The 144,179-nt window shown below is 37.8% G+C and overlaps 2 protein-coding genes and 1 long non-coding RNA gene across 3 annotated transcripts in view; 2 read left to right on the forward strand and 1 right to left on the reverse strand.

Moving 5' to 3' along the window:
* The first annotated feature begins 3,032 nt into the window (after window positions 1-3,032).
* Window positions 3,033-19,190, forward strand: nek8 (NIMA-related kinase 8). Its single transcript, XM_067451825.1, has 15 exons — window positions 3,033-3,127; window positions 4,791-4,996; window positions 5,297-5,529; window positions 5,620-5,751; window positions 5,858-6,066; window positions 6,711-6,784; window positions 6,978-7,165; window positions 7,248-7,395; window positions 8,516-8,592; window positions 9,820-9,937; window positions 10,115-10,265; window positions 13,412-13,575; window positions 13,667-13,819; window positions 18,050-18,208; window positions 18,378-19,190. Exons 1-15 carry the CDS (start codon window positions 3,081-3,083, stop codon window positions 18,404-18,406), a joined length of 2,088 nt encoding a protein of 695 aa, XP_067307926.1. The 5' UTR covers window positions 3,033-3,080; the 3' UTR covers window positions 18,407-19,190.
* Window positions 19,191-20,422: 1,232 nt separating this feature from the next.
* Window positions 20,423-75,369, forward strand: traf4a (tnf receptor-associated factor 4a). Its single transcript, XM_067451075.1, has 7 exons — window positions 20,423-20,909; window positions 54,673-54,724; window positions 61,701-61,805; window positions 63,637-63,798; window positions 67,087-67,248; window positions 71,636-71,791; window positions 73,041-75,369. The coding sequence occupies exons 1-7, from the start codon at window positions 20,767-20,769 to the stop codon at window positions 73,671-73,673; spliced, it is 1,413 nt and encodes a 470-aa protein (XP_067307176.1). The 5' UTR covers window positions 20,423-20,766; the 3' UTR covers window positions 73,674-75,369.
* Window positions 75,370-140,493: 65,124 nt separating this feature from the next.
* The window catches only part of LOC137085272 (uncharacterized), a 24,058-nt gene continuing 20,372 nt past the window's right edge, over window positions 140,494-144,179 (reverse strand). Inside the window, exon 4 of the long non-coding RNA XR_010906946.1 lies at window positions 140,494-141,064. This is a non-coding gene — a long non-coding RNA (uncharacterized lncRNA). The remainder of the gene's footprint in view (window positions 141,065-144,179) is intronic.

Genomic DNA, 144,179 nt, shown 5'->3' on the forward strand with positions numbered 1-144,179 from the left:
CTCATTTATTCAGATTAATAATTAATATGACCAAGATTTGACATGGTATTCAGAATGATGGGTTAATTCAGTGTATTAAACTTAGCATTCAATTATATGGTCACTTTTTAAGCAAACTTACATGCTTTGAATTTTGTAATATCCTCACTAAAGCATGAGAACTGAGATTTTGCTGGAAAATACTGCAGCAATTCTCAGGGAAACTAACCAGTAATTTGCATGGCAGGACAGCACAAACCTCCAAAGTTGCTTCACAGCGGTCAGTCAGTGTATTCCCTCCTCCATGCAATCATTCAGGTCTGTTTTCAGGTCAGTTATGCATAACCTAAGACTTTTGCATGACATGGATACTTTAAGGACATTTGAGTCATATAATACCGCAAAATTATGAACTTTCTAAACAAAAGAACCTTAGGCTGAAATCTATTTTATTGCTGTCCTCACTGTTTTGAAACTATGTTTTTACTTTTCCAGAACCAGCTCGGTTGCATATTTGGTCCATCCCATAAAGCACACTGTAATCCAAGTTTGAAATGTTTCATGTTGCAGAATGTGACAGTCAGTGGTCAGGAATGTTCAGTGTTCTCACCGGAACTCTTTGTAATTAAACATAACAATATGAGGCGAAAGGCCACTGCCGAAACTCATTCTCACAGGCATTGTTCAATTCTTTTTAACATATTCATATCTATTATAATTCTTCACAGTATTCAAATGCTTCTGGACCATTTCAAAATATCCTTTGAAATAAAAGAGTTTAATCTTGGGTGAATATGTTTTTATATCAGAACTTTGCCAGCATGAACAGACAATGAAGATGATTTATCCTGTTTTGAAATTTGTAAAATAAATCAAATTTATATATAAAAAAATTATATATATATATATATATATATATATATATATATATATATATATATATATATATATATATATATATATATATATATATATATATATATATATACTTTTATGTGCTATTCCCTTTCAATGTATGGAAAAAAAGTAACTAAGCCATTAATTCTTTATAAATATCTCTCTTTTCATCGGCTTACAACGAACCAGAATTTAAATGTTTGGTTGAATTCTCCTCCATAGAAAAAATGTCAAATAAAAATTTCAAAATTAAGAAAAAAAAGTTTCTGCAAAAGACCAATATCATTTATGATTCTGTGAGGAAACATTTATTTTGCAAACAACAGGGGCGGAGTATTTTTACTTTCCAAATTAAATTTTTTCCTATTATATGTGTGTTCTTTGGAAAACTTTTACTGCACATTTCAAAACATAATATTGTACTTTTTACTGCACTGCGTTTCATATTGAATAACATTTAATACTCAATTACATAAAAAATATAGTTCTGCATACTTATACTCAAGGAAAAGTAATTAAAATTTTACTTGAGTAGCCTACAAGTAAGAAAGTATATGTTTAATGTAATTAATTAATTTTATTTATGAAATGTAGTGCAGTAAAAAGTATGACATTATATATTATTCTTTGGAATTTAATAAAGTAAACGTTTTCCAAAGAAAAATGTACTTGAGTAGAAAGTAAAAATCCTCCACTGTCTGCCTCTGTGTGTGCTCCTGAGATTTAAAACCACTCATCTTAACCACTTCCTACGGCCAAAAAGGTCATGAGGTTACCATAAAGATAAGCCTAAAACATATTGTGAACACGCAATCTCAGCTCCAGGCCATCAAATCATCAGTGAGCGATCTTCTTATTGAGAATAAAGTGACACCATAAGGCAGTCTAAACTTCAGTCCTGCGGTGACTGGTTTTACCTGTATTGTTGGTGGTGTTGAAAAGAACCCCAGCTGCTCCTGATGAGCTGGATGGAGCCTTGCATGGCTGACACTACCGTCGGTGCATGAATGAGTGAATAAATGGGTGAATCTGAGGCAATATGTAAAGTGCATTGGTGGCCATAGGTCTGTATATAAATGCAGTCCATTTACCATTTGTGGTGCGATGTGACAATAGTCGCATGGTGATTGCTACCCAGCTAACAGGGATGGAAAAGTTCTCAAAACTTCTCTAACGTTCAGGCAAGATTCTCTTAAAGTTATTTTCTTTCAGTAATGTTAAAATAACATTTGTTAAAAGTTATCTAGTCTTTAAAGGACAAGCGGCACCTTATACCATCACAGAGAGGCGCTAAATCATTCTCATATCTCATGTCACTATATTCCTTTGCCTCACTATTTCTTAATCCCGATCCCGATTCTAAATATTACTATCCTGGACTGTGTTTCCCAAAAGCACAGCTAAACCCAAGCGGATCATGAAGACCATTGCCACCAATGTTCTCCACGATCAACTTAGCTCGCAATGCTTTTGGAAAACATAGCCCTGAGTGGTGGCTGAAATATAGTTTCTTCTTCTGTTCTTTTTTTATTCTTTCTATTTCTATTCTGTTAAACACAAAAGAAGATATTTTGAAGAATGTTCGGAACCAGACAGTTAACGGCATTCTTCTAAATATCTTTATTTGTGTTGAACAGAAGAAGAAAAAAAACAGGTTTGGAACATTGAGGGGGAGTAGGCCTAAATGATGACAGAATTGTCAGTTTTTTTGAGGGAACTAGCCTAGACTATCCCTTTAAGATGTTGTTGTATTCCTCAATTGTAATTTGTTTAGGATAAAAGTGTTTGCTAATTAATTTAATATTATCACTCATTCATAGAATGTTTTTCTGCAACATTTAATGTTTAAAGGTTATATGGCTACTTTTTCAGATAATTAAAATGTTCCCACAAAACCCTTCTAGCAAAACCTTTCTTAGACTATTTTTTGTTGACTGGGAAATAACTGAGCACAGACTTTACAAATAAGACATTTTCTGTCAGCGTCCACTCTGAAAATCAAACTTAAGTTAAATTTAATATGGGGGTTTCATTTGTTCCATTAGCCGAATGATTTGGTAGCCTACCTTCCTCGGTTAGCGTAACTCTTGACAAAATGATGGTTTTGGAGTCAGTTCCCCCTGTTCATTTGCTTTGCAGTGATCTACGTAGGGGGACAGGAAGTGTTGCCTATAGTGACGGGGCGCGTTTAGAATCCAGAAAACATGGAGAAGTACGAGAAGATTAAAGTGGTCGGCAGAGGAGCATTCGGGTAAATAAAACAAATAACGCGATATTAGTTCGCGAAATGGTTTTAGTTACGTGTACTCGTCTGTCTGTACTAGTTGCTCTGCAAAAAATATATATATTTTACGCTGTGAACTCGGTAGAAGTTTTGCTTGAGAAACTCTGGTAAAGAGCTTTACATCTGCAGCGCTCTCTCCTCAGAATCAGAGCGCGAGCTAGCGGAATATACAGCGCATCACTCTCTCGCGTTTCCGCATTCCATCAGTACAGTTACCGAGCCATTATCACCCTATTCAACGAGAAACAGTGGCATTAAGAGTCTAAAAAAGATGTCGACACTTTCCCTTTCAAAAGGAAAATAGTGCTGTTGAGCAAGGAGTAGCTCGCCCTACTCGTTTCAAATTTCGCTGGAATGTTTACAGCTCTCCTATTGGAATCACTATTGGATTTTGGAAACATAACGGGAATGTCCAGTAGCAAATATGTACAATTACTGAGAAATTACACTTTCTCACTTATTGGCTTGTCGTGTGGAAATTATAGCCCACTCAAAATTCAGTTTAGCGTAAACGGGAAGAAGAAGAAAAACATATTGGAGAAGTAACAATTTTAACATTATTATCTGCATTTAAGTAAAGTCAGTAAAGTAAAAAGTAAAGTTTGTATTAGCTTTTGAAACAGACTGATCAAACCTGACCCAAAAAAGTGCATAGTAGGCTACTGAATGCATGCTTGTAGTGTAGGCTACTTCAAAATCAAATCTTTAAAAAACTGTATTTGCAGGTATTATGCTTAATATAAATGAAATACAAGGCACATTTTCATGTTCTAATTCATGAGAGTACACATTAATAATGACTATGTTTCTTAACAAGTGCAAGTACACCTTTAAAAAGTGCACTTTTTTGCAATAATGTCATATTTTACAGCCTACTGTGAATGTTTTAATAAACACTTGTCATGCTTTAAAGATGTTCATTTATTTTGATTTGTTTACCAAAATACCAAAGCACATGTAAAATTTGATTGCTTTTTGAACTCTCTCAATAATATATTACTTTTAAAGTTAACTAAATTCGTTGACACTTTATTTTAAGGTGACATAGTTATTGAAGTCACATGCACTTACTATAGTAATAACAGTAAATGATGCAACTAAACCAAACCTTAACCCTTATCATAACCTTATAGTATAGTAAGTAGATGCAGTTAACTAATATGATTCAGTACTTGTGTGTGTAATTACACTGTAGCAAGATCAACTTAAAAGAAAGTACAACCCTTAGTTCTAAATATATTTATATACACAAGTTTATATATAAATTACAAGTTTATATAGAAATGACATTAAAGTAGGCTATATTGTAGTTTACCAAAAATGCTTGTCAGCGCATTCTTCATTCTCTAGTATTTTATATATTTTGTTTTTTCTTTGTTTATGGTTTTTTTACTGTATTTAATAGTACTGTTTAGAACGTGTGTTAAGTATTGTGAATGCATTTTGTTTGCACTCATTTGATTTGTTTGTATATTGTAGTTTAAATGCTTGTCCGTGCATTATTCAGTACACTTTAACCATATTTCAACCTGTATCCTGAAACCTAAACTTGCTCAACTTTTAATTCAGCTGTTAAACTTGAAATTGTTCTGTGAATGTAGCAAATCCACACACTTTTTATCTAACGCAGGATAGTGCACCTTTGCCGCAGACGCACTGATGGCGCGCTGGTGATCTTGAAGGAAATCCCCGTTGAGCAGATGACCCGTGATGAACGCCTCGCGGCCCAGAATGAATGCCAAGTCCTCAAGTTACTCAACCACCCCAATATAATTGAGTATTATGAAAACTTCCTCGAGGACAAGGCACTAATGATCGCAATGGAATACGCTCCAGGCATACATTTACTTCACTCACTTTTTGATAGTCACTTAATGTGGGGGACAAATAGTCCCTATAGTCAGGGACAAAATTCATAATATTTATTACTGTAATGCAAAAATAATTATTGTAAATGTATCTGTATTCCTTACAAAAAAGTGTAATCATGGCAGTAATGTTACAATGTAAAAAATATGATAGACAATCATTTTCTTTATGCAAAATATAATAAAATAGGTATTATAATAAGCCTTTTGAATTATGGTTCAATATCCTCAGGATCTGTAATCATTTGTCTCTTTATGATTATCCTAGGTGGAACCCTGGCTGACTACATACAGAAACGCTGCAACTCCTTGTTAGATGAGGATACAATATTACATTTCTTTGTTCAGATCTTACTGGCCCTTTATCATGTGCACAATAAGCTCATCCTTCACCGGGACCTCAAAACCCAGAACATACTCCTAGACAAGCACCAGATGATAGTCAAAATTGGAGACTTTGGAATCTCGAAAATTCTTGTCAGCAAGAGCAAAGCTTATACTGTAAGTACCGATATTGTCTGTCCCTCGGCACTGATTTGAGTTTGACAGCATGCGATTTAGTTACAGTCCAGATTGTCCTTCTCGTGACAGGTTGTGGGGACACCGTGTTATATCTCTCCAGAACTTTGTGAAGGAAAGCCATATAACCAGAAAAGTGACATTTGGGCCCTGGGCTGTGTGCTTTACGAGCTTGCTAGTCTCAAGAGAGCTTTTGAGGCAGCCGTGAGATATATTTTCTTATTTTCTGGTTGTCTTGATTTTGAAGAATCCGAACATCACAAATTACAATAATATTGAATGGCAAGCTAAGCAACTTCTCTGTTTCCAGAACCTGCCGGCCTTGGTGCTGAAGATCATGAGCGGCACATTTGCCCCCATTTCAGACCGTTACAGCCCAGAGTTGAGACAGCTGATTCTCAACATGCTGAATCTGGACCCATCCAAAAGGCCCCAGCTCAATGAGATAATGGCTCATCCCATCTGCATTAGGCCACTGCTCAATCTTTACACTGACATAGGCAACGTCAAAATGCGCAGGTAGATTTATTTTATTTCACTTTTTTTATTTCGTTTTTTATTTGTCTATTTTTTCTATTATACTGCATTTAATATTACTGTTTTGAACTTGTGTTAAGTATTGTAAATGCATTTTATTTGTCCACTCATTTTATTATTTTGTTTTATTTTATTTATTTATTTTATTTGTCCACAAATTGTATTTTTTATTTATATTTTTTAATTTTTAAAATATATTATTTATATTTTATTTTTTATTTTATTTTATCATTAAGTTTTCTTTTATAACTTTTTAAAAATGTATTTTCACTTTATTTTATTTTATTTTGTATTAGTTTTATTGTACTGTATTTAATAGTACTGTTTTGAACTTGTGTTAAGTATTATAAATGCATTTTGTTTGTCCACTAATTTAATTTAATTTAATTATTTGTATTATTTGTTGATTTTTGTACCGAATTTAATAGTACTTGTGTTAAGTATTGTAAATGCATTTTGTTTGCCGTCTTTTTATTTATTTTTATTTTTTATTTATTTTTATACCGCATTTAATTGTACATGTTAAGTAACTGCACTTTTGTTTGGCTACTGAATGGATAAGTTGTACTGTATACATCTATAGGTTTGCTGCACTTTCTTTTTTAATTAAATGATTCTCTTTTTAGAATAGAAAAGCCACTTTGTACTTTACACACTCATGGAAGACCCGGTGGACGCGTGACCGGTACCAGAACCAGAGGTGGGACGTTATTTTATTTAAAATTCTCTTATTTACTAATGTTATGTTTTAAAGCATCATTGAAGATTATTAATCCAACCTGGGGCTTGCTGATTAAACGTCAGGAGTTCATAGTAACCGTTGATTTAGCGCTGTTGGTTTGGCTGTCTCCATGAGGATTTTCTGGTGCCATTTGTTCCATTTCATCCACTAGGAGGACTGTCCAGTCTAACGTCAACAAAGATGATGCACCCATTGCCTTTATCTTCAGTGTACACCTGGGGCAGTGGCATTTCCTCTCCTCTGCGTCTTCCCATGTTAAACACAGAGGTTATACAAGTGTCCTTGGGCCGCACACAGAAGATGGGCGTCACCAAATCTGGGAGGCTCATCACATGGGAGGTGAGATGATCATTTCTTAATTGATTATCAATCATATTTTATTTCCGTTTTCAATTTTTATCTCGGCTTGACTCTGTGCCAGGCCCCGTCGGTTGGATCCGGTGAGCCCACTCTGCCGGGTGCTGTTGAGCAGATGCAGCCCCAGTTTATCTCCCGCTTCCTGGAGGGACAGTCTGGTGTCACGATCAAATCTGTCTCATGCGGTGATCTCTTCACCACCTGCCTAACAGGTATGCTTCTTCTTACGATCCAGAATTTTCCAGGCAGGTCTCAGCCAATTGGTAGAGCTGCACGATTCTGGGTAAATTTAGAATCACTTTTTTAAAAACAAAATCATGATTATCCCACGATTCTGAACAGACAAGAAACAACTAAACAAAATAACATGTAATTTACTAAAATTAAACTGCTTCATTTAAATGAATTGGTTGTAAAAAAAAAAAAAAAAAAAGGTTTGAATTAATGATTCTATGAATCATTCATAAACACTTCACTTGTTGTTTCCTTACTGGATGAATCAGCGTACTTTATCCAATCTCTGGCTGTGGCAGTGCTAACAGAGATTATTTGAGGGATGAACTTATTGTGTTTTAAATGGTATCCACTGTAAAAAACTGTATAAAGCTCCAAGATCACTTCCATAGCTCAAGTTGCCTGTAGTTTTTTTCTACTAATATTTCTTGGAAAGATATTTACATTAGCGGGACAATCCAAAAACACATTAAATAATAGTACAACCCACAAAGATGGCGCTGCTGTAAATAAGGTCTATAGACCTAGCCGAATCGCTGTCATTTAGGAATGAGGTCACGTGGGTGTTTGAATCGAGATTGCGATCTTTTAATGATTAATCATGCAGATCTGGGTTGTGACATCATCGATTTCAGAATTATCCGCCCCTAACGACACACACCACCAAAACAAAGTTTAGTCGCTTTACATGTCCATACTTGACCTGAAGCTGCAAAGTGGACATGATTTTAAAGGATTTAAACGTTTGCGATACAATGAAGAAAGGGGGATTTTATTTACCCCTTTTTACTATCCTTCCTACAGAGCTCATTAAGCAGCATTTGTTCACACTGCAAAAGCTAATCTCTTGTCTTCTGGCATTGTAGCACAGCTGTGTTTTGTCTGCTCTAGAGTAAAGGATATGCTGTAGCCTAACCATTCGTCTCTGCAGGGGAATCATTAGTCCCCAGCAGATCTAGAGGATTAAAGGGTCTGACTTCCAGCTCAGTTGCTCTTCTTGTGCAGGGGTTTGCACTGAAAGAGAAACAATTGTTGTTTAATTCTTTGTTTATCTGCAACAGCAACTCTAATCTGCTCAATGTGCTTTGGGTTTTGCAGACAGAGGTATAATCATGACTTTTGGAAGCGGAAGCAATGGTTGTCTTGGACATGGGAGTTTCAACGATGTGACACAGGTAGATTTAGATGATCTGTTTTTAGTTTTTTAGAGTCTTTTTTGTTGCAATGGTATATTTAGAGATGCTTTCTCAGGCAAGCTAAGGATTTAAACAAACGAAGCGAGACAATCAAGTTTTGACCTCTAAAACTATATATACAAAGAAAATGTTAATTGAAATAAAGCCAAAAGAAAAATATGAATATTAGATGAAAAACTAAAATGAAAATGCTGCATTAGCAACTAATGAAAATAAATTCAAGCACTAAAAGTGAAAATTTTGGCTAATAGAAATATTTAAAGAAAAACAACAACCAAAAGCACATAATGGACAAATCAATAAAACCTCAAATTAAACTGAAAACTGAAAAAAAATCAAAACCTATAATAGTATATAATAGTTAAAAAAGCTAATAACTATTTACAGCTATTATTCGCAAATTAGTTTTTTGTAAAGAAAGCTCATCTTTTGATGAAATTGTCATTTATATGTGTAAAAATGTACAATAAGAAATTAAGAAACAAAGTACATATTGCTATTAAAATCAAAATAAATAATAATAAATGTTTAAAAAAAAACTAAAATAGAAATTTACTATAATAAATGTAAATATAAAATACATTTATGTGAAAAGTGAAAAGAATGTCGGAGAACTACTGGCCCAAAACTGCCATCAGAAAGAAATCCTGCCTCGGTTTGTGATAGAGACTTGGGCCAGTAAGCAACCACCTAGCAATACCCTAGCAACCAACCAGAACACCCTAGCAACCGCATAGTAATGTGCTAAAAAACACCTTATCAACTGCATAGCAACATCTTGGAAACCACCCACATATACCATATAGCAACATGATGGTGCTGCATGCAGAACCTGATTTCACCAAGGGGAACATGCAGCATGTTCCTGGATCAACATCATTGTGGATCTTGGAACAAAATTCCAATCAATCAATCAATCAATCAATCAATCAATCAATCAATCAATCAGATTTGAGGGACAAGTTGACAGTTTATGTCAAGTTTAGGCTTAAAACATCTGTGTTATTCACCTATAATTTCCCTCTGATTCTTGGGATTAGTTATGGGTAGAATTAGGTTTAGGGGTATGGATATAGGACTACATTTCCAGACAGGAATGGTGTTCCAGGATCAACAAAATATTTTGTGCAGTTTTCTTCACAAAATGTGCAAAATCTAGTGTTAATCATACTCATAGTTCTTCATAGTTCTTGTCTTTGTATTCAGCCCAAGATAGTAGAGGCTCTTCTGGGTTATGAGTTGGTCCAAGTGTCTTGTGGAGCATCCCACGTTCTGGCAGTGACCAATGAGCGAGAGGTTTTCTCCTGGGGGCGAGGAGACAACGGTAAATGAGCAACATCACTTGTCACTTGAATACTGTGTTTCTTTTGGCTTCTCTTTGTACTCTTGCAGACAGCAGCAGCGCCTCCAGGCAGTCCTGGCATTTTGCGCGCCATCATTCTCTTCTCCCTCTCGTTCTCTCTCTCTGTCACACTCGCTCTAAATGATCTCTCTCTGACAGGCCGGCTTGGTTTGGCCACTCAAGACTGCCACAACTCTCCGCAGCAGGTGAGTTTGCCAGCTGATTTTGAAGCGCAGCGTGTGCTGTGCGGGTTGGACTGCTCCATGATCATCAGCACACAGCACCAGATCCTGGCTTGTGGGAACAACAGGTACTCTTCTTCTTGTTCATTATTTGTCTTCAATTTGGCTTCTTCTCCTCACAGTTTATTATGTCCAAAAAACAGTATGAACAAATATCCTATTACTTTAGTAAAACACATTTTGTTACATTGGTAAAACTGGTTATGGATACAATGTGTGTTCAAGTGATTTTGGTTGGATGGTGGCGTGTAAATAGTGTGCTTGGTTAGGCCAAACAAGATTTAAAAAAGACGTGCATATATTTCAGCTTCTTCAGTGGAGTAGTCAGTAAAGTGTAAAGATCTAAGTTTTGATGTGATCGACTCGGGTTCGAATCTTCCTTTTGCAGAGCTCACCCTTTTCCCATCACATATCACATCAAAAAGGCATTTATTTTCATAAAAAATTAAGAAAATGTTCTAAAAGTGGAGATAAAGTGCCTAACAAAATGTTTAATATTAATAAAAGCATTTATTGGGTCGGGTTAGGGGTAGATGTAGGGAGGGCTTTTACTGTCCCATTAAGGCAGCGTCCATTTAATGATTTTATTAAATATAATATTTTACACTGTTATTATTGCATCCAATATGACATTAATTTACAAGAATACTGAGGTGCAAATAGTATGTATCTGTCAAAATAAAGTATAAATAGCTTACGCATATTGCAAAGAACTGCTACTTTTATATGGTGTAAATCGAATATATTACTATTTTCGTATGCTATTTCATTTAGTAAATAGCATCCACAGCTATTTATTGTAAATATCATCTATCGCAAATAGCCTTATTTTATTTTATTTATTTCATTTGTATAATACTGTACCCTTCAAAAGTTTGGGGTCAGTAATTTTTTGATAGAAGTCTCTTATTTTCACCAATGCTGCATTTATCTAATCATAAATAGAGCAAAACTTTAATAAAAACTTTAACAAATATTATTGCAATGTAAAATGATTGTTTCCTATTTGAATATATTTTAAAATGTAATATATTCCTGGGATGCAAAGCAGTGTCACATTATCCTTCAGAAATAATTGTATTATGCTGATTTAGAAACAATTCTTATTATTACCAATGTTGATTTTTTTTTATCATTATACTTTAATGAATAGAACGCTCAAAAGAACAGCATTTATTTGAAATAGAAAACTTTTTAAAAAAATGTAACATTATAAACGTCTTCACTATAATTTTTTATTAATGTATTGTGTCTTTGCTGAAAACTATTAATAAAAAAATAATAATAATAATAATCTTACGGACCCCAAACTTTTGAATGATAATGTGTATGTGCACTTCCCAGCCAAAAAATGGGCAGATGCTTATGAGTCTGTGATTGGTGTCAGTGATTACAATGCTAAATGTTTGGCACAATTAATAACCCTAATTGATGAAGTGTGTAAAGTTTAATTTCTTAAAGGGGAGGTTCGGTTTTTTTTTATTAGGCTTGGTTGTGTTTATGGGGCGCAGCATAGCATGTCTTAATACTTCTTTTTTTTTTAACGCAGTATTTTTCTTATATTTGACCTTTATTCCACACCGCTGTCTCCACTGTCCTTTGAACGGCTCGTTTGCTTCCTGCTTCTATGAAGCCCATCCCTCTGAAAAACGCAATGGTCTTAGATTGGTTAGATGGCCAAATGTAGTTTCCTGTATTTTTATCGGCTGAAGTGCCAAGCACAGGTTGTCCGTAAACGCCACGCCCCTTACCATTACAGGCAGAAGTCACATCTACGGTGACTAGCAAGGGTTTATGATGTCACCAACCCAGGAAGAAGCTTGTTGTAGTCCAAACCGGCCGTTTTTGTAGGCAATAAACTGACGTAACTTTTAAAGACAATATCTCCATTTGTATTGAACGTTCAGCGCTGTAACTTTGCAGATACTGTTTATGATCAAGCAGCAACGTTACACACTAACTAAAGTTAAAAAAGTGAAATCGCATTCAACCACCCCTTTAAACAACCATGGAGGAAGATAATAATAATGGCGATATTCCAGGAGGACAATGTCATGATTCATCAGGCTCAAATTGGTAAAGAATGGTTGGGCGGGAGAATGAAGAATCATTTTCACACATGATTTGGTACCTCTGAGTCCAGAACTTAAATTCATTGAAAGTCTTTGGGATGTGCAGGAGGAGACTTTACAATAAAATACATTGTCTATACAAGATGTGGACCAAAAAATGGACAACCTCTTGATGGAAATAGCAACACAACATTTATATGATTCAATCACAGACTCAATCATTTGCCTATTTAAATCCAAAAAACTTTGGTACTGACAATTCTTTAATTATCATCATCTTAGAAAAAGAGGATTCACAGAAAACCCAGATTTTCCATTAGCAATGATGACATCACATTCGCTCATCTCATAAAGACGGTCATTCCAACGTGACTTGAAAGCAGCAGAATTAACCGAAGCTTCAGATAGTGTTAACATTTTGATATGCTGCTGGTTAATAAGCATATTTTTAAACACCTGGTATGAGTCTAATTGCAAAATGTAATCTCCATGAATATCTTGCTTAGCTGTTTTGCTTATGTTAGGCAGTTTTTCACAGATTGCCAAACCAGTTTAGGGAGTTAACACTCCTCATTCCTGCTTTAACATTTGAAAAGACTGTGAATTATGAAGACATTTCATCACAGGAAATGACCAACAGAATGACCATATTTTAAATAACAGTCACACCCTATCAGCCACACCATCAAACTTAAGTGCTTGAGTGCTAAGGATCGTTGTTTATGACCTTTACAGATTTACCAGATTTTCAGAATAAACCCCCTGCTCTTTGAAAAATTTGTACACTATAGCATACTTAAAAAAGGTAATTCATATACTTTAATAGAAAATGCTTACGTGTCAGATTAATGTAATGTTTTCTGTCACTTGCATGCTAATTAAAATGAAATAAAACTGTATTTAAATTATAATGTATTGAATGCAATTAGCTGAAATTTAGAGTGCTTTTTAAAAAAAAATGGTCATTTCATAATTATTTACTTATATTGTTTTTAAAATATAATGTACTGACAAATGTACTAAAAGGCAAAACTAAAATATGCTTTAATGTAATTTCTATTGAAACTTGTAGTGCACTTCTTTTCACAGAGGGCTGCTAAAGTGATATTTAGATGAATTAATAACAACCATCTTAAATGCAGATTTAACAAACTGGGTTTGGATAAGGTCTCAGGCGTAGAGGAGCCCTCATCTCAGTGTCAGGTGGAGGAGGTCCACGCATTCCAGCCCGTCCAGTCTGCTCCTCTAAATGTTGAGAAGATCGTTTATATAGACATCGGCACAGCACATTCTGTTGCAGTCACAGGTCAGAGCACTTTATTCACATTACAACTCAATGTACTGCCCTGATTAAGACTGACTGACTCACAGACTATGAATATGTGCCCTAAATGCAGAGAAAGGTCAGTGTTTCACCTTCGGCAGTAACCAGCATGGGCAGCTTGGCTGCAGTTTCCGCAGAACCAGTCGAGTGCCCTATCAAGTCTCAGGACTGCAGGGGATCACCATGGCCGCATGTGGTGACGCGTTCACTTTAGCTATTGGAGCAGGTAAACAAGCTATATATATATATATATATTTATATACACACACACACACACACACACACACACACACACACACACACACACACACACACATCTAATCATTTAGCAGACGCTTTTATCCAAAGTGACTTACAAAAAGGGGAGAGCAATAGAAGCAACGAAACAAATAAGGGCAACAACCTGCAAGTGCTGTAAGAAGTCTCAGTTAATAGAGCACAGTACACACATTTTTTCCAACCAAACAAACAAACAGAACATTTAATTGAATAGTTCAGTGCTAGTCTTTATTGGTCAGGTGCAGTTGGAAAACAGATGAAAATGGCTACAGACTCGGCAGCATGAATTGAGATCGCCAGGTCATTCCACCAGGTGGGAATGGTCCAGGAAAAGGTCCGTGAGAGAGATTTCGTGCCTCTTTGGGATGGAACCATGATGCGTCGTTCACTTGCAGAACGCAAGCTTCTGGAGTTAAGTTCTTGTGTAAGTTGTAGAGGAAATTCATTTTCACTAGGCTTTAGTAGGCCTCACTAGGCCTTAGCTGCAGTATAAGCTGGCCTTGGCTGAGCAGCAAGAAACCAAGGTCTGTCGCTTGTAAAAAAAAACATCCAAGCGTGAGAAACAAGAGATATTGTATTAGTTATAACATCAAAGCGTGAGAGACAGGAGATATTACATTAATTGTATGGGAAAAAAATTGTTGAGAAGCGCTGGGAAATTGTCATGCTACTGGGAAGGTGGGGATGGTCCACAGATAAATATGATACATTGTTTGTATATAATTGTGGAAAAAACTATGAGGTGACTGTAAAAAGAATGATGCCTAATGGATGAGAAGGAAAAACTAGTGGCAGTCGGCCACCATTACAAACAAGACTAGATAAGTTTATGAATAGAGCAACTGTGGCAAAGAGTGTGGGGGGTAATGCACCTGCAATGAGGTCATGAGCTAGAACTGTATAAAAGTGTGAGCTAAGGAAGAGATGGTCAGATGTTCAGCTGGCATCTCACTTTGTTGTTCATACAATAAAGTTCATTTCTTCTGAGACCTGGAACTTCAACTCTGAGAGATTTTCTTTAAAGCACCGGAGACAATCAAGAACTTAGAATTTGCCATGACAAAGTCTGAACAAGCGAGTTTAGGTATATTGGTGCAGAGCCAGTGGTTGCTTTGTAGATGAGCACCAGTGCCTTGAATTTAATGCGAGCGCCCATTGGCAGCCAGTGCAGTCTGATGAAGAGAGGCGTAACTTGCGCTCTCTTCGGCTCATTAAAGACCACCCTCGCCGCTGCATTCTGGATCAGCTGCAAGGGTTTGATAGTGCATGCTGGAAGCCCAGCCAGAAGAGCATTACAATAGTCCAGTCTGGAGAGAACAAGAGCTTGAACCAGGAGTTGTGCAGCCTGTTCTGATAGGAAGGGTCTAATCTTTCTAATGTTGTATAAAGCAAATCTGCAGGACCGGGCTGTTGCAGTAATGCGGTCAGTGAAGTTTAACTGGTCATCAATCACAACTCCAAGGTTCCTGGCTGTCCTGGAAGGAGTTATGGTTGATGAACCGAGCTGAATGGAGAAATTTTGATGAAGTGCTGGGTTGGATGAGACAACAAAATCCCGCACCTCTTTTGGGCTTTTTTCTTTTAAATTTTCTGCTGCAAATGATTGGAACATTTTACAAAAGTCTCTCAAATTAGAATCCATTGTTTCAATTACTACTTTTAAAGGTTTATTATCAAATTTACTGACAGACCACTGTACATGTTGATGCTCTTTGCGAATATAGTCGTATGTATTTTTGCACATACTAAATGAAATGGCTGTTATTGCATCTATTTGCACATTTTTTAATTTTTGCACAATGTCTAGAACTTTTTATTTGAAATTTGAACGTCTTCTATATTTATGATTGTGTATTTGAATGTTGGCATGTTATGTATAATTTCATGTCGCCTTGAAATCTGCGCCTTATCTTGGCCAGGTCGCGGTTGCAAATGAGAACCTGTTCTCAACCGATTAACCTGGTTAAATAAAGGTAAAATAAAATTAAGATAAATAATAAAATAATAATAATAAAAAACAAGTAATTCTGTCTTTGCAAGATTAAGTTGAAGGTGATGCTCCTTTATCCAGCCAGAAATGTCTGTCAGGCAGGCAGCGATACGAACACTGACTGTAGGATCATCTGGTTGAAATGAGAAGTAGAGTTGAGTGTCATCAGCATAGTAATGATAGGAGAAGCCGTGTTTCTGATTGACAGAACCTAATGATGACATGTAGATGGAGAAGAGAAGTGGTCCAAGCACTGAGCCCTGGGGAACCCCAGTAGCTAGATGATGTGACTTAGACACTACACCTCTCCATGACACCCTGTAGGACCTACCAGAGAGGTAAGACCTGAACCACTGGAGAGCAGTTCCTGAGATCCCCATCTTCTTAAGTGTTGACAGGAGGATCTGGTGGTTAACTGTGTCAAAAGCAGCAGACAGATCCAGCAGAATGAGCACTGAGGATTTGGAAGCTGCTTTTGCCAGTCTCAGTGCCTCAGTTACCGAGAGCAAGGCAGTCTCAGTCGAGTGGCCGCTTTTGAAGCCGGATTGGTTGTTGTCCAGGAGGTTGTTCTGTTCAAGAAACATAGAGAGTTGATTGAACACAACTCGCTCAAGGGTCTTTGCAATGAAAGGCAGAAGGGATACCGGTCGGTAGTTTTCTAAAAGTGCTGGATTCAGAGAGGGTTTCTTAAGCAGTGGGGTTACCCGAGCCTGCTTAAATGCTGTGGGAAAGGTCCCTGTGTGAAGAGAAGTGTTGACAATGTGAGTGAGTGCAGGAGTGATTGGAGAAGAAATGGCCTGAAGGAGGGGAGAGGGTATAGGATCAAGTGGACAGGTAGTGGGGTGATTGGAAAGGATGAGTTTATATATATATATATATATACACACACACACACAAACACACACAAACACACACACAATATGTCTTCTCGCAATTTTTATTACTGTGTAAAGGATCTAGACATGATGATCCTGATTTTCACCCAATTCATAAGTGTTTATTGTAATTATTTTAATACAGTAATTTGAACATATTACAGTGAGGGGAAAATGACAATAAAATGTATAAAATATATATAATCTTTAAAAGCTATTTGAAACCATTCTGGTTTGTTAGATCCAAACCAGCATGGATATTGATAACCTCTTTATATTGCTTTAGTTTTTATTTATAACAGTATAAATGAAGCAAAAGCCTAAAAAATGAAACCCATACATCTAGGCTATTAAATATGTTCTATTTCAGGATATCTGTCATGATTATGTGGGGAAATGAGATTGGGAATGATTATATTCTTTTTTAGTTTACTTTAGAGGACATTTTAATATCATACTTTAAAAAAAAAAACAATTACATTGCAAATTAAACTAATTTTTGGTTACACTTTATTTCAATGGTCCACTTTAGATATTCTGCTAACTATAAATAAAATGTAATGTCCTAAAGCTGACAAACATAATAGAATAGAATAGAATAGAATAGAATAGAATAGAATAGAATAGAATAGAATAGAATAGTTAAATGAATAAATAAAGTTAATGATGATAAATTGTCATATTTTTATATTTTATAAATCTTAATATATACATATATACAATATATACAGTATTTTTAATGCCTTAATATGAATTTAAAACTCCTGACTCTTTTTAAATATATATTTTCTAATAAAAATATTATTTAAAGATTCATAAGACACCAAACGACAAGACAGTTTTTGATACTCAATGATATCGAGGCAATTCGATCAGTGCCTAAAAACTATTGAACCCGATACCCAGCCCTAAATAATATATAATATAATATTGATTTATTGTTGTTGTGTTTTGAATGATCCTGCAACATTTTAAATTTGAGCTGGACAACAGAACTACATCAGCTCAAAATAATGGCAATGCATACCAGACAACACTGCCATCAAGCCATTCATTTCATCAGTCACAGAATGGGCTGTAATGGGGGCAGGTAGGTTAATTAATGTGACATGTGGCTAAAGGTCAGCATGTAACCCCGACTGTGTCCCAGAGGCTTAGAAGACTCTGAAGACCTTTATTGTTTCATGTTGTCTTTGTTCATTCATGATCCTCACAGGATCTGACATGCAGAGCAATAGGCTGACAAAGATGTTATTCAGACAAATGGTGTTCAGAATTGCAAGTAAATGTTCCGCTGCTTTTTTATCGGCAGAGGGGGAAGTGTACACCTGGGGTAAAGGGGCACGTGGTCGACTAGGAAGGAAAGAAGAGGATTCTGGGATACCAAAGACAGTGCAGCTCGATGAGAGCCACCCTTTCTCTGTCACGTCAGTGGCTTGTTGCCATGGAAACACACTGTTGGCTGTGAAACGTAATGTGAAGCTTTAATTACTTTTACAAATGTTAGCAGAATCTAGACATTTACTGCTACGTTTTTGTTTGAATTATCTATTGTTTGATTTAGCATTACAGAGGTTGTTTTCATTGTTCTCTCATTAGAGTGACTATATTCTTACTCATCATTTCTTTCCTTTCCTCAGCATTTTTTGAAGAGCCTGTTTCACGGTGATAGCGCCCAAATCACTCCACACACTCCGCAGAAGAGGCGTGTGTTCAGGTCCTTTGCATAAGGATTGAGGGATTGGATGGTTCATTGAGAATTAAAAGCCATGCAGTTGTGTTTATCACGTGATATAATTTCCAGATATGTAAAGGTTTTTTTTGACCAAATGTAAATGACTATTAAATTATTACAAGAGGTTTGCATTAAATATTTTGCATACATAAATTAGACTGAATTAGGTTAAAATAATAATCAATGTGTAGCATTGTAAATAACGCCTAATGCCTCATTGAGGCCAGACTGTTAAGTGTATAATAATACATGTATGACCGTTCTAATGTGGGAGTTCTTATTTGTGGCCAAAAATAAATTATTTAATAAATAAAAGCTTTGATAATAAATACACATTTGTAAAGAATAACATATTCTTTATTGCTAATAATAATAATGTTTAGTGTTAATGTAAATATAGCCATTGACAGTTATATTAACTATTAAGTATTATACATTTATTAAGATAGAACAATTCCATAAAATATGAAGGCATATTAATGTATATTGCATATTCAAAAGCATACTCATGTTTTATTCTCAGTTGAATCCCATGGAGTGCTCGTGCATCCATCATGCTATGATGTAATTCTTCTGCAATATGTGATGCACAGAGCGTGTCGTTAATGTGGCGCGCGCTGTTCCATGCAAAACATATTTACCCTTGGCGAGAGATTAATATGTTTAAATGAAACCGATCCATTGAATAGTCGAACTTTAATAAACTCCAATTCCACGATTTCTGCTGTTGTTGTTCTGTTGACGTAATGTCTGCACGAATGTCGTGTGCTTCTCACCGATAGAGGGAGTCGTTTGCCTTACAAATAACTTTCTGCAACCTTTTGTTACCAGAGATTGCCTTTGTATGCTCACTTTTGAGACTGTTATTTAATAAATATTCTGGTTTATATTCAAATTTATATTCTGAAACTGCGTTTATAATTATATTTAGCCTATATTTCATTTTTGGCATATGTTATAATGGGCAGGAATGCAACTTCTATAGTTATAAAGTATTTAAGGTGGGATTATTTATTTATTTTTTACAGAATTTCAAAAGCGTTTTATACACTCTTAATACAACAAAAAGGTTGTTTATTGGCATCAGTCGTTCTCTGAAATATTTCTCCAAAAATGATCTATGATTCTTTGAGGAACCAAAAAATGGGGGTATAGAGATTGGTAATGATTCCTATATATTTTGTTTGTTTATGTGAGATGAGATTTTAATAGCAAAATTAAAATCAATTACATTGAAAATTAGACCATGTTTTGGTTACACTTTATTTTCGTTGGTCCACTTTAGACATTCTGCTAACTAAAATTTCAATATTATAATATATTATAATATAATTAATTTAATTATATTATAATATATTATAATATTGATTAATATAATTCATGATTATTCATATAAAGTTAATGATTATAAATTGTCATATTTGTACAGGCCTATTTTAACATCATAATATATACATTTTAATGTCGTAATTGATTTTTATTATATCATTATGCATTTAAATGTTCATGTAAAACTGGCTATTTTAAAATATATATTATTTAATTTAAAAAATCTTTAAAGATTCTCGAGAGTCATGGCCGTATGGGCGTAATCGGCGTAAACTCGTGTTTTTCCCTAGAATAAATGTTACGATTAAAGGTTATTAGCCTATTTTGACTTAATAATGCATCAGAAACATATCATAAAACATCTTTGTTTATAAAGTTTCTAAGATAGTTGACCACTCTGTAGTGAGAACGGCCTCAAGAGAAATCCCGGACTTTACTGACATAAATTCTATGAAAATAATCCCTTACTTGGCTACATTATAACGCTCACAGACGGCATTACTGTAAATAACTGTAAATAAGCCTGCCCTTCTTATTTCTGCTGGGCTGAGAGGGATTTAAATATGGCTCCTCCCTCATGAATAGTGGGTGGGGCCTTATATACCTAAACAGATGGGATCCGAGCTTTGTCTCCGGGCTGTCAGTGTTATTCTCGACAGGCGCTGTGAATGTTTCTCGTCGCGCGCATCATCTCGCCTCATCAAAGAGCACGAGCGCTGCATTGACAGCCTCGTCATACAGACAGATCGTCGGGTTTAAGCTGTCATCCTGATGTTGGATCGAGCCGCGTTGCTCGAAAGAGGAAGCTGAGAAGGAACAATACCGACGGTTTGGGAGCGCGAGCTTGTGTATCGTAGGCAAGTGAATATCAGTTTTCATACGCGCTCTGTCAGCGCCTTTTCCGAGCGTTATTGCAGAGGACAACAAACGACGGTTTCTATAGACGTTTAGTATAAAAACCAGCAATGCCGGGGTTCGACTACAAGTTCCTGGAGAAGCCCAAGAGACGCTTTCAGTGTCCTCTGTGTAGCAAAGCAATGAGGGAACCCGTCCAAGTTTCCACATGTGGACACAGATTCTGCGATACCTGTCTGCAGGAATTTCTCAGGTAAGGAAACACGTATATATTTTGCGTAAGTTAAGTAAGCTATATTGGATAGGCTACACACAACCAACCTTTTAATCAGCGGAGTGTATTCCAGTGAGTTTGGTCAATGATCGTGTCAACACATGGCAGTCAGTCATATTTGCTCTACAGTTGACTTGTTTATTTCTGCAGGTAGGCCAGAGTGAGTTGTTTTGGCAGCCAATAGGATACAGGGGATGCTCTGTATGCAAATATCTTGCGAATTAAGTTAGTTGTTGTAGTGTCACGAGACAATAATACTGACAGATGGGTGTGTATGGGAGGGACATTCAACATTTATAAAAAGAGATATGAATCCTAAAATCAAAATTCTGCTCTGCAACATTATGGCAGGAGTACCAGTGCCATCATTAGTAGAGCAGTTCCTGCAACGTTCAGGAAAAAAATCTACTTGTGGAGAAAATATTTTGAATATTTTCCCTTGAGCCTATCCAGTTGTGTTCTTCTTTGGGAGAAAAACAATTACAGACCTGTGTGTGTGTGTGTGTGTGTGTGTGTGTGTGTGTGTGTGTGTGTGTGTGTGTGTGTGTGTGTGTGTATTCAGGCAGTAGAGACCCTCAGCTCTGGCCCTGTCTGTCATTTTGACCCGAGGCACTACAAGGCTCTTTGAGGGGGGGCAATCTCACATGTGGGATTAGGAAGCGAATCCTTTATTGGAATCAGTGTGCTGGAAGACCCGCGGATTGTTCGCTCGGCACTAATTTTTGTAGTTTGCTAGGAAGGACTTGTAAGAAGGACATGCATAAAATGTACATGCTCAAATTTAATAATTGAAATATGCAAGCCAAAAAAATAACCCTGCAGCTGTTTCAGTGTTAACATAGTAAATGAAACACCAGTTTTATAGCTTTCGGTTTCAACTACCAGGAAATTCAAAACTAGAATATTTACAGTTAACAGTCCGTTATAAAGCAGGAGTGCCCTTTTAAATGATGCGTCACTATTAAGTGTATAATGTTATATGAGGGTCATCAAGTCATTTAATTGCTTGGGGAATGACATGATGACACTGTACACAACACACTGAATGATTGACAGCTGAGATGCTCATTGTTCTCTCCTGTGGCATTGTAGTTTTACAGCATTAATCATACATACATTTAAAAAAAGTTTTTCACCGTAAGGAAAGAAGTCTGGGAGAATTAAACTGCAGTAGGCTATTGGGACTAAATACATTATCATTGAAAACTTTAGAGTTGTTAAGGTGGGTTTTTTTAATCAAAAATACTGGAAAAACTATATTATTACATTTTAAAATGTAATTTATTTCTGTGACGGCAAAGCTGAATTTTTAGATTCATTACTCCAGTTTTCAGTGTTACATGATCATTCAGAAATCATTCCAATATGATGATTTGGTGCTCAAGAAACATTTATGATTATAATTATCAATTTTTAAAACTGTTGCGCTGCCTAATATTTTGTGTTAACCATGGCAGATTTATCATTTATTTGAAACTGGAACGTTTTGTAGAGTTGCAAATGTCTTTACTATATCTTTTAATCAATTTAAAGTGTCATTGTTTAATAAAAATATGAATTTCTGTAGAAAATCCCAATTTTTGAGCAAGGTCAGTTTTCTGGCAGCCTTACACTTGCCGGATTTGGCCTTTGGGAAGCCAAGGCAGTTGAATAGGATGTTACAGTACACATTGTCATACATTAGTGCAAATAGATCACATTATGTCATCATAAATGCTGCACTCTAAAAGAATATCGCTGTATTTATATTTAGATAGTAGACAGATTATTGTATCATGCCAACACTGATATCCGGACACAGCAGGGAAACTTGAGAACACGAATTGATTTTGTGAACATGCATGATCAATTCAACACTGAACAATTGCAACAAAGGCACAATACCAGTCACAAAGAAGATGAAAGATCTAATCTAGTTTTTCCACATATCCAAACAGGTTTTGTTTCTTTCCTGTCTGCGTGTTGTGGAGTATAAACAGAACTTGTGCTGATGCTGCGGTGAGAGATAAGCGGTTTCAGGTCAAGTTTGCATCTCGGTCAGATTCCAGTGAATGTGAGGTCCACTCATAGAGACGCTGAAATGTCATGTACATTTCTGGATAGGGGGAGGAAGAAGAAAGCACATGATGCATATTGCCTAAAGCTCTGTGTTTTTATGTTTGTTCTATTCTCAGTAAACCTCTTTGCTCTCACGCCTACATAGGGGAAAGATTCTTCCTGAACGTGAAGCTTTGCTCAGTTTTATGTTCTTGCTTGAGATAACGCAAATAAAAGACGTTTCATGTAAGACTAACAGAAATCAGAAAATGCTTATGAGTCATTGGGTCATTGGTGTGTCACCGGGAAATTTATAAGTAACTTTTTTCTTGATCAACGTTTGTCACTAGCTTAACCAACTAGTGACTTTTAACACTAGTTAAAGATACGGTTAAAGCTAAATGATTAAGCATTTTTAAAGGGACTAGATGCACAAAATGCAATTTCTAGAATATTCACTATAGAACTTTCGGTAACACAACTCTCGCTATTAACTAGTTGCTCATTAGCATGCATATTACTTGGATATTGGCTGTTTATTAGTTATAAAGCACATATTAAGACCATATTCTGCATGACCATATTCTACATCCCTTAATCCTACCCTATACCTAAACTTAACCACTACAACAACTACCATACTAACTATTAATAAGCAGTAAATTAGGAGTTTATTGAGGCAAAAGTCATACTGAATACGTGTTCCCCATAATAAAGTGTTACTAAACTTTCTCTCTTTGACTTTGTAGAATCATTCAGACCAGTTTTGTGAACTTGGTCAACTGATTCATTGAAAAGATCCAAGAATGGTATACTATACTCATGAATTCATCATAGATCTTTTGAGAATTCTTTGCATGTACGTTTTAATTGATTTGATAGTGAAAAATTCAATAATTTGAACCTCCACAACAGAAGTCAGTGGTTCACAGAAAGAGGGCCAGGGCCCACTAGGGGGTCTCGAATTTCCAAGGAGATCTAAAATAAAGCCTGGTGCACACTGTACGATGTATAATAGTACCTTACGATTTTGGCTTGTCAGACTGTACGAACATGATCCCCACTGTAAGCCATGTCACATTGTTAATGACACATCATACAGAGTTTTATATCATCAATCCATGATGCGTTCGGTGACTGTGAGTTGTATTACATGCACGATTTAGGGTGTGTTCACACTTGTAGTTCGGTTCGTTTGGCCTGGATCAACAAAAAAACAACAACACACAAATAGTCTTGGTCCGCTTAGCGTTCACACTGGTATTTTAACAACAAACCTAAAGGTACAGAACCTAAAGGCATGGAGGACTGTTCACAACCTGATTGGTCTGCTTTTTTTACGTATATTTTGTGACAGAACTTACCGAACCCAATACAATGCTGTGTGCTGGGATAATTGCACTCCATGTATGTGTGTAGTCTGCATATGATGGTATTTTGACCAGTTGAGAACTCGTGAAGAGCTTGTAAAATGTGTACGGGGAGTCAAAATAGCGAACTGTTGCCTGTACTGAAGTGTGATGGGCAACATTGCGACTATGACGGAAAAACACAGGTGTGCTTGAGCATTCTGTCCATTTTTGGTCTGTGTTGCTTTCGTTTTTCAGTCGAATCAGTCGAGATTGTTTGGAAGCTAACCAAGATCCATCTTTTCAGCTGTCTCGGCCAGCTTGTTTGGTGCACACCGGGGTTCACCAAGTGTGAACACACCCTAAATGCTGGCTAGCGAACAAAAACAAACTCTAATGTTAATTTTGATCATGCCTTGTCTTGAAAAGAAAAATGAAAGAAAACCGAAGACGATATGTGTGGACTGTGGAGCAAGTGGAGGTTCATGGTTGCCTCACTAATTGTGTCATCAGGTTCTGAACTCATTGTTTTTTGATTTGATGGGTATTGTGGGAGAAGCCACACTTCAGGACCGTGCCTCAAAACTTCTGACACTGCCAGAATTCGGCCTGAGGTCCAATTTGATCGCAACGGTCATTGATTGGCTGTCTGCGAACATGTCAAACTAGCACTCAGACTTCATATTTATGGCCTAGGATCAGAGGAGTCTTTTAGGATTCCTAACATTTGGATCAGGCAGCCAAATTGTGGCAAAAATCGCACCGCTTGAACCCGGCTTAAGGCAAAACAAGACCAGTATGTCTCTTGGAAAACCAGGATGTAGCTTAATTTTAAATGTGTGATTACTAGACCTGGAAAGCATGCAACTTATTAAAATGTTATAAGAATGAAAACAATTCTAGTTATGCCAAGCTTTTAAAAAAAATATTGGATAGAAATATTGGGAGTAAATCATGATCAGCTTAAAAAAAAGTCACTGGGCCAATGGTCAAAAACGTTGAGAATCCCTGATCTTTGATACTAACTTGTTGAATTAGTTTTAAATTAATGTTTAAATCAATGTTCATGAGTATTGTGTTGATCAGAATCACAAACTCAGTAGTGTGTCTGGATAAGTATGTGCTTTGTTGACATTGCGTGATAGCCATGTGTTGTCTTCTTCATTGTTGTGTACAGTACACATTCAAAGTCATTTCATCCGTTAATTTCAGTCAACCTCTGATCAGTTCAGACCTGCCGTCACTTTGAGAAACTTTGCCATATGTGAAAGGATTTACATGGGTTGCACAACAAAACCCAACTATGTTTCACCACCTGCTGTGTTTTAAACATTATTGGAAAAGGGCCTCCAGCTACTTCAGGGTAAGTCTCACGCTACATATACACCTATTGACTTGCCCTGTAAAACTTGATTCAGACAGAATCTGAAAGCATCTTAAACTCCTTTTTTTTGGACATGGCTCATTCAATGCAACATGCTTTGACTGTTGGTTATTTGCGTTGTAAATGGAGTGTGTTTCCGTTGAAGAAGGAATGTGTAAGGAAGGTCTAATCAGCGGCGGGAGGGTCAGGAGGGGCCGACCCACAGGGTTTATCACTCCGGCAATCAGTTCGAGTCACGTGACTGACCGTGCCGATAATGCAGAGTAGATGAACCTTGAACTGAGGGCATTTGGTTCACCGGCATAACACAAAAGAAGTTCTCATAATATGGGCTAACATCTCTGAACGCACATACAAGGGCACCCTTAATGTCAGAAAGCAATGGTTTAGACTAGTTAGACGAGTCAAGTCAAATAAACTCCTGAATGTTTTCATTTGGAGCTTTGTGAGATAACGGTTATTGGTTTGTAGGCTTTTGTTCAAGCTTTAGCTTTGTTTGTTTTGTGTCTGAACTTTTCGTGTGTGTATTCTGCTCAAAGTACACATTAGGTGTGTCCCAATTCGCACACTTATGCACTATTTTGCTGTATTGTACTATAAATAGTATGAGAAGTGGTTTTACACAGAAAATTCCAGTGCGTAAGTGCGTATATCATTTGGGACACAACTTCGGTACCAAGTCGGTACTGAAATTAAAAACATGCTTTGTGCGCTTTTAATTGGCCATTGTGTTCATGCGCTGTGTCTGTGATTGGCTACAATGATCAAAGCACACAGAAGTGTTTGAAAGTGCTTTGAAAGCGGGAGCATTGGATAGCACTAGTAGGCGTCTATCAGCAGACCGGTAATGAACAACATATATTTCTAAGCAGCATTTCTTTCAGCTTTGTCTGCCATCTTGGATATATATTCTTTTCCTTTTTTCACAGGATTGGCTACACTGCAGTGGATAAACATGATGGGGATTTAAAATTTGGCCATAAAATACATTTTGGAACAGCCTATGAAACCTAAATAAGTTGTCTAGGTAGGCAGCTCACTAGGTTATAGAACATTAAGGGCCGGATTTACTAACAGCTTGCGCCATCGCAAACCCTCTTTTGGGGTTAAAAAACGACTGTCAAGACTGTCAGAAAGCGAAAGACGCACACTGATAAATTAGGCGTGGAAAGGCGTGGGCAGGGTTATTTTTGCGGCTGACCTTATTGCATGTATTTGTAGGATTTTCTCTTTCAGGCGCAAAATTCATTGGAGTATTTAAATGAATCACACTAATTTTGCGCTTGTAAATTTACTGTTTTTTTGCGCCATTATTTATCGCCCCCAAAAAAAGCACAACTTAAACCAGAAGTTATGTTTGTCATTATGGAAATGATCCTGATGCGTGCTTTAATTTGTACATTTATATTTGCACGTCATCAGTGGATCACGTGCATAATTGCTTACTTTCATTGGTGCTTTTATGGAATTGCGCTCTCACGTTAATTTGCCGGGTTGATTAAATCTGGCTTATTCCTAAAAACATTGTGAAAATTAGGGCTGCGAAATATATCGAAATATCGCAAATGTATATATCGCAATGTGCATATCGCAACGGCACGCAATATCTGAATGCTTTTAATAGGCTACTTCAGCATTGTGGAAAAAGTGTATGTTTTAGCTCGACACATATAGCAGAGAATAGACTGGGCACACGACTGTTACTTATGTGTCTTGCTTGAGGTTAAAAAGAGTTATTAAACGCAATGACTTGCGAAAAACAACTCCTCGCAGTCTTGCTCTGTCGGCTGTCTGACACGCACCGAAACGTGAGCTCAAGCCGCCTCTCTGATCCCTTCAGTTTCAGTTTCGTGTCTGCATTACATTTGCATTACATCTTTTCTTTGTTTACATTGATGTTAAAATAATATTGTCAGATTTGTGACGTCAGTTTTTGCTAAAACACTGTTGGTCACTTTCAGAAGTTCCCAGAAAGAATGTGAAACATAAATTGTATCATTCTCAGTTTTTAAATGTTTTTTTTTATATTTAATTTAAATAGATTGCAATATCGTATCGCATATCGAATATCGCATCATTTAACAAGATATTGCATTTTTCTTCAATATCGCACAGCTCGATTCTTCTGGGTGTTGACAGTACGTTCTGATATATGGAGACATCATCTGGCATCTTTTTGTTCCAATATAAAGAGCGATATCTAAAATCCAATCTTTAATATAATATGTCAACAAAATAATTCAATAAGAATATTGAATCTGGCTTTATCCAATGTTTAGATTTCTGTTCTGGAAATGTATGCAAATTAGTGCGTAATTAATTCGAATTTTATCAGCCTTATATGTAAATTTAAACATTACATATTAAGAAAAACTTGTAATATTAAAAAAATATTTTCTTAATGTGCTACTGTGATTAATCAACTGGGGAAGTATGATGATGGCTATAAGTGATAGCCATATTCACCTGTAGTGTCTTGAATGCGTGACAAGGCTGCCATTCAGAAGCTACTGCTATCCAAAGAAAGTACAAAAGGTGAATATCCTGCTGTAAGGAGCATAAAACCTTAGCTTCTCTGTTAAGCTTTAGTTTTCACAGCCTAATTTTCTCAAACAATGTCTTTTTTCATAGAGAGTCTGAAAAGAGTTCTCTGTGTCTTCTATTGAACTCAAGTCAGTCCTCCTGCGTTTCTCTTGAGAGCTGATGGTCTGCAACATGTGCACACTAAAGCCTCGCAACGGAAGGGTGGCTTTAATCGGGGTAGAACGGGGTAACTGGTGACGGGCAAACCGGGAAAAGAAAGATTGACTTCTTTCCAGCCAGGGCCATCTGTGTGAACAACATCTTTTTTACATTAAAGCTCAAATGAATTGCCCTCTGTCCATTGAGATACAGAAAGGAGCCTCTTTGGCCTGTCCCAGATAGTGAGAGGTTCTTTGAGGAATGGGAGATTTAGAGGAAGCATTAGTGCCCAGTACTGAGAGGAAGCCAGACTGGGTATGACAGCTGGGAGTCTGCATCCTCCCCTCAGGATTCATGCCATTGAGGCAGATGAATAGTGACTGGGCATCCTCTCTCACTTCCTGCCCGGCCTCATCAAAGACCCTCACATCCTCCTCTCACAGGTGCCACTGGTCATATAAGTCATCTGTTAGCCGGATCCATGACATATAAGATAAGATACAGGGTGGCAAAAAATACTTTTCACCTTGAATCTTGAAAAAATTCCTAAATGTTATTATTTTTTGGGAGACATGCCACATGGCATGACAAATAATCTAATATTTTAACAGACTTATTGACCTTAACTGCAGGGTGTTCTCTCTATGTTTTCTCCTGTTTGTTTGTTTTTCCACATGCTTGTCGCACCACATGACTTGGCGGATAGTTTTTCAATATTAATATTATTAATATAGTATTATTCCAAACTACTTCGTAAGGTTTTCTTATTAACAATTTCATTCTTTTAATAATACTTTTTTATCTTCATTATGATATCAGGGAAGTTGTATAATCACACTCTTTTGACTTTATGCCATCACCATTTCTTTTTAATAAATATCAGATTATTCAAACTCAAAAGTTTTTTGGGAGTTATGCCACATGCCATTTTACAGCCAGAGCTTACTATGTCTTTTCATAAAAAGGTCAAATTATGACATTTTAAGACCATTATTGACGATGTGTATTCAAATCATTGTGTGTATGATTTGTATTTTTATTATCTATTACATAATTTCCTTTTTTCTGTTTCTGCAACATTTCTGTATGTTAGTCGCCCAATGTAATTTTGATTTGGACAACATATTTTCAAATGTTAAGCAATTAAAAAAAAAAAATTAAGAAATAATAAGATTATGTTAAACTACTTAATAAGGTTTTCTTCAATAATTGTATTATTTTAATAAAGCTTTTTTTCTTCATTATACTATCAGGAAGGTTTTACCACCTTGATATTTGACTTTATGCCTCCTCTAAAAATAACATCATATAATTTTCCTATTACTTTCATACAGAAAATGAATAGTCATTTTAATTGATTTTATTTTTGAATAAATTAATAAATAGGACAGAAAATAGCATCATGCCATTACCTCAACCCTGAATGAGATCTATATCACAAAGTTGTATGTTTGCTAATACACAGTGTAGAGAAAGTTAGCAACCATGTAATATTGATTCGTCTTCCTGAAATAAACTGTCAGCGAGTTGCTGCTTCAGAAATCCCACGAGTGCTCAGCTTTTAGACCACGGTCCAAAAAATGAAACTGCCTGGGGTGCTACACTGTCCATATCCATAAATATGTTTCTGCAACTTCTGCTGAGAGGAAAAAAAACAACTGGGAATGTTCATTAGCCCTGTCAAGTACATTCAGATCAATTCATGTAGATGCAGGAAACAAGAATTACATAAACGCGTCTTTGAAATGACTCCGCATGTCATGTCAACTGACCTGTGAAGTTCACCAGAAAACCTTGGTGAGGAAAACCTTCTTATTCTCTTTAAAAATATATTGTTTTTCACAGTGATGCTACAGAAGAACCTTTTTTTGGTTCCTCTAAAGAACCATTATTTAAATGTAAAGAAAATAACCTTTTTCCACTTTTTTGGAATGGAAAGATTCCATGGATGCTAAAGTTTCTTAATAGAACCACTGATGCCAATAAAGAACCTTTATTTTTAAGAGTGCACATTGTTTTCTCAGCTGCAAGTCTTTGTTTTGGTGTAAATGAACTGAGATTAGGTCTTGGCCGAGCGATGTCATAGACTTTAGGGAGGTGGTTATGAGTGTTGTGGACCTCAGCTCCAGCTGTTTACGGAACATTCTGGAGTAAAATTTCTCCATCCCTTCCACGCAGCTGCAAGCTGGCGTAGGGTGAGCCTGTTATTGAGAAGCTCTACGATGCATTTCATTTAAATGTTTTGCATCAGCGCTTCGTTGGTTTCAAGTGCCGTAAGGGTTCTGTGTTAATTATCATCGTAGAGGGTGTTATTAGGAGCTAAAGGAGGTTCAATGAGGGCGACACAAAAAGTGGGCGAGCTCTTAACATTCCTGACTGGATTTTCTGCCCCATTCAGATGTCCATCGTCTGCAAGAGCATAGACAACATTCCTTTGTGAAAACCCGTGGTGCTTGACGACCTGGGACGCTCGGTGATATTGGCGAGGGGTAATAAGTGCATAGAAGGGTTCGTGGGGATCCAGGACTTGCCCGGGCATGCTTCAATTTAAAAAGAAATCAAATAATCATACCTTTACTCCCCTTGAGTGCAGATACACAGGGAACTATTTCAGTTATGCAGTACAGCAGTTTGTCACTCACCCCTGACATGCTGAAGCTAGGTCGCTTTAACCTAGACCTGCCAGAAGCACAATTCTTCAAAAGCTCTATTCAAACAATAGCTAATTTGTGATATTTGCTAAGACCAACATCACTATTGCTATTGCTTATACTTGGGGAATGAACCGATCCCTAACACTAAGTATTAAAAGACATGGATGCGACTGATACCTCAAACTGTGTGGCTTGTTGAGAAAAGGTGTGCTGTTGTGTTTCGTGATGTCCAGGTAGTGTCTGGTGGGTGATGAAACACAATGAAGGAGGGGTCTGAGATATCTAGACTATTGCAGAAACTTGACAGTGGGCTCGTTTGACTTTGCAACTACCCATAAATTCCTAGAAGCCACATAGAAATGGTCTAAAATGCAAAACATTTTGATCCAGGCTGAACTGGTTGGCTGGTCTTAACTGGTCTTCTAGCCTGGTCTGGTTGGATTTAGATGGATTTGTGGCATGTTTCAGTTGGAAAACAGCTAGACCAGACTGAAGACCACTTTGACCAAGTTGACTGACCAACATAGAGAGGGAATGTTTTTCTGGTAACACTTTATTTTTTTAGGGTGTTGTATATGTCTAATTATGCATAATTACTAACCCTAAACCAAACTCCAACTGTAACTCTATAGTAAGTACATACGCTCTTAAAAATGCTGGGTTGTTCCACCCCAATTTTGAGTCAAATATGGACAAACCCAGATGTTTTTTTAATTAGAATTTTTTAACTCAACACCAGTTGGGTCTGTCTTATCTGGCTATTACAAGACCAAGCTCTATTTAAGATTGAACATTGGTCTGGGGAGTCCGCTCTGTATTTTCTACTGCACAAGAGGCGTGAACGAGCATTATTCCTTTTTTTTAACATTATTTCCAACCTTTTTTTTTCAAGTCAAGTTGACAAGTCAGTGTCAAAGTCAAAAGTCAGTGTGGTTTTGCACCAGTTGTGTTATTGTATTAGATGAATATATGAAAACTGAAAAAATAAAATAAAAGCAATTTTAAAAAATATTCATAAATGCTATAAGAGTACAGTAGTTATATAAATAATACTAAAATAACACTTTTCAGAGTCCCTTGGCTTACATTATATGGACGGAAACAGAATTTCAATTTTTTGGGTAAACTATTAAAGGAACACTCCACTTTTTTTGAAAATAGGTTTATTTTTCAAATCCCTTAGAGTTACACAGTTGAGTTTTACCGTTTTTGAATCCATTCAGCCAATCTCTGTATTTGGCGGTAGCACTTTTAACATAGCTTAGCATACATCATTGAATCGGATTAGACCATTAGCATCGCGATCAAAAAAATTACTAAAGGCTTTCAATATTTTTCCTATTTAAAACTTGACTCTTCTGTAGTTATATCGTGTACTAATACCAACAGAAAATGACAAGTTGCGCTGTAATATCATCGCGCCGCTGCACCCATGGGACTGCAGCAAAGTTCCCTGATTATAACGCAGGAACGAGAGAATAGTCCCTAACCACATCGGTCTAAAAAAATCACAACTTTTCATTTTCCGTGTGGTCTTAGTACACGATGTAACTACAGAAGAGTCAAGTTTTAAATAGGAAAAATATTATCTTTGAAAAAATAAAGCCTTAGGTCATTTTTGAGCACAATGCTAATGGTCTAATCAGATCCAATGGTGTATGCTAAGCTATGCTAAAAATGGAACCTGCCAGATACAGAGATCGGCTGAATGAATTCAAAAACGATAAAACTCGACTGTTTAACTCTAAGGGACTTGGAAAATGAGCCTATTTTCAAAAAAAGTGGAGTGTTCCTTTAATTTAGAGCAGCTTAAACCATATAAGAGCAGCTAAGTTAGTTTTTGCAGGGCTCTCAACAATGAAAAGATCTAGTTTTAAGCGTATTGTACATTCTACATCTTGTTTCACATGTGCAAATCTATTTTAAGATCAATTGGTTATTTGAGTTCTTTCATATGTATTTTTACATGTGAATAAATTCAGTGAAATGCTCTGGGGATTGTCCCTGCGGTTGAAGGTCATCTAGATGCATGAGTTTCTCTCGGCTGAATTATTCTGTGCATATGTTAACCTCTAAATCTCGCCATATCCTCTTCCGCACACGCGGCTTGTGTGTTTTTCTTATTGTCGTAACTCCATCATGCCTTCTCCCACACGTTACATGGTTTAATCAAAAACGAATGTGTTTGCCTGGGCTCTGACAGCTGAGAGACCACTGGTGTGAGAACGCTATCTGTTGTGTGGCTGACAGGCAGGCATGTGAAGAATCTGCTGGTGAGGGGAGCAGCTGGGGTGGCCAGATCTTGAGGAAGGAGGTGTCTCTCGCTCCCAGGGCACCTGTCTCAGTGAAAGGCTCTCTTATAGAGCGCAACAGGTGTTGGCAGAGCTCTTGGGTTAAAGCGTACACTCATTCGCTGTTATTGACTGTCAATTCCGGAGGCCGGCCGGATTGAAGGTCACAGCCATTGGTTCCTCTTCGTGAAAGAGGCACTGTGATCGCTTCCTTCCTGCCCTACCCTGTGCAGATCCGCTCTATATAAGAGCTCAAAGACGGCCTTTCAGTTCCAGCATGGCACGTTACCCTCATCTCGCTCCCCTGGCTTACTCTCAAACGTGTCAGCGCAACACAAACTCGCGCTCCCACATCCTAACCCGGCTCAAAAGTGACACTGATCCTATGAAAGAGGATGGAGAAAGCCACTTCCTCATCTTCTAGGCCAGGCGCGTTGGTCGTTCTTTCTGCTGGAGATGAGAGAGATGTTAAAGAGCTTCCTGTTTGGACTCATTTTTGGAGAATTGCATGTCCTTTCATCTCTTTTTTTTGTTTTTTGAAGGGACCAACAATGGTAATCTGATGGTGCACACATCTTTATTTTCATTAACTACTGAGCTTGAGCTAAATCAAGCCTCCCACACAACGCATGCATTCATATTCTATTTTTCAGCACCTGGCACTGTACAATAAAGAGCTCTGTCAGTCTGGCGTGTCACGCTCAAGTCTTGCCTAAATTAAGTCTTGCCTTAATTTCGAGTTTATTCAAGCCGTCTTTTGTGAGGCTCAATACCACTGGACTCACTGACAAGCTTTTGTGTTGATGCTTAATACATTCACTCACTGGATGACAATGCATTTCATTGAATTGTCTTGTATGTATGTATGTATGTATGTATGTATGTATGTATGTATGTATCTATGTATGTATGTATGTATGTATGTATACGTGTATATGTATATAATGTAATGTAGTGTATGCATGCATGTACATTATGTACATGTTATGTTTGTATGTATGTATGCACGTACATGTATGTGTATGAATGTAATGTAGTGTATGTATGCATGTATGTATGTACATGTATGTATCTATGTATGTATGTCTATAATGTAATGTAGTGTATGCATGCATGTACATTATGAATGCATGCGTATGTATGTATGTACATGTATGTATGTACATGTATGTATGTATGTATGTATGTATGTATGTATGCATATGCGTATGTATGTATGTATGTATGTATGTATGTATGTATGTATGTATGTATGTATGTATGTATAATCTATGCATGTATGCATGTATGCATGTGTGCATGTGTGCATGTATGTATGTACATGTATGTATGTATGTACATGTATGTATGTACATGTATGTATGTACATGTATGTATGTATGTATGTATGTATGTATGTATGTACATGTATGTATGCATATGCGTATGTATGTATGCATGTATGTATGTATGCATGTATGTATGTATGTATGTATGTACATGTATGTATGCATATGCGTATGTATGTATGTATGTACATGTATGTATGCATATGCATATGTATGTATGTATGTATGTATGTATGTATGTATGTATGTACGTACGTACGTGCGTACGTACGTGTGTGTGTGTATGTATGTATGTAATACAAAAGTGTTGTGTCATTGACCCTTATATATGTGCAAAAAGAAGAGCAGAGCCCATGTGGGAGAGAAAACGAGAGGATTGTGTTTCCGCTCCATGTGAGGGTACACTGCCTGCGCTGTGGGATGATGGCAAGCACAGGAGTTCTAGCATGTTCTTATCAGCTACATGAGTGCACATCTAGCTTCCTAACAGACTCACCGCTCCCTTACACACACACACACACACACACACACACACACAAACACACACACACACCTCTCTCTCTCTCCAGCATTAAGAGCCTCACCTTCACCCCGTTACCATGGCCACTGAAGTTCCGGGCCTAGCCAATCGGTGGCACCGCTGACGAGTGAGGCGCACACACGCCGCATCCCTGATGAGGTGCTGCCGAGCCACCCTCTCTGCTTTCTCTGACGGTCTCCCTTTAATCAATGAACTCAAAGAGAAATTACATTATAATTACATAATCCTCCTACACTGGGAGTCACTGGGTTTAACATTGGTTTAAAAACTTTTTGAAGTCAGGAACTCAGAGACAGGCAGAGAACACTCGGGAGGTGTTGTTTCGGGACGCTGGAGGTGACTCATCCTGTATTAGGTGCGTAGTTTGTTTCCACCAGCATGTGGTGACTCAGACAGCCGATAACGAGGGTAAATTCTGTTGCTTTCACATAGCGTTTCACTCACTTTCCAGTTACTTTTACCCCGTTGACTAAACTTTAATGCAGCACGACGCAGTCCGTATCTGCAGCCGCAAGTGTATATTCTCACCCACTCTGTCAGAACGGTTCCTGGTCACATGAGGAAATGATGGTATAATTAGACGGTGGAACTGTGCTATTGGGGTGTGGTTGAGTTTTTCCCTGGAGCGTCTGTGGAGTTGAGCTAAATCAAGCCTCCCACACAACATGTACGTTCATTTTTTTTTCAGCACCTGGTACTGTACACAGTCTCATGCAGAGACGCACAATAAAGAGCTCTGTCAGTCTGATGTGTCATGCTCAAGTCTTGCCTAATAGATAATAGTTAAGTTTATTCACGCCTTTTGTGAGGCTCGATACCACTGGACACGACTCTCAAAAGAAGCTTTTGTGTTGATGCTACATTCACTCACTAGATGACAAGGAAGCTATTTGTTTTTTATTCACTCTCTAAACGCGGGAAAATGCAGCATTATGAAGAGGTGATGACAAGTGGAATATGTGTGATGAAAATAGATCTGAAAATAGATGGGGTATACACAAATCACATGACATGATTTTAATTTTTTACATTTAAGTTAACAATTTAAGCCGTTATTATTGAAATCTTTTTTCCCCCCCTCTTACAGAGTAACAGGAGATTATTGGAAAGATATATTGAGAATGGGAAATGAATAAATAGGCCTAAATAAAGGGGCTATTGAAGAAATAGATAAATGATAATTTATTAATATAATAAATTGTATTAGATAATTTATTAATATAATAAATTATATTAAAATAATTTAATGGATTGTATAATGAAGCTGACAAATAAATCTAAATAAATAAATGGATTATACAGATAAATGGATAAATAAAATAGATACAATGCAGGATACAAATAAAATATTTTATCAAAAAATAAATAATTAAAGGAACTACTGAAGAAATAAAAAGATAAATAGACTATTTAAATTAATGGATAAATAACAAATGTAATGGACTGTATAAATAAATGGAAAACTATTAATATACAGGCTATGAAAAAATAAACAGATAAATATATTAAAAAAAGTAAATAAATACATGTACTATTAAATACATTTTAATGGAGTATTACATTAATTAATGGGGTTACTGGAATAAATGATATATACAGGCTCTGTGTGTGTGTGTGTGTGTGTGTGTGTGTGTGTGTGTGTGTGTGTGTGTGTGTGTGTGTGTGTGTGTGTGTGTGTGTGCATATTTTTGCGACATATTAGGACACATATGTGTATAATGACATGGGCATGAGACGGGTATTACAAGGAGAGGGTGAAATATGAGGACATTGGCCATGTCCCCACTTTTCAAAATGATTATAAATCATACAGGATAAGTTTTTTTGAGAAAGTAAAAATGCAGAATGTTTCCTGTGATGGGTAGGTTTAGGGGCAGGGGCAGTGTGGGGGATAGAAAATGCGATTTGTATAGTATAAAAACCATTACACCTATGGAATGTCCCCATATGTCACAAAAACAAATGTGTCTGTATAAATAAAAACTTACGTTATTAGGTCAACTATACAGTTTAGTGGTCATTATGCAACAATATTTGACCACAGAATGATGTGACTGTCAAGTATTTTAGAGAGTCACGAGTCACTGTTGTGCTCTGAGCAGAGACAAGTCCCCCTTTGCACAGGCAAATTACAGACGTTTCTGCCTGATAAGTATTCGTTGGCCGGGATTATCTGTCCCGTTCCACCTGCTGTCATGGTAGAACAGCGCATGACATTCAGGAAGGTAATCCACCCATCCTCAGTCACCAGCGCTAAGGATTAGCATGCAGCTAATTTTCCTCTAGCGAAGCCCGAGGTCGTGGATTTAGTTTTGTGTCCCCCTCAAGTCCTGTTCGTTTTTCACTTTTCAGTACAGAAGCCAGTCTGAAGTGTGAGGCGATGGTAAGATCATGAAAACTGTGTTAAATTTCATTACTTTATGGTGAGCACAGTATTTAGAAGTGCTTCTTCATTGTGTAGACCAAAAGTAATCGATCAGGAACAAACATGCAGATCTTTGATATATGCACTCTCATATTCACTGGTGTCTCTCTCTATAAGATCATATCTCCAATTGCATTAGCTCCTTTATCTTTTGGACCCGACAACAAAGTTGAGAACATTTAGAGCTGCCCATAAGCTTCATATCTTACATCCAGAGCTCTCAAACTTGGCTCTCAAACTTACATTTCTTCCAAAATAAACCCTTTGAATTTATCAAGCTGTTGCGAGATTATCCAACAGACATTATCAGCTTGTTCTTAGATCTTCTCATTTTAATGAATTATGCATTCATCCCAGAATGAGCTGCGAGAGCATCTAGCCCCATAGCCATCTGAAAACCCAGACCTTTTCCAGCATCACGCATACCCACCGGCTGAGAAGGGCAAGAAGGGCTCGCAGCTGGAAGATAAGCTAAGAAAAGGCTAATCCTGCAGTCCTTTATGCTTATACTTTCCCTGCGAATTTCCACATCATTCACAATCCTTCCGAACTGTTAGGGAGCTTTTTAATTCAGACCAGCTTTGTCTTTGTCATCTGCATTATGTGAGTTTTTAAACTTTAATTAACTCCTCAAAAGCTACAGATGTGACGTGTGAATTTGCCCTAAATGTCATTTTCATGAATTCAATGCTTTGTAATTAAGCATTTATCACATTCCGGGCTTCATAAGATTTCGATTGACAGATTTTTAAGCCACTTTACCTCAGAGACCTTAGTGATAATGGATGCCATATCTTCGGCACTAACATGCCGCATCTGTACGTAAAATAGTTTTTACTGTCAAAATTCCTCACAGTCACACAGTCTTATTGTTTTAAACTAGAGGTGAAGCTACAAAACGTGAAAGAATCATTCAGACCGACTCATTTGAATCAGTGAAAAGATCCAACGCAAGACTCGAAAGTCAAAACTCAAGAGAATGTTTATTTCACAAATAAGAAATTGCTACTTTTTTTCATCAGGCTAGATCAGGGGTTAACTAAAAGCTAAAACCATTAAACCATTTTCCCCCCATTGAAATAAAGTTGAAAAAATGAAAATATAGATATTAGAAATATAAACTAAATGAAAATTAGAAATGTTTTTTGCATCTAAAATAAGTTTAAATTGAAGCACAAAAATTACTAACTGGAAATAAATAACTTAAAAAGTAATATTTACAAATAACAAAAGTTTATTAAAAAAACAAAGAAATTAATTAACTTAAAAAAATATTTATAGCCTGGATGCCAGCCAAACTCAGCCCCGCCCACAACATTTGAGCTCGGGCGGTTCGGTCTGGACTCGATCCATAGAGGGGTAATTATGCCCGAACAGAAATTGGTCAGGGCGGGTTTTAGACGATGATGGACAGATAATAAACAGTAACGCAATCATCCACGTCATCAAAGGCGATTGAATTTGTTCAAATCCTAAATGGACAGCTTGTTCGTATATGCATTCACCTTCACTATTTCTCTCTGAAATGATGATCATGCTGGTAAATAACTGTGTATCCATAAATTCTTCTTTTTACAACACCGGCAAAGATCGTTTATTCCAGTGTGCTAGCAGACAGAGTTGCCAAGTTATTACAACAAAACCCTCCAACCACTAGTCCTAAACAAGCCAAATAGATTCTGGTTCTCTGGAAGAAGAAGAAAAAAAGGCGTTTTGGGGGTAAAATGTGTGTTATTTTGAAAAGGTTACCTGCTAAAATTTCGCATTCATGGGTCTATATATCATATAATTGAGGCCGCTTCGAGATGGAAAACAACCATCTTGCGGAGATGGAAAACAACCCGCGAGAAAAAAACAGGCTTGGAAACACAGTGTAGTTGAGTTCTGTTGACATTTGACAACTAACGTTATGCGTCGCTCAGTTGCTCCAATCGAGGTCTTTCCTGGTTCGGTTGAAACAAGCCCCATAATCACAACCCAATGGAGCAGTTTCAGACTCATATTCTGACTAGAATTGAGTATGACCACGTCAGGCTATAATATTTACAACAACAAAAAAACACAAAATGAAAATGTAAATATAAGAATAAACTCGAATGAATAAAAAAAAAAAATTGTGTTTATATAATACTAAAATAACATGGGTGAATGACTTATACTTACTAAGCAACTTATTTTTGTCTGTTCTTCAAACATAGGAACGAATTTAAAGGAACAGTTCACCCACAAATGTTTGACTTTCTTTCTACTGTGGGAAATAAAAGGATTGCTTTGGACCCCAATGAATTTCGTTGTATAAACAATTACTGTATATACAAAAATATGTCTTCTTTTGTGTTCTATAGAAGAAAGTAAGTCATACAGATTTGACGTCATTTCTAAAGCCACTTTCACACTGCGATTCTGGCAAAAACACGGATAATGCGACCTGGCATTTGTTCCCGGGCCGCTAGATTTGGTCCATTCTCACTGCCAGCGAAATACCGTAATATGTGTGCTTTCACACACAACCCGTAACGGTCACGGATCGAGTTGACACGTAACATCCTGATGTGACGTATAATGGCGAGCGATCTCAGCTTCAGCGCGGATAGTAAGGAGCTCCGTGGTCTCGACTTGTGTCCAGTTTGTACACATTTCTGCTTGTTTAATTTTAGTTTCTTTTGTATACGAACACTCTGCGTTTAAAACACTGACTAGCTCTTCTGGCACTGCAGGGTTGTATTATTGAAAAAACAAGCTCTAGGAGTCGCACGATAACTACGTACACGCTGCAATGTTCCGGGAATATTGCGGGTCCGACGTGCAGTGTGAAAGGGGCTTAAGTGAACTATCCCTTTAAATATAATGCATGAGTCATAAAGAGCTACTTTGATTAATATTTTTTTCATTCTTCATTTACATTCAATATTTTGACCAGTACATTGTTCAAAAATCACCTTTTGAGTGCCACGTGAAGTAAGTCAAATTTGTGGGTGAACTATTCCTTTAAGACTCACTCCCATCATTTATCCTCCGGAGAACTGCTGTTTTCTAGTGTCTTAAATCTAAGGATTAACATAAAACTGAGTCATCCATCAGATGTGCTGGTTATCCGTCCTCTCAGTATCTGGAATTAGTGTGACACTTCTTTAATATCTTCAGTTATTTTTAGAGACGGATTCCTCTGACCCCATCAAAGGCTTCCTCGTGCCCCGTCTTACCCGATCGTGATGGTTTGCGCCACGATGCCCTTTGACAGCGTTAAAAAGGGGGATCAGTGAGGCACATCAAAGTGCTTTGGTGCGTATGGACAGTGTCTGTTTTAATAAAGCTGTCAGCACAGAAGTCATGTGCTTGCGTTCTTCAGGAATCTATAGCGTTGCTGCCTCCCCTCAAAGCATTTGCCTTCTCATGGGTGAAGTTCTACAAACATCTGCCCTTTACAGAGGAAGCTAAAATTAGACCTGCCGTCTGTAATTAAACAGCAAAAGCAGCCTGTCGGAGAAACTTTGTTTGCCATTCATGCCATTTTTCACAATTGTGCGCCAGCGTGTGCATATGCATGCGTGGTTATGTAGGAGGGAGAAAGAGAGATGCAAACAAAGGAAGTGACAGTAAAACGAGTGGGAGAAAGCTGAAGAAAAGGAGATGACATTTCGAGTGAACATCAAAAGCGGAGGCTGTGGCCATTTCACATCTGCACTTGACTGCAGCTTTTAGCACCTCTACACGGGCCGACGTCTCCTTCTCACGTGTGTGCGAACTAGTCTAATGGAGAAACGCTCCTTAACCGCTTTGAACGTTCACATATGAGCTCAGGCTCTCCCCACTGCTCTTTCAAGTCACCATCAAAGCTCACCAGGAACCGTACGCGATTGACACCTTTCATAGGCTCTCCACGTCCAGGTCTAATGCCAGGCCCCATTTACTTAGCATCTGTCTGTCTCTCTCGGGGATCTGATCAGGTGGACAGCATTAGCTCGGATGTGTTTTGTGAGACAATTTAGGAAATGTTTAGAACCATCTCATTTATAGTGTGCACTGTTACACCAGTTTGTCCTTAAAGGATTGTCTTCTTGGGTAATAACTAGTGCCTAATAACTGTGCCAAAAAAAAACTAGACACAGGTTTATAAGAAAACAACAGTTTATTAACAGTTTAATATAAATTATTCATAACAACTTCTATTTGATATTTTTAGCATTATAGTGTGAGTGAACATTGAAGAATTATGTTATTTTATACTATCAAAATATTAGATTTTTTCATTAAAAATCATATTTTACATTTTCAGAATTACAATGTGAATGAATCTAAGAAAAAAGTATTATATTATTACAATATTACATTAGATTGTTTTTCATTATTAAAGAAATATTTAAAATTTTGAGGATTAGAATTCGTCAAAATGTAACTTATATTATTAAAATATTGCATTAGATTATTTTTCATTCTAAAAAATAATATTTAAAATGTTCAGAATTAGAGTTTGTCAAATTTTAACTTGTAAAATAATAATTGTTAACTTATTAAAGTATTATATTAGATTTTTTTCTTTACAAATTATATTTTATATTTACATTGTATTATATTATTAAAGTATTAGATTATATTATTTATATAAAAAAATACAAATACATTATCAGAATTACGATTTGAGTGAAAATTTAACAAATTATATTGTATTATATTATTAAAATATTAGAATGGATTATATATTTTTTGTCTTTACAAATTATATTTAACATTTTCAGAATTACAATTGAATATATTATACTTATTATATTAGTGAATATTTAATATTATTTTCATAAAGTTTTAGTGTTTTTAGTATTCTTTTGCTTTAATTGCAGGACCACTAAATACATATGCACCACAGGTTTGACATGATGAATGCTACATATTTTCGTATTTGAACCTACCGAATCCTGCAGAGCTGGACATGTTGGTTCTGCTGGACTGAGCTGGGATGAGATGATGGCGAGGGGGTAAACGCATGGCTTCTCCATCAGGACTAATAGCAGCCGCTCGGCCCGGTGCAGATCATTTAATGAGATGGAATTGATTTTCCTGTGCCTCCCTCATGCATCTCTACTCTAACCAATTACACAAAGAGACTCCCTGAGTGAGCGTTTGCTCTTGAAACCTCTTGCAGCTACGTTCAGATGTTGAAATCAAGGTTAGGATGCTCCATAGAGTGGCCTTGATATAGTTTGCTACACTTGGGTGCTCCCTAAAAAGGAATTCATGCTTTCAAAATTCATTTTATTCAATCACATTTAGTCCTCATTTACCTGAGCTCCTGCTACCTGAATACTGTTGTTGTCATCCAGTAATTGTGAGTATGGATTTAAGTATGGATTGTCATTGAGGTCACACTGTATCGCGACTGACCGCGGTTACCATTACTGTCAGCAAAACAGAAAATCTCTCTTAGGCCATTATAGTGTATGAGGATTAGAGGTGCTTCAAATGTTCAGTCGCTCATCTAGTTGCACAGACATGCTAAAAGCATGCTGATAAACATAGTGATGTACACAGGTCGAGTCTAGTAAAAAATAGTTGTGACTTTCGCAGAATATGGTTTGGAGTACTTTAATGAGATCGCTGCTCGTTCACAGCGACTCTTCTACCTTTACTCTCCTCCAGGCATCCTCATCATTGCTGATGGATGAAGTATATTAAGCTCTGAAGTCTGAACATCAAAAAACATCCCCATTAAAGATTCTGACTTCCACTCTCCTCGTTCTGTCACGTGTTTTTAAAAGTACACTTATCATCGGCATGAATAAGAACATTTAGCACATTTCTTTTTGTAGATAATCTTTGTACATACGATATATTCAGAAGTTGTCTACATCAATATTACTAATATCAGGAACACGGGGATAGAAAGCAGTGAAACATTCCATAGTGTCTTTATAAAAATAAAAATATAATAATGATGATAATTGTTATTGCAGAAATATATTAAGAATACAGGAAAAGAAACAATGAAACAATTCCATTGTGTCTTAATAAATAATAGTTACATTTTGAGGAGTAGAACATTAGCATATACACCAATCAGGCATAACATTATGACATTATACTCGTAGACAGTAGAAGTGAATAACACTGATTATCTTTTCATCACGGGATATATTAGGCAGGAAGTGAAAATTTTGTCCTCAAAGATGATGTGTTAGAATCAGGAAGAACGGGCATGCGTAAGGATTTGAGTGAGTTTGACGAGGGCCAAATTGTGATGGCTAGACGACTGAGTCAGAGCATCTCCAAAACTGCAGCTCTTGTGGGGTGTTCCCGGTCTGCAGTGGTCCGTATCTATCAAAAGTGGTTCAAGAAAGAAACAGTGGTGAACCGGCGTCATGGGCGACCAAGGCTCATTGATGCACATATGGACTAAGGGTACGTTTACATGACAACGATGTACTAAAAATGGAAACGTTTTTCCTTCACGTTTTTCACGTCAACGTTGTCAAAACGATCCCCGTTCACACAGATCCGTGATGCCACTTTGTAAAGAAAAACGACCTGCCTATAGACAAAAACGCACGTGCAGGGTGTCACCGTTTTCACAAATTCGCGCTTTCAGGCCTCCAGAATGCGGTTGATGTTTAAATGAGCAGGCAAAATGCATAATGCACATACATGTGTTGTGTAAATGGCCCTTCGAAGCCTCTAAAAAGTCTTATTTTGATTTCATGGGGTCTTTAGAAATAAATATATCTGTTTTAAATAACTATGTTTTTTTATTATGATAATGTAAAATGACATTTTTAGAGAGACTGATATTTTGCTAACCTTTGAATACGGGGGGGACTGTGTGAATCACAGATGGCTTGTCTCAACAATGTCAGCGGCGAGAGTGATGAGAAAAGTGTGAAGAAAAACTGAAGGGTTTTGCGTAAGCATGAACCCGTGTGACCCATGATGCTACTTGTGTCACATAGCAGCACAGAATTTTGACAGGTCGTTGCCCACCATTGCGATTTTGCGAGTTGTGCCAGACACCACCACACACTTCCTCTGAGTGCGTCATCATACATTTACAGTTGATTCGGCTTCTCCTTTGAATTATAAGTGCATATTAAAGCATATCTGCAATGTTTTGTATCAAGGTCAAGATCATTTGACATGGTTATGGTAAATTACATGAATAATGGCTAGGATATTCAATGAAAACAGCAGGCAGCAGTGAGTGAGTAACAGTTAAGTACTGGAGTTAAGTGCGCAGCTCCTGCAGTGTTGTGAAGCCAACAGACATGGTAGATTTATGATGGTCAAGCCCTCGCAATCTAAAAGCAGTCATGGTGTTGTGCTGACCTGCGGAGGTTTGCGATCTTACATGTCCATCCTAAATACCATGATGGAAACTTTACTGCCTTCGGAGTTTAAAAAAGTGCTTTTCTGTGCTTTTCTGTGTTAATGGAGAAAGTAAAGCATGAACAGGAGATAATTGGAAAGAGAGAGGGGAATGATGGTGGAATGATCTGGTAAATTCTACTATTACAAGAAATAAATAAATTCACAAATTGTGAGATATAAAGTCACAGTAACATAAAAAAAAGTTGCAGTTGTAAGATCTGAAGTGACATAAACTGACTAAAAGTTTATGTGAGAAATTGTGAAAAAGATGAGTAATAAATGTGCAATTATGGAAAAAGTCATAAATTTGTGAAAGCCCATCTTATAAAATTATAAGATGTAGTCACATTGCGAGATATAAAGATGCAATTAAAAGAAATAAAGTTATAATTACGAGAGATGCAAATGTGAGAAATGAAGTGAAAATGAGAAATAGAGTTGGGATTATGAGAAATAAAGTCATAAATGTGAGAATGTTGCAGTTGTGAGAGGTAAAAAAAAGTCGGAATTACAAAAAAAAATTCAATTATATTCACAAGAAATATAGTTGGATTGTGAGACCTAAACGGACAATTACGAGAAATAAAGTGAGAAGTATGAGAAATAAACTTGAGAAATTGTTGCAAATCTGACAGGTAAAGTGAAAACGAAATAAATGTTCAATTACAAGGAATTGTTGCAAATCTAAGAAAGTCGCAGTTGTGAGATATAAAGCCACATTGTGAGATATACAGAGGCAATAAGAAAGAAAGTCCCAAATAAGACGTATAAAGTGAGAAATAGTCTATCCTTTTTTCTTTGACTGAGATAAAAAGAGTTCTGAAATGAACAACAAAAAAATCTTTTGTAAGATTTAAGATATCACAATTCTGGTTTCCTCTATCCAAACGAACACAGAGTGCACTTCTCAAGGGCAGAGATTCATTTAGCTGTCTTCGACCATATTCAAGTGCACTTACTATTCATGTCTGTTGAATCGATGACTAGACCTCCATACAATTCTCTTACAGAACGAGAGAGACGGCAATCAGATTCGCTCTCCTCCTTTCTAAGGTTCCCTTTGTTGAGCTTTCTGTGCAGCGATTGGTCATTTCCCGGTGGCCTGCCTGTCAAAGGCTATGTAGAAGGTGCGAGTGCTGTGTTGTGACGCCTGTCCTCATCTATATCACTTTGCCAATGCATGGTTTACTAATCTGACCTGCAGGTCATGGCAGTGATTTTAAGGAGCTTGGGAGGCCATCAAGAATCATTGATGAGAAGTCAACAGCTCCGTTAATATTGCATATCTGACCCTAATGTGCCCTAAAGGATGTAGATGATGACGTTCAAGGAGAGATCAGAGGGCTGTAGCTCTGTGTTAAGTGAAGGGGGACAGACATGAATATGTAATTAGCCTACAGGCACTCTCGTCTGTCCTGCTGTTACAGCACATGGGCCTTCGTCTCGATTGGTCATCTTTCTAGCAGAGCATCTGTCAGGCCGGCCTGCGTGCTGGAGGAAACTTATTTGCCCCATTGCTTACAACTTAAAAGCATATTGTGTCTATTATATTATATTATATTATATTATATTATATTATATTATATTATATTATATTATATTATATTATATTATATTATATTATATTATATTATATTATATTATCAATGGTTAAAAAAAAGGTTGTGCTGCTTAGATGAATTGATGAATCCTTGCTTAAGCCTAGTTCAGACTGCACGATTTTCAAACTCGTCGGGTCACTGCTCTTTTCACACTGCATGACTATCTGGGGTATCATTCAGTCTCTGCAGTGTTCACACTGCACGATGGTTTGACGACAGAGGAGTTCACACTGCATGACTGAACAAGAGGAAGAATCGCCGACAACTCTCTCGCTCTCCGGTGTGCAAACTACGTTTCCCAAACACACGTGCGATGTGACAAGTAAACAACGCGAGACCACACGTGCGTCAGACCGGAGTTCTCGCGCGAGACTTTGAATTGTTATTAAAAATGATAAACTGCACAAAGTTTGCTTCAAATTGTATGTGCGCTGATTTGTGGAGAAAAAGAAAAAATATTATGGCGGAAGAAATTGTTGGAGAGACAGAGGGAGCCAGGATTTTGTTCTGCAAAGACAGTTTGAGGTAAATAAATAATTATTTAATGTGCTGCTGCTGTGGCTGGATGTGCAAATGTTTGGCCTTTGTTTCTGTTTGATAGAATTGTAAATATATCTATTAAAATACTGAAATTCTGCTCTATAACTCCTCCCTGAACCTCCCGCTGCCCTGTATCTCACTCTCTCATTGGCTGTCGGTGTAATTTTCAGTCAGAACGCAGTTCACACAGCAGGAGTTTGAATCGCCGACAGGTCCAGATATTTAGCATGCCAAATATCTCACCGGCGTCGGCGACTCGTCGGCGATTCTCTCTGATCACGTCTTTAATCATTCAAACTGCGTGATTGTCACTCGCGTGCACGAGCACCGATTTGCCTGTGATCTCGGGCATTTGTCGGTGATTTCACAAAACCTGTCGGCGACTCAAAATCGGGGCAAAAATCGGGCAGTGTGAACTAGGCTTTAATACACTCAACTAAAGGATTATTAGGAACACCTGTTCAGTTTCTCAATTTCTCATTAATGCAATTATCTAATCAACCAATCACATGGCAGTTGCTTCAATGCATTTAGGGGTGTGGTCCTGTTTAAGATAATCTCCTGAACTCCAAACTGAATGTCAGAATGGGAAAGAAAAAGGTGATTTAAGCAATTTTGACCATGGCATGGTTGTTGGTGCCAGACGGGCCAGTCTGAGTATTTCACAATCTGCTCAGTTACTGGGATTTACACGCATAACCATTCCTAGGGTTTACAAAGAATGGTGTGAAAAGGGAAAAACATCCAGTATGCGGCAGTCCTGTGGGCGAAAATGCCTTGTTTATGCATTGTTTAAATGCCACGGCCTACCTGAGCATTGTTTCTGACCATGTCCATCCCTTTATGACCACCATGTACCCATCCTCTGATGGTTACTTCCAGCAGGATAATGCACCATGTTACAAAGCTTGAATCATTTCAAATTGGTTTCTTGAACATGACAATGAGTTGACTGTACTAAAATGGCCCCACAGTCACCAGATCTCAACCCAATAGAGCATCTTTGCGATGTGGTGGAACGGGAGCTTTGTGCCCTGGATGTGTATCCCACAAATCTCCATCAACTGCAAGATGCTGTCCTATCAAAATGGGCCATCATTTCTAAAGAATGCTTTCAGCACCTTGTAAAATCAATGCCACATGGAATTAAGGCAGTTCTAAAGGCGATAGGGGGTCAAACACAGTATTAGTATGGTGTTCCTAATAATCCTTTAGGTGAGTGTGTATATATATATATTTTTATTTTATTTTTTTATTTATTAGATGACAGGAAGTGAAATAGGAGAGAGAGAGGGGGACGGGAATAGGAACGGGAAAAGAGTCGTGACTTGAACCCGGGACGCCGAAGTGCGACTGCGCTATATATCTCCGACAAAATATAAATTTTTAATAGAAGAAAGATTACTGACCCTAACAGGTATTAAATACACACACACACGTTGTATCTTGATGTTGAAAGTTTGTATATGTGCAAGTGTGAATAATTCTCTGTTTGGGCTGGAGTGAAATTAGGGTGACTAAATGATGGAATTTTCATGTTTAAGTGAACTATCCCTTCAACTCAAATCTGTCAACTCGGCACTCTTTGTAAAGTTACGAGAAAGAGTTTCCTTCATGCGAGGCTTTCAAAGCAAAGAGAAGGGGACAAACATCAAGGGTATTGAAGTGTTTCTTTTATACTTGCCTTAGCATTGAAGATGAAAGGCATTTGCTGATGTTGTCCTCCTTACGCTAACACTAATACAGCGCTGATGCAGAATGATGAGTCTTAACAAATGAGTCAGTGCCTCTGAGTCAATCCGAATTAGAGGCGTTCAGCGGATGAATGTATACCTGCTGGGTTTCTCTTCCTCTCAAGTCATTCATTTACATGGTAAGAATAAGAGCATCCAGTTTACCTTCCCCACCTCTCTCTCTGTCTCATATTTGTTCACCAGTCAAGGGGCAGTGCAGTACTCAGATGTAAATCAGAGTGCATCTGAAAAGCTGAACAGTCCCAATGGAACCGCATTGATGCTCTAGTAATATAGTCCATCATGCATTTTCATCAGTAGGTCTGTCTCTGGTGGGTAATTGATTGACTTTTTTGTTAAAGCCTGTTGTATTAATTGCAGACCTACTGACACACTGACCTTAATGGATGTGGCTGCTATCACCTCAGGCGTTAAACCCTTTCCATCTGGCCCCAATCAGCCTGGGACAGTCCATGTCATGTGACATATTCTTATTATTTTAGGTGAACCATCAGTGGAGTTGTTGTAGCCGTCTAGCTTGCTATTGCTAACCTCTGTGAAATAATATAATTATAAGAGTTAATTAAAACTATTATTAAATATATACACTGATCAGGCATAACAGGTGACGTGAATAACACTGATCATCTCTTCATCACAGCATCTGTTAGTGGGTGGGATATATTAGGCAGCAAGTGAACATTTTGTCCTCAAAGTTGATGTGTTAAAAGCAGGAAAAATGGGCAAGCTTAAGAATTTGAGTGCGTTTGACAAGGCCCAAATTGTGATGGCTAGACGACTGTGTCAGAGCATCTCCAAAATGGCAGCTCTTGCTCCAGGTCTGCAGTGGTCATTATCTATTAAAAGTGGTTTGAAAAAGGAACAAACAGTGTTGAACCGGCGAAGGGTCATGATGGATGGCCATGGCTCATTGATTCACGTGGGGAGCGAAGGCTGCCCGTGTGGTCTGATTAAACAGACAAGTTCAAAAGCTCAAAGTTAATGCTGGTTCTGATAGAAAGGTGTCAGAATACACAGTGCGTCAAAGTTTGTTGCTTATGGGGCTGCATAGCCGCAGACCAGTCAGGGTGCCCATGCTGACCCCTGTTCACCGCCAAAAGTGCCAACAGTTCGCATGAGCATTAGAACTGGACCACAGAGCAAAAGGAGGACAAACACAACATTAGGTCATAATATTATGCCTGATCAGTGTAAATAATAAAACGGCACATTCATAAGCCCTGTTTAATGGCCTCTGTATACTGTCTGTAGGCAGTAACAGCCAGTCGAGGGGCCGTATTAACACATCTCTCGGGCCCGCTTCCACAGATGGTCCTTTTGGATTCGTTTTATGTAAATAACAGTGCTGTACAGTAAGACACAATGACACACACACACCTCCCCCTGCGCCCCTCACTGCTATCTGCAGTCACTTCCATTATTTACCATGTGAATATTTCATGGTGACATCAGTGTTCTGGACGGCCCATGCTGCCAAAGGGGCCCTGCTAATGAGGCACAACGCCCCTCTCAGCTGGTCGCCTCACAGCCGGGCTAAATCTCATGTCTTCCTTTTTCTTCTTCATGTCCCACCACAGCGTCTCTCGGCTCCTTTTGGCGTTGCTGTAAGCAGTTCACTACTAGGGTACATAATTAACCTTCATCCTAGTAAAAAAAAAAAGGGGCGACAAGCCCAGATTAGGGCACTCTTCCAGTCAGACAGAAAGGCAATGTTTAATGGTGCTTGCCAAGGCATGACTCACTATCACTGGTGCGCATACTTAAAGTGAGTGATTTGAACAGACCCTTAATCTGATTTCTAAATCATCTTGCACCATATGTATTGCATAATAGTGCTATTTTTTTGTCCTGTTTTAATTAATTCAAATATACCTCAAAATGCAGTTCATGCATACAATATCTTAAAGTCCCACTGAAGTGCCTTGCAACACACAGCGTTATTAAATCTGTCGACGTAATTTCCACTGAAACAGGAAGACAGGGCGGGACATATCGAGCAGCTCCTCCTCATTTTTTAAAATAGCCAATCATGTTTAGTTTATTAGGCCGTTGAGCTCGGTCGAGCTGTATTCTAAAGCTTATTACAGCCACAGTTTAATAGATTCCTCCTTTATATTTTATATGATTCTGTTACTAAAGCAAAACTTTAATCATAATCACGCTGAGGATGTGTAGTTTGAAAAGTGTGTAATTTATGTTGGTGTTATCTCTTCTACTTATTAGTGCTGTTTCTAATGCTAAGTCTGTCTAACCGGCTCTCCTCCTGTTTCACTTTAAAATATAGCATTCTGTGCAGAATTCAAGCGGGTCTGATATGTTTTGTGGTCTGCGCCGACTCGCGCATATGATCCGCCCTGTGCTATCGTGTCTCTGGACCGGAGCAGACCGTGTGCAACACTGCGGAGGTTCGCATGGCACTAAAGCGAAACCTGACTTAATTTGCCCCAATGGAAACCATATACACTGTCTGTATCATTCCCTATCTCCTATATAGTGCACTATTTGCCATTCACCATGTAGAAAATTGTTATTGCGTGAACAAGTGACCGATTTCAGTCGCTGCTTTAGCGTCTATTTATAGTGTAGGGGGTGGGACGCTTTAGATTCTAGAGGGCATAGAGACAGAGCGACACGTGTCGTAATATGAAAGCTATGCCCACCGGGGGGGAAACAAACCAACCGTCTCCATTGACTTTCTATTGCGGGAAGCGGCCTCCTTGTCATTTCTGACTTATTACAAAAATCAATTAACAATGTCTAAAAGCTTATATGTGACAAGGTGTACAGAAAACAAGCTAAAAAAAACAGTAACAAAACCCCAGAAGTTTTTATAAGCTGTTGACCCCAAAAACGAACGTTTAAGGACACAAAAGTGGATGCAGGCACTTGAGACAGAGCGCGACATGCTATATTACACTGAGAACTACGCCCACTGGAGGGGAAGGTAATCAGCGACAGGAAATATAATTTATAAAACTGACGTTTGGATATTTGACAAAATGCTTACTGCACACGTAGGCATAGCTGAGACATACTGAGTATCAGGATCCCATATTTCCCCATTCATCCTGCTGAAGCTTCATGTCTTATTGCCTGTATCCACTTTTGTCTACCTAAAACGCTCGTTTTTTGGGGTCGACAGCTTATAAAAACTCAGTTATGATTTTATTTTGTTTGCTGTACACATTGTCACATATCAGCTTTCAGACATTGTTCTGTCTTTTGTTATAAGTAAGAAAAGACTTCGCTTCACGCAATACAAAGTTTGTGGAGAGCGTTAGATTGCCCCCCCCCCATTGTGGGCGTGGCCTAAATACGCTCTGTCTCTATTTGATTGGACAGAAAATCAGATAAAGTGCAAAGTGATGTCATAAATCATTGATCCATTAAGTTTTGAATGGCTGTAAGTTTTGAGTGCTTATATATTCTCAATGCAAATGATTAATTCTGGTATTTTTTTTAGGCATAAAATTAAATAAAAATCAGGATGATTCACCTATCCTGATTTCACAATAATAAAAAAAATAAAGTAAAAAAGAATACAACTTTTTAAAATGAAGTTTAACAATTTTGTATTATTATGTCTCACAGAGACATAAATGACATCGCAGAGGGACCCCTACAGACTGTCATGACTGTGTCAAGGTCAATAAGTCTCTTCAGATATCGATCATTTGACCTGTTTATTCAGGATGCGAAATGTCCCCAAAACATGCATTCATATGGAAGGACATATTTTTAAAACTTGTTGAAAAGGATGTTTAAGATGTGCATAGGGCTGGGCGATAAAACGATAACGATAATTATCACGATATAATTTTCCTCGATAAAACGATAACAACAGGTCGATAAATTCTCGATATAATGCTTACGCGCTATGCGTAATGCTGCGCATGCGTATTGCAGACCGGGCGTCTGCGTGCTGCACGCGGTAATGTTTACAGTCTGTGGCTGACAGGCTTGGAGGATCGGAGATAAGTGGAGCGATAAAAATGAGCAATAGTGAAGAAAATGCAGCGCTCACGGCCAGCTCGGGGGACACAGATATCGTTGACAAGTTAGTTCGCTCAACTTCAGTGGTTTGGAGATATTTTAGCGATCCCATCCGAAATAAAACAGAGCGACGTGCGTGGACTGCTTATCATAGGTTCACGTTCACCACACGGAATTTAATTATTAAATTATCGTGTTTCTTCAAAGTCCTTCCATATAACATGCAGCCCAACACAGCGGTGAATCTACATTAACTACATTCACACACCGGCTTATTACCTTGTTAGCTGTAGTGGGTGACTTATTTACAACAGGCTAACGTTACCAAACTATAATCACTAAAACATCGGACTTGTACATTGCTATCATAATTGTTTGTCTTTGGTGATGTATTAATGACTCCGCATCGCCTGTATCAAAAGAGAAATAATGTCATCTGGTGTTTAAAATGAATAAAATAGACTAGACAGCCCTTACTGGAGATCCACAAATACTGAACTTTTCTCTCTCCCGACCAGCCCACTGTCGGTGAGGTGTGTTTGTGTGTGTGTGTCGGTGAGATGCACGGTGGACCAATCCACTGTGAGGCAAGAGAAGGGGCCTCAAAATGTTTCTTAAAACGCTTTTTTTTTTGGACCGTTTGCGTTTTTAGTGTTTTACTTACACAATTAAATATATATGATGCAATATCGAGCGTTTTTGTTCTATTTAAGCTGCGAAAATCGTTCACAGCAGAACCGCAACGCGTCTCACAGCAACGTGGGTAAATGAACGATTCACTGTTTGAATGAATCGTTTGAATGAACGACTCAATGACTCGCTCATTAAGACGGCCACCTGCTGCCACCTACTGGTGGTTTAATTTGATCTTTAAACATACTTTCCAACATGTCTTATTTGTCTATTGAAAAATACAAATCTCAAAACATTATTTAATGCTGTTGTAATTTTTCAGTGTAAATTATTTAATTTGATTGGTAACAGCCCTTATAGTGTTTTATTTTAATTAAATGTATTGATCAAAATTACAAATATAAAATGAAACATGAAGCTTAGCCTATATTTAATAAGATTAAGGGAAAATGCCCTTTATAAAAGGTGAAAATATCACAAATTTCAAATGATGCAGATTTAAATATGTCAAAGCTGAGTGAACACTGGTGAGAATATTGCTTCAGAATAAATTATATTTACAACACACAAACACACTTTTCCAGACAAGCTAATTTTTTACTTGGACAAGCTTGAACGATATACTTGTTCGAAGGACAAGCACATGAACATGCTTAATGTCAAGCCCTGTATAATGATATATTATTGATATATAGTGTTGAGTAAAAAAATGCTGGCCACAGTTAAGATTTTAATAAATAAATCTACCTCAGTTTAAATAAATTGTTCGCTTGTTTGGGAAGTGTTTGTCATGTTTTGACAATAAAGGATAGTTTAAAACCACAGCTAACTGTTTGTTTTCTACATATTTCACTCAGGAGCAAAAATATGCCTTTAAACTTTAAAGAAATAAACATTTTACATTTATCGTGATATTTATCGATATCGACTGATATGCTAAATTATATCGTGATAATTTTTTTGGGCCATATCGCCCAGCCCTAGATGTGCACACTTATATGTATTCAAAGAAAATATGTTATACTTTTATGTATTACTGTTTTCTTCAGAAAATCTAGTTTCCCCTCACAATTTAATTTCATCTGCTTTTACACTGTATCAACCCTGAACTGAATCAAATATTAGTGTCTGATTAGTTCAGTGAAGTTAAAATTGTATCGTTCTTTTCTTCTGTTTGCAGTGAGGGGGTCTTCAAGTGCCCTGAGGACCAGCTTCCACTGGATTACGCCAAGGTAGTAATGCACTCAGCGCTAATCTCTCATGCATTCTGCTCTAGAACAGATTACAGTTCAATCTCTCACAGTCATTTACATCCCTGCACTATACAGTGGAGTTAAAGGGGTCTCGTTCTGTACAACTTTTCACAAGGGGCTCTGCAAGAGTGTACGAAATGCTTATGCGGCAACAGTAGCAGGCAATGTTTGTGAGTCAGTGACTGCCCCTGGCGCTCACCCCTCGTCCACGCTTCTCAAACCACCCGAGTAATCACACTAATGAACTACCACAGGCCACTCATTTCCCTGGGAATGTGGAAAGGAAAGAAAAGAATGAAGAAATGCAGATGACACAGATTGGCTTGGAATATGACAGAATAGATTGTATGCTGCTTTAATGCGCAGTTTGGTTTTTCTGCACACCCCTTGCAGAATTTGTGGAAATAAGAGGGCTCATACAAAATGCATGTTATTTTTTATTTAGTACTGTCCTGAATAAGATGTTTACATATACTCCACAAGAAAAATAGATGGATTTATAAAAATGATTACTTAATACTTAATATTAGAACACAAACTAAGATTTTTAACTCCAACTATTGCTCGTATAATGCATGTCAATGGGGTCTAATTCTTATTAGACCCCATTGACATGCATTATACGAGCAACGGTTGGAGTTAAAAATCTTCATTTGTGTTCTACTGAAGAACCAAACACAAAGGATGCCCCGGGGGTGAGCAGATAAACATAACATTTTCATTTTTGGGTGAACTATCCCTTTAAACTACCTAATGTTCTTCAGAAAAATCCTCCAGTTTCCAAAAATGTTCAGCTTTCCAGCATCTTTTACATATTTGAACCCTTTCCAGCTGTGACTATAATTTTGAGATAAATCTTTTCACACTGAGGACAATTGAGGGACTTAAACACAACTATTAAAAAAAGTTTCACCGATGCACCAGAAGGAAACAATGCATTGAGATCCCGAGGGGGTGAAAACTTTTGAACAGGATGAAGGTGACCACGTTTTTCTTTAAATATATATATATATTTTTTTTTTTTCATTTAGTATTGCCCTTCGGAAGCAACAGAAGATGATTAAGGGAGACAAATTAAGTACAATTGACCTTGATCTTCAAATTCAAAAAGTGTTCACTCCCTGGCTCTTAATAGGGGTGGGCGATATCTCGATATTTAAAATATATCGAGATATTTTTTCAACTCGATATGGATTTGGACATATCGTATATATCGATATATTTTATATTTAATTCTGATTCCGCCACTTTGCTTGTTTGCCTTCCCTGTGCTGTGCTCGCTCCCGCTCGCGCGCCTCCCGCCTCATTGCTTTTGTTCCCCCTCCCCTCGCGTGTCGTCTCAGTGCACACGGCGGCGTCCGCAACCAGGTGAGGATTAGTTATCATGTTGAGAAGCGCGCGCGTTGTTCAGGACTCAGTTAAGAGACTATGTTTTCCTTCTAACACAACTGCTTGCTAAAATTCATAAAGAAATATTAATGTTCATCATAGTTCAAAGCGCAAGTTTCACCCACAGTCAGGTGATTGACACTGGTGCGAGACGCGGTCGCAATCATGCCAGTTTATGATTTGTGTCTAACTGATCGCATGGTTTTCGGTTAAAATGTCAAAATGATCGCATATCATTTGAAAACATTTAAAAAGTATTGCAATATCATTGCTATGATTATTTTGTCAGCTTTATCACGGGATTATGATGAACAGGTCTATTCACGTTTTAACCAAGAGGGAAAAACGCGACATCCCGGGTGTCCTGAGACACGTGATGCTCTTCTGTAAGTTGTACTGTATCATATTATCATATAGCCTACCTTCTGACATTCATATTTCGTTCTGTAACTGGAAAAGAAGTGAAATTCAGCTCATGTGTAGCCTACATGATCCTCATGATGAGTTTGAATTTTGTCAAACTCATGACAAACATCACTGTTTGAATTTTGATACAAATTTAACAGGAAATGGTGTTATAACAAAATCAGTTTATTTACATCTCAGTCATGCCCCCATCTTTCTGCAAAATGCTTACTGTTTTACTGTTAAGTGTAAAGAAGGGAGTCTTTGATTCATCTTTTGAAAGCATGAAATAAATGAAAAGAAGGCAATATTATTTATTTTCTTTTACAGTTAAATTATTATTATTTATGTAATCAGGGAGTTTTTTTTTAAATGTCGCAAAAGCACTTTGTTCCTACATGAACTGACTACCTCTTTGCACTTCAATAAAAAAAGAAAAGAATTTGTGGTATTTGGCATATTTGTTTTTGCCGTAGTTTTTAGGGGGTTATTTTTCCTGTAAAGATATCGAGATATATATCGTATATCGAGATATAGCAAAATATATCGAGATATATTTTTTGCTCCTTATCGCCCAGCCCTAGCTCTTAATGCTTCTTAACGTTTCCTTCTTCAGAATCAGTGAATAACATGATTATTTGGACATAAATGCACATCGTAATGTCCATAAAAGTCCAAAAATGTTTTCTTTCTAGAACTAGAATGGAGGAAAAAAAAATCTAAAAATAAAAAGTAGCATGATCATGGTCATGATCAACCCAAAGGATTAGAGGAAGGGTAAAAAACAGATGCTGTGCATTGTTAATTTTTTTAATAAAATTGTTTATAAAAGAGCATTTAAAAAGTGATTAAGGGTTAATCTCTTCATGGAGGTGTTACATATTAATACAGTAGCCCCCCTGTAAGCATTTCCTTTCACAAAATATTTCAGTTAGGTAATTTTCTTCTGCAGTTTAGTTAATTTACAACACACCACATTCATTTCACCAAATCTTTAATTAAAGTATTGGCTAATTTTTCATTTTACTCTTTAGTTAATTAATCCAGTCGAGCTGAGAAGAGTCTGCACTCTTTAAAAAGAGTCGTTTTTCTCATGTGGTGCCCCAGAGAGTGAGATTACGAGTTCTCAGAGTCCCGCAGATGGTCAACATACTGTACGTTAAATTTAACAACAGTGATTTTAAAGCTACTCTAAAACAGGGATTTTCTTTTGATGGGTTGAGAGCTCAAAATTGACTGCCAGTGATGAAATGCCCAATCGTACACAAAATGCTTTTTCAAATCTTTTGTTGCTGATGTAAAAAAAATCATATATATATATATTATTATTATTATTATTATAAAGTCACCTTCCATTTACCCAACTTTCAGCACTATTACTGTGGGGTTTTTTTGGAGCAAACTCTTCTAACATCTGAGTCATCTTCTCATGCAGTGCGTTTGACACGCTTTTGGAAGGGCACATGCACGAAGTTAAACCTGTCCTGTGTTGGAAAGAGCTTTAGTGCACTAATCCGTTGAAACTGTGATTTGCATGAAGTCAGGGGATAACTCTACTCATCCTGGAAAGCCTGGAGTGCTGCAGGAGGGGTGTCTGATGCTCATGAGGCCTGAACACACACACAATTATTGCACAAGCAGTAATTTTTAAAGACCTGACAGCCGCCCAGTCGCCCACAGATTACACATCCACCTCCGCAGGGCTTTTGTTCAGTGGCTGTCTTTGTGTGTTTGAGGTGGGGTTCACCCCACGTCTCATGTCTCATTTGGTATACCTACTCTGTCAAACCTACGTATACACTACCATTGAAAAGTTTGGGGTCAGTCCATTTAGACTTTTGTTCAGCAAAGATGCATTAAATTGTTAGAAACATTTCAACGTTTCAAATAAATGCGGTTCTTTTGAACTTGCTGTTCATCAAATAGAAATCCCAGTAACAACAAAAATATTAGGTAACATATTTTCAACATTGATAATAATAAGAAGTTTCTTCCAGCAAATCAGATTTCTTAAGAATCATGTGACTGAAGACTGGAGTAATGATGCTGAAAATTCAGCTTTGCATCACAGAAATACATTACGTTTTAGGAAATATTTTTATGTAATAACATTTCACAGTATTACATTTTTTTTACTGTTATTTTGTTCCAATAAATGCAGCATTGGTAAGAATAAATGACTTATTTCAAAAACATCTTAAATCTTACCAACTCCAAACTTGTGAATGGTAGTGTTATTCCCATTTCTGGGAAAAGCAGCGCAAAAAAAATATTTATTTATTTATAAATATTTTATTTTCCTTACAGAATTGAAATGAAATATCCTAGAATTTGCATAAAAATGTATTTGAGGGATTTGATCATGGTTAACTGTGAAGCAACACAGTTCCGCAACAACCAATGGGAGTACAGACATTGATCCGCCACCTGATATACCTTGATAAAGCGATTGAGGATTGAGGACTTGCTAATAATTATTTTCAAACTGATGATTTGCCTTATATGTGTTATGGATATTTATTTATTCCTTTTTAATCTATGAATCTTCCAAAAATTCTCAGTCGTCGACACGTTGTGTGTATGACGGGATGGCACAGTTGGAAGATTTTATCTTAGTTTGCCAGAAAATCTGTCAATGGAAATTAATTTGTGTGTGTGTGGTTGAGAGGGTGAGGGGGGGCGGCTCCGTATGGGATGACATGGGTGGCAAACGGTCACGTCTTCAGTGCTGCCTCACGTGCTGCTGTAACACAGCAGATCTGTGTGTGTATGTAAATCCTGCCGGCAGCGGATTTGGGCTGATTGGATGGAGTGCCGTCTCATCCTTCATCGACTTTATGGCTGAAGGGAAGATGCAATAGCCGCTGGATGCGACGTACACACAGCCGCACGTGTACACGCTCGTTTCACGGGGCTCTAGTTGAGGCCATCCATCTCCGTGAAATTTAATTTGATCGTGCAGCAGTGCATTTGTGTTTTTGACAAAACATTTTTCTCTCTCAAAATCCGTTCAAACGCATTTTTTTTCATGGTGTTGCATCATTGTTATTTATGTAGATAAACGATATAAAAGCATCAATGCAAAACAGACTATGTATGACTACGAAAGAACAATCTAGATGGTCATTATTCTTTAGGCTCATCAAAGATTATTGTATGAAATTTCACTTAAAAGATGTTTGTACACATTACACAGTTATTCATTGTGTTTACTGATGGAGAAGAGCATTATAACCAGACGTATAACTTGAATTTATCAGTGTTCAGAGCCAATTTAGGTATGTGGAATGCAGTCCAGCACCTCATTCATCACAAATTTTGTGGGTATATGAATTTCTTTACCTAATTTGAATAATTACTAAATAAAGTGCTAAAACAACAGGAACAATAAACAAATCATTATTTGTGAATTTCCCCCACGCTGGCTCAAATTGTGTTGGAATTACAAAAATTTGTTGTGAATTTAATAAATCCTTTCCCAAGTGAACAATATTATGACTTATAGAAATGAAAATCTAAATTCTAAGCTAACTTTATTGATTACTTTATTTTATTATTGCAATTTGTTGTATTTTATTATTTACCATTATTATACATATTTTTTAATTTCTTTAATCTGATCAAATCTGCATAAAATATGTGGATTTGGAACCTTAGTATTGTCAAGTTGTCAGTGTGGCTTTCCGAACGCATGACAGAGATCTGAAGCAACAGTCTTTATTTTAACTTTCCACACATTAACAAAGACAACACGGTACAATTAACAGAAAGAACAGAGGGTTTATGCTGCCTTCACATGCTATCGAAAGTTTCCTACTTGTTGTGTTCAGGTGCTTTGTTGTCGGAAAGAATGGAGGACGCCAGGTTCATACTTTTGTGCGTCTTTGGAAAATGTTAGTTTAACACTATAACCATTTCAGTCATTTCCCGGTCCCGGAAAATCATAGAATCACTGGCAAACATAGCAGCACAACATGAAAGCATATTGTTTATAATCACATTCACAATAAAGGCATAAAGTAGACAATAAAGGCTGCTTAAAGGCTAAAATGGCAACAGTTTTCAGCCATACATGATCTTATTGTATAGCTACTTTTACCACACTATAGATAGTCAGCTAGCTCACTATTCTGGAATGATGGTCAACTAGATGCGATTTTCGATGTGTTTAAAATACACAATATGCTTCAAGTGATTCTTAATTTATGTAAATATGTACTACTTTAAAGACACTGGAATTGTTGTTAAAAAAAAAAACGAATTGCCAATTCAGAAATGCTTAATGCTTTGTTTAATGCTTAAGTTATAAAGTTGACAGCAGATTGGGAACATACACACACGCACACATGCATAAAGCATATATTTTGTTTTTATTTGTATTAGTGTAGAGTAATAAGTCCTATTGTCGCTGCCTAGCTTTGTAGTTGTAACATCTATGTAGAGCTAATGAGGAAATGACTGGCTCTTTCATTGCTCTCTTCACCAAATGCATTCCAATGGCTTATGACACACAAGTGCCCTGCTCCCTCCAAGGGCTCTGCCCTTCGGACTGAGGCCCTGTCCCTACTGGCACACTTAATATGTACTTTTGGTCTTGTGGACTTACAATGGCTGCCGTGTGCACGTGTCTGTAAGGTTAATGAAACAGTAGGATTTTTTTGGATTCAGAAGGGTGCTCGCGAACTCTGCCTTTGCAGTTGATATGCGCCCTCAATGTGCACTGCTCACTTCTCCACTTCGACAGTCAATGCGGTGTTATGTCACGAATGTTCGGACTTGTAGAAAGATTAAAAGGGTTTAGGGTGCCATTTGGGGCTAGAGTAGGGCATATGGATGCTCACTTCTGATTGGAATTTGCCCCAATGTGATAAACATGATTTCATTGGTGTGACGTTAAAAACTTCAGTTATTTTTACATTGCTGTCATTTCCGAGTACACAAGCACTCACACCCATCCCTATGAATGACTGTAACTGAAATGATATCAACAGACAATCCCTTTTAGTGTGGGAGAAACCACAGGCGTATACTGTGCCATAGTTAATAAGTGAGCGTTTAAATCCAGACCTCTGTCCTGTCCTTGAGTGGTTAATATATGAGTGTGTTTTAAGAGAGGAGGTAGCGTTGATTAATGTGTCCTTGGTGGAATGGTGTGTTATAGATCTATCCTGACCCTGAGCTGGAGCAGCAGATACTGGCGCTGGCCATCCGCTGTATTCACAGTGAAGAGGGCTGCCGCTGGACCGGCCAGATGAAACAGCTACAGGTAATGATGCTTTTATGACACATTCTCTTTGTCCAGTCGTTTTTTCTGATGCTTTGTAAAAATAGTAGTCCCCTAACATATCATCTACTCGCTATGGCAGTATAGAGGGTATGCACGTGACGTCACTGTCAGCCGAAGTGACTGCGATTACTCCCCCTGAGTGGTAAAAAGACTGAGGCAACATTAGTTGTCAGCGTAAATGCTGCAAAAAACACACAAAACCAGCCCCCCATTGACATCCCTATGCCCCCCTCTGTACCGAGGTAGATGGACTTGAAAGCATGTAATCTTCTCACTCAAACCATTGCCACCTGTTGCTTCTCCTACTGATCGCTTTTAGGGGGAAAAGCTGAGTTCTGCACATGCGCGAATCTTTTCTAACAAAGTGTAGACATTATGTTCATTGTGTAGTGAGATTGCGTTCATTGATTGAATGACAGATTTTAGTGATTTTAAAGGCTCTTTGCTGCTGTGTAGGCGATGTAAAAAATAAATGATTAGGCCTATAATACAGTATATTTAGAATTTGAATATAACTTTTGTTTTCCATTGTTGACAGCCACATACACGTTTCAATACATAGGCCCATCCGCATATAAATGTGGAATTCACTCTCAAAATTGTGGTAAATATTTATATATATCGAAATCAGGCTCATATAAATGTCAGGAAACACAATTCCTTGCTTCAAGTTAATATATGGATCACTGGATCTTTAGTAAGTTGTAAGGAACACCATATTAAGTCCAAGCTGTAATTTAAACTGATATCCGTTTGTTTTACTCGCGTTTTTCCCTATTAAATCCAGTCCTGCAGCAGCTCTTCTGCCACTCAGTCTCAGCTAAAGCCTAGTTCACTCTGCCCAATTTTTGCCCCGATTTTGAGTCGCAGACAGGTTTTGTGAAATCGCCGACAAATGCCCGAGATCACAGGCAAATCGGTGCTCGTGCACGCGAGTGACAATCACGCAGTGTGAATAATCACAAATATCTTTGTCGCCGACGCCGGTGAGATATTTGGCATGCTGTGAATTGCGTTCTGACAGAAAATTACATCAGCGAGGGCCGACAGCCAATGAGAGAGTGAGATACAGGGCAGCAGGAGGTTTAGGGAGGAGTTATAGAGCAGAATATCAGTATTTTAATAGATATATTTACAATTCTATCAAACAGAAACAAAGGCCAAACATTTGCACATCCAGCCACAGCACATTACAAAATAGTTTATTTACCTCAAACTGTCTTTGCAGAACACAATCCTGGCTCCCTCTGTCTCTCCAACAATTTCTTCCGCCATAATCTTTTTTCTTTTTCTCCACAAATCAGAGCACATACAATTTGAAGCAAACTTTGTGCAGTTTATCAGTTTTAATAACAATTCAAAGTCTCGCGCGAGAACTCCGGTCTGACGCACGTGTGATCTCGCGTTGTTTACTTGTCACATCGCACGTGTGTTTGGGAAACGTAGTTTGCGCACTGGAGAGAGAGTTGTCGGCGATTCTTCCTCTTGTTCAGTCATGCAGTGTGAACTCCTCTGTCGTCAAACCATCGTGCAGTGTGAACACAGCAGAGACTGAATGATACCCCAGATAGTTATGCAGTGTGAAAAGAGCAGTGACCCGACGAGTTTGAAAATCCTGCAGTCTGAACTAGGCTTAAGGGGGCGTGTTCCGGCGGGAAAGTGAGGTTAATGCATACCCTCTATTGTCTGCTAGCTAGCATTGATTTATTTGAATCCATTGCTATGTTAAAGAGATATTTCACCCTAAATGAAAAGTTGTGTCATTATAATTTAAATCACTATAAATCATACTTGTCTGTTTCTTTCCCAGAGCCACTTCTCGACCTGCGCCTTCAATGTGATCCCCTGTCCCAACCGCTGCTCCGTCAAGCTGACGCGCAGAGACCTGCCCGAACACCTGCAGCACGACTGCCCCAAGCGCAAGGTCAAGTGCGAGTTCTGCGGGAGCGAGTTCACAGGAGAGGCCTATGAGGTACTGCGGTCAAACCACGTCCAAGACAGATTGTTATAGAGTGTTGCAGGCCGGTTGTAGAGTCCTTAAACCTGTAAACAAGCATTTTAGCACGTCCGGTTCTGTCGTTCTGATGTCAGTGGGTTTTTGTGGTTTAAACAAGCGCAAAATATTTTCACATTTTATACTATGACAGAATACATTAGTAGCCTAATTTAAGCTTTTCCGTGTCTGGAAAAAACACATTCTAACTTCTTATCAAGTGGCTAAATGGGACTATGGAGCTTGTCACATTTATACTCACGATCTATTCATTCTTGAACTCATACTTTCCAACTTTTTTTTTGGAAGATTGGAATAGTTATTTTCTTCTCCGAACTGCATTTAGACTTATGGTCATTTGCAAATATTATCTTGATCAACAAAATGTATAAAAAATTATAAACCTTTGTTGGTCACAGAGCTTATTTTCTACAATAATCCAAATGTCAGTGGAAAAATCCTATTGGCCTATGTTGAGGGAACCAGGGTGACACTAACTTCATCCCTGTTTGGAATATTAGCCTTTTGGATGCATTAGCGTTCTAGCTTTCTTATTTGATTACTGTAAGTTTGTGCTCTATCATATGGATTGCTACATGAAGAAATGGACCTGTGTGGTTCTCACCATGGTGTGTAATTTCGCAATGTGTGAACTCTAAGAATTCGTAATTAGCAAATTGGCAGCTTGCTATCGTAGTAGCACAAGGCCCGGGGTTGTTTGCTAATATAGTGCCACTCCTATTTTTATACATGTAATACAAACCTCACCATGTATAAAAGAAGCATTTAAGCCTTTTAATTACATTTTATGGGGACATTTCTATTGTGTTTCGTGGGTAGGCTGCAAAATTGTGACAGTTTATGATTAAAGAACCATTTTATTTGGGATTTGCCACTTTATAGCCAGTGGTGATATTTTGTCTGTCTCTTTGTGTCATTCAATTGTTTGCAAGACAGATATGATATTACACAAGCATTATAGTTAAGGCTAGAATACACTACGTGACTTTTGGGAGAGTCTACACTAGTTGCCTAATGTCACAGCCAGTGTGCAGATTTTGTGCAGTCGTAGTTGACTGAAGTTTCACAAAGAATCGTATAATGTATGATGAGCAGAGAATCACATAATGTATGATGGGCACAGACAAACACAGATGTTGTTTGGCTTCAGACTATGAATCCATCCAGTCAGAAGATTTCAAACATGTTTGTTATCTGTCATTAGTCTCCTAGCAGGGAATTGCATGATTTTGCGTTAGTTTGTGTTTGGATCAACTCACAAGTCGATCAACTCACAAGTCTGTTAGTGAGGTGTTTAATGCACAACTGTATAATGCTCAGTTTTTCTCTGTGACTATGTACAAACTCAATATGTGTATGATTCCCAGAGACCTTTTTTTTACCTTTGGATTATACACTCTTAAAAATCAAGGTTCCATAGATGTGCCATTAAAGAACATTTTGGGTTTCACAAAGAACCTTCATGAAACCGTTCTTAAAAGAACCATTTTTTTCTTCACTCTAAAAATAAATGTTCTTTATTAGCATTTATTGTTCCATGAAGAACCTTTAACATCCATAGAACATTTCCATTGCACTAAAAGGTTATTTTTAGTGGAAAAGGATCAGATTATTCAATTATTCTTCACACTAAGAACGTAGTATTGCATCCTTCATATCTCCGAAAAGTCTTTAGTTTCATTATATTTATAAAAGAAATATGGGCTGTACCGAGTCTTTCCGGAAAAAAACGAGCACCTGGAGGCGTATCCTGTGGGCGGAGCTAAAGAATGACGAGCGCGCACAAAGCGGTGACGTCCTCAAGCGTGGAGAAGAAAACGCTAACCTAAATCAGATTCAACTAATACAGATATGATCCAGAATCAGATTCGGAGGCTGAAATAAATTGAACAGGAGAAGCAACAACAGCAGGACGTCCGTCTCTGTGGTATGTACTGTATTTAGTGGCCTGTCAACATTTGTGTGTGTGTTTACTCGCAGTTTATGAGGACATGATTCGGTTTATGGACTATTGTATGTGACTAAACCTTAGCAGTAGCAAGCAAAACGGTTTTGCACGTCAGAATTGTGTAACGTTATACATAGAACAACAATGGAGTAACCGTTGAATGACGAAGCACGCTTTGTGAGAACCTCCCCTAGGTTTATGTTTGGGTGGTTTTACAATAAACAAACTGACACCTATATTGGTCAGCTAAACAAATGTATTTAAACACACACCATAGATCGCATGCTCCATTGATAAATTAACTAACGTTATACATGATCGTGTTGTTTACTGATGTTTACTTACGTGACGATAGCCAACAACATAAGTTAGACATTTGAAGCAGTTTTACTCACCGCCTGCTTCTAAAGCAGGACCGCGAACCGCGAACGTTTATTGTCACCGCTCCATTAAAAACACACTTCTCAACGTAACTGTTGATTTGGTGAAGTCCTGTGACAGCAGTGACCGTGAAGATCCACTTTTGTGACGCGACTGAAGCGATGTTTAGCCGCTTCCCGTCATTTCTGCGTTCAGATCGGTTCAAATGCAGCGCTGCCTTCCCGGAATGCTATGCAGACATGTTGAAGTCGCTTGACATCACCCATAGAAATAAAGTGGAGCGCGGCGCGGACTATAACGACATAAGTGTTCACGGACGAGTGTATCGGCAGCTGAGCGAGTGTTTATGGGCGTGCATTTGCTCTCTCGCTCTAGTCACACGCACCCTTCCGGGTGAAGAGCCCGTACGGCCCATACAAGGACCTTCCGCTCTATCGACGTCAAACCGACCCATACTCAAAAAAAACTCTCCGAAACTTGTGAGAAACCGGAAGGAGTATTTTTAAAACAGAAATACTCCATCAAACGTCCAACATTAGTTTTTGAAACTTTGTCTATGTTTAGGATGGGAATCCAAGTCTTAAACAGTATAAAAAGTTCAGTATGCATGTAACAGCATTTCACCCCCCCTTTAAGAATGAAGTGTGAAGAACTTTTTAATAATCTGAAGAATTCCACTATAAACAACCTGTTGTGCAATGGACATTTTCTATGGATGTTAAAGGTTCTTCATGGAACCATTGAGATGGGTGTTAATGGTTCAGCAGACAAAAGAGTGTCACGACAGCGACAAAGCAGATCATTTCATTTATCCAGAACCTAAACTAACCTAAATCTTCAACACTGGTTTACTTTGCAAGCACTTCTAGTTTCTATTTTCTTTCTCTCACATCTCCATCTCCTTTCTCCTGCTTCAGAACCACCAGGGCATCTGTCCGCAGGAGAGCGTGTACTGCGAGAACAAGTGTGGCGCAAGAATGATGAGGAGACTATTATCCCAGCACACCATGACAGAATGCCCCAAACGCACACAGCCCTGCAAGTACTGCGGAAAAGAGTTTGTCTACGACACCATCCAGGTGAGAGACGGCACAGCAGACCTCTATGCCCAAATCATACAGTGCTTTGACTTAGACTGTGACGGCCTTCAGCTGTATGATGGAAAAATGGATACAAATAGTGTTTACTTGTTGAATTTTCTGTGTGCACATCCAACGCAGGGTACTAAATGAACAGTAGCCGCTCAGTGGTGAATTAAAGGGGTTTTGAGGCTCCACAGGGTGGGATGGCAGTGGGCCTGTGACTACATAAATGCTGGCTTTCATTCTAGATTCTAGGTTTGGTGCCAACCACAGCTTGGACTGGCCTTGCTTCTTTTCATAACACCTGCGTTCACACACACACAGAGATATGCATCCTGAAAACACTGTGAGATTCAGCAGCTAGGCTAACACACAAACTAGCTCTGTTGCAAAACCTAGCGCACTGCCTCGCTACATCTGTCATGGATTTTCATAAGTGACCGAAATGGAGTTTGAAGCAAATCAAACAAATAGTGCTTTGCAGTGATTTTCTGAATTTTGATGTTAGCATTTTGCTAAGCTACAAGAATAATCGCCTACTAAGCATATTAAAGTGTTAGTTTACCCAAAAATGAAAATTCTGTCATCACTCACCCTCAAGTCGTTCCAAAACCATTACTTTCGTTCATCTTCAAAACACTAATGAATTTTTTTTAATAAAATCTGAGAGCTTTCTCTCCTTCCACTGACAGCCTATGCTACTACCACTTTCAAGCCCCAGAAAAGTAGTAAATACACCATTAAAGTAATCCATGTGAGTTTAAAGGGGGGGTGAAATGCTGTTTCATGCATACTGAGCTTTTTACACCTTTAAAGACTTGGATTCCCATCCTAAACATAGACAAAGTTTCAAAAACTAATGTTGGACGTTTGATGGAGTATTTCTGTGTTAAAAATACTCCTTCCGGTTTCTCACAAGTTTCGGCGAGTTTTTTTCGAGTATGGGTCTACTTGACGTTAAATAGAGCGGAAGGTCCTTGTATGGGCTGTACGGGCTCTTCTCCCGGAAGGGTGCGCGCGCGCGTAACTAGAGGGAGAGAGAGGAAATGCACGCTGTAAACAGTCTCTCAGGTGCAGATCCAGTCGTCCGTGAACACTTATGTCGCGCCGCGCTCCACTTTATTCCTATGGGTGACGTCGAGCGACTTCAACGCTTCAGCACAGCATTCCGGGAAGGCAGCGCTGCATTTGAACCGATTTGAACGCAGAAATGACGGGAAGCTTCAAGGCATCGCTTCAGTCGCGTCGCAAAGTGGATTTCCACGGTCACTGCTGTCACAGGACTTCACCAAATCATACCAAAGAAGTGTGTTTTTGACAGAGCGGTCCTGCTTTGGAAGATGCCGGTGAGTAAATCAACTTCAAATGTCTCTGCTATTGGCTACCGTCGCATGAGTAAACATCAGTAAACGATACGATCGCGTGCTTCGTCATTCAAATGCGCTAACGGTTACTCCATTGTTGTTCTGTATAACGTTACACTATTCTGACTCTGACGTGCAAAACCGTTTTGCTTGCTACCTCTAAGGACTAGTCACATACAATAGTCCATAAACCGAATCATGTCCTCATAAACTGCACACAAAGGCCCCTAAATACAGTACATACCACAGAGACGGACATCCTGATGTTGCCGTTTCTCCTGTTCAATTTATTTCAGCCTCAGATTTGATTGTGGATCATTATCTGTATTAGCTGAGATAGATGGGTTTCTCCACGCTTGAGGACGTCACCGCTTTGCGCGCTTGTCATTCTTTAGCTCCGCCCACACGATACGCCTCCAGGCGCTCGGTTTTTTCCGGAAAGACTCGGTACAGCCCATATTTCTTTTATAAATATGATAAAACTAAAGACTTTTCGGAGATATGAAGGATGCAATACTACTCTATAGGTACTCAAGATTGACATGAGATTGACTGAAACTGAGTGTTTCACCCCCCCTTTAACCTCGATTTTATAAAGTTAAAGGGGGGGTGAAACACTCAGTTTCAGTCAATCTCATGTCAATCTTGAGTACCTATAGAGTAGTATTGCATCCTTCATATCTCCGAAAAGTCTTTAGTTTTATCATATTTATAAAAGAAATATAGGCTGTACCGAGTCTTTCCGGAAAAAAACCGAGCGCCTGGAGGCGTATCGTGTGGGCGGAGCTAAAGAATGACAAGCACGCAAAGCGGTGACGTCCTCAAGCGTGGAGAAACCCATCTATCTCAGCTAATACAGATAATGATCCGGAATCAAATCTGAGGCAGAAATAAATTGAACAGGAGAAACAGCAACATCAGGACGTCCGTCTCTGTGGTATGTAAGTTACTGTATTTAGTGGCCTCTCCACATTTGTGTGTCTTTACTCTCAGTTTATGAGGACATGATTCGGTTTATGGACTATTGTATGCGACTAGACCTTAGAAGTAGCAAGCAAAATGGTTTTGCACGTCAGAATACTGTAACGTTATACAGAGAACAACATTGGAGTAACCGTTAGCGCATTTGAATGGCGAAGCACGCGATCGTGTCGTTTACTGATGTTTACTCATGCGTCCGTAGCCAAAAGCGGAGACATTTGAAGAAGTTCAACTCACCGGCTGCTTCCAAAGCAGGACCGAACCTTTATCGCTGGGACTGCTCCGTCAAAAACACACTTCTTTGGTATGATTTGGTAAAGTCCTGACAGCAGTGGCGTGTAAATCCACTTTGAGACGCGAGTGAAACGATGTTGTGAAGCTTCCTGTCATTTCTGCGTTCAAATCGGTTCAAATGCAGCGCTGCCTTCCCGGAATGCTGTGCTGAAGCGTTGAAGTCGCTCGACGTCACCCATAGGAATAAAGAGAAGCGCGGCGCCACATAAGTGTTCACAGACGACTGGATCTGCATCTGAAAGACTGTTTACGGCGTGCGTTTCCTCTCTCTCGCTCTATTCATGCGCGCGCACACCCTACCGGGAGAAGAGTCCGTACGGCCCATACAAGGACCTTCCGATCTATTTAACGTCAAGTAGACCCATACTCGAAAAAAACTCTCCGAAACTTGTGAGAAACCGGAAGGAGTATTTTTAACACAGAAATACTCCATCAAACGTCCAACATTAGTTTTTGAAACTTTGCCTATGTTTAGGATGGGAATCCAAGTCTTTAAAGGTGTAAAAAGCTCAGTATGCATGAAACAGCATTTCACCCCCCCTTTAAGCAAGTTCTTTTGTTTGTGCATAAAAACACAATTTACCACTTTATTTACAAAATATCAATGTCTAACGGCCCAATAAATATAAATAAATAATATATGCGCAGCTTGTTTCAGAGTGATGTGCGGTACTTTTTTCTTTTACACATGAGGAGCTCATGATCTGGTGTTTTTAGTGTCACTTATAAACTAGCTACTGTCAACAAAAGAGAAGTGGTTTTCTGGCTAAATAAAAGCTCAATGGCTTAACGTTTGAACATGAAGAAATTAAGACAGCTATAAATATTAGAATTGTAATTTTAGATTTGTACTGTAAAATAAATTCATTATTATATTTTTTGTAATTACTTGATTTGTTTTATTGCAAAATATTACAGTCATTCAGTAATAGTTTAGTGAAAAATGTTTGCAATAATAATAATAATAATAATAATATAAATATAATCATATTTTATTATTATATTCACATTGATACAAAACCATACAAATTTAGCCCTTACAAAGAAGCACAGCAAACCTTGAGTTTTTTTAAATTACATTTTAGTAATGACAATTTATGTCAGAAATATCACATTTTGATACTCTACAGTCTTAAAGGAAAAATGTATATATTTGTGTGGATTCGTAATTTTTTTATGTTTACATTTCCCTTGTGTTATCCTTCATCTTGGACTTTACTGAGCACATTGCATTTAAATGGATACATTTAATGCCGCCTCCGAATTTGTTCAAATGAGGGATATTAGGAGGCGGCATAATTAAGTCGCCTACCTTTTTGCACAGCGCTTTGTGTTGTGAATGCATATGATGCCTTAAACTACTGCCTCTGTAGGCACTCATAGCTTTTGGAACAGAAAAACTAATCTTTTAATTTTCTCATACGGAGGAGGATTCACATTTCGTGTGTTTGATGCATAATTTCTTACTTTATGACTAATATTTGGCCAATGTTCCTCATAAAACCTAAACAATCCAAAGCCTAAACGTTTATCAGTGTGTGAACTGAACCCATGACTTTGGTGTTCCTGGTGTCACGCTACAGGAACACGAGTACAGCGAGTCTTATAGATGATCTCATGATGATTTTATGAATCCATGCATATTTTAGTTCTCACGCTTCAGTGCTCAAGCTGTTATCGCTCAAGAAATCACAGCACAACCTACAGATTCACGTCAATGCTGACTGTTGCCTTTCATCCCTCAGAACCACCAGTACCACTGCCCTCGCTTTCCTGTGCAGTGCCCTAATCAATGCGGCACGCCAAACATTGCACGCGAGGATCTGGCGAACCACGTGAAGGAGAGCTGTGGCAGCGCGCTGATCCTTTGCCCCTTTAAGGAGGCTGGCTGCAAACACAGAGTGAGTCCTGCACTGTAACTGCCCTTTGCAGTTTTCCTTCCTCCACACCTGTCTGTGTCAGTAAAACATTTCTTTGAAGCTTATAGTTGGTTCCTGTTTTTAAGGACGGGCTGTCTGCTGTGAGATATCATATTTGCTAGTTTTTGAGATCAAGAGAGTTTGGGGAAATAAGTTTTAATGCACTTTGCAGGCATCACTGTCAGCATCTTTACTATGGCATGTTCTCCTCCTGTCTTTACTTGCAGAATATAGATCTTCAAAAATGGAACGGTGCTAGTAAAATGTTTTTTTTTTTTTTTAAAGAAATTATCAATTTATTAATTAAAAAAAATATATATATATAAAATATAAATAAATCTATTTTCAAATGAAAAATACATTTAAAACGTTTTTGTTTAATTCATTATGTTTATACGTTTTGTGAAATATAACAGTAAAATAATAAATCATTTATTTACATGTTTTTTTTTATTAATAACTTGAAAAATAGTAACAGTAAAATAATGAAATAATCAATTTTCAAATGGACAAATAAACATATTCCAAATTGAACATTAAATTTTAAGTACTTGAATTAGTTTAAATGTAACGGTAAAATAATTTTTTAATAAATCACTTTTCAAATTGACAAATAATCAAAAAACGTAATTGTAAATGCTTTATATTCTTAAATGGTACATTTCAAATGATTAATTAGTTTTAAAAAGTGATATATTTACATTTTTTGTTCATTAATACATTCAAAATTGTAGGAAAATGTTGCAGTAAAATAACGAATTAATAAATTACTTTTCAAATGGAAAAATAAATGGACACATTACATCTGTTTATATAGTTTGTGTTTCAAATTTTAGTTAGATGTAACATTTAAATAAGCACATTTCAAATTGACAAATTAGTAGATATTTTAAACAGTTTTTATTTAATTAATCATAAAACATTTAAACATTTTTAATGTTGCATTAATGATCTATTTATGTATTATTTAGCTACAGTTTTTGAAAACATCAATTATATAAACATTTTTAAACGTGCTTGTTGAGTTTTGTAAGCTTGAAAACGTTATTTATTTACATATTTTTGAATTAATATACGGATACATCAATTAGTGTCAAATTAAATGAGGTTTACAATGATGATCAAGATCTATAGTGATAGCATTGTGCAGATCAAAACAAGAAGAGCACATTTTAGTCAGCACTCAAATTCACATTAAGCTTATGTAAATGTTCTATGCTCTGGTTTATAGTGCCCAAAGATGGCAATTGGACGACACCTGGAGGAGAGCACGAAATCCCACCTAACCATGATGTGTAATCTGGTGGGGCGGCAGCGGCAGGAAATCATGGAGCTGAGACGCGAAATGGAGGAGCTGTCGGTGAGTCACGACGGCGTTCTCATCTGGAAACTGACCGACTACTCGCGCAAGCTGCAGGAGGCCAAACTCCGCAACAATCACGAGTTCTTCAGCCCGCCTTTCTACACGCACCGCTACGGCTACAAGCTCCAGGTGTCCGCGTTCTTGAACGGCAACGGCAGCGGAGAGGGCTCGCACCTGTCCATCTACATCCGTGTGCTGCCCGGCGAGTACGACAACCTGCTGGAATGGCCCTTCTCCTACAAGGTGACCTTCTCGATTTTGGACCAGAGCGACCCGTCGCTGTCCAAACCTCAGCATATCACGGAGACCTTCAACCCTGATCCCAACTGGAAGAACTTCCAGAAACCGTGCAGCACCCGGAACTCGCTGGACGAGAGCACGCTGGGTTTCGGCTACCCTAAGTTCATCTCGCACGAGGAGATCAAGAAGAGAAACTACATCCGGGACAACTCCATCTTCCTCAAAGCTTCCATAGAGATCCCACAAAAAATCATGGCCTGAGGACGTTTTTTGAGGCGTACTGTCTTTATGGACCCTTCTTCCTCTCAGAAACTCTACCGAAAGACTCAGAGCACGTCTATTTGGTTATTTGGCTGGTTTTGAGGTATCTACATGTAGAAGTGTTTCGCAAAATCATCACTTTAAAACGTTTTGGATTTGCTTTCTAACACTCTCCTCCTCAATTTACAGCAACGCCTTTGGACATTCAGTAGTGCCTAGAACATTTATTTGAAGTTAAATGTTATTTTTAAAGCGTGAATTATGTTATTTCTCTCACAAATGTCAAGTGAACGCTCGAAGCGGACTGTGAAAGGCTATTCGTAACCTTTGCACTTTGAGAATGTTCTCCGGAGAGCTCTGCGACACGATGGTGTACACGCACTAACCCTCTTTTTACCCTTTTGTGTACACACTTTCGTCCAGCAACGGTCCTTGATAAGGAACACGACGAAAACTCAAAAGAACGTTGATTTCTTGTTTGACTCGTTTTAAGTAAACTAACAACAGCTGTGAACTAAATGTAGCTTAACTCGCTCTAGCGGTTCGAGACTTGTTTCGACACAACGGTGCATAGTAGTGCTTGAAGATACGTTATGTTTTTCAATACTAGACAACGTTTGGGACAGATTCCGAGGTGCTAAAGCATGGTGGCAAGCTTTTTTTTCATTATTGTACAGTGGGAAACGGCGCTCCGGTTGGGATCGAAAGCCATGCGAGAGATTGTTTACATTCAGTCTGTGGGTGTTTATGAGGGTTGCATTCACAGGTCACATGTTCTATGACGCGGACCAGTTTTTTTTGTACTGTATAACTGTATTCTTAACCAGCGTGCGAGGGCTTGCGGCGGACAGACGAGCAAAAGGAACCAAATTTTTTCTAATATGTGAAAAAAAAAGTAAATGTGAGCAACCTGTTGCGTCGGTGTCATAAACAGAGGAGAATTTTGAATGTGAACTCCAGTCTCACATGCTCAGTTGACTCTTTCTGTTCTTTTTCTTACTCTGTCGGTCGCTGGCAGGTGATGAATAGAAAAGTGCGGGCACTCGCGACGGCCGCCCAAAAGCGCGTCGAGTGCGAGGGCGTCATATTCGAGTGGCGCTGGTAGCCATGGTTACCCGTGCCTGTTAGAGCAGCGTGTGGATGAGAGGAGAGTTCTTCCATGTGCCTGAGGAAGATGAGCCTTGTGCAATATGGCTGCCATTGCTCCATACAGACCAGTGGAGGACTTTGTCGATAGTTATTATATATTATATGTGAATACTAATAAAAAAACATGCAAAAGCACATTCTTCTTCACATTTAATCTTGCTATACCAGCTAATATTTTGCAATGATTTTGAGAAAACCTGAAAAAAACAAAACAAACAAAAGACATTTTTGCTAAGATTCTGTATTTTACAAAGTACTTCAGATGTTTTCTACAACTCTTTTTGACGATGAGTTTCGGGGGGCTGTACGTTGACGTTTTATGGACCCTTTTTATGTTTCACCTTTGTGGCATTTGCTCAATCATTTTGTTTTGTCTGGTTTGGATTTTGCATACTATGTCTGTATTATTTCCTCTTGAGAAGTATTTATTTTAAAGCGCCATGACATAAGCTTGACGAGAAATGGTGCAGATGTTTTATATGTTGATTTGAGGATTGCTTGTCAGATATCACTTGAAATAAAACAATGTCTACAAGGTGTGCTCTGATCAGGCGTCGTCTCTTAAATGTTGCTGAAAAAACCCAGCTGAGCTTTCAGTGCGTCTCTCGTGACAGCCGACATCTCGCACGTTTACCAATCCCGCAGGAGCCGCCCACAAGACCAGCAACACAAAGCTTTTGTAGAAGAAACGGCTTGCAGTTGACCGAAAAAGAACGGCATATTCTCCAATTTAGTCTCAACTAACTTCCTTGTTCAGACTGTCAGTCCAAATCCAATGCTTGTGCATATCCGATTGGAAGGCAGTCATATACTGAACAAGTGTGAATGGCAAAAATTAAGATTTACAAATCCTTTTTTTATCATGTTTTTGGGCTACATCATATGTGGTTTAAAATCCTATTCAAAACAGATTTCTGGAAATCTGTTTCAGTCTGAGGATCTGGTTGAAAAATGTTTTATGCGGTTTGGCCAGCACATTTGGGGGGCCTGAAAACCCAAGTTTTTGAAAACGGGTTTTAAAGATCAAGGTTTTGTCTTGTCCTGTCTCCATGTACAAACAAAAACGCAAATCTGTAAAAAAAACAAAAAAAAAACATTGACGTCATGCGTATGCATGTTATTGGTTCATATCAAGCGGCAACCTCCCCCAGTTTCTGTTGAAGCCAATACGGAAGAAACAATTCCTCGACTGGCCACTAGGGACAGGCTCCAGAAGGGAGCAGAATCTCATTGAGCCCCATGTTAAAATGCCCAACTTTACAGCAGAAAAATACATGTTTACAGCCTGATACAAAAAGGGCTAATTTTGCCCTTTAGGACAACTGTGAGGGGGGTGAATTTTTTATAACTATTTTTTTTTACATTATATAAAGCCTTAAAGTTCTGCATATTTAAGGATGTGGTCACTTTGAGTGACAGGTGGATAGCCATTTATCCGCAGTCTATTAGTCATCACGTCACCTCAGCTCCGCCCACATCCTGCCTCTTTGCCTATTTTCTGTTATCCGGGCATGACTCGTGATGGCGCGCTGCCAAGATGGCAACGGCCAGCTCGACCCTACTGTACACCCTAGTGTACGCAAGCTTCAGAATCTTATGGGTGATGTCACGGACACTACGTCCATATTTTTTACAGTCTATGGTTCATATGTGTGTTACGTGTTCACAGGTGTTTCTTGACAAAACGACATCACCAATTACTGGCCTGGCATGCATAATATATGGCATACAGCCTTTTTTAGTCATTTTCGCAGAGCCGTGTGAACAGGGATCACTTTGACAACGTTGTCGTCTGTTTTTAGTACATCCTTGTCTTGTAAACATACCCTGACTCGGACCACTCGAATTGAATTCTGCATGGTTTTTGGCTACGTTCAAACTGTCACTCGAAATCCAATTATTTGTGTATCCGATTGGAATCTCTCCGCCGGTTCCAAAATATGTCTCCTGTTATATTGTCATTTTCTACAACACCACAACCTTGTTTCTGCAGCGACTTTCAGCATGTTTCATATCAGAGCATCTGACATTTTTGTTTTACATGGAGTAAGTCACATAAACCCATGAGAGGGGTCACACTGAAACATTTTTAAAAAATGCGATTCTGGCCTTTCAGATTTGCTAAATCTGATCTGAACAGTTGTGAGACAGTGTGGACGTAATAATTTAGACCAGATTGCATTCAAATACACAAATAATCTGATTTAAACTGACAGTATGTTCACAATAAGATAAAATAAAATGATGTTGTTCCCATGGTTTAGATTTGGGAATAACAGGGAGTTATCAAATGAAAACTTCTATTGTGAATATAGATTTTCTAGTTGCACTTAGCTCTGAAATATTGCATCAGCTGCTCTTGTGGAGCCCAATCTCTATTAAATTATTATTTAAAAAAACTTTATTCAGTGATCACAAACCGCTGGAAAAGTTATGGAAATGCATTGGTGAAAAGGTGTAGAAACCCTCAAAGGTCTTTACAGCTACAGTTTGGCTAAAATGGCTTACAATGTCCCAGCCTTTATTTTATTCTCTCCATCTCCAAACAGTCATGATGGGTGCCAAGTCTGCACAGTTTTTTTATTGCTTTGTTTTAACAATAAGTGAAAGGGGGCTGTATCTCATTACTACCCTCACAACGCGGCTCCATGTGCTGATCTCCTCCAGAGATGAAGGGGGAGGAAGTGAAGCAGACACGTGCTCAACTTTGATGTTGTGCCAGAGGTTTTCTCTGGACTCTGTACGGGTGTATGGGAGGGTTTTTCTTCTTTTTTTGAGACTCATAAGTCCCCCAGAGGAGAAAAGCTGTGCAGTTAAGACAGGCCAACCCTGAAACATTACTTTAAAACTCTGTTGAGACCTAAAAGTTAGTTTGAAATTTGTGTTCTAACAACTGTTTACGACACTTAGAAATAAGAAAGATAAGAAATAATGTTTCTTAAACAGCAAATCAGTATATTAAAATTATTTCTGAAGGCATAACATTATGTCCACGGACAGGTGAAGTGAATAGCACTGAATATCTCATCATCACATCACCTGTTATGATGGTGAGATATATTAGGCATCAAGTGAACATTTTGTCCTCAAAGTTGATGTTTTAGAAGCAGGAAAATTGGGCAAGAGTAAGGATTTGAGCGAGTTTCACAAGGGCCACATTGTGATGGCTAGACAACTCGGTCAGAGCATCTCCAAAACTGCAGCTCTTGTGGGGTGTTCCTGTGCAGTGGTCAGTATCTATCAAAAGTGGTCCAAGGAAGGAACAGTGGTGAACCGGCAACAGGGTCATGGGCGGCCAAGGCTCACTGATGCACGTGGGGAGCGAAGGCTGGCCTCTGTTGTCTGATCAAACAGACAAGCTACTGTAGCTCACATTTCTCAAGAAGGTAGAAAGGTGCCAGAATACACATTGCATCAGTTTGTAGACATAGATGCAGCCCAGTCAGGGTGCACATTCTGACCCCTGTCCACTCTCAAAAGTGCCAACAGTGGGCATGTGAACATCAGAACTGGACCACAGAGCAATGGAAGAAGGTGGCCTGGTCTAATGAATCATGTTTTCTTTTTCATCACATCAATGACCGGGTACGTGTGCGTCATTTACCTGAGGAACACAACCAGGATGCACTATGGGAAGAAGGCAAGCTGGCAGAGGTAGTGCGATGATTTAGGCAATGTTCTGCTGGGTATCCTTGGGTCCTGCCATCCATGTGGATGTTACTTTGACACGTACTAACTACCTAAGCTTTGTTGCAAACCATGTACACTCTTTGATGGTAAAGGTATTCCCTGGTGGCTGTGTCCTCCTTCGGCAGGATAATGTGCCCTGCCACAAAGCAAAAATGGTTCAGGAATGGTTTGAGGAGCACATCAGACATCAATGAGTTTGACATATTGACTTGGCCTCTAAATTCCCCATATCACAATCCAATCGAGCATCTGTGGGATGTGTTGAACAAACAAGACTGATCCATGGAGGCCCCACCTTGCAACTTACAGGACTTAAAGGATATGCTGCTAACATCTTGGTGCCAGATACCACAGCACACCTTCAGGAGTCTTGTGGAGTCCATGCCTTGACAGGGCTGTTTTGGGAGCAAAAGGGGGACTAACACAATATTAGGAAGGTGGATATAATGTTATGCCTGATCAGTGTGTATGCTTAAATATTTTAAGTATTTATAAGTATTTTGTCTATTTATACTGTGTATATGATATTAGATAATTTTTTTAAATAATATTTATAATATATTATAATTTCACTAAGAAAGTTGACTTGCACATGTTAAGAAACCTGAACTCTTTTTTAAAAAGTGGATGTGAAAATGGGGGTTTATAACGTACAAACTTTCTGTTTTAGGAAATCATATTTACATATTTCATGACATTATACTAACTGAAAGTGAGTGTTCGGTCAGGGTATATTCTGGCAAACCGTTTGCCAATCACGTCTAGCAATAGGCAAAGCAAACAGTTGTACACGCCGTATACGAACACGTGATGGATAACTCGGCAAGCAAATCATTCGTTTACTTTTTCCCAGCGCGATTATTGATGAAGGAATTAAGTATAAGAGAATGAAGCAGCAAGAGGCGGGGTCAACAGTCAATAATTTCAAAGTTAAAGTTCGTAACTCAGCATTATATCATTATGCCACCAGAGCACGTGCAGCTGTAGCAAAGTATTATTGAAAGTATTAATTAAAATAAATAAATAACATTGAAGAATTATCTGTTTACTCCATTTATGACCATTTTTAAATGCCCATACTTTATTTAAACTAAATGATTTTACTCAAGTAACCTAGAGGTTTTAATGAATATGTAGCTATCTATAAAAATAGGATATTTGTTATGTACAACTTTCTTGAATTATTGAAATATATATATATATATATATATATATATATATATATATATATATATATATATATATATATATATATATATATATAGCTACAACAGAGTGCAACAGTTTGTTCTGGAAGTAAAAACAAATTTTCTCCATAGGGAAATAGATTTTTAATAATATATTTTAAGCCTTTAAAGACAGGTCTGCTGTGGTATTTGCTCCTGCCGAAGCAATCAGTTTACATTGCAACAGTAAAATATGCAGCAAATTAGAAATTCAATGCAAAAAAAATAGCTCTTTAGATCTGCTCTCTCCCATGAAGCAATGCAAATAACAATGGTAATGTTTATGTGCATATATATATTCGTGTGTGTGTGTCTTTTTGTCTTTCAAATACATTTTTTGTCATTTGTATTGTGATTCACATCGTAGCTGTTAGCCTGCTTCATGTCTTATAATGGTTAGTTATTATTTATTTTTTAATGAGTGGAAAAAACACTTCCAGAAACCAGCATTTTTGAAAAAGGAGGTGGGCACTAATGCACTATGTAAGTATTATACATTTTGAAATAAAAGTATTAACATGCGACTTTGTCTTCTGTGCTAGTTCTCTTAGTTCTCTCACAAATTAAATCCAAAAACATTTGTTATTTTTATTGGTACTATTTTCACAAGTAAGGTGTACATTTTCAAAACTCTCTCAAAAATCCAAACTGGTCACATTTGTTACACAGCTAGTCATTCTTTCAAAACCTGATCTTATGCTTACTTTCAGTTGCACATATTTTCAGTTCACATTATCATTTTTTCTAACACAAGATTATTGTAATATGTAATAACATTTGGTTTAATCACCGAAACACAATGGTATGATCAATGTACATTTAACAATCAGCACATTCAACAGCATACAATGCAAGATACATGTTTCAAATCACCCTTGTTGCTGTATTATCTACAGTAACGTAGGTTACAGATGCCACATAAGAAAATGTGCTTGCATTACCTAACTTATGTAACTGAATCCATAATACTTGTAATAGTATCTATTCAGTGTGTTATCAAAAGTTGTGATAAAGTTATGACACAGCCATGAGGTCCTGGGCTATAGAAGAGAGTTTGCTGCCAATAGAGTAAATGTTCTCACTGTGCCATATGACTGAATCTACTGTAGTTGAGCTTTATAAGTGTGAGTTACAGTAATGTGGCAGCCTCTGCCATGGAAATCTGTTTACAGTATCACATAGCATACATACTGTAATGTAAAATACTGTATCTGATTCCATCTGTCTTATCAATTCCTTATACTCTATTCTGCATGTTCACTCACACATACAGACTCATACCCACATGCCTGGTTCTCTCTGGGTATGCATAGGCATGATTGTTTCTATGTATTTTCTCTCCCCTTACACTAAACCTACCTTTCTGCATTTTTACATAAAAAAAGAAAAAAAAGAATTCTGTATGATTTATAAGCTTGTTTTCTCATGGGGACCGAGGAAAGTCGGGACAAGGATTTAGGATATTGCCGTCTTTATAGGGACATTTTGTCCCCATAATGTAGAGTTTACCAGGCCACACACACACTTTGAACAGAGTGGTTATAATCTGAAATAAATAGCTTAATCGAAATAATCGAATAATCGAAAATGTACACCTTGCTTGTGAAAATAGTACCAAAGTGAATAAAAAAAAAAAACTATTATGTGTCCACAAATCCCTTATTAACAAAAACCTATTCAACATAATACAATGTCATAGATTACTATTTTCCAGAGACACAACTTTGATAAATTAACCTCAAAACTGTTTCAAATGACTACATCTTACAAATGCAGATATTCAGATGAAATTACAAAATTAAAAAGAGCACCGCCATTCATAAAAGGTGCAGTGTGTACGTTTTAGCGGCATCTAGTGGTGAGGTTGTGAATTGCAACCGCCCTCCACTCACCCCTCCTTTTTGAAACACATATGCTGCTCTCCACTCCTAAGCACTTCCCCTCGGGGGAATGCCCGCCGCCATTTTGAAGTGCGTTCCACTTCGTGAAGTGGACAAGGGAAGTTTATACGGACGATTTTGACCGAGTAAGCGAGTCTATTTCATATGTACACTTCAGGCAGCTTCATATACCACAATGCAACGCGATTGTGACGTCACCGCATATCAAGTTTAATTTACCCCACCACAGACAACTCAATGATATTTTAATAATTTTTAAAAACATTTAAAACAACCCAAACACACCTATACATATAGAATGCTGCAATTAATGATTTTGTAAAGAAAATAAATCAAATCCATAATGGATTCCAAGTGATCACGGGCTTAGGGCGTTCCAGTTCAGTCCATTGCAAAGTTTCCGCCAGTAGTGGGCACTCATGCAACGTAAGCAATGACGCACATCTGAGTGAACGAGACGGAGGGAAGTTAGCAAGTAAAGGGCATAAAAAAACAAACTGGAACCATAGACTGTAAAAAAATATGGATGTAGTGTCCGTGACGTCACCCATAGGATTCCGATAAGCCGTTCTGAAGCGTAAAGTAGAGACGAACTGGCCGTCGCCATCATGGCAACGTGTCATCACAAGTCACGCTCGGATAAAAGAAAATGGGCAAAGAGGCGGGATGTGGGTGGAGCTTAGGTGACGCAATGACTACGGCAGATAAATGGCTATCCACCTATCACTCAAAGTAACCACGCCCTTAATTATGAAGAACTTTAAAGGGTTAGTTAACCCAAAATTTTAATGTATGTCATTAACTCCTCACCCTAATGTCCTTCCACACCCGTAAGACCTCTGTTCATCTTCAGAACACAGTTTAAGATATTTTATATTTAGTCTGAGAGCATATGCAACTGTATACACACTATACTGTCTACTGTACACGCGCGAGAGATCCACTTCCGGCGCTTTCCGCGCTTGCGCAGACTAAAGCCAGAACGCGCGAATGTCACAACAGAAAACACGCACGCGCGCCCTCGGATCAGCCGGACGTAGTGGGGAACAAGAGGTAAAAACTATATAAATACTGTTCGTTTTCTCACACAAACCGCTGGTTTCGTGTCTTAGGCCATCAGTGTGTACTTACGATGGGGGATTGTTTAATTTGGACTTCTCTGTGTATGCTCTTTGAGGTGGTGACCATAGACCTGCATTATGTGAGGCACAGACAAGAACGGTTTGACCTAAAATTATCAAAATCGAAACTACTGGGGAAACAAATACTCCTACATCTCGGATGCCCATGAGGTACGCTGAAACATATCAAAATTTAATTTCAAAGTGAACTATCCCTTTAATTAGAATCTCTTGAAGCATCGAAAATACATTTTGGTCCATTCATGATTCGGATCGCGTGTCAAACTGCCAAACTGTTGAAATCACGTGACATTGGCGATCCGAATCATGACTCAATTCGCTGATTCATGACCATTTGAATCTTTATTTGAGGTTTGAAAACAAATGCGGAAGAGAAGACAATGCTGAATAAAGTCGTAGTTTTTGTTATTTTTGGACCCAAATGTATTTTCAATGCTTCAAGAGACTCTAATTAACCCACTGATGTCTCATATGGACTACTGTGATGATGTTTTTATTCCCTTTCTGGGCATTGACAGTATAGTGTGCATACACTTATAAACGCTCTCGGACTAAATATAAAATATCTTAAACTGTGTTCTGAAGATGAACGGAGGTCTTACGGGTGTGGAAACGACATTAGGGAGAGGAGTTAATGACAGACATTTCATTTTTGGGTGAACTAACCCTTTCGAGTTATAAAAAAAATCACCCCTCTCACAGTTGTCATTAAGGGCAAAATTAGCTGTATAGACCAAAACCACAATTTGTACCAAGCTGTAAACATGTTTTTTTTTCTGCTGTAAAGTTTGGAATTTTAACATGGGGCTCAATGAGATTCTGCTCCTTCTGGAGCCTGCCTCTAGTGGCAAAAGAGACCACGGGAGGCTGCCGCTTGACTGGAACACAGCAATAGAGAAGCTACGGTGGCCAACACAGGACAAAGATGTCATCCCCTGAGACAGCAGAGTGACTAGCACTCTGTAGAGCAGTTTGTTCGTTTAGGGCTACTAGAAACATGGTGGCACAAAATGCCAACCTCACTGTTAGGGGATCTGTGATGTACAGAAATGGCTCATTCTAAGTTAATAACTTAGTTATGTATATTATATTGTATTTCTGTCAATAAAGCCTCATAAACACTACACACTGTACCTTTAAATGATATGAGATTTTGTGCCATCTATGGTCAAAAGAAAAATGTGTGATGTGAGAGATAGATGGATGGATGGATGGATGGATGGATGGATGGATGGATGGATGGATGGATGGATGGATGGATGGATGGATGGATAGATAGATAGATAGATAGATAGATAGATAGATAGATAGATAGATAGATAGATAGATAGATAGATAGATAGATAGATAGATAAGGCCTAGTTTGCACTTTACAGTGCTCATAAACACAGCCTAAATAATGCATCGAAAAAATGAGACATGAACATGCACATATGCACATCATGACATCACTACATATCTGTGATTTAAAATGATCTTATTTGGATACAGAAGTTAGATTGAAATAATGTTTATGGTTATTTCAAATAGCTATGGACTAAAATAAATAAAAAATCAACAGGATTTAAAAATATATATATTAGTTAAATGTATGCATGTTTGCATTGCTTTTAAAATGTATTTATTAATAATTAGGAGCTTTTCTATGTGTTATGATAACTAAATAAAGAAAAAGTGTTAATGTATATGAAAGTATGTAGGCTATATGAAGTGTATATGAAAAAGTTTCAATGAAATAACAAGAAAAACATGTAAACTGAATGTGTATTATTTGCCTCCAGTACAGTCAGGTAGTCTATTTATTTAGTTTATTTTTTTATATTAAGACATAACATCGACGATATGCCATTGGATGCTTTCGATATTTTGATGGAATATTCTAGTCATTGTTAAAGTAGAGGGCAGTTTATCTTTCACTCAAGTGTTAAATTTGGATTAAAACAAAATTCTATCATTTTAATAAAGCTATTACACGTTTATTTAAAACCTAATTTGCAGGAACTTTAACTTTGAAATTATTGACTGTTGACCCCGCCTCTTGCTGCTTCATTCTCTTATACTTAATTCCTTCATCAATAATCGCGCTGGGAAAAAGTAAACGAATGATTTGCTTGCCGAGTTATCCATCACGTGTTCGTATACGGCGTGAACAACTGTTTGCTTTGCCTATTGCTAGATGTGATTGGCAAACGGTTTGCCAGAATATACCCTGACCGTGTTCTGAGTAAGTTTCTCCAGCCGCATTGTTTTCCATAGCCATGCTGAACACAGAGTTATTTAAAGTTAACTGCAATAACCCAAAGCCGTACTGATGGCAAGTATAAGTTTCCTGGCACAGGGAGTTCAAACAGCAGCCCTGCACTCATCTAGGGCAGAGTTCAGTGAAAATAGTAACGTCTAATTACACATTAGCTCATATATGTTTCCCATTCGGAGTGGAACAGTCACGTGTGGCACAGAGCCCAGCGACAGGCTGCTCAGCGCTCTCTGTGTGTCTCAATAAAGCCTCTCTCAAATTCAAGGACTGAACTCTGTTTATGTTTTCCTACCGTAGGTGAGGCTCTCAGCAAACTACATCAGAAAATGTCAATGAGTGATCTGTGCTAGCTTTAATGAGCTGTGTGGAGAGAGATGGGGTGTGTTGTTTTCTTTCTCACTGCTGATGGGTATTTATAATGAAAAATATTCTAAAGAATGGATATATATATATATATATATATATATATATATATATATATATATATATATATATATATATATATGTGCAATGAAAATCCTATACAAATAGTGTTTATTAAATCAAAGAACTAAATTAAATATTTGAGTAATTATTTTATTAGCTTATTTTGAGAAACACTGTGAGAATAACTAGGAAAAACAAAATACCAAGTAACTTGTTTTTGTTTCCCACACATTGAAAATGTTCGAAAAATATCCTCACTTATATAACAAAAACGTTTTTTCTTTAACTTGACATTTTATCGTAGCAACTGAAATAAAATAATTGAAACCATATACACTAGCTATGTAGCCTACACTATGTATTTAGTTTAAAATGTAAAGAATAAGTAACATAAATCATTCTTCCAAAGCATGTTTTTGTCTTACCCTGATACGACGGGATGGCTTTCGCGGGATATTGTTGCATACGTCACTCGCACGTGCGTCTCTTCATATCCGCACAAGATAGATAACCGTTGCAACGAGCGAAAAAGTTTGACATGGAGCAGCTAAATCTTGAACCTCTGCCTCCAAAGAATCACCTTTTTTTTTTTTTTTTTTTAAACGAACAGAAGATAATTGTTGGTAAATTAACACGACAGCAGTCGTAGTAAACTATAATCATCATTGTTTCAGCTTTTTGTCGGATGGATTTGAAATGCTGTAAAAAAACGACGCGGAGACTAACGTTACTTTTTTATTACTGAACAGGTGAGTAAGTTTTAAGGTATTTTAATGAACAGATAAATTGCGATATGTAACAGTATATTGTAACGCATTGTGAAGGCTCATTTCATTATGGCTGTTGTTCTTGAATATTTTTTTTTATTTGGTCTATTAATGGGTATGATATGTTTTATGAGATTATTGCTCTTTTTAGTTATGAGAAAGCTATTCATCCGCACAGTCACGCATAGTGGTAGCACAACCAAAACAAACAAACAACGTTATTCAGAAAATGCATGCAGTTTCGTTTAAAAAAAAAAAACTTTTTTTTAAAGTATAACATTCATAATGTGTAAAATGTAAAAACTCATAAATTATGTACACAGAAGAAAATGACTATAATAGAATATATAAAAATAAATGTAAATAAAATATTAAGTATTGTAATATTATATAAATGCATATATTTGCAGTCAGTTCACTTTTTTATTATTATCTTTTAATACTTTGAGGGAGAAAAAAGACTTCCTTAACAATATTTATCACTTAAAGGGTAACTAAACCCTAGAACAACTTTTTTTAGTTAATGATCTGCAAGAATGGAGCTTTATTATTATTGTTCTTTGAGTCGAGTAAATGTTTTGACAGTTGGGTTTAAAGTGTTTAAATTCTATAATATATAATAATAATAATAATAATAGATTTTATTTATAATGCACTTTTCATTCCGAAGAATCTCAAAGTGCAACAAAGGGGGGGGGGGGGGGGGGGGATAACAACAAAAAATTAATAACAAGTAAAAATATAGAATACTACAAACAATCAACCAACACAGAAAACAGAACAGAAACAGAGCTGATGGTGAACAGAAACAGAGCTGATGGTGAACAGAAACAGAGCTGATGGTGATGGTGAACAGAAACAGAGCTGATGGTGAACAGAAACAGAGCTGATGGTGATGGTGAACAGAAACAGAGCTGATGGTGATGGTGAACAGAAACAGAGCTGATGGTGAACAGAAACAGAGCTGATGGTGAACAGAAACAGAGCTGATGGTGATGGTGAACAGAAACAGAGCTGATGGTGAACAGAAACAGAGCTGATGGTGATGGTGAACAGAAACAGAGCTGATGGTGATGGTGAACAGAAACAGAGCTGATGGTGAACAGAAACAGAGCTGATGGTGATGGTGAACAGAAACAGAGCTGATGGTGAACAGAAACAGAGCTGATGGTGAACAGAAACAGAGCTGATGGTGGACAGAAAACAGCTGATGGTGGAAGTCTCTGTTAGCTCCGCAGCACACTGTGGTCCACTCCATGTTTCAGATTTCTCCCAGCGGCAGTGTCCCGATGACATCGCCGAGGCACGACAGCTGAAGACCAGATGATGGGTCTTCTTCATGATGATTCAAACGATGGGGATCGCTGCAGCACCATGCAGGAATATATAATATAATATATGGTGTAAAAACGTCTTAGTGCTGCCCTCTTAAGGTTGAACGGTGGCTACTGCAGTTAAATTTTCCTATTGGACGTTGTGGTACTTCGTTACGTAGGTTTGTACTTCCAACGGCTCACTACCACGCCCCTGGCGGGAACTCACAACGCCCCTGGCGCGAGCTCACCACGCCCCTGGTATAAAAGCATCCTGTTTCAGTTCAAAACCTCTGTAGCGAGTCAGGAGTTGTAATTGCGAGTATAGAAAATTATCAGGATAACATATATTATCATCTAGTTAGCACAGCCATTTGTATAGTTATTTAGATTAATTTGTGCAGCCTAGTTAGTTAATTAGCATAGTTGTTAGTGTAGCATTGTTAGAAGTTCTCTTCACTTGCTTTCAACATCCTAATTAAGAAAATAAAGATATATAATGCAGTTGTAAGTACATGTTTAGCTTTTCTTCTGATATTTTTGCCGCCTGTCATGTCTACAGATTATTTTCATACCTCAGACGCTTTCAGACAAACCCTGACACGCAAATGGTTGCCGTGGTAACAAACAACAAATCCGTAACGTGCTAGACTGCTGGCGTATGTAGTCTAACTTTTATTTAATGCATGAGGAATATTTAATATGAGGAAATCTGTTGTAATAGGCTATTAGGTTTGAACTTATTGGTCCTGCGCTTTTTTAGTGGCATTCAGTATAAGTATATGGCTGTTCAGTGTTCATAGATTAGTTAGTTATCTCATTCTCTCTTGCGCTGCTGCTTCGCAAGCATGAATGAATGAATGAATGAAAGCATCGTCGGCATCGGGAGTTAAAGCAGTTTGAGCCTACAAACTCTGTGTCTACAGACATTTCACCCTCCTCCAGTTCACTTCAGGTGAAGGTGGTGGAGAAAAGTCCTCTAGTTTAGATGACTGCTCTGTTGCAAAACTACTGTCCTCACTCCAGTCACTATCCATCTTTGCGAGTCTGACAACTGTCAAACAAGCTGTCACTACGGGTCTCAGGTGGACGCCCCGCTCATCCCCGCCCTCGTCTCGTCCCCTCTGTCTCCGCTGGGCTCTGCCCACTTTTGCAGCATTTTTCAAATATTGCCAGAGGGCGGAGTTAGGCTGTGAACAGGGGTTTAGTTACCCTTTAATGTTGTCCTCCTGGCCATATCCTGGTTGTGCATTCTTTTGCAGTGATTTTTTTCCTCATTTTCACAGAGCCAAATTACAGGCTCTTTTCACTTCCCTACAATCACTAGAAAAGCAAAAGATGTAACTACATTTTAAATTTCTGAAGAAAATGTGAGTGGTGCATGTCTGTAAAATACTCATTCAAAGTCACAATGTATGTTCTGGACTTGATCCATAGAGGAGTAATTATGCCCAAACAGAAACTGTTCGGACCAATGAAATTGTCAGGATGGGCTTTTGCCGATGATGGACAGATGATAAACAGTAACGTAATCATCCATGTCATCAAAGGTGATTGGGTTGAATTTGTTTGTGCATTCATCTTCACTATTTCTCTCAGAAATGACAATAATGTTGGTAAGTACTCGTATCCTTAAAGGGGGGGTGAAATGCTGTTTCATGCATACTGAGCTTTTTACACTGTTAAAGACTTGGATTCCCATCCTAAACATAGACAAAGTTTCAAAAACTAATGTTGGACGTTTGATGGAGTATTTCTGTGTCAAAAATACTCCTTTCGGTTTCTCACAAGTTTCGGCGAGTTTTTTTCGAGTATGGGTCTACTTGACGTTAATAGATCGGAAGGTCCTTGTATGGGCCGTACGGGCTCTTCTCCCGGTAGGGAGCGCGCGCGCGTGACTAGAGCACGCAGTAAACAGTCTCTCAGATGCAGATCCAGTCGTCCGTGAACACTTATGTGGCGCCGCGCTCCACTTTATTCCTATGGTTGACGTCGAGCGACTTCAGCGCTTCAGCACAGCATTCCGGGAAGGCAGCGCTGCATTTGAACCGATTTGAACGCAGAAATGACGGGAAGCTTCACAACATCGTTTCAGTCGCGTCTCAAAATGGATTTACACGCCACTGCTGTCAGGACTTTACCAAATCATACCAAAGAAGTGTGTTTTTGACGAAGCAGTCCCAGCGATAAAGGTTCGGTTCTGCTTTGGAAGCAGCCGGTGAGTTGAACTGCTTCAAATGTCTCTGCTATTGGCTACCGTCGCATGAGTAAACATCAGTTAACGACACGATCGCGTGGTCCGTCATTCAAATGCGCTAACGGTTACTCCATTGTTGTTCTCTGTATAACGTTACAGTATTCTGACGTGCAAAACCGTTTTGCTTGCTACTTCTAAGGTCTAGTCGCATACAATAGTCCATAAACCGAATCATGTCCTCATACACTGCGAGTAAAGACACACAAATGTGGAGAGGCCACTAAATACAGTAACTTACATACCACAGAGACGGACGTTCTGATGTTGCCGTTTCTCCTGTTCAATTTATTTCTGCCTCAGATCTGATTCTGGATCATTATCTGTATTAGCTGAGATAGCCATGGGTTTCTCCACGCTTGAGGACGTCACCGCTTTGCGTGCTTGTCATTCTTTAGCTCCGCCCACACGATACGCCTCCAGGCGCTCGTTTTTTTTCTGGAAAGACTCGGTATAGCCTATATTTCTTTTATAAATATGATAAAACTAAAGACTTTTCGGAGATATGAAGGATGCAATACTACTCTATAGGTACTCAAGATTGACATGAGATTGACTGAAACTGAGTGTTTCACCCCCCCCTTTAAATTCTTTTTTTTTTTTTTACAACACTGGCAAAGATCGTGGTGGGGGGATTAAATGTGTGTTCGCATTCATGGGTCTATATATCACTTAATTGAGGTCGCTTCAACCCGCGGACATGGAGAACAACCCGCGGGAAAACCACAGACTTGGCAACACGTTGTCGTTGAGTTCTGTTGACATTTAACAACTAATGCTATGCATCGCTCCGTTGCTCTTATTGGTTGTAGGTCTATCCAATTGATCTCTTTCCTGGTTTGGTTGAAACACGGCCCATAATTATAGCCCAATAGAGTGCTGAAGTTATGACGTCACTTTGTAGGCCAAAACACGGAAGTGAGTTAGCATTTCAGCACTTCTGTTCCCTCGCTCTAAAGTCTGAGTTTTTGCTAAATCGCCTGAAATAAGGTCTGTGGTTTACAAAGCCTCTAAATATTTTCACATTTTGATCTATGACATAAAACACAGTAGTTATAACTTGCTTTAGATTTTTTTTATTACTTGTTTCTTAAAAACGGTGGTTGCTAACAAGTTGCTAAAAGAGGGACTACATCCTGTGGCCGGGACTTTAGACGTCATCGTGACAAACAGGAAATCTCTCACCAGCCCACGTTTCATTCACTTTTGTATTCTGTAAGTAAATGTTAAATAAATTAAAAAAACTAGCTTGCTTTTCAGCCTCACGTTCTTAGAAGTTTACCTTTCAGTTAGTATACATAACGTTATATATTTAGTCCTTTCAAATTGTAGTGTTTCCAAATATTGTTGTACACAGAAATCTGTGATATTACCGATTACTAGTTCTTCTGTGGAGAAACTGTAGTTCAACAATAGTGTTTTGTTTTGACCTGAGATGCAACCAGTCGTCAAATGAAAGCTGCACTGTTCTACGTCCAGATTTATAGTGGTTCTCTCCTCGATCTATGATCTATCGTCTAAGAAAAAGGACATAAGATTGGAAATTGATACGGCCAGAGCTTAGGTTGTTAGTGCTTCTGAGATGGTAAAAGCATGTTTGTTTTTCTAGTGAATTGGCAAATGGTATGCAAACATACAATCAAACATAATACAGGGAAAGATAATTTTTAAAGTCTATTTTGGGCACAATGATCATGCATAATAGCCTAATCTTAATCAAAAAGAAAATAATATGTAGGTTTATATAAACTAACAAAATAATAAGCAAATAAAACATTAACAAAAGATAAAAAATCCTAGAGGCACGCATAAACACAAATACGTTTTTAACATTTTTGGAAAAACTAATGGCCGATATTCCTCATGAAAAGTGAGGAATGTTCATACACAGCTCAGATCATAATGAGCGAGCGTGTTTTTTAAATAAAGTTTGCGGAAGCTTGATGATGACGTAGATCTGCGACTGTGTGCTGTAGTCCGTTTATAGCCTACCGTTAGCATTTTCTATCTGACGGCTTAATTTAGGCTTCAAAATGTATACATTTTGGATTAACTTGTAAAGATTATCTAGATAGACAAAACGTGTAAGGGTCATAACTCTTTGTTGAACACAGATCTTATTTTTTGCAATTTTCCAAAAGTCCATGGGGAAAATGCATAGGCTTTTGATCGAGGGAACCTATGCGCCAACTTCCGGGTTGGCCTACAAAGTGACGTTATAACTTCGGCACTCTATGGAGCAGTATAAGACTCATATTCTGACTAGAATTGAGTATGACGACATCAGGCTATATGTTCTGCATAGTTGCCGGGGTGTTGCAGTTGCTATAGGCTGTTCTGGATAGTTGCTAGGCGGTTGCTAAGTAGTTCTAAGGGTGTTCTGTGTTGTTGCTAGATGGTTGATGTTATAGACATCTGATGTCTATGGTTGATGTGAGGTTGATCTGATGGCTCTCCATTCATCTCCGCAACAGAAATATTTTCATTGGGCCGCCTGTGTAATATGTAAATTAAGCGTATAATTGGAGTTTCATCTGATTCCAAAAAGACGTGTTTTCAGAAGGGTCTGGGTTTGCTGGATGCTAAAACGCTTTGAAATAGAAGTTCAAAGGATGTTCAAATCAAAGTTGACTTCCCGTAGTGTGACAGTAACAGGGGGGTCAAGATCTCTTTCTATTTCAGTTTCCCTTTCTCCATCTCTTTCTCTCTCCCTCGCTCAATTTATATTTTTTTCTCTCTTGGACTCAAAGGTGCCTTTATTTAACATGCATGTGAGAGTTTCCACTACTTCACATATAAACGCGGTCTGGAGGTGTGTTTAGATAGAACAGTTCAACTCTCAATGTCTTTTGACGTCAAACTATTTCATATTATAGAATGTTACTGATTTGTTAAATACATTAAAGTATAAATAAATGATGCTGTTACTATAATAGGATTGTTGTTTTTCTTCATTTATGCTGTTGTTGTTTTTTGTCATTTTAATTTGTGTGTTGAAAGGGATAGTTCACCCAAAAATGAAAATTGCCATAATTTACTCACCCTCAAGTTGTTCCAAATCTAAGTTTCTTTCTTCTGTGGAACACAAAAGAAGAATGTTGGTAACCAGGCTGATGACGGTAGCCACTTTCTTCCAAAATAGGAAAAAAAAGATACTATGGAAGTCAATGAAAGTCAATGGCTACCGTTCTTCAAAATTTGTGTTGAACAGAAGAAAGAGACTCATACAGGTTTGGAACAACTTTAGGGTAATAGAGTAAATGATGGCAGAGTAAACTATCCCTTTAGTGCTTATTTTTTACTTGAAGATTGTCAGTTATTGCCGTTGTTGAGGTTTATGTGCATCTGTTGAAAATGATGGCACTTGACTTAATGTCTTGGCTGTGCAAGTTCCTAAAAGTATTCTTTTGATTAATTAATAACTGATAATGTTTTTGCATGAATTGTCAATGCTGCTTCAAAAAGGGCATGACGCTAATATGGGCAAGGTCATGGGTTAAATTCCCAGGAAAATGCAAGAACAAGATACAATACCTTGATTGCAATGTTAGACTATGTTCAGAGTCAGACTGCACAAATGTATGACACGCCAATTCGTATGCCATTTTGGTGTGCTATGAAGACGCATGATCTCTTTTTAGTGTGTTTATCAATGCCGTTTCATTCTACCCTCCTACACTCCCTATCCATCACACACACACTGCCCCTAAACTTACCAATCACAAGACACTTTCTGCATTTTTACATTTTCAAAAAAACATAATTTAGTATGTTTATAAATCGATTTACCTTGTGGACACACACATATTCAGACACATTTTGAACGCGTATCTCAAACTCTTCCCTAAACCTACCCATTTGTGTATTATAAAAAACGGGATATAACAGGCAGATACGACTGCAGGCACAATTTATTCAGAAAGTACAAATATCCCAAGTGTTCTGAGGCCAAACGATTGATTTGTGTGAAGAAAATCCCCAAAAGCGATCAGAACTTTGAGTCCATCCGCCAAAGATTAATAATACATTTCAAATATTGCCGCCGGAAGAAATGTCACGTCAGCTTTGACAGCATTGGCTGTCGTGTGTCTCGTAACCAATTGCGTCATTACGTCAGCTTTGATTGTAAAATGCCAGTGTGTCTCGTGACCGATCACGTCATTCTAAACTTGTCGTAACGTGTGTATCATTTGAATAAGAAATATGAACGAGTGCGTGCATGTTCTGTTCGCAAAGGGGCGCGATCATCATTTCAACGACTAAAACATTAAGATCAACTCTGTTCTTCACATGAAAATATCGTATGACTTCAGAAGACTTGAAATGCAACATGAGTTAATACTTTTATACAGTTTTTTTGGTCCGTTTTTGCAATAAATACATGTGATTGTACATTTATTTGCCTGTTACATGTTTTATATTCTTGAGAGTGGCTAAGTTTAGGGTAGGAGTGGAGTGAGTTGCTCCAAAATATAAAATTAGGCTATAAATATTAATTCTATGGGATCATTGGTGGAAACACACGGCGTAGACATACACGCCGATATGATGGTTTGTTTAGGCGTAGACATACACGCGGAATCACACGGCGTAAACATACACACGGATAGCTCAAAATGCGTACAGATAACACGCCACTTGGCTTTAGAAAGTGGCGTGTATGTTTACGCAAAGTCATGATGTCATGTTATTTTTAATGTTAGGGTTGGCCGCAGGGCCGTTTCTAGCCTTTCTGGCACCCTAGGCGAGATTCATATGTTGCCCCCACACCTCTCTCTGCGTCTGCCCTGTTCAGTGAATGGCTGAGGGGAGCTGCACGCGCCTACAGACAGCAGCTGACAGACGTGAATGAGCGAGCTACACATATGAGCACACAAGGTTGCCATCGATTTCTCACTTAATATTATCTGCTTGTTTTGTTTTATATTTGAATAAATTAGTTATGATGAGTTGCATCTCTTGTGCTTATCACTTATATTACTCACTATCACAGAGCTTTAGTTCATCCAGTTTCTCAATTCAGATTTTACACATATAATTTTTTTTTGTAATTCACTATATCATATATTGTATGACAAAAAGGTATAGGAAATGAAAACATTTATTGGACAGTCGGCTGTATTATATTATTGTAAAATATAGTAAATGAGCACAGATTAGGAGAGAAAAAACGTCAGGCAGACTGAACGCAAGGACGGCGTGATGACGTCACTAATATGTTAATTACCGCATGACCACATTTAGCGATTTTTTGGGCAGGCTTTAGCTACTTTCCTTGGAAAATAGTTGGCAACACTGGCTCCCTGCAAACGAAGTCTGCATTTTGTGTATGTGCGCACTGAGTCTTGAGCTCCCATGTGTGGGGATTATTTTCTGTTTTCTTTTGCTAACAGTCAGTTATTTTGTTTTATTAAGTAATGCTGTGGACGGAAAGGGAGTTTGTGATGAGAGTTCAGCGGGGAATTAAGTGCGATCTGTTTGATGTTAATTGCCTCCGTGTTTGCATCCACTCCAGTTACATTAAGTGAGCTATCCGCATTTTTCACTCGGACACAAGCGTTACAACGCCACAGATGACGACGTTCCCTGCCGCCCTCTACATGATCTCATTTCATTACAGCAGCGCCACTATAACCATGGCGACTTCACTCCAATAATCGCAACTAATCATAATGCCTTGAAATAGCAAAAGTACGAAATATTAATAATAAAATATATATGAAATAACTAAAAAATCTTGTTGGGGCGGGGGCTCATTGGCGCCCCCCAGCTGTTGGCGCCCTAGGCGACCGCCTAGTTTGCCTATGCCTAGAAACGGCACTGGTTGGCCGGATTCCAGTAGCCGTTTCTCCACATTGGAAGTTTTCAAAACAATTCCCCACAAACTGACGGGAGAGCCGAAACTCATTATTATGCAAAACTGTTATCCAATCATAGCATTGGACATTTGCTTCCAAGTCTTCAGTGCCCATTAAAAACCAAGTGTTCCAGGAGAGAGGCTAAAACCAGTGTAGAAAATAGCCTGTTACTTATTCATTATGATGTTTTGGAATTGGAATAAGTTGACTTCGGACAACAGTATACATTTTTTTTAAATGCCAGTTCATGACACTGCGAATTGAAAATATGCTCAATGGAAACACGTTTATTTTGCAAAAACTCCCATAAAATCTCGTAATAATGACATTTTGTTAGGTTTTACTTAACAGTGCAGAGTCAACACTGTTCACCATGAGAGTGAAGGCATCATGCACAAATGTACCATTCTTACAACATGTTTGACGTAAAAGTCCTGACAAACAAGTAGAACTACAATATCCACTTAGTCCCATGAGCATGACTCACTTTCTCTGTCTCTACCCCTCTCTCAGATAAGAATAGACCTAAACTTGATGTTTTATCCACAAACAACAGCACGATTACACACTGGTAGTTTGTGACGCTAAATTCATGCACAGGCTTTCTGAGAGCAGACATAATGTCTTTTTCAGTAAGTTTGCGTCAGTCATGCTCTCTGCTCTTAATGGAGGGCACTTTGTTTCGGTATGAGAGACAGGATGGCATTATCACAGCCTGTGGGCATGAGTTTCATCCTCACAAAAGCTGAATGCTGGAGATGGGTGAGATGCATCATTGAGCTCTCATTTTAGATTATAGAATAAATTGAATTGCAGTACTTTAGCTGAAAGGAGTTCAGAAATTATGAGCTGAAGTGTGTATCCATCCTACCTTTTCTGTAAATGAACTGTAACCCATGGAAAATGTGCCTTACTGACGCATTGATGAATGTGTCTCTTCATGCTAAACTAGGAGCTGTTTCTCCTGAGCCAGGAAACTGTTGGTCAGAAGCTGTGTAAGGTCAGTGTTGCTCTTAGAGTTTTAAGGAGACGGAAAGAGTTATGATGTAGAAGTGAGAGATGAAGGACAGGCTGTTCAAAGAAAACTGAAGTCCCTGTTTGGGACCCTCAACAGTATTTTATAACAGGTGTAACTCAAACGGTCCCATTCACACCAAATTATAAAGTTGTCTGTACATTTGTGTAAATAATCCCTTTCACACATTAAACCCAGTAAATTACTGTAAGATTTCTGGTAAATAGTAAAAATACCATTCACGCATCAGTGTCAAAATAACTCTGTGATGTCAATCATTACAAATGAACTTAAAAATAGAAGTGCATTAAAGAGTTAGTTCACCCAAAAATGAAAATTACCTCATGATTTACTCGCCCTCAAGCCATCCTAGGTGTATATGACATTCTTCTTTCAGACAAATACAATCAGAGATATATTAAAAAATGTCCTGGCTAATCCAAACTTTATAATGGCAGTGAATGTCAGCCCAAAATTGAAATCCCCAAAAAGGGCATCCATCCATTATAAAAGTAGTCCACACAGCTCCTGGGGGTTAATAAAGTCCTTCTAAAGAGAATCAATGTGTTTGTGATCAGCCAGACAGCTTACCGTATTCAACTGCTGAAGTTCAAAACGCTTACACTGTGTCCAACGTCATCGTCACGTCAGTTACACCTTTTTTGTAATTTGTAGGGATGTAACCATTCACTCAAGTCACGATGCGATACGATTCACGATAATAATTTTTCACAATACGATTTCATCACAATTTTTTTTTTAACAAAATGAGAATTAAGACAATTTATAAAATAAGTGACCTTTTATTTCTCAGACAAAATGCATGATATATTTGATGTCAAATAATAACACAATCAAAATATTAAAACAAATCCTCAAAAGGTATCTTCAAACAGATATCACCAAACAAGCGTAGCGAGATATCCTTGAAGATGTGGTCTCGGTACGCTTTCAAACGAACTCTAGATTGGTTGTGGTGAGAACATATTCCGACCTCGAACAGAACCAACTGCAGAAGTACTGATCATTTTTGGTCTAAACCAGCTGCCATAGTCAGCTACGCTGATATTATGTGCATGGCATTTTTACCTGATAGATCGTTGGCAATATTTTCGGAAGATGAGGATGTCAGAGTTAAGAATAATTAATGCATGACTCCGCTTGAAGTGACGAACGATGTGCGCTCGCCGTTTACAGTGCATTAGAGCGTTGTTATCAAGTCGCATCCGCGCTTTATTATAGAAATGTATTGTTTGCATACTGTGGTAAATACACACAATGTAGTAGATAATGGCCAGGGACAAAACCAGCCCGTGCAGTCGTCTCTCCAAAGGTGTGTAGTTTGCTAGCTTTTGCTCATCTGTTGGAATTTTCCCACACGTTAATTCTGACCAAACCAAAAAAAAAAGCAGTTTAGGAAATGCGCCATGGTCAATAAGGGATGTGGATGTTGTCATGTGCCTACATTTTGGTTTGTTTCAACTGGTTCAGACCAAAGTAATCAGTGTGGTGTGAAAAGGAAACAAAAAAACTGAAAAATGCAACAATGTATAATTGTTTGCCCTTGGTTCGGACCAAATGAACCAAACTAGAGATGTGAAAGCACCCTCATTCTGTGGAATACATCCTCGCGCTGGTCTTTCTCTTGATGAGGAAGAGCCTGGAATTCATTTACTATGGCAGAAAACAGCCTATCTTTCTCTGTGAAAACACTGATGCACCTTGTGATCTCCATGGCAATCACCCTCGACGCGGTGAATGGTACTACAAATCTGCAGGTCATTGGTTTGGCCTATAATCTTTTACATGCATACGGAGGTGACTGGGAGCCTCTCACTGTGGTGATTACTATTCTTCGGAAAGTCAAAATGCCACCACAATTGCCACACCTCCATTTTTAGTGAGTCAACATAAACTATGCGCTTGCCGTCGCCATGCTTCTGTTTGACGGCGCTTGCACACACTTCCATATGACTGAACTGAAAACATTTGTAACTCAGAAGCTAGATATGTTACTTTATAAAGGTTTAAATATGGATATTTTCCTTACGCAAACCCATCGATTCACTTCAGAAGGCCTTTATTAACCCCTTGAAGCCGTGTGGATTACTTTGATAATGGATGGATGCACTTTTTTTGAACTTCAAATTTTGGGCTCCCATTTACTGCCATTATAAAGCTGGGTTTAGCCCAGACTTTTTTAATATAACTCTGATTGTTTTTGTCTGAAAGAAGAATGTCATATACACCTAGGATGGCTTGAGGGCGAGTAAATCATACGGTAATTTTAATTTTGGGTGAACTTTAAAGCCAGTGTGTTACCTCACACATTGTCTGTTGGCAATGTTCAGTGCTTGTGTTTGCCGACTGAACATCTGAATTGAATGTCTGAGAATGTCTTAGGTTCTTGGGACATGAAGGGGTGGGTGATATGACATAAAAAAAATCGTATATCCTGATATGAGTCATTTTATTTAACAATTATATATCACTCTGTATATCACAATATAGTTATTTTGCTTTAAATAGGATCCTTTTATCATCAATATTTGATACCACTGAAATTTCATAATTCACCATCAACCATCAATATCATTTAAAAAAACTAATACTAGCCTAAAAAACTCAAGCTTACTGAAGACAAGTAAACTGTGATAAAGGACTACAACTGAAATGTAATCAAATGTATAAAAACAATGCATAGTCTTTACTGTGTAAATTTAAATATACATTTATTCTTATTCGATTAAATTTGGACACTTTACTATCCCAAGAGGCCATGGGGGAGGATTTATAAATGGAACTGAAACAGTGCAACTGATATTAATAGATCACATGACAATAACTTCAGAAAAAGACCCACACATTTTGGCTTTAGACCGATAGAAAGCTTTATCTGTAACTGCCTACCATGTGTGAACTTCTTGTAAACATTTTCACCATGTGTTACCTTCATAATGTGACATTTCTCAGGGAAATAGCATACAGTATTGAGAGAACTGTTGGAGTAGACTATTTATTTTAAGTCTCAGAAGAGATGATACTGACATTGACTAAATTATATCAAGCAGGATTAATGAAACAGTTTTGTTAAATTTGTCCGTCTAAATTCCATCATTGAATGCTGCTGTCAAGACAGTGAAGTCAGGTGTCGGTGATGATCATTATTGTTTTAAAGTGTTATTTATTTTCATCTTGCACAGTCAGATTCAACCATCATAATTTGTCATGGTCGAAGGTCAAGGTCTGAAGCGCTCACCCCCGGACTGTGATACGCTGTTGTAACCACATCATAGCTAAACCACTAAGCTGTGCTAATCCTATTACACACACTTTCATCATAACCCAAACATCTCCATTAGATCTCTGTTTTACAGCACCTTTCCTTCCTGCCAACAAAAGAGATTTGCCCCCTCAAGCCGTCAGATGAGGGATATCTGTAAAATAATTTTTTTTATGCTTGTGCAGATGATGGGAACATTTTTAGGTATTTCTTTACACACTTTAAAACTCTTTACTTTGTTTTATTGTAGAAATATCTATTTAATTGTGTCATTTCTACAACACTAACATAACATTTCTTTTTTCTTTTTCTTTTTTGCTAAATTATATTTGAAACATATTTTTAAAAAACATGAACTATGTAATAATTGTTTAATATGTTTTAGACAATTGTTTTAATTTAAAGTGTGCAAAAATGTGTAAAATATATGTGGTAAAATAATTAAAATACTTAAAAACATACATATTTTACAATAAATATTAGCAATAAATTTTCCTATTTTAATTTAGTCATTAAAACAATGATTTTGAACATTGTTTCAAACAGGTTTTACCAAACTTAAGCCATCGGTTGAGCCAAAGCTAGTTGGGATATTCAAACCAAACAACTATGACCTGTCTCAAATGGATTAGCTTACTTTAAAGGGTTAGTTCACCCAAAAAATTTAATTATTTAATTAATTGCTCACCCTAATGTCATTGGACACCTGTAAGACCTTTGTTCATCTTCGGAACACAAATGAAAATATTTTTGTTGAAAGCCGATGGCTGAGAAAGGCTCCAGAAAGGCCTCCATTGGCATTCAGTACATTCCCACTCACAAGACCCATAAAGGCACTAAAGACGTCGGTACAAAGTCCATCTCACTACAGTGGCTGTACAATAATGTTACAATACGTCGAAAAATGTTACAAAAATCTTACAAAAATCCCAAAAAAAATCAAAATAACGACTTTATCAACCTAGTTATTAACGTGAACTTGACGCATGCGCGAGAATATGATGCAGATCCGCCGCTCGGATACATGACCCTGAAGAGGAGGAGCGCTGCTATCGCGTGAGTTCACGTTTGAGACCTACACGGAAGACAATAACTTGACGGATAAAGTCATTATTTTGATTTTTTATGCACACAAAAACTATTCTCGTTGCTAAGTAAAATTATTGTACAGCCACTGTAGTGAGATGGACTTTGTATCAATGTTTTTAGTGCCTTTTATGGGTCTTGTGAGTGGGTCGGTGGAAATATACTGAATGCCAATGGAGGCCTTTCTCAAGCCTTTCTCAGCCATCAGCTTTCAACAAAAATATCTTAATTTGTGTTCCGAAGATGAACTAAAGTGTTACGGGTGTCCAACGACATGAGAGTGCGTAATTAATGAAATAATTTTCATTTTTTTGGTGAACTAACCCTTTAATTTGTTTCTGCATTAAGCTGAGAAAGAAAATAAAGTATTTTAATATTCATGACCATCATGGTTCATTATGACCATATTCATGACCCTGGGGGTTTGTATGAATGCCATTTGTCTGTTCTCATAAAAGCTCACAGATTTAGTTATTAAAAGGAGGCAAAGCAAACAGTGAGACTGGAAAATCTGCAGCAGATGGTCAGTGGAAGATTATGCATGAACACTTCACAGCTGACCTCTCCACACCGCTCTCATAACATAGCAAAGAGTAGTTTTAACATGACAGTCAACACATTCTCTCAGTTTAGGGATTGAAAAAATAGGTGAAACTGCTGAGCTTGCACTGTATTTTCTGTATGTTTATTACAGCACTGATGGTTTTCCACCACACACATTTGTGGGGCGTGTGAATATTCAGCACCTCTCTCCGTTGTCAAATGATTGTCTGTGGGGGAAAAAATAAGGTCAGCAAAATATAGTAATAATGTTTTTTATAAAATAATACAATTATTAAAAAGTTGCCCAAAAAGTGAACGTTACTATGTAAAAAATCTAAAAATCGAGATAAGTAAATAAATAAAAGAAAGGTTAAACCCGAGGCAACTGCACAGGGAATCTATACCTGCTGTTAGCCTACTATTCCCATACATTCTGAATTGAATCAATGTGGAGATTTTGTTCATAAAGTTAGATAATGTCCTACTAAATTGGCATGGTTTTGCTTTGCCTGAAAAATCCGTGGAAAATCATTTCTTACAGAGAGGCAGAGAAACCAGTTACCTCCTCGTGTTAAAGAAATGACGAGTCACAGATGAGAGCACGTGCTGTTATGACTGTCTGCCTGTGAGAAAACCTGCCAACAGGGAAAGGTAGAGAGAAGCGGTTGCCAGGGTGAGGAGACTCTTTTCCACCAAGCTTGCTTCTGATTGGCCGGGTCCCTGTCTAAGGGAAAGGAATCCTGCCAATTGGAAACAATCAATGTTTTGTTGCTGGGTCTAAGCCATTCTACAAAGCTGACATTTATTGGCAAAGGGTTTGCCCCATAGGTTTAAAACGAATACACTCAGACTCTTCAGCTTATTAGCCCAATTACTTTTCCAGTAGGAAACCTACAAGAGTCTAGGAAGCTTTTGGAATACAGCAGCTTTTTTACCGCAGAAAGTCGTGTATTTAAATATCTGTTAGTTTGTTTTTTGCAGAGTTTGGCCCTTTCTGACAGACTAGTTCTATGTCTTCAGTTACACAGAGATTGCAACCCTGAATATAAAGAGTTAAATATGTTGTAGCTCCACGTCTTGTCATATTAAATCTTTCTGAGCATGAAAACAGAGGGCCCTACTGTTCAAATTATAGTATTTTAGTTGTTATTAATCATATTTTAACTTGGATATACAGTAGGCCCATGTTAAATATATATATATATATATATATATATATATATATATATATATATATATATATATATATATATATATATATATATATATATATAATAAAACGTATTAAATATTTATTGGGACATTCAGCCTTAACATAATTAATGCTGTCTTTACCAAATCTAAATTTAGTTATTGCTTGTTAAAAGTTATATGTCAATCTTAAGTAAAGGGGTGAGTAAACCACATGGTTACAAGTGAGGAATATTGGCTCTGTTTACATATTTGATTGAACTGGAGCCACATGACAGACAAACCCTTCCTCATTTAAAAAACCGAGCATGAATAATAGACTCCTTTGGGTTAGTGTTTTATGTCACATGACTCTTTCTCTTACTGGCTGCTATGTATTTCTTGTTGACAGACTCTTGTGCTGTCGTCTGGGCTGCTGTGGTTAGACAGCCACGCTGATGAAGAACAATGCGTTTTACAAGGCCTTTTGTTGGCAACATCCCGTTTGCCATTTTTCTTAAATCTTAGCACAACTTTTACTGTATTTCTTGAGGGAGACCACCAAACACTTCCAGACAAGACTATATTTACAGGTGAATCTCACACAGGCTGTCAAGAGTATGTCTAGGTCATATTTTATTTTTCTAATAAAAAAAGAAATAGAAAAACTATAATAATAGTTTTATAAAATATATATGCTGTATATAGATATATAAACAAAATAATAATATATTTAAGTTTGTATATATTATTTAAATATATTATATATTATATGATCATTGTACTTCAAATATAGTATATTATATGATCATTGTATATCATATGATCATATATTTGCTTTACATTTTTTAAATATTCATTGTGTTCAGATAAGATGATTATCATGTCATGCAGTAACGAGAATCTAATGAGAACAATCGTTACACGGTTGTATTAACCTCGGCCCTCCCCTGTTTCAGTGCCATATGTTGTCAATCCACGTAGACATTGAAGTGTACAGCTATTTCATTGTGTCACTGTGCAGACGGATGATAGCAGACAGCATTGTAGCGTCAAAATAAACCAACACTGACTGCATTTGTCTGGCTGTCATTTTAGCCCCCTGGCCGATCTCTCGCTCTGAGACAACGACAACTAAGATTACATGATGTTGAGATAAAGCGCCCACAATTATCCAGCACATCTCGAATCAAACGTAAAGGTCTGTGCGGATCACTCAATGAAAAAGAAACCTTCCAGGAACTAAAACTGACAATCAGTAAACAAGCATTCATATTGTAATGAATTAATAAGCAGTAATCTTGGTCTAATGTGAGATGACAGTGTATCTAAATGTCACCCACACTCATGCCTAGGGCTACTAGACAGAAACTGCCAGTTGGGCATGAGTAATTGAATAGGGGAAAGATTTGAAACAATAGATTTTAATTGCATTAATCCGTTGCCTGTGAAAACAATGAATGGGTGATGGGGAGATGGAAATGGGCTTCTCCACATTTATAATTACACCTAAATCTGTAACGTTGGCCTATAATTAGGTAGCAGAATTAAAGTTATAAAGGCAGACCTCCAATTAATCCAATCCACAGGCAGCATGTCATATTCACTAATAGGGAAGGTCCTATCAAGGCAGGTCATCAGCGTTTGAACTAATATGATGCCATATATCAGCTCATTCTTGGAGGGTCTGATGGTTTTATGAGACTCTGCTGTTGTAATTCAGTCATCTGAATGAGCTGCTCATGTGCACGAGTCACGTGGAGGGTGGGTGGCGTTTGTGGATTTAGTTAGCAGGCCAGCCTCTGTTTTGGGACCATTGTCTGTGTGTGTGTGTGTGTGTGTGTGTGTGTGTGTGTGTGTGTGTGTGTGTGTGTGTGTGTGTGTGTGTGTGTGTGGGTGGGATCTGTAGATCCAAAGACGGAGTACATCTGGAGTTGTGGCCACATAGCGGAGCCAGGCGCCAGAGCTCCTATCCATCTGCCCTTCCCTCTGTCTGTTTTCTTGCCTCACATATGCTTGCACATGCAGGGCTGCCTGTGACACGCGTGCTGTTTCCATGCAATAAGCCAAATCTCTCATGAGGCTTGAAATGAGTGTGTGAAACATATTTCAGGTTATGTCGTATAGGATGTTAATGTCACTTTTAAGGGTTGGGAATGTCCACAGAGAACTATAGGAACCTATCATACACCCGGCACAATACGAAGGCAGGCACGACGCAAGTGTTGTTTGCTATAGTTTCAGCTCGACACAGTTATCATTTTCTCTTCCTGCGCCACATCGTTTAAATAGCAAATGCACTCGCGCCCATCTGTTCGCCCAATGGGCGTGCTGGTCTGCAAACAAGGTGTGTTCAGGCGCTTTGTTGGCGTGTTGCTATTTTGAGTCAACTGAACTAAACTGCACCATTGACCAAAAACAACCTGCTCTTAAGACAATGGTATTTATCTAGTGTTATTTAAAGAGTGTGTTAACCGTAGTAAAATGCAACTATAGATGGGTCCACAATATGCATACACTCTGCTTATTACACACACAGGGACAGACAGCAGCACACATACATTAAAAAAATCTAAGGATTAAAATGTAAATGATTATTATTGTGTACATAAATATAAAAATGCCTACACGTTATAATGGATAGTCATTGCATGTATCAGAATTAGCCTACCCATTTGCAGTAGTGATAAGCAAGCAGGCGTCATTGGACGAACAGATCCATTTCCTCGCTAGCTGGGGTGTGTTCGTAGCCTGACAAGCCAGACCCACATCAAGATGTTTGGTCTGGAAACTCACCATAGACAGGGCTCAATCCGAGAGGCGGGATAAACGGTTGTCTTTCAAACTCCCTCTGCACGCGATAGGATAGCGCTACACCAACCAGAGCAACGAAGGTGAAACAGAGCTTGTTGATAGATTAAACATTCGCCGTATCCGGTCGGCTACATCTTCCGGTCACATCTTCCCTTTTTAAGAATGACTTCAGTGCCATTCTTTGTCCTTTTCTCAGAAAAAAGCTTAACTCCAAGTCTTCCAGAATCGCAGTCAAAGCTGATTCGAAAGACCGCCGCCGTTCGCCAGTTTCTGTGTTTACTAGAAGCACGCAAACGCAACTCGGCCGTTGTCATTATGGCCCCGCCGACTGTATACACGATGTGATTGGCCCGTCCAGAGTGAGGGGAATACAGCTCAGAAGGGTATTGAGAGTTGCTAGACGACACTTGCGGGCAGATTAAATTGGCTGCCGCTAGGGTGCGTCTAGATTTCTAGGCTAGTGTGTTCGGTCTTTCCGCTCGCAAATTCTGCCATGTAAATAGTGAATCAGTTGCGAGTGCATTTGGCTTTTAAAGGGAATGGGAGATGAGACTCTGATTGGTTTTTGCATGTGAAGCCCAAAACACACCCATGACTCATTAAGAGAATAGGGACAAGCGCCATATATTATTTGACATAAGGTCTTTTGGTAATTAGCCTCACTAAAATAATGTTGTTACTACATTGTTACATTATTATTTTCACACTACACTACATGTTGTTACATTATTATTTTTTTCTTAAAACAAAAGTTTTTGCAAAACTGCTTATACATCATGTGGTGCAACCAAGTTTTTACCCTGAAAAATATATTATGTTTTGAAAGTAAAACATTTCTCTAATATTTGACAAAGCTCAAACATTTACTTTCAGGCAGGCACACATGCCTGCTAATTGTTCACAACTTTGTAAACCAATTCTGACAGAGTTTTGGGAAAAGATCCAGCCCGTCTGTTTCTAATTAAAACCCATCCACGTGTTTCAGGCAAATTAGTTGGCTGCTAGAAATCCAAGGATGGCCAATCCCACACTATTGTCTTGAGTTGAAACCTCCTTCTTTTGCTTTGGGAGCTATGATTACAGTTAATTTGCCTTGCTGCACAGGCATAATGTTATCATGTGAGGAACTGTAATCATTGTCATAGAAAACTTGGCCAAGATTCCCATGTAGAGAAGAAATTATGAAAAGTTAAAGTATTTCTGCATTGGTATGACACATATTCTTCTTATAGCTCACACACATTCTTGGTGCCAGCAACTTGGCTCATATGTGTCTCTGCTTTGAGTCAGCAAAACCAAAACAGAGGAAGTTAATGAATGCTCAGTGGGGCAAAGAGGAAATAGTTGGAATGTGAAGAAGAAAAACCCACAAGGGGAGAGTAAATTACATTGTGGAGCCATCCTTAACTTAAAGCCATCTCTCAGGATGAGCACATTTAAGAGGCAACTGGGAATGCCACGATGAAGAGGAATACCATCATGTTATACTAAGCTGCTCCCTGGCTCAACTCCGACAGGCAGCTCTAAATTACTGGCCTTTAGTGCTTCTCAGGTCCAGTTATAGCGAATTTGGAGGGAGGCGGGTTGCAATTTAGTAAGCTAGGGTGGAGGAGAGGGGTTACGCCACGTTTTGGCCCCATGTCTATGGCTCAGGAGGAAGCCCTCCATCACCAGTGTGCCTCTCCATACGGCTGTGCCTCAATGCACAGTGTCGGATTTCAACACATGGAGCACATTATCCCCTGCGCTGACACAAACGTCCATGCCCAGTTATGCCCCACCAACCCTTTTTGTGTCATATGGGGCTTTTCATTGTTTTCTGTGCAAACAAAGAGTAAATTGAATGTTTTGAGTGGAAGGAAAGGGCAAAGGTTTACTGGTGACAGACAGTAGTTGTAGACGGTGAAGTTGGTCAACAGACTGGCCAAGACAATAATTTGCAATAATGGGAATTCCAACTGCTAAAAGGGAGTGTCTTGTTTCAAGTGTCACAGCACTGGGACTCTTTTAAAATGTGCATAAGCAAAAACTAAATACAGTGGTTTCTTCTTTTTGAGTCCTAGACCCCCAGTGTCCAATACAATATTTGATAGAAAGTGATTTATTCTGATACTTCTGCTGTAATCATTACAACTGCTTGTTTTTTTATTTAATCTTAAATCATAAAAGTAATTAAGTTTTTGAAGAATTGCATGTTCTTCAAATAAATACAATAGTGTATATATACAAATACATTTTATTTGATCATATATTAGTCTACACGCTGTACATCTGTATTTTTTTTTAACTATATGAATTAAAATGTTATATTAATTAAAATAAATTACATAATCTTGCAGCCCTCTTGGAAGTGATCCGAAGACCCCCTAAGCATTAGACCACTGGTTGAGTTTGAGAACCAGGTAAGCAAAAAAAAATTATGTAACATTAAAGCTGAAAACTAGCACAAATGTGTTGCATATTATGCAGTTCTAACAATCTCGATCCATAGCAATGTATGCAGTATATTATTACAGTAATAGGAACCTATGGGTTAACTCAAAACTCAACAAAAGAGGTTTGTGATCGCAGTAATTCTACACCTTTGTTACTCCCACTGAGATTAAAATGTAAAACTTTGTGTAACCCAGATTCTTCAAAGTTGATATGTGTAATTTATGTGCCCCTAGTGTCAGCAAACAGAATTACAAAAATAATGTTTTCAAACAAGTTTTTCTGAGCAGACCTCATCTACTACTGGTTAGATGGTCCTATTCCCAAGTGTTGATGTGTCAGTTTTTATGCTCAAACTTACAGAACAATGTTTACATGGATAAACAGACAAAAAGACCGAAAAAATTGTTGGATGGGTGGTCAGAAAAATGAGACGTATAGCCAGATATAAAAAGTTATAGATATATAGAGACGGACAGACAGATGGATGGATAGATGGATGGCTGGACAGACACGAAAATTATATATATAGAAAGACAGACAGACATGATAGATAGACATGATAGACAGACAGAGAGACACCACAACACCTGTATGTGGGCTGAGGGTCATGCAGGCCCTGTGGGGACATTGTTCTCCTTCACCTCTTTCTGTGTAATAAGCAGTGTTGTGTTTCATGATGTAATCAGTGCAGCACAGAACGCAGCCTACTGTCGGTGACAGAGAGCGGAGGAGAGAACAGCACAGTGAATGCTGCCAGGACTCTCACTCAGAGTGAAGTGCAAAACAATCCGGGTGCCATTTTTAATGAAGGCAGGGGGTGGCCGGAACGCAGAGATAAAACGATGAGGATACAAAAGTAATGGACGTCATCTGCTCATGAAGCGTGTAATTAAACCAGCAGCCTGCTCATGCCAAACTCCTGCAATTACTGCCATTGACAAAAACAATCATTTAGAGAAAAAGTGGAAAGACACTTACCTGTGAGTGAAGGATTTTTTTTTACACAGCCTGTTTCCTGCCGCTATACAGCTAAGCCCTGTATCCTGTTTCCTATAGTTTCCCACCTCCGGAAGACTTAGAGGGAATACGCTCTGATCATATATGATATACTGACACAAGGAAGAAGACATACATAGGTTAACATCTATCAAATCCAGCAACATATATGTATGAATAATATGCAGAGAGACTATTTATGTGAGAAGACATTATTTCAAGTTTTAAGACTCTGATACAACGGAGTACAGATCTTACAGAAGAGAAATCAGATAAATATGCTTATCTGAGTTTTAAAGTATTTTTTACTGATAAATTGATTGATTTGTTGATTGTATTATTTATAATTTATTATTTCACTACTTTTCATTGACCTTTAAAAAAACAACTCTTAATTTATTTTACCATAGACAGTAGGTAGATTGATTTTAAAATGGCTAATGACTATTTCAGTCTTCACCCTCTTAGGCAAGGTTAACAATTAAATCTATATTAAATGCATTTGAAATGTAGCAAAATAAATGTTTATGTCCTATAGATATGCTTCTTTTCCAACTTATTATTATGTGCAAATCAACTGTTTACATAACATATTACTATATGGAAGACATTGCTTTATACCCAGTTTAAGAAGTGACATTTTCTTTTCCACTGTGAAACTAATATGGCCTTTTACTATAGAGTTTAAATGCATGGGCATACGTGTTTAGACTGGCTGCCATTGACAGTGGAGCTCACTGAAAAATAAGCTACCATGACCAATTATACTTAGTTGTTTTATTGCCATTATGTGTTGTTGGAGAGAAATCCACTGTAAATGATATGATGGTGTGCAGTAATAGGGATCACCTTACCATGTGTAAGGCCTTGCAGATTTTATGATCTCCTTTCTGATATTTAATGACCACCCCCTCATCGCAGTATACTGGGATCAGAAGGGTCACTGTGCTTGCAGAACAACTATATTAACAAACCACTAACAATGAGCTGCCTTTTTTAAAAACTGTTCCTACTTTGCCTTTGCGATGCAAGTGAAAATTAGTCAATATTTATTATAATATTTATGTTTAAATTGCAGTCACAGCTAAATTCCATTGTCGATGTATGAAGCTCAGCTTAGAAGTCACTTTCTTTCAAAGAAAGCAGCTTTCTGTTAGCCTGACATCTATGAACTCAGATTCTTGTCAAAGAATGAGTCTGATACTGCTCCATTGGGTTGTGATTATGGGGCGTGTTTCAACCAAACCAGGGAAATGCCTCTGCACTCAATTGGACAGACCTACAACCAAATGATGAATGTTGAGCGAAGCATATTTGTCAACAGAACTCAACTGCACGCACTCTGGATGAAGTAGAAGAAGATGTGTAATCAATCTTTGCCAGTGTTGTAAAAAGAATTTAAGGCTACACGTTGGTACTTACCAACATGATCATCATTTTTGAGAGAAAGAGTAAAGGTGAATGGAATATAACATTTTTTTCTCCGTTTAGGATTAGAACGAATTTAACCCAAGAGCTCTTTGATGACGTGGATGATTGCGTTACTGTTGATCATCTGTCCATCATCATGTATCGGTCCAAACAGCTCTGGTTCAAACATAGTTGCTCCACAATGGATCAAGTCCAGACTAAACTTCCCAACCTCAAATGTTGTGGTCGGGGCTAATTTCGGCTGGCATCCAGGCTAGTTTTCTGTTGGTCAGCATTACAAATTTGTGAATTTGAAATGAATTTGCTTGGGATAATCTTTTACCCACAGGTGTACTCTGGGTTCGGGCAAAAATCCGAGCCCGGAGCCCTCCCCTGGACCGCACGCCAAATACTCATAATCTTTACTTTATTTAATTTGATGTAAGTGGGAACTCGTGAATTACTGTAAAAATGCCACGTAGCATGTGATGTTTTATTTTGCGATCTTGCACAGTGAAAGATTTTTTTTTTTAAATTGTCAAGTGTTTAGAGGGAGGATAACACTGATTTTGGAATAATAGAACTGCTTTAGCCATTAATGTCATCCAACTGCGGCCACAAATGGGTATATCGTGCTGGTGGGGGTTACTGTTTTCGCAGACTTCTTCTTCCTCGCATCTTCTGCTGAACTGCTAGCTCTCAACATCTGTATTAATATGTTCAAAATTTGCTAGTTAGTTTTTTTTAAACAGAAGCTTCAAAATAAGATCTAGCAACTTGCAAAATGACATCATGACTTTGCGTAAACATACTGTTAACATACACTTTCTAAACCCATGTCTACGCCGAAACGAATCATTGTGTGTGTGTGTGTGTGTGTGTGTCCACAATGTAAATGGATTTATAAACGTACTAAATTATGTTTTTTTGAAAATGTAAAAATGCAGAATGTTTCTTGTGATGGGTAGGTTTAGGGATCAGGCAATCGTTATTTTGATTGACATGGCCAATGAAAATGTTAAGAATCATTTGCAGGGCATTTCCGCTGAACTGGTTTAGGGGGAAAAATCACGCATATGGAAGGGGAAATGACATCATACCCAGTGTGCCTTGAGAGACTCATTGCAATTGGTTGATGAGATGCTACCAGGAACGCCCAATAGGCGTTTTTGTTTCATGACGGGAATGCCCAAGCCGCAGCTGGACCCTTCTCTTAGCCAGAGGCGTCATGCCTATTCAGACTGAGGATGGATTTGAATGCAGCTTCCAAAAGAAAATCACATTTGATAATCATTTAAAGTGTATGATCACACCGGTGTGATTATAACATTCAGTGACTCACGTTATCAACTGCTAAATTCAAATCTGTGTTTGCACCTCGGTTTGGAGAGACAGATGTGCGTCATATTTCACAACTGTTCAGTTTTTTCAACCATAATGTTTATTTTATGATTCTGACATTTAAATGCAGATAAGTACAAGCAAAAATATGTATAGTTTGTAAAATATAGGCTACATTGATGTATACTGACTGTGCAAGTGGCAATAACTCTTTCAAATATTTTGATGAAATGTTTTTATCCAGTAGCCTAGTTTGTACATTGTGTTGGTACAAAATTGTGACTTTTGGTGAATTTCTTCGTTTTGAAGCTAAAGTTTTCCACATGGCCTAGGCAATTAGTGCAGAACCATTGAATTTTCACATGCGGGTGGTTGGAGGAATCCATACAATTTTTTTACAGAATCAATTTTTTTGTGTGCCTTCTGTTAAATTGACTTTTACCCATTGAGCTTCAAAGATTCTGAACTGAACAGCTTCTGATTCACAAAATGCACTGTCAAACACTTACATAAGGTACAGTTTGCCTCACAGTGTAAGTACTTAAAGGTAGGGTAAGTGTTATTTCAAAACCGTTTTACAAAACGGACTCGGCCTGAGTGCAATAACAAACTTGTAGCCAATCAGCAGGTAAGGGGCATGTCTACTATTGATGGTGAGAACAGAGGCTCAGTGCATGTCATTATTCAAACACACGAGTCACACATAAGACATTTGCCAATAACTAATATATGGCTGGCTTTTACTTGCTCATTTCCACACCGTATGGAGCGTCTAAATCTCCTCATTCTCTGTGTCAAGCGTCAGCTCACAAAATGTGTCCAACAAGTAAGATACTATACTAATACGTGTTTGTTTCCCCTTTTCATGGAAGGGGTGACTTTTTCATTGAATATTCAACCTGGAATAGTAACACACAGATTCTGCCATAGTCGTTGCCTGGGTTACGTATGTGTGGGGCGGAGCTATCAAAATAGGGCCGAGAGCCCTTTTTGGGGGTAGGGGTGTTTGTTTTGGTTAATTGAAATAACAACAATGGTTACCAGAAAGCACTTACCCCACCTTTAAATGCTTTTAAAATTTTACAACATTTAAGCGCTACACCGCAAGGCAAACTGCACCTTATCTCGGCGCTCAACACTTGGAAGAATAAATCGATAGTAGTCGAACAGGCTATTCATAATATTTTTGAATAGCAAAAGTAAATTCATTAATAATGTATATATTAATAAGTAGACACTCGAATTAGATGATGATTACAGTAATTATTGCAGTGAAAGCTGTATTATTAGCCTGACAGGCCAGACCCACATCAAGATGTTTGGTCTGGAAACTCACCATTGGCAGGGCTCAATCCCAGGGGTGGGATAAACGGTTGTCTTTCAAACTCCCTCTGCACAGCGTGCGCTCAATTGGATAGCGTAAAACCAACCAGAGCAACGAAGGTGAAGCAGAGCTAGTTGAAAGATTAAACATTCGCCGTATCCGGTCGGCAAAATTCAGAACACATCTTCCCTTTTTAAGAATGACATCAGTGCCGTTCTTTTTTCAGAGAAAAGCTTTACTCCAAGTCTTCTAGAGTCGCGATCTAAGCTGATTCGAAAGACCGCCGTTCGGCAGTTTCTGTGTTTACTAGTAGCACGCAAGCACAACTCGGCCGTCATTATGTTAAGCCTCGCCCACCGACTCTAGACATGATGTGATTGGCCCGACCAGAGTTTGGCGTTTACAGCTCAGAAGTGAATTGAGAGTTGCTAGACGACACTTGCGGCAGATTTGATGTCTCTCTCCCCCCCCATTGCATGATGGCACCCCTGGCTTTAGCAACTGGAGAATTAATACCTTTATTTGATCAATAAATAAACATAAGCCCTTGGTCTTGATAATCTTAAGCATTTTCTTCTACAGGGAAAAAGAAGATCCAATTAACGGATAATTTCTCAAATGCTCAAGGCCATTTACTGTACATTAAGCAACAACAACAAAAAAGCAATATACATAAAAAAGCTGTAATGAGTTTGTGTAATGAGTTTTTTGCCTAATATTATGTGACATAACCTTTATAATCTGAATATAAAAGTGTTCAGACCAGTAAATGCGGCTTGTTTTTCTGCCGAACAAGCATGAAAACAGTTAAGCTGCTTTATGAAAAGTTAAAGAACAGCATTTATTTGAAATATAATTTTTTTATAACATTTACACATTTCTTTACTGTCACTTTTGATCAATTGTTTTTGCAGAATAAAACTATTAACGTCTTTAAAAAAAGAAAAAAATGAATGTGAGTGTGCATTTGACAGAGTAACACAAACGATGCATAACTCTTCTGATATCAGATTTCAAAGCAAGAAAGAGTGAAACAAAAGAAATGTGCCTGATTGCCGTTCATTGCGCTTTGCAGCTCTGCTTACATGACCGGTGTCAGCTGATCTTATCTGTGAGATACTTGATGCACCCAATAAGTGATATGTCAAGGACCAGTGAGAAATCGCACCATAAGACTCTAATGGCCCTGAGGGGGTGTAAATTTCAGCTTGATGGAAGGGGGGGTCTGGGCTTATAGTGAGCTGCTGAGGTTGTAGTTTGGAGCTCAATGTAGAAACTGAATGATTTGAGAATAAGGGTGGTAGAGGTGCCAAACCCCTCCCTTTAATCAGCCATTACCCATATTGCTCCTGGAGGGGTTGAAGGCGACATATTCACATGACCCCAGAGACAAATAGGCCTATCCAACAGCAGGGCTTGAGCACACAAGCTCCACAATACCGTCCTCTTCTCCAGGGCCAATAAAGTTTGTCTGCTCAAACAGAACTGTTTACAGATTCGACCCAGTTCCAGTAGTTCTCGCCACCCACAGAGATCTCGCAATAAGCAGAAGGTGTTGGGAGCCATAGGGCAGGAGAGTGTGACGTAACCTGATCTGCTGTTCGCCAGCATGCAGGCAGATTGATTTCAGCCTGCAGATGGACAAAGTGCTCCATCAGTGAAAGGCCTTCCATCCAGCTGGCCGTCGCTGACCCCTCACCCCCAGCAAGGACACTCTTCCTGGGGGGCACATGCACCCTCCCTTTGCCTTCGGGAAGGGGCTCACATACACACAAACTTATTAGCATCTCTTTATTAGAAATAAATAAAGCCTTTTTCTGGTTTAGGGTAAGTTTTAGTTAAGTTATGCTTAACTTATTAGGTCTGCTATGAACATCCGAAGCCAGCTGAAATAGATGTGGGGGTGTATCTCTGAAGAATAGTACCCTGTTGCAGTGGTTTTCAAACTATTGCCAAGGATCCCTATATATGATCTCTTTCAAAGGAACCCTCTTTAAAAATTAAAGAATCGAATGATTCATTAAAATAGTAAGTAGCTATTGTGAAAACATTTGGTATACATTTATCATTGTACAAAAGTTAAAACAAGTTAAAATATTATCTGGAAAATTATTATTAACTCAAAAAAATTATCTGGAACCCCCCACACTAGTAAACATGTTTGGTAATTGATAAATGTAAATGGGTTTAATTCTTGGAAAACGACTTGGGTACATTTAGACCCAGCATGGTCCAACATTGTGTGTGTGTGTGTGTGTGTGTGTGTGTGTGTGTGTGTGTGTGTGTGTGTGTGTGTGTGTGTGTGTGTGTGTTGTATGTATATAGGCTGATAGATAGTAAATAGAGAAAAGTTGCTGTGACAACTTGGACACGTATATGGTGTGGGAGAGGGTTAGTTGTCACAATGAGCGATAAAGGTTGACATGGAGCACACTAAGGGTATGTTTACATGACAACGATGTACTAAAAACAGAAAAGTGTACCTTTTAATTAATTTGAATTAAATTGAGTTTTTTTTTTTGTTTAGCTGTGGTGCGTAGGCTACAATAAGACTTTTTTTAAATATGGGATTTGGCACTCTTATTTGGTACAAAATGATGCTTTCGTTTTGTTTTCGTATTTTGACCGGTTCTGCGTGCTTATTTGTCTGCATTGTGCAGTCTGCAGAGAATATTTTGCCTCGTCAAAAGAATATTGAATATTCTCCCAGGGTTATTGAGTTCAGTTGACGGAGTGTTGCGTTTTCCAAAACAGTTTTTAATGGCCTCAGTGTGAGATGTTGACTGCTTTGCTGAGCTTAGACAATACATTCTCTCCCTTACAGTGGCCAGTACTGAACCCGTTCCCCACAGAGTGACGGAAGTAGCTCAATCCACTCTCGATATGGTCGCTCTCTGTATGATACTACCCTCTCAGTGAGTGTTACCAGCACACATTGCTTCTGCATCGTTGTGTTTGTGTGCGTGCATGGTAAGAATAGGGGTGTGTGATATATTGTCTACGTTAATATTGCAACTGTTGTTTTACCGACGTTCTATCAACTCCCTTATTTTACAAAAGCACAATTAGAGAGTGGAGTGCATGCATTTTTTACTTACAGACAGCAACGTTGTCAAAATGATCCCCGTTCACATGGATCTGTGAAAACGACTAAAAACGCTGACTAAAATTTATGCCAGACCAGTAGTTGGCAATATCACTGTAAAGAAACACTTAAGTCCTATAGACTGAACACATATGTGACCCTGGACTACAAAAACCAGTCATAAGTCGCAATAGCCAATCAATACATTTGTTCCATGAAGATATTTAGTAAATTTCCAAATGTTATTATATTCATATATTATTTGGACAACTTTAAAGCCGATTTTTTTCAATATTTAGATTTCTTTGCACTCTCAGATTCCAGATGGTAAAATAGTTGTATCTCAGCCAAAACATACATCAATCAATGAATCAGATGATGTATAAATCGCAATCTCCCCCCCCCCCCCCCCATCACTATTGTTTACAAATTTACAAATCTTGTACCCTTGTCCCTTTTTCAAATGAGTTTTCAGGCCTCCAAAACACCATTTTCAGTACATTTAAGTGTGTGTGAGTGTGTGTCCTATCTCCCAAATATAAGTAAATGACAGACAAATGGGATGATGACAGTAAGTGACAGTTGCAGATTTACCTGTTCCTCTCTAGTCAGCTGTAACTGATGAGCAAATCTAATCAGTGATAGTGAAATGAGCCACTGCAATGAACAGATTGATGCTGAAGAGAGGCAGGACATTTAATGGCATTTTTACATCTGTGGCCAAGCCTGAGCCCCACCCACTTTTGAATTGTGGCCACCCAATAAAAATAGTTAGTCATTTTAAATGCAGTTGTCCATGGTCAGTTGAAGGTGGTCTCGTAGTCTCTCTTCTCCCTATAGGTGCATTTCACACGCTTGTCAAAATGAAACGTTTCTGTTAGTCCAGCCCAGGATGTAATGATGTAAGGATGTAAGATTTGCTCGTTTGTGAAATGTGGAGTTGAATTTGAACATTTTGAAGCAAATATCAGAGTCATAGCCAATACTCTCTTAAAGGGATAGTTCACCCCAAAATGAAAATTATGTTGCCATTTACTCGCCCTCAAGTTGATCCATACCTGTATGAATTCCTTTCTTCTGCTGAACACAAAGGAAGATATTTGGAAGAATGTTTGTAACCAAGCAGATCTCGGCAGCCATTATACTACCATATTATTTTTTCTTACCCCCCATGATGGTAGTCGATGGCTACCAAGATTGGTTAAAAACATTCTTCCAAATATCTTTCCGTTCAGTAGAAGAAAGGAATGTATACAGGTTTGAAACAAGTAAATGATGTGAATGGGTGAGTAAAAGTACTTCATCTTTAAAAACATGACATTTTGGCCAAATGTCAGAAAAAAGTACCTGCACAGCTATAGTAAACTTTATAACCTGTAAGTTGAAATGTAAGGCGCCCCTTACATGACATGCAAGAAGGTAAAAAGGTAAATAGTGCACACGATTTAGCAAATCGAGGAAACTAATTAGTAAAAAAGTGCGCACGATTTATAAATCGAGGGAACGAAATAGTAAATCATGCGCACGATTTAGCCTACTAGTTTTTTACTGCATGTCATGTGTGGGGCTCCGTAAAAAATTAAATCAAAACAAAACAAAACATGCATCGCTGACATTCTCCGAAATTTGCTGGTCAAAAACCTTCTCACACCATTTATACTTGATTGTGGTCAAATGTTAATAATGTAGCGCAGTGCACACGTGCAAGTGTCTGGTCATATATAAATTCATTCATTCATGTAGGTTATTTCTTATTTCCTGGTTTTATCTTTGAACTTGAAAAGTGTTGTTTTTGTTTTGTTTGTTTTGTTTGGATAATTTGGCATGCAGTTTTCATACTCTATATGATTATACTATTTGCCCGCCCTGTTTTATGAAGGCCCACCCGTTTGAACGTTCCTGGCCTCACCTCGCATTTACAGGCATCTTCACACCCTGCAAGTCTTTGACTCAGCGTTTGAATGCTTGGAGATTTATCTTGCACTCAGAATGAATAAAAGTATAAGATTAATTGATGATAGTGAATCCCCCCATCAAACCACTTCATGTAAAGCCATGTACATTTGAATAACAGTAGCAGAAATGACATCCATATCGTACAGTGTTGTTTTCCACTAGTTTCTGACATCTGCTGTACTTAGTCAAGCATTCATCAATCAGTTGTGTAGCGCACTCAATAAGTGCTGGGGTTGAGATGAAGATTTGTCTTTGAAAACTGCTTCATGAATAAAATACAGAAACATTAAAGCCCCAAAAGGCATTAACTTCAATATACCAAACACCCATTTTTTGGCAGTTCTGTTTTTCAAGCTTCGGGCCAATTTCTCTAAAATAAATCTGCAATCCACCAAAAACTACATCATTTATTACCCTTAATAACGGCCATACATCCAAGAGCCTATTGGAAACATTCACGTCAACTGCAATCTCAGCACTAAACCCCCTCCATCCCCCATGTATAGCAATTTTCCACACATTATTTTTCTTTCTTTCCCAGTGCTTCTTCTGAAAAACTAAAATACAGATAAAAAATGATGTGTAGTGAAGCTTGCAACGGCATTACCCGAAGGACTTGGCTGTGCTCCAGAGACAATGCTGATGAATTAGACTGCATGGAGGGAGAGGAGTTGCATTTAGTGATGGAACTGCACAGATATTGCTCTCCAGTGTTGATAATTCTTATCAGTGCTGTATTTTCTTATGGTATGGGGAAATTTTAATAAAGTAAAAACGGTTGCTTTGCATTTTAATCCATATAGTCTTTGATCTATGCATTGATGATGTGATGAGATGCTGTATCCGTCTCTTGGCTCTCTTGGCTCTTGGCTCTCTGCCTCAGGAGCATTTGGAGGAGCTTTAGTAATGTGCTCAAGGAGGCAGCCTTTGCTGCCAGTCGGGCCAGTGCATTCAGTCAGATCCTTCAGGTCTGCGCCAGCAGCGCTTGGCAAAAACTCATAGTCTGCTTGCAAACCGAACCCCTCTTTCTGCCTTAGATAACTGATTAAAGCTTAGAATTTCAGGGCGCTGCATTATAAATGTTTCTAAAAGGGATTTTAGATCTGGGGAATTCAACACCTCCAACTTGTGCTCCTCAAACCATTCCTGAACACTGCAAAAAATGCTTTTCTTACTTAGTATTTTTGTCTTGTTTCTAGTCAAAATTTCTAAATAAATAAAATAAAATAATCTGCCAGTGGGGTAAGCAAAATAATGTTGTTTTAAGATTATTTTTCTTACTCCACTGGCAGATTATTTTGCTTATTTTAAGCAAAAACTTAATTTTGAGTTATTTTTCCCCAAAACAAGACAATTACTTTTGCTTGTCTAGTAAATACTTCTTGTTTAAAGAATTTTTAGATGTTTGGACTAGAAACAAAACAAAAATACTAATTAAGAAAACCAGTAAACCATTTTTTCTTTGTGGCAGGGCACATTATTCTGCTGTAAGAGGGCCCAGCCACCAGGGAATACCATTTCCTTGAAAGGGTGCACATGGTCTGCAGAAATGCTTAGGTAGGTGGTACGTGTCAAAGTAATGATTATATTTACGATAAAACATGGCTATTACTGTTTCACCCAATGGTTCTGTGTATCACTGCAAAACACCCTTAGCAACCACTCTTAGCAACGTAAACATGTTTGTTCTCATTGATATTGTTCATTGAAGGTTACTGTATTATTTATAAGAGTATTGTGTGAGAGAGAGATATTGAGTGTTCAAGTGCATTACCTGCATTCAGATTTAGCATTTTCCTTCAGGTCTGTCCTATGTTCATAATAAAAAATCTGAATGTCAGCTGCGATATCTTATCCTTTGAACAGTTAAAGGGTTTTCCTGTGTCCTGACTGACAGCGCTAGTTTGTCAGTTGGGTCTTGTTCCTGTGTTCACAGGTTTCAGTCATTTCAATATAAAAGCCTTCTCTACCCAAGTCTTTGTATGAAATGTAACTAAAGTCAGGGACTATTTTTTTTTTTTCACCAGGAAGGCTTTTAGTGATTTTGCTTCATGAAAGTTGCATTGATACATATTTTTTGGCTTTAATATTTGAATTGCTGCAGGACAAGTAGAATGCGACAAAAAGCCCAAGTCATTTTAACTTGTGTGTGTCGTGATTTAGGAATGCCATGTAATGCGTAAGATGCTGCAAAAGACGTGCCTGTGTTTAAATTGAAAACTAATGGAAAAACTTGTTCTGTGTGAACGACTCCTAAGTCCAGTCTTGTGCATGATCCTACAGAAATCAGTCGTGGTTTCAACCATTATACTAAATTGATGTTGATTTAATTTTGATGCTTGTGTAATATTTATAAGAAAATAACATTTTCTAACAAATATTGTTAACAGGGTGGCAAAAAATGCAGACCTTATAAAAATACATGTAAAATAAATCTGATGGCCTCCCGACGATCAACATTTTCTGAAGGTTAAGAACCTCTCTTGTTGAAAAAACAAGCGAGAAATACAGCAAGAGATGAGTTTGCCTGCTTAAAACTGATTTGAGTTTAGCACTGTGATCTGAACTGTTCAGACGCCCCTCAGGGTCAGTGAGGCTGAAGTGTGAATGTTGCATGTTACTCACTCATTACTAGGCAGAAAATCTGTGCTCCTTAATATGAGCTGACAAGTGAGACATAGTCTGTGTGGGTGTGTATATTGTGTGTTTGTATGTTCCCTATAGTCTTTGTCCACTCAGAGGGAAAGTGAACTTGATCACCCTTTAATCCTATAAGCATTATAAGGGCCCATTAGAATGGAGGTGAAGACACATAATCATTATTGTCATTTGAGACCAAGGAGGTCCATAATACATGTCTGATAGCATTTTTAATGCACTGTAAACCCTAAAAGGTTTTAGTTAGTACTAACACTTTAAATTTTGCTTTTTGTAAGCATGTTTTACTAATTTGTTTACTCGTTTTAAGTAAATCGTGCACAAATTATTAAATCATGGACATACTAAAATGAGAGAATGAGTTCTTAATTCATGGAAAATGGGAATAAATTTAAAAGGCACAATATATATGATTTTTGGATTAAAATGTCCAAAAACCGCTTGAACAATGTTATATATATTTTGTTGATTTGTGTACTTGCATTATCCCAAATGTTTCCAAGAATGTTTAAATCCACAGAATTAAGCAATTTTAACCAGGATATGAACAGTGTTACTGCGGCGCCCATCAATGACATTATATCTGCGTTATTACCCTTAATTTCTGTGAGTTTTATTTTGTAGAAACCATGGAAACACCAAAGACGCTTTATTATATTATGTGTTTTATTGGACAGGTAAGCAACAGTTTGGACACATTCTTCCACAGAAAACTAGCCCAACACAGTTTGTCTTATTATGTGAATCTGATTTTCTTGATTTATCACGAGTACATGTTATACCCGAGCCTGCAACACGAATTCTGAAAACTGTAGCCGACGCGTTTTGTTGCCCCAGGTTTCTGGAACAGTATAGGTCATAAAGCCCACCCTCTCCATGTATTCTAGGACATAAGACAAAATAAACAATCAAATTACACGTCAAATACAATTTTTTCAAATGTGGTTTCTGTCATTTTAGGCTGTTAAATCAGATGTTAGTTTGTTTGTTCTTTTAAATAAGTTTAGTTTTAGTTAGTTATTTGATGCTATTAAAATGGGGGTGTGACGTTATGATTGACAGCTGAGATTGACAGCTTTTTTGAGCAATGTAGTCCCTGAGGCAATAATGGACATTTTTCTAGAACTTCGGGAGGAGATTAGAACTTTAACTTTAATCTCTACATTTCCATAACTGTTTATATCACAAAAACGTGACTTGAGACCCAAAATGCCAGTGCCATATTTGAACACTGGCGGGTTCACTTGCGTCAACGGAAGAAAGTCGTCCATCTTTATTTTATTTTTTAATACAGTTTATGGTTTTACCATGCCTAATATCAATCTATCTTACTGCAGTGTGAACAAGTGTCACATAGTATCCGCAGAGTGAACGCACAGAGTAGCATTATAACAATTTTCAACACACTTAAATGTATCTTATATGATAAAACAGCGCTGCGTTCCCCAATACGCATGAGCAGAAGAAGCAGAAGCGGCCGTCTGAGGCATAATAAAAGCTCCACTGCCCTCGAGCCGTGTGTCTGTCGTGCTTGTCTCTCATTTAGCAATCACTCCAGCGTCCCCATTCAGCCCCACCCTGCTTCATACTACAGTAATGTTTTCTATAACGTTTTTTTATTATTATTATCAAAAACAATAACATTTCAATAATAATAATCTCATTCATTTTGCTAATTACACTGTTTGGTTTTACAGTCTGGCCAACAATAGTGAAAGATGCCCTGTTCCCCTATAACGGTGTAGTTACAGTTTCTACCAGCAGGGGTAACTTGTTTGAGACAATATGAAGTATTGTTTCGTATTCAAATGTGAAGAATCAGATACACATCTGAGTATATCCTCACATTACATCTGTATGTGCTGAGTGAAGTTAATGTGCCTTCCTGCAATCAGGACCATTTCAGGAAGTCTCGAGAGGTCCGGTGGGGCTGCAGAAACTGAGCACAGGAAGTGAGTGATTGATGAAGTGCGCTTTAACGTGGAGAGAATCTAATAAACACTCATTCACCGCGGCACACATCCTGCACTTTAGAGAACTGTGGGGGCCGCTGTGAACAGACAGGAAAGCTGAGTGGACAACTTTTGAAGCTTTATCACCCATGTCAGTAAGAAGTGCCTAAGTAAGATGAAGCTAAAGCAATCCTTCTCCTCTCTGAAGATCAGATTGGATGGACTTGCTTTGGTGTAATGGAATGACACTGAGTCAGTGAAATCTCAGTGAGATCAGTGCGGTTTCCCAGCTCATGGTGGTCTGTAGATCACAGGCACTTGTGTAGCTCAGCAAAGACAGGTGCTGTTAGCGATAGCTCAGGACTCTGCATCTGCTGCTGACAGGGAAACTGTCCCGCTCGGCTGTAAACCTGCAGCAGGTTTGGAGGCCAGGAGACTCATTCCGCTCCACTCGCAGGATATGAATAGGGCAGGAAGTTGTAATCCTAGATCGCAAAATTGCCAGCCAGAGAAGAATCTGAATGGTGAACTGACAGACAGAGGGTTAAATGACAAATGGAGAGTAACAGTCATAGTGAGTGACATAAATGGAGAGGTAGTTAATGTACACTATCTAGCATATAGTGGACAATTTTATCTAACTGGTTGTTTCTTAACAACAGGCAGGTTCATGGAGGGTTTTTTTTTGGGGGGGGGGGGGGGGGCAGTATGAATGTCATATTAAAACATTTTTATCATTCACTCATATATTTCTTTTCTTTTTTGGCAATATTTTTTTTAATGCCTTTTAATGTTTTTTTTGTTTTTTTTACCTTTGTTCCTGACCTAAAATAGCCATTGTATAACTATTATAAGAGAAACTATTTTCTATTTTAACCATGATAAATGCAAAGAGTGAAATAAATATAAACAATTTTTTTAAAAAGAAGTCTCTTATGCTCACCAAAAGCTGCATATGGATCAATGACATGACGTGCATATTTTTGTGTCCAAGTGCATTATTTCCTTTTAAAGTAATTTGATAAATTTCTGACATATATCACTTTATTCTATGAAGATTGTTTATGTTGAATTAATTTTTAGTTCATTTAAATAATACATGTTATTTTATGTTTTGTTATCTTAAACCCCAAAAATGTCAGTTGCTGTACTGAACAAATGAACAGATTTAAGAATTTTTTTTTAAAAAAATACTATGGCATCATTTAGGTTTGAAATCTTTTATATAAACACATTTTATACATATAATAATAATAATAATAATAATAATAATAATAATAATAATAATACATTTTATTTATAATGTACTTTATATTAAACAATATTTCAAAGTGCTACAGAATTGAAAACGATCAACAACAATATATAAATAAATAAGTAAATAAAATAAATAAAACTGAAAAATTAAGAAGTAACAAATCAATTAAAAGCTCTGCTAAAAAGGTGGGTTTTAAGACCACGCTTAAAAGCATTTACAGTCTGTGGGGTCCGCGGAGGTGGTCAGGGAAAATAATCAGTATAGTTTTAAAGGAGTGGTTGCATGCGATTTCACTTTTTTAACTTTTGTTAGTGTGTAATGTTGCTGCTTGATCATAAACAGTATCTGCAAAGTTACAGCGCTGAACATTCAATACAAATGGAGATATTGTCTTTTAAAGTTACGTCAGTTTATTGCCTACAAAAACGGCCGGTTTGGACTACAGCGAGCTTCTTCCTAGGTTGGTGACATCATAAACCCTTGCTAGTCTCCGCAGATGTGGCTTCTGCCTGTAATGGTAAGGGGCGTGGCGTTTCCGGACAACCTGTGCTTGGCACTTCAGCCAATAAAAATACAGGAAACTACATTTGGCCATCTAACCAATCTAAGACCATTGTGTTTTTCTGAGGGATGGGCTTCATAGAAGCAGGAAGCAAACGAGCCGTTCAAAGGACAGTGGAGACAGCGGTGTGGAATAAAGGTCAAACAGAAGAGAAAAATATGGCGTAAAAAAAGGAAAAGAAGTATTAAGACATGTTATTAAAGCTTTTGAGGTCATTAAAAAACTTTTTTTTTCTCCAGTATTTGTATATTTTTAAATGTCAGGGTGGTACAACTCCAAACATGGCTCTTTTATTATGAATTGATAATAACAGTACCGCCTTACATAAAAACAGTCCAAAATTAATTTCAACACTTTGAAACGTTATTCAACAACTGAAACTTGTTTAATCACATTGTTCATGACTCAAAAATATACTATACGCCAGTTTTGAAAACTTTTTTTTTTTGTCAATGACCTGAGAGTACAAACTATAATGTGAAATGTTATTAAAATTTTGAATGTGTTACCTATTTGAATATATTTCATAAGTTGAATTTTCAGCATTGTTACTCCGGTCTTCAGTGTCACATGATCTTTCAGAAATCATTCATTCTAATATGCTGACTTGCTCAAACAACATTGAAACAACAGTTGTGCTGCTTTTCTTTTCTTTTTTCTTGTGCAAATCATGATGCATTTTTTCAGGATTAGTTAAAGAATAGAACATTTAAAAGAGCAGTTTGGAGTATTTTTTTTATTTTTTTTGTGTGAAAAATAACATTTTTAATATCAATATATTTTGATCAATTTAATGCATCCTTACTAAATAAATTAATTATGTTCTTTGCAAGTTCTGAAATAGTTCAACACATCCAACTATTTCCCCCACTATTTAAGTTTTATGAAAAGAACATTTGGTTACCAGGGAGACCAAATTCTTAGTGAAGAGCTTGAGATGAAATATGAGATTTAAAAAATTTACTTTTTTTTTAATCAAATTTTTTAAAAAGCTGTAATTTGTCAGATTATGCAAAAAGTGTGAAAATATATATGTGAGAGTATATATTTTTTGTGTGTTTAGGATAAATAAAAATCTATCTTTGAAATAAGCCTCAGTAAGGTAAAGTTGTTTATTTTAAGCCAACAATGTTAAAAAATGTAGGCTATAATAAAATTGGGGGATGTAGTGGTATAAATAAATTGTTTGATGAGGCATAGAAAAAAATATTATTCTCCTTTGATTCATGTATTTTGTACTGTTAGTAGACAAATAAAATAAACGTACAAGTTAAAAGTTGATTATAAGGGACTTTAATTCTAGAGTGCAGATATTAAAGTAAAATATAACTTATTTTTTAAGGAAAGACATTTCTGCATCATAAATGTATTCGAAAATCACGTAAAGATTTAAGTAATGCATGGTTTAGCACCTTCACAGACAGCATGTCCTGAACAAGCTCATTACAGCCAGTGATCTGACTGACGACCATACGCTAAGCTCATTTAACCAGTGACTTCAACTAGCTTTATCCTTCGTGTCAGCCAGAAAACAGGCCTCACTAAACACACTCACACAGCCAATCCGCTGCTGCTGATGTGTTGCATCGTGGCAGTGTGTGCAGAAGCATTCATAATTACTTCAGGAGTTAATTAATTTACATGAGGGCCAGTCTAGTGGGCGGAGGTGGCACTCTGCCTGTCACGGCGCTGAGGCGAATGCTAGCGACTGCAGCGTGCTGGTAATGAGCTCTCTGCTACAGAGCGATAAGCCAGTTACAATTCACCCAATTAAACACTGGAAGAGCATGCGGAGGGTCTGGCCTGTCGCTCCAACACCTCGTGTGCAAGCTTGCAGGCTACTGGTGTCCTTTGCACCCTTCTTTGGGGCGTACGGAGGACACGGGCCACTGCTGCCGACTATGATCCCCTCATTAACCATGTTAGCATTCACCTTAGGCGCAGCTTCGGCAGCTTTTGGCCTGTTGGTCGCGGTGGATGTGCCCTGTCACGATGATGTCACAGCTGAGGGGGTATTTATAGACTTGGAGAAACCAGAATGTCAACCAACATTATTAGGACGAGTGAGTCACTGGCAGAAGAGACGAGAAGAGCACGTGTCCCTGGAGATAAACTATTTCTTTGAGTTTACTTCTGGATTCACTCTTACTTTGTGGATTAAGTATTACCCAGAATGCTTTACTGAATAAAGATCTCATTACGACTTCCATAACTAGTTAGTTTCAAATGACTCTTTTCAGAGAAATAAATGAGATATATTATAGATGTGGTCATATGTAATGCATGGTTCTAGAGCACATACGTTTGACAACATTTTACACATGAACAGCTTTAGAGATTCAGTTTTATTTCATCAGTGACATTAATTAAATATGTTCAAAGCATTCACATTTACCTAATTTCTGGGTCATATTCAACTGGTTTTCTCGTAAAAAACATATTTTTTACTCACATCTGACACAGATCGGAATTTGTTACACACGTGTAAACAAACATTTCAGAGAAGATACAAAAAAAATTCTCTGATTTTTCTCAGCCACTTACAAATGTGCTTTTAAATCAGATATAAATCTGATATCTGCACATCCGACCTAAGTCTAACACACGAATATCCGATTCCCCTTTGAATTCCAAGCTAGCGGAAGGTGAGGCCGACACGTTTGCCCACAAAGATAGCTTTTTAATATTGTATTCGGAAGCATATGTGTATGCGCTCGCTCAAAGCTTTTTATCTCTGCCCAGTGATTTATTTTTTATTTTTTAAATGAAACCGCTTCACTGAAAGCTACATTATATTTCTCAGCAATGAGGTGATAAATTCGCTTTAATTAAACAAACAAGCTCCCTAGGCTACATGTACGCTCTCTCTCTCTCTCTCTCTCTCTCTCTCTCTCTCTCTCTCTCTCTCTCTCTCTCTCTCTCTCTCTCTCTCTCTCTCTCTCTCTCTCTCTCTCTCTGTCATTAATTCATTCAAATTCATATAAAAAAATGCAGTCTTGCAACGCTACTTTAATTCACTTCAGAATTCTAGGCCTGCAAAACATCCATGACAGCTGTTATCTTGTCCATAGTGGAAAATAATCATGACCACCCGACATATAAAATAATTGAATAGCCATTCAAAACCGGGGGATCTGCCATGTGCATAGTAAAGTGATCTCTGACAATCATTTTGGGTGGGAATTAATGTAAACAGATTTTGGATACCAGTCGTGTCTAAAGTGAATAAACACGGCCAAAAAATCGGACATGATAAAGAGATCAAATCTGTGCATTGAGACTTGCTGTGTAAACGCATGACAATGACCAGAACAAAATAGTTTAAAATATAATGGTATAATGTTACTAAACAAATATATTTATAATTTAAACAATGGATTGTTAAGATAAATGCCACCAAAATACTTGTATTCAGCAAGGATGCATTAATTTGATCAAAAGTGACAGATATATAGTTACACAAGATTTCTGTTTCAAATAAGTGTTGTTCTTTTGAACTGTCTACCCCCCCCCCCCCAAAATACAAATAATTTCTGTTTCTGTTAAAATATTTAGCAGCATAACTGTTGTCACCATTGATAATAAGAAATGTTTCTAAATCAGCATATTAGAATGATTTCTGAAGGATCATATGGCACTGACTGGTGTAATGATGTTGGAAATTCAGCTTTGCATCACCAGAATAAATTGGTTTAAAATGTATTCAAATAAGCATTGTATTTTTAATTAAATAAATCCAGCTTTGGTGAGCAGAAACATAAAAAATCTTACAGACCCCAAACTTTTGAATTGAATGTATATAATGTTTAAAATGCTGTCACCATGTCCATGCTTGTATGTTTTAGACATTGAACCTCTATTAAATAAACCAGGAAACTTACATGTGAAATTACAAAGAAACTCATTTTCTTTCATATAGGCAGGACAGCGCAGTTTGAGACATTAATAAAACCTCTTCTGAACCCTAGAGAAGGCTCATTTGAGATTTACTAGGACATTTTTCTCAGGAGACACATCTAAGCAGAAGACTTTTCTCTCCATGTAATCTAATTTCTTACTAGGAAAAAGAACAATATATCGAGAGATCTCATTTGAGGTTTTTTGCCTCCTATAAGTAGGACTTTTATTAAACTTTTGTCTATTGTATCATGTTCCCACTTGTAGCATTGGATTAAAGAGTACTTATAGCCCAGACAAGTGCGGGATTTGCTGTCTAGCCACTCAGTGGGACACACACACACGTGAACACACAGCTGCAGCAGTGCTGATATAGCTGGCCTCTTCTCTGCATGTGATTCAGTGCCATGGTGAAAATGTTCTGGCTGATTAAACCGTCTAGATTATGTTTCATTGTCAAAACGCTTGAAACACAACTCTTCAACCACACACAACTTGTGTTTTCATTACTATATTGGGGACACGGTTATGTCCCAAAGGGGACTTGGCTTATATGAATAATTTACTTGAAATTCAACATGTTAGCCCTTTCACGTGACAGCTCTTCATTTAGACAATAGAAAACTGCAATGTGAGGCTCATGGATATGCACAATGATGTTTCCGGTGGTCATTTATTCTTTAGGCATCAAATGGATCGCATTTCAGTGACTTTGTAAAGCCTGCGAATTAACCTTAATACCACTGCAATATATTATTCCAGAATAACCTTATAGATTCAACATGTGTGTGTGTGTGTGTGTAGGAGGGACCTCCTCTCTTCAGTCAACATCAGTCTAGGCCCCTTTACCTTCAGCGCTTGGTTATGAAATATAGGCAGAGAGACTTATAAATGGAAAATTGCTGGCAGCATGTTACACAGCACACCTGCTGCCTGTTGGACCTTGTCACCATTGCCATAAATTAACTATTGTGTTTTTCATTTTTCCATGATTGCATGCATCATGTGTCCTATGAGCTAACACAGCTGGCTCATAACCGATGAGCACCTAAACTCATTAAATTGACATCACACTTACAAATGATTAGAGTAAAAGAGTATGCGTATTTAGCCTGATGTGCAGAGGTGAAGTGCATCTATCCACCATAAAAGATATCCACACGGCTCCGGGGGGTTAAGAAAGACCTTCTGAAGCAAAGCGAGGCGTTTGTGTGAGAAAAATATCCATGTTTAAAACTTTATAAACTAAAATAACTAGCTTCTGACATATGGCTGTACTCAGATTTATGGCGAAAGAGTGACCCCTGACCTGAGGCACGACATAGGATAGAGCAAAACAAAACACCGGTCACAAATTAGAAGCACAAGACAAGAATTGTTAAAACTAGAATTTTTAACCCTCTGGGGTTCTTCGGTCATTTCTGACCCGAATTTTTTTTTGAAAGAAATGTTAAAAATCGTAGCTTCATCTGAATGGTACGAAACTTGGTGAGGGTATTGGTACTTGGTATATGGACAGAAAAAAAAATTGGGGACAGGATTGGAAAAGTCTAAGTGGTCGTAAAAAAAATAGTCACACTCGGGGCCTTCGGGTCAAAAAAGACCCCCATAGGAAATGAATGGGAAATTGGCAAAAATATGAAAATACAGAGTTTTTTGTGCATATAATCTACAAATCAGCCAGGATGCAGAAAAAAAGGACTCAACAGTGAAGGGGTGAATCTCTAAAACATCAAGAGTGCAAAACAGACAAACAAAAACTCACACACACACACACACACAGGTTCTGTAATGCACTCTAGTGGTAAAAATGTGCTATTGCGTGATAAAAATGCTCACTGTGTCCACCAGATGGCACCAATCAAATAAAAAAAAATGCTTTCATGAGGCCTAGGCTTGACTCTAAAATGAAATACAGCTTTAATAAAAAAAGGAAAAAAATAAAAAATAAAATTCTATTATATTCAATGGGAAAAAATGGGTCATAATTATTGCATAAATATTATTTATAAATCATAAAATTATCTCAAAACACCAAAAAAGAAAAGAAAAAATATTATTGAACAAAAATATATTTCATTGATTTTACTCAATTTTTTTTTTTTTTTATTCCCGACCTCCGGGTCCTTTTAGACCCGAAGGTCCTGAGTGTGACCCATAAATGAAGAACCCCAGAGGGTTAAAGAGAAATGCTAGAAGATTTTGATATAAGAGAAGAGGGGCATGAGTTTGTTGCCCAGCCCTATTTGTTTGAACGGCGAGAGGCGTCAAGGTTTACGAGACTGGAGAAACGACAGAGCTGCACTACTAAGTGCTAAAAGATTGCAATCTCGATTCTCACTCGCATCTTATTCCTAAATTACATAGATTCAGCTGTTTCACGTCACAAAAATGAGCGCATGTTGAGGCTGCCCATGCTAATGAATGTGAAGGTAGGCCGTAACCAAGCGGCAAACTCCCGCAATATCTCTTGAAGCTAATATTGAAGTAATGTAAACTGCAATTCCTCAACTGGACACTAGGGTCAGGCTCCAGATGCGAGCAGAATCTCATTGAGCCCCATGTTAAAATTCCCAACTTTACAGCAGAAAAAAAAATTATTTTACAGCCTGGTACAAATTGTGGTTTTGGTCTGTCGGCTAATTTTGCCCTTTATGACAACTGTGAAGGGGGTGAGTTTTGAACTCAATCGTTTACAATAAAGCCTTAAAGTTCTGCATAATTAAGGGCGTGGTTACTTCGGGTGACAGCCATTTATCCGCCGTCTCTAGTCATTGCGTCACCTCAGCTCCGTCTACATCCCGCCTTTTTGCCCATTTTCTGTTATCCGGGAGTGACACGCGATGACTCGCTCACAAGTTGGCAACAGCCAGTTCGTCTCTACTTTACGCTTCAGAACGGCTTGTCGGAATCCTATGGGTGACGTCACGGACACTACGTCCATATTTTTTTTACAGTCTATGGCCATAACGCTTCTGATGTGAGCAGGCAGGGAATCCCAGGGAGTAGGCAAGAACCAACACGAGACAACACTCAAGACAACGAAAGACATCAAAACAAATCAAAACTGGCAAAACTAGAACATCAGAAAACAAATGAGAAACGACATATAACTGGAGCTAGAAAAGGGAAAAATTAAAGACTAGATAACAAATAGTTTTGCCAGTTTTTAGTATTTTTTTTCCCCCAGTGTGTTGTTTCCTGCCTACTCCCTGGGATTCCCTGCCTGCTGGTTCTTTCTGCCTGGCAGCTAGACTGGTCTGTGAGCAGCACGTACCTGGTCTGTTTCATTGCGCCCTGCCCTGTCTTAACCACTGCTATTTACCTGGCCTGGTCCTCAGTGGTTCTTCGACCTGATGTGTCCTGGAGCTGGTTACAGCTGTCACCCTCATTTGTCCTGTCATTGTCCCCCGTTGGCCCTTCTGTTTGGACTGTCACTCCTCTACTACCTTCTTGTGTAGGGTTGTAACGATATATCGGTAATCGATATATCGGAATAAAAATGTGACGATATGTACCGTTGATGTAAACGATATGATTCGCGATAGTTGTTTTTTTCTCCAATGCTCAACTTGCTGTATAAGGTATATAAGGTATAATTCACCCAAAAATATCAATTCTGTCATCATGTACTCACCTTTTGGAAGTTTTGTTTAACTTCCAAACACAAATGAAGATTATTTATGAAACCTGAGATTAATGGCCCTCCATTTAAAGTCCATTCCTCTCAAACTTAAAAGATCCAATAAAGGCATCGTAAAAATAACCATTCCAGTGGTCTAATCCAAGTACTGTAGTAAACACTGACGTCCAAATGCTTGCGAGACGTGTGAAAACACCAGAGTGAGTAAATGCAGAATTTTCCCTTTTGGATGAGCTAAACATTTACAGTTTGAGAGTGGTCATTTTGTCACGCTTCCTTGTGATTAGAACAAGTGATGGGAATAACAGCGTTATAGATAAATGGCGTTACTAACAGCTTAAATGTTTTTCAGTAATGAGTAATCAAACGAATTACTTTTTCCCCGTTACAACGCCGTTATCGTCACTGAGAATAAAATGCGCTGTTACTATAATTAAGCTCACTGTGTGTGTGTGTGTGTGTGTGTGTGTGTGTGTGTGTGTGTGTGTGTGTGTGTGTGTGTGAGAGAGAGAGAGAGAGAGAGAGAGAGAGAGAGAGAGAGAGAGAGAGAGAGAGAGAGAGAGGTGGTTGGGAGACAACCACAACTGATGATGATTCATGATTGGCTTAGGTAGTCACACACACGTGCACTGTCGCTGTAGCTGTCGCACACACCAACGACCAGGCAGAGTCAGAGCTATGTCATGTCCAATGACTTCAAATGTAGCTTTCACAAACTGGAATTATGCACGTCTTTTTCCTCATTACTTTAGTACTGATATTTACAATAATGTCTTGAATTTAATAGGTGTCTCTCACATTGTCCCACAGCAACATTAAAATAGTGTAGATTAGTGTACAATGTTTTCTAATAATAATTTATTCTATTTAGAGTCCATTTAATTCATTTAACATTTAATATTGGGGGCATCCAAGTTATTTGACATATTTGAACATTTAAAAAAAAAGTGTAGCACAGTAGTTACTTTTCCTGGTAATTAGTTACTTTTATAATTATGTAACTCTGTTACTAATTGAGTTACTATGTGTGAGAAGTAACTATAACTAATTAGTTTTTAAAGTAACTTGACCAACACTGATTAGAACAGACTGATTGCACTAGGGATGCCCGGTATACCGGTACTGGAAAAATACCGGTATATATTTGATTTAAAACGGTACGATATCATGATTTTGCACATTTCGGTATATGCTGCTTTTCCGAAGTTCACCACTAGATGGCAGTGCGCTACCCAAACTGACCCGAAACAACCACCAAATGTGACAACAACATAGACGAACAAAATGGATAAAGCAGTTGAATCTCACTCAAGATGCCCAAAACGAATTAATAAAGAGAGGAGTAGAAGTGAAATGTGTAATTACTTTGCTTATAAAACTGATGAAGATCCATCACCTAGCCAAGAAGCATCTGTCATTATCCTGACTTTAAGACTTCTTAAGAGATCGACAGGTCAGTGAATCATACAAAACCATCTCATTTATTTTCTTTTTACACTGATCAACGCACATAGCCTAACATAAGATCGAATATCACAAAATCTCTTGTTTCAACCAATAACATTTAGATCTCATAATATTTGCATGCGTACTATTGCACTATTTACATTCGCATTTGTACATAATTCTGTGTATTTGACTGTTTAAGGAAACTTAATTTGTAATGTGCGAGCTCTAAGTTACAGGCGTGTGTGTGTCGTTATGAGCTCATATCTCCTGTAACTGTTATTACGAAATGCTATAAAATCGCTTGCATATTCAAATGATTTCCGTTATCCATCCCGAGACGAACGTGAAATGTTGAATCGGATTATGCAGATTGCTTTAGTGTAGGTGCGATGTCTTTTGAAACCAAAAGCAATTTGCTAATTTTGAGAGATTTTTGCTGCAATTATTTCTTACAAGAAAGTTTTCAAATGACTGATTTGATGTGATAAGCTTTGCTGATTAATTTACTAATAAACATTTGTGGTAATTTCCCACGTTAGAAACTCAAAACTTGCATAATTGTACTCATTCACGTGCAATATATCCACGCTAATATCAGACCGTGTGGTATCGATTTAATATCGGTACTTCGGTATTAGATTGGGGTATCGTACCGAAGCCAAAATTGTGGTATCGAGCACTGATCATCTGAAGCATACACACTGCCGGAACGGCACGCCTCAAAATCAAACGCAAACAACATTAGAGCGGCACTCCATATAGTGAAAGCACAAACATCATTTAAATCACACATTTAGTTTTGGTAGTATGATTATTCAAAGCATTTCTGATGGTTTATTCTTGTATGTATAGTGCATTAATAGCGGGAGAGGCAGGACATGGCAAGAACCCGGTTAGTCAGTGTGTGTTCGGCTTAAGACGGAGTTTCAGTGACATTAGCCTACTACATTAAACGATATATTTAATGTTGAATAATAATGCAATAGGGGAATATGTGTGGGTCCTGGTGATAATAAAATAGTAATATTATTTTAATAATAAATAAAAAAGGTAAATAAAAAAAAACTCTTATTTTGTATTAAAATATCGTGATACATATCGCTTCGTGAGTTATCGCAGTATAGCGGCTTGTATCAAAACGTGACATGAGTGTATCGTTCCACCCCTATTCTTGTGCCTTGTTTAACTGTCCTGCCAATAAATTGTCTTTGTTCACGCTGCATCTGGTCCTCAATTTTAGAGTACCTGACATTATCATGCCAAAACACTTTGTTATGACAGAAATGTTTTTTCATTATTCAAATTCTTAGGTTCAGCAAAGATGAGGAACACAAAACCTTTGTTTGTTTTTGCATTTCAGTTCTCCTGCATTTGAATGCAAATGAATGACGCACAACGCTAAACTATGCCCAATTCACCGTCGTCATACTCAACAATTACACCATGATCTATTTTGTTGCACCGTCGCTTCACATCACTTTTCCTGGATACTTTTATTCCATTCAACACCTTTATTTGCAGTTATTTCGACATATAAAAGCTTGAGGCACATAATGTGTCTGTCCTCACTGTGTTGTGACATAAAGTTCAAATCAATTTCCAGTCTATAGCTTTTTAATCCAACACACTCTTTTATTCCCCTCAAAGGACATCACAAGAAACCTTTTCAAAACACCTTTTACACACACATACACACACACACACACACAATCAGAAATGGCCCTGATCAATTAGCATTTAATTTCCACAGAGGAACACTGGATAACAAATTGCTACCATGCAGATACCTCAGTTTACCTCTACCAGAAGACAGTATTAGGCTACACTTTATTTCGATGGTCCACTTTAGACATTCTACTAACTATAAGTACCTTTGCAAGTACATGTCAACTAACTCTCGTTAGAGTATTAGTAGACTGTTGGGTTAGGATTAGGTGTAAGGGTTTGGGTAAGTGTAGATATTTTACCAAAAAAATGTCAAATTATCTAGAGTGGACCATCAAAATAAAGTAGAGATCTTTAATATCTCAGGAGACTTAATGTTTATCCTAAAATTTCTTATGAGAAATAAAACTAGGCCCAAAACAAGACGATTGTTGACATATTGAGTAGTGTTAAGAAAGTGAATGGCATCTCAGATTGGTGTGGTAGTATTTAATATTTGAGTAATGTAAAATAAGTCTCTGATGTCCCCAGAGTGTGTGTGTGAAATTTTAGAGTGTTAAAATTGTCACTTTTTGAGGGTGGGCAAAAACGTGCCGTTTTTGTGTGTCCCTTTGAATGCAAATGAGCTGCTGCTCATGGGGCGGAGCTTCAAGAACTCCAGTTAGCAGCTCTGATAACCTCATACAGATAGGCAATAAAACCATTCAGCCATTTATGTTCAAACCGGTGTCGGACAGTGATGTAGAGACTCAAGAAGAAGTGACAACATGTAGACTGCAACAAGATGTTCCTGAAAGGTTGACTATCTTCAAGTCAATGATTACAATATTTTGTCATGATAATCTATACATTTTCAATATAGCCTCACCCTCTTTGTTGTATGTTAAAAAAAAAAGCAATTTCTCTAAAAGAAAATGCCTCGCTTTCCTTTGAACTTTGAGCATCATAACTTTGCAGATATTGTTTATGCTCAAACAGCAACATTACACACTAATTAAAGTAATAAAAAAAAGTGAAATCATAATCAACCACCCCTTTAAGATAAATTTGACAAACTCATTACTGTTTATTAGGGGTGTGACAAGCTCTCGTGCCACAAGATGTCGCGAGATTAAAATATGACGAGATTCCTCATTAAGTGAAAAGCTGTCTCGCCATGACGGAGTGTGAGGGTGAAATTAGTATAGCAAATTATATCCACTGTCGTTTTGCTGTTTTTATAGAAATAAAAACATTTAATTCAGTTGGAAAACAGTTCAATTGTAAACTATCGTAAACGTCTGCTCTGCTCTGCACTGTGTGTGACTGTGTCTGCTGGAATCACAGTTCATTGATCACGTGACGAGAGTAAGGTGAGATGATTGACAGAACCATGGTGGAAGATTTCTCTCTATACACAGAGTATGTGTGATCGTGGATCAAAAGTGGATGTAAATGCCAGTTCCCTGATCGCAAATTAGACGACGTACAATAGCCAGTCTCCCAATATCAAAGCTTTCTTATACTGGGCTGTTTAGTTGTAACCACATCTTAGCTAGTCAGTGGAGCATTTGATAATTCTCAGAAAGTAGAACTGAATTGACATTCATTACAAGATGATTAGTTAAGGCATTTCAAAATGCACCTGCAGACTGTTTTTCCTGTCATGAATTTTGTCATTGAGGATTTCTTAAAAGTCTGGTCTCATTCTCGTGAACCCATCTCATGTCTCGTCTCGTGAGCTAATTGTCTCATCACACCCCTACTGTCATTGTAATCTCATCGCTGTACTGTATGGGAGAAACTTTTGTGTCATTGAGAATCAACAAATATGTGTATAAAAAATAAAATAAAAAAGCATCCTTTGCAGAGTAAAAATAGCACACCCGAGACTAAAATTATTCACAGGTTTTAAAATTATTTTAATAAATAACAATTGCAATCTGATAAACTCACTGCATTCAGTGCTACACAAACTTTAGTGCTGAACATCCCTGAGCTCCTCCATATTACACACACTCACAGGAGTGATGTAATTCTCAGTTTGATCCCTGACATAGTAGCTCCACGTCAGATACCAAATCAAATCTGGATGCTTGGTAGCATTATCTAAAGTACTTTTCAATAACGATGGGCGTCAATCATTCCTCATCATGTAAATGTTGTCGTGGGTTGTTAGAAGTATTAAACCAGCATGAGAGAAGTAATTTCAGTGATTGTACTGGATGCTAAGCTTCTTTTCAGTACTATATGAGAAAAATGTATTTTTTTATTTTTTATGGGTAGCTGAAGCCATGATCCGCTCACATTTGGCCTGTTCTGTAGTTTCCTGCTTGGCGAAGGGATAAACATAAATCTGTCAAAAATCATATTGTGTTTTTCACCATTTAGGCCAGAGGCTGTATATTACAAAAGCTTGGCTGTGGGTTTAAGAGTGAGGGCCATGTGTTGACTGTGTTGCATCAGCCATGTAATGCGCAGCAGCAGTTTACTTAAAGCAAACTATAAAATGACTGTTAAGGGTGTCTGTAATGTTCTCAGCCCTCTTACAGTAGAGTCGACTGACTGCAACATGTGGTTCTGATCAACATATGGTTATAGCCAATAAAAGCATTAATACACTGTGATTATTTATTCTCTGCGTTTAATTCTAGACAGCACAATAAACCCAATTGCCTACACAGTCCTTGACTATTAGCCTAAACTAAGAGACATCTATTCCCATATTTCTTGCTGCTTTCATGTCAGAATGTTCATAATGAAGCTGAAATGAAAAACAGTAGATGAACGAAACATTACAATAATTTATGAATTATTTTAAACTGGACAAGCGTTAGGATTTGAGTGAGTTTGACAAGGGCCAAATGTGATGGATAGACGACTAGGTCAGTGCATCTCCAAAACTGCAGCTCTTGTGGGGTGTTCCCGATCTGCAGTGATTAGCATCTATCAAAAGTGGTCCAAGGAGGGAACAGTGGTGAACCGGTGACAGGGTCATGGGCGGCCAAGGCTCATTGATGCACATGGGGAGCGAAGGCAGGCACGTGTTCCAAACAGACGAGCTACTGTAGCTCAAATTGCTGGTTCTCAATTACACATTTTGATATACTAAAAATAAATATTTAAGGAAATTACTATCATTACTATTATAATTTAAAATGTACAAACCCAGCTAAAACTTCTTTGGACTACTTGAAGGCAGAATCACCAGAGTACAATACTTTCTCCAGAGTAGATCCTGAATGATTATGTCCATAGCACTTTCATTACATTTCATTTCCACTTATATTCACAATGCTGGCACACTGCTGACACCAGCAAAATTAACAATTTTTACATAAAAATCATGAGGCGTTTCATTTGTCAATCATTTGTGTTTGTGGCATCCTGTCCAAAATGAGAAAGTATAAGAAGAAAATATAGTTGGAACTGGTGCATTCTGGGACATGTCATCCACAAGTTTCCTGTTGCTGTCAGAGAATGTCATCCTAGGTGTCACCTGAATTTACCTCTCATCTGACTCCACAGCCTACAGCGTAATGACAGAGACTGTGAATCCATTAGGGCTGCCAATACTGATAGGCTGCCCTGACAAATGAGCATATGCTCGATATCAGCGTTTGGATGCCAGAATCTGTTGAAGTGAAACACTACAGCTCATCTGTTACATTTACATCCAGCATCATTATCTGTGGCAGTTCAATTCTTCATTCAACATTCTTTTAAAAGAATGTTCTAGGCAGGGCTTGACATTAAAACCCTCCAATATATAATACATTTTTCTCAAAATCAAAAATGTCGATTTATGTCAATATCAATACTGAAATATCTGAGACACTTCCAATACTTTTTTCCCACAGAAGAGACACTATACCAGCTGCGCTTTCTCACTCTCTCATCTGTTTGACAGCAAGTTGACAGACAAACCTGCCTCCCCTCACTAACTCGTTTCATTTGCTCCGGATTCATATTTTTTATATTACAGGGCTTGAATTTCAACATAGGATTTCGTATATTGCAGAACTTTACTCATTCCTGCATATGTTGTGCTCCCACCCAAATTCTGCACACATAAAGCCACCTCTCAGTTCTAAAATGAGTTTTTTTCCCGCTGCTTATCAAGTCAAATACACAAAATAATGTCAACTCATTCGATGAATATTCATGTAAACACAGTCAGTTATGTGAACGTAAACAGTTGAGAAATAAAACGCATGTGACAGTATAATGGATCTGTGCTTAAAGTGACAACAGCCTACCTAATGCCAAGTTATAAGATGATATTGAAAATATCTATATGGCAGTTTTTCCCCATGGTACCGATGTCAAAATTGTGGCCAGTGAAAATGCTGAATAGCTGGTAACTTTGGAAAACAACTATAGCCACTATGGCTGGTGAGAGAGAGGGAGAAAAAAAACACTTGTCAAGCCCTGGTTCAAGGTTGATGATATCAATAGAAGCAAAGAAATTAATGAATAATTTTAACCATTACCTTAATTTGTGAAAAAGAAAAAAGAAAAGAAAAAACACGAGTATGAAACCGCTGCAAAGTTCATGGCATCATACAGTAATAACAGTTAAGAACAGTTTTGAAATAATCACAAATGACCAGACTTGTCTCTTAAAGTTGGCAGATTTATCAAGCATGAATCAAGGCCATTTTTTACCATTTCGGTGCCCTACACTCAAAAGGTCTTTTTTTATGTGCTTTTAAAAAATACAGTTCTCTAGACATACAATGTATTAAATGAAAAATAAATGGACAACACTTAAAAGAAAGAAAAAAAATAATACATAGTATTGTTTTTTTCACTTTTTTTAATGCAAGAGTAGCATTTACATTTTTCTGTAAAACTTAAACATGCTTTATTAAAATGCTTAAATGAGTCCAATACATTTGTGTATAGGAATATACTTTCTTCATTTTAAGGAAATTAAAATTAACGAAAACAAAAATATCACTAATAATGCCTTTTTGCCAAAGATTTTTTTAATGTTTTTGAAAAGTCACCAAGGTTGTAAAAGTACAATAAAATAATAATAATAACAATATAAAATATATTATTATAATTTAAGATAACTGCTTTCTAAGTAATTTAAGTCATTACTCCAGTCTTCATTGTCACATGATCCCCTCAAAATCAATCTAATATATTGATTTGCTGTTCAAGAAACATTTCTTATTATCAATGTTGAAAACGTATTAATTTCTTTTTTTTAAAAAAACCTTACTGACCCCATACCTATGAACAGTAGTGTAAATAATATTCTAAAATCAATGAAGAGCAATAAATACCAATACAACAGACAGTAAAAATGGAAATTAAATAATTTGTTGCACAGGATGTTACACAAGGAACAATGTGTTGTTTAGATGCTGTTCTTGCTAAAGAGCCGCTAACAACTCTTGTTTAAATTATATTCTCTCGCTTAAATATGTGTTTAATGTCAACACAAAAATAATAAACACGCCCCATAGCATTAAGATTTCTGTGTCCCAAACCTTTTGATCTCTTATTCGCTACTTATAAAAATAAGCAATGAGTTCAGTGTTTTCCAACATTGATTTTAATGCTATTTACATTCTGAAGTCTTGAAGTATAATGTTACCACTTAAGTCTCCATTAGCCACTCTGCTCAATTTAGAAGTTAAAATCATCATTGCAAAGAGACGTTTGAAGTGAGGGCGACACCCAGTCTGATCTTCTGGGCCAACCGGGGCATTGATCTTTGTGTATACTTGGACCATTGACTGCCAGCAGTTTGCTAACAGACATATCACACAGGGACAGGCGGCCCCAGACAGCTGTCTCATCCGTCTTCAACAGTGTTCCAGAGCACATCACTACTGTCGGATCTCCCTTTCCCAGGACACATGCCTATAACTGAGGGAACTGCTTGTTAGACCGGTGTCTGAGACAATCTGCTGTGTGGTAGAAAGTGAGAGGGTCAAAGGGTCAAGACCTCGTGGCTGACCAGCAAGTGAATAATGAGTTTCACTCGGCACAGTTGGACTCTCAGCAAGTTTCATCTCATCGTTTGCACTTTCTCTGACACATTCATTTTTAGGGACCAGGTGGCTGCCAGAAATATTGTCCATCTTTCCTGAGTGCCACTGTGGCCTTTACAATTGTCATTGAGCACAAGGGTTCAGTTTTCTCGCATATTGCTGTCTTTATAGTTATTAGGAGATTATTATTAGGGTTAAACTACAAATGAAGGATGCAAAAGAGCCAAGCAGATCTCATATTTACATTTTGTGGCATATATATATATATATATATAATTTTATTTTTATTTTATTTTTTTACTCCGCATGAACTATAAATTCATATGAATGAGACATTTTGAAAACATGTAAAATACTTAAAAATTGCTATGAGAGAATGTTAAACAAAGATTAGCTGCGTCTGAAATTGCAAACTCAATTGAGCAGATACTTATACTATAAAGCCAAAAGTTTTAGGACGCCTGCCTTTACATGCTGATGAACTTTAATGACATCTTATTCTTAATCCGAAGGTTTTAATATGGAGTTGGCCCACCCTTTGCCGCTTCAACTCTTCTGGGAAGGCTTTCCACAAGGTTTGGGAGTGTGTTTATTGCAATGTTTTACCATTCTTCTAGAACCGCATAAGAGGTCAGGCACTGATGTTGGACGAGAAGGCCTGGCTCGCAGTCTCTGCTCTGACTCATTCCAAATGTGCTCTATCAGTTGAGGTCAGGACTAACTGAAGTATTAATCAATGATCATGTGTTTTTGTAGACTGTAAACCCAGCCTGATCTGCTGGCGATTTGATTTTGCCCTGCAGCTCAGGCTGGAAACCTGTTCATTTATCCTGCTTCTGTTATACATTTGCAGGACCCAATCACAGACTGGTTTATCCGCCTGACACGCTATTAAAGGGTTTAACACAATGAGAAGCGATTGATCTGTGCGTTGATCACACCTCTTGTGGTCTGATTGGTTGAAGGGCTGTCCAATTGCATACGGAGTCATTTGAATGATCATTGTTGATCACGCCTCTTGTGCAGTAGAAAATACAGAGCAGACTCCCCAAACCAATGTTCAATCTTAAAAGATTGAGTTTGGTTTGGTGATAGCCAGATGAGTGTTTTTGCATATTTACTGAATAAATATTCTGCAGTAAAAAAGTTTTGCTTATGACAAACATAAATTAAAAAAGTTCCCTAGCTTTACATTTTAAATGGCTATACTTCATGAGTTTTTAATTCATAATCCTACACTTTTAATTTTTTCCTCCCATTAAAATATTTTAAAAAAATTAATGAAGCAACACCACATAATACATTAATATAACTATGATAATTAATTCATATTGATTAAATAATAATGTAAGTAGTGAAAATAAATGGTGAAGGATTTACTTTGAAACGCACAGAAATGGCTAGTAAATTTCACAAAGAAATGCAAAGAAATGGCAAACACATTGACTTAAACATGAAAAATTGAAATAGATAAACTGAAATAGTATTTTCTTTTAAAACTTGCTCCAAAAATGTTATTTACTAAAATGTGTACTACTGTGTAAGTGTATTTCTTACTGATCCTTCTTGAGCGATCATATGTAAAACAAGTGAAAACAAATATGCCACTGGCAAAATACACTGGTATTAAAGATATAGTCTTAATTTATTAATATTAATGCAGCTTAAGTAAACTGATGTCTTAAAGGAAAAAAAAGTCTATGAAGAACCTCTCTCTTTTTCTCTTTTGGAACCTTTAGTGTATATTTTTAACTGAAAAATAAGACAAAAAAAGACTAGGATTTTGTTTGACATTGCATATTGTGTACAGTGTATAGTAGAGTCAATGGGAACTAAACCTCTTACAAAGAAAACACTGTACATCATTAGATGTTCCCCTGATGAGGGTATGGAGATGGTATCTAATCTGTGTACTCTGTTTTGAGAAATGAGACAGTGATGTCTGGGCAAACACAACAACTCGGTCTGTCTATCCCAGTTTTCCAGCGCGTGTGTGGGAATGCGGGTATGTGCGAACGATCACAGACGTGGTCGCTGATATGCCTTGACAGTGTTTTGGCAGAACAGTTCTGCCATGAGCAAACACATTGAGCTTCAAATGCGGGGTCTTTGTGCTCTCCGCAGGGCCGTTCCTCGCTTTTTTTGTGTTATCTAGTGCTACGGGCTGTTCAGGCCCATCTAGATGTGCTCTCATCAGCAGATCAGGCTCATGCGATCAGTCCAGCTCCTTTCAATTCAGTCTCTGTTTTTCTCATCCGTCTCAGGCCTCCAGCTGATTCACAAAACTCCCGCCCACCGGCCCCAGCTTCGCCAGCACGAGCGGCCCAATAGCCAGAGACCCAGCGGACCTGCGGTATTTCCGCCCCCTTTAGTGAGGTATGACACATGTTTTTACATACTGCATGAGAAAGTGCTCGCCCAGTGTGGGAACCACACATTCCACACCCTGTTGTTGACCTGCACGAACTCGCACACATACACACGTCTCAGCACTGACTTCAGCCAAAGGAAGAGGAAGTCTGACCTGCTCAGCTGACAAGGTCAAACACACACACACACACACACACATATATATATACACGCACACATTTATGTGCTGGGAACACAGATGCAAAAGCCCCAGGACACATGTGAGACCGACCATGTGTTCAGTGTGAAACATAATACACAAAGCTTGAGAATATGGAGACCTATCTAAACATCACAGAGGCTTAGGAGATGTCTGAAAATGTCTTGTTTTTTATTATCTGTTTAAAGGTGCACTATATAGTATTTTTGCAGTAAAATATCCAAAAACCACTAGGCCAGTGTTATATATTTTGTTCAGTTGAGTACCTACAATATCCCAAATGTTTCCAACTATTTGTAAATTGTGAGAAAATTGCTATTTTAACTAAGGACCGGGACGTTTCAGCATAGCGTTTGAGGAAGTCGCCTGTCAATTGCGTTATATATGAGCGAGATATGACACATTTATGACACTGCTTAGT

The sequence above is a fragment of the Pseudorasbora parva genome, chromosome 8 (assembly GCF_024679245.1).
Source record: "Pseudorasbora parva isolate DD20220531a chromosome 8, ASM2467924v1, whole genome shotgun sequence".
Taxonomy (NCBI): Eukaryota; Metazoa; Chordata; class Actinopteri; order Cypriniformes; family Gobionidae; genus Pseudorasbora; species Pseudorasbora parva.

Coding starts and splice junctions, on each gene's coding strand:
- nek8 (XM_067451825.1), top strand. CDS start 3,081: ATGGAGAAGTACGAGAAGATTAAAGTGGTCGGCAGAGGAGCATTCGG. Junction 5,752..5,857: donor AGAGAGCTTTTGAGGCAGCC/GTGAGATATATT, acceptor CTCTGTTTCCAG/AACCTGCCGGCCTTGGTGCT. Junction 13,576..13,666: donor ACATTCTGTTGCAGTCACAG/GTCAGAGCACTT, acceptor CCCTAAATGCAG/AGAAAGGTCAGTGTTTCACC.
- traf4a (XM_067451075.1), top strand. CDS start 20,767: ATGCCGGGGTTCGACTACAAGTTCCTGGAGAAGCCCAAGAGACGCTTT. Junction 63,799..67,086: donor TCACAGGAGAGGCCTATGAG/GTACTGCGGTCA, acceptor CTCCTGCTTCAG/AACCACCAGGGCATCTGTCC. Junction 67,249..71,635: donor TTGTCTACGACACCATCCAG/GTGAGAGACGGC, acceptor TTCATCCCTCAG/AACCACCAGTACCACTGCCC.